The 142360-nt window shown below is 44.7% G+C and overlaps 7 protein-coding genes across 7 annotated transcripts; 2 read left to right on the forward strand and 5 right to left on the reverse strand.

The window, feature by feature from the left end:
* Positions 1-11975: 11975 nt before the first annotated feature.
* On the forward strand, positions 11976-23036 carry cops8 (COP9 signalosome subunit 8). Its single transcript, XM_030112534.1, has 7 exons — positions 11976-12130; positions 12744-12814; positions 13878-13926; positions 15572-15704; positions 20026-20133; positions 21448-21510; positions 22446-23036. Exons 1-7 carry the CDS (start codon positions 12059-12061, stop codon positions 22523-22525), a joined length of 576 nt encoding a protein of 191 aa, XP_029968394.1. The 5' UTR covers positions 11976-12058; the 3' UTR covers positions 22526-23036.
* LOC115403584 (E3 ubiquitin-protein ligase TRIM63) lies at positions 15720-20009 on the forward strand. The gene has a single exon (XM_075410460.1). It carries the CDS (start codon positions 17079-17081, stop codon positions 18135-18137), a length of 1059 nt encoding a protein of 352 aa, XP_075266575.1. The 5' UTR covers positions 15720-17078; the 3' UTR covers positions 18138-20009.
* Positions 23037-33219: 10183 nt separating the features above from the next.
* Positions 33220-38172, reverse strand: LOC115403252 (collagen alpha-3(VI) chain-like). Its single transcript, XM_030112110.1, has 4 exons — positions 37999-38172; positions 36066-36174; positions 35054-35647; positions 33220-34234 (listed from the first exon to the last, which is right to left on the reverse strand). The coding sequence occupies exons 2-4, from the start codon at positions 36148-36150 to the stop codon at positions 33648-33650; spliced, it is 1266 nt and encodes a 421-aa protein (XP_029967970.1). The 5' UTR covers positions 36151-36174; positions 37999-38172; the 3' UTR covers positions 33220-33647.
* A 17238-nt stretch (positions 38173-55410) lies between these two features.
* On the reverse strand, positions 55411-94378 carry col6a3 (collagen, type VI, alpha 3). The gene is given in 62 exon segments (XM_030112403.1): positions 55411-56287; positions 56689-56874; positions 57805-57864; positions 58574-58759; positions 60522-60596; positions 61817-62077; positions 62254-62309; positions 62402-62504; positions 62599-63300; positions 63995-64097; positions 64209-64702; positions 64796-64807; positions 65197-65233; positions 65320-65352; positions 65889-65951; positions 66194-66256; positions 66386-66421; positions 66580-66630; positions 67175-67237; positions 67544-67606; positions 67690-67752; positions 67937-67999; positions 68088-68123; positions 68203-68256; positions 68807-68872; positions 68991-69053; positions 69150-69203; positions 69347-69391; positions 69489-69515; positions 69600-69671; positions 69809-69862; positions 69965-70057; positions 70158-70303; positions 70417-70495; positions 70862-71196; positions 71355-71966; positions 72063-72650; positions 72828-73454; positions 73603-74244; positions 76267-76833; positions 77066-77659; positions 77924-78523; positions 78756-79349; positions 79614-80213; positions 80446-81039; positions 81304-81903; positions 82136-82729; positions 82994-83593; positions 83826-84419; positions 84684-85283; positions 85516-85593; positions 85596-86108; positions 86374-86973; positions 87206-87799; positions 88064-88663; positions 88896-89489; positions 89754-90353; positions 90586-91179; positions 91444-92043; positions 92276-92869; positions 93134-93733; positions 93966-94378. Coding segments are annotated over 62 exon segments (19170 nt in total). The 5' UTR covers positions 94225-94378; the 3' UTR covers positions 55411-56246.
* A 73-nt stretch (positions 94379-94451) lies between these two features.
* Positions 94452-96211, reverse strand: LOC115403383 (collagen alpha-3(VI) chain-like). The gene is made up of 3 exons (XM_030112248.1): positions 95656-96211; positions 94823-95422; positions 94452-94558 (listed from the first exon to the last, which is right to left on the reverse strand). Exons 1-3 carry the CDS (start codon positions 96176-96178, stop codon positions 94452-94454), a joined length of 1230 nt encoding a protein of 409 aa, XP_029968108.1. The 5' UTR covers positions 96179-96211.
* Positions 96212-96291: 80 nt separating this feature from the next.
* LOC115403499 (collagen alpha-3(VI) chain-like) lies at positions 96292-112571 on the reverse strand. The gene is made up of 20 exons (XM_030112402.1): positions 112555-112571; positions 111723-112322; positions 110865-111458; positions 110033-110632; positions 109175-109768; positions 108343-108942; positions 107485-108078; positions 106653-107252; positions 105795-106388; positions 104963-105562; positions 104105-104698; positions 103273-103872; positions 102415-103008; positions 101583-102182; positions 100725-101318; positions 99893-100492; positions 99035-99628; positions 98203-98802; positions 97345-97938; positions 96292-97112 (listed from the first exon to the last, which is right to left on the reverse strand). Exons 2-20 carry the CDS (start codon positions 112243-112245, stop codon positions 96427-96429), a joined length of 11355 nt encoding a protein of 3784 aa, XP_029968262.1. The 5' UTR covers positions 112246-112322; positions 112555-112571; the 3' UTR covers positions 96292-96426.
* Positions 112572-115044: 2473 nt separating this feature from the next.
* On the reverse strand, positions 115045-133114 carry LOC115403385 (collagen alpha-3(VI) chain-like). The gene is made up of 8 exons (XM_030112249.1): positions 132819-133114; positions 126374-126482; positions 121214-121807; positions 120455-121078; positions 119768-120352; positions 119019-119668; positions 116985-117481; positions 115045-115051 (listed from the first exon to the last, which is right to left on the reverse strand). Exons 2-8 carry the CDS (start codon positions 126456-126458, stop codon positions 115045-115047), a joined length of 3042 nt encoding a protein of 1013 aa, XP_029968109.1. The 5' UTR covers positions 126459-126482; positions 132819-133114.
* Positions 133115-142360: the final 9246 nt, after the last annotated feature.

Raw genomic sequence — 142360 nt, forward strand, 5'->3', positions numbered from 1 at the left:
TGAACACACTCCATAATGTCACCATAACAGATCTGAACATTCAAAGAATTTCTACTGCTGCTTAGATGTCTTTATTCAGTTAATAGGCTGTTGATGAATTGTTAGCTGGTAAAATCCCACAGCAATAATCCGGCAGGCATTATGTTGCATTTCCTGGAGAACACAGCAGTGTAATGGCAGTTATAGAGCTAAATCAATATCCCGACAGTGATTTAGCTTGTGTCATGTTTACGTCCCTAGTTCTGATGTTCAACATGCTGGTGAGAGTGATCCGGTCACCTTCAGTCCAGATGAAGGAACGGCGCCAGTCTGAACACTGAACACAGGCTCTCTTTCCCGTAGAACTTCGGTGATGATTTCGAAGTGTGCCATTCGAGAATTTCACCACACTTCAGTAATCATTCACACATAGTTTTGTAGGAAAGTCAAGCGTCATAGAGTTCAATCCTGGCATTTCATCACTAATATTGGCTTCTGTCCTGATCTGCTCTCACATTAGAAAGACTGAGGTTGTCGATTTTATCTTAATCCAATGTAATCCGTCAAGATGGCTGATAGGCTTGGGTCGAGGCTGCGTCTTTAGGGTATTTTGATATTTCAGGTTAGGAACTGCTCATTAACTCAACACCTCAACAATACAAAACAATACAATACATTTCATTCATTAATGTCATTTTGGACAGTTGTATGCCTGAAAACTTTCCTCAAAACCATCAACTGCATCTGTTGGAAAATCCATTAAAAATAGAAGATCTGACACCTGCGTTTCCTACTTTGATAGCACTGATATAAATTTGCTAAAAGGTTGCACAACTTAATATTCTCTACAGGTGTGTTAGCACACCCTGACACACTGCAAAAAAAAAAAAGTCCCAGATTGACCTGTAGGAGTCAAGAAAAAGCTCAAAGTTCCTGATCTCAGTTCAGCCAGCATCTGATGAGACGAACAAACAACTCTGATCCAACTCATCTTGTGAGACTTAAAGGATCTGCTCTTAGGAGCTCCTGCTCCTGGAGCCTGATGCCACTAGATAGCACTGAAAACCTCATGAAATCAATGTTTTCATGGGACAGGGAGGTTTTTCTGGTCATTTCTCGTAGGGAGAACGTATGTGTGCTATGTGTGCTATTCTGATGCAATGAATGAGTGAAGTCGCTGAAGAGAATCTTATATCGTCGTCCAAGCAGTGAGTGCAGACTTTACGTTACATGTCTTTTACAATTGGATCGAAATATGAAGTCACTCTTTGATCTGAGAGCAGATATTTCCCTTAATCTGATAAAACCTTTTATGTTATATGATCTTATGCGGATGATAAAAAAACAGCCAAGACCGGATGGCTGTCACGTCTTATATTTTCTCAAAGACCGTAATGCAGGTATTTCACCAGTCAGGCAGTTTGATGAGACATTGAAATAAAAATAAATAAATAACAACAAGCATGCTTACAGGTTACTGAGTTACAATCCTCCGGAGTACGTTGTTACTCTCTGTAGTGCATGCATATGTGTTAAGAAGTTGTTTGTGTGCAAAGATAAAGGAAAAAAGCGAGCAAAAACATCAAGAGACGAAATTCGCATCTGTTTAAAATAGTTGAATGTAAATGTAGAGTGGCAAACAGTCAAACAACAAGGATGGGAAAAGCATCTGTAGTATTATATTTTATATCTATCTCTCACATTTTCCATGAGAAACAAAAGCAAATTAAAAACGTTCAACGTCCGAAGGCTTTTGTGTCTCTTTCCCTCAGGTTTGCTGCTGTCTGCTACAGCGGGCGGTGCCGTCATCTCACTGCAGGACAGCACAAGTCTAATCCTGATTTTCAGCCCGATTATGTCGAGTGGATATGTTTTCTACATGTACAGGCTTTTCCAGATAATCTGCTTGCCACCCACATCATGTACATGTTATAGGGGAAATAGTAACTCTAATCTGGTTGTAGTTGTAATTGGCCTCATGTGCATGACTGATTGTTGTTAGGCCTTTAATGGACTGGCAGCCTCTCTGCATCATCAATCCATCCATTCTCTGCACCGCTTCAGACAAAAACATAGAGAGACAGACACACGCACACCTACAGGACATTGACACTCTGGGTATAAAGGGTATAAAAGAACATGCAGTTTCTCCATCTCCACTCAAGACATCTCAACTAAAGCTTTTCCAAAATTAAGCACAGAAACTTAACACCTGTGTCAAAACCACACAAACTGTGCAACTTTTCTGCTTTTCCCAAAGACACATTAGGCGAAAGTCGTCAAACTGAATGTTTGGATTTTCACCATTCAAGAATTTTGAGGTAAGTCTTCCCAGTGGGGTTGTGCTCCAATAGATCCATCATGAAGGTCTTCTTCTTCTTCTGATTTTTTTTTTTTACTGAGTAGCACCAAAGGTTTAATCTGATTTCTTGCTTCTCTGTTAGAAGCCCTTTTCTGCTCCTATGTAAGAGCAGCTCTGTTTTTGAGGAGTTTTATAGAGAAAACGGCACCATAAGAACTATTTGTAGTTATTGAATTGTTTTTAATCAGGTGAAACCAATAGCGTCTTATTGTTTAAGTGTTCATCTTCCCATAGCCGGGCATTATAGTAATACTGCACATATTTGCGCCATCAATTGACAGGTTCCATCTCTGTAATCTGAAAAATAACTACTGCTGATGGAGCTTCACCGTCATCAGACTGAAGGTGAAAGATGTTCTTCATCAGTTTTTCATGGTACGTTGAATATCTCAGTGGTGGAAATCAAAGCTTTATATATTTCATTCTAACCTTTTCCTTCTCGCAGGGTATTCAGTTAGTTCTATATTAAGCCATTTGTTGGAAAGAAATTTCCCTGAAACAGGTTTTGTGAAAAGCTTTCCACAGCTCAACCTTCACCTTGCTTCTTTCTGAATATTAGAATAAATTAGAGTTTCAGTTTATTTTTGTTTCTTTGAAACACAAGTAAACATGTACAAAAGAGAAGCAGAATGTGCCGTCAAGTGGAGTGTTATAAACTTGAATCCTTTTCACCATTCAGTTTGAGCTGTTTTCTACAATTGGAAACCTTTTCAGAGCAGCTTCGGCCTCTTGGATTTATTATATGCATTATTTATCTTCTTTCCCATCTGACAAAGCTACACCTGAGGAGAGGAGGAGGAGGAGGTTGAAGGGGGAGGAAGCAGAAGAAGAGTTTGAGGCTTAAGGGGAAGAGACAAAAGAAATAGGAGGAGGAGGAGTAAAGAGGAAGAGGAGATGGATAAGGAGGAAAAAGAAGAGGAGGGAGAGAAAGAGGAGGGGAGGCTGACAGTCCTGTTGGTGTAAAGTGTGATTCATTGGTGTAGTTAAAGGAGTGTCTCCAGTCTTTACACTGCTGCTTTGCATTCCTCTGATCCTCCACATTAGCCCAGATCATAACAGGGATCCTGCTTCAATTATTGAGGACTTGACAGGAGCGGCGAGCTGCCGTCTTGGATCGCAGCATTCAGGGTTTGTCACACTTCATCGTGTGCTGCTTCAGTTCGAAGACAGAGGTTTTGTCTGCAATGAAAATTGTGAACAAATGTAAGAAGATTTGTTTTTTTTAAACAAACTTCCTAAGATTAGTGGACACAACACACAACACTGAGACCCGAGCTGAGATGTCCGTGATGCTGCGGTGGAAGCTCGCTACTTCAGTGTTATTAAAGTCACCTTAAATTCATGAATTCACAGTTTTTTAAAACATGCATAATGCAACACGTTCAAGCAAAGTTTTTGGACATGTCATGGTATTTTGCATTTTTTGCGGTTTCATGAAAATTGACTTTTTACATTGAGATTTACATGGTAATTGGCTTTGTGAAAATTCAAACGTTTTCATCAGCATGCTTTACACTACAACAAAGAAAAACATAAAAAAAAACTTTTGTTTAAAGGTGCATTAAGGAGTTTGCACGTTTTATGCGAAACAGCGCCCCCTGCAGGCCTTGGGCGTAATGCAGCTTAGTGAAAAACTCGTGCCTGTGGCTCGCGTGCACGGAAGAGGGGAGCTCCTTCCTCGCTCTTTTAGTAGCGCTCGAGTAAAATTTAAGTTTCTTTTACCTGGTGGAGTCTGTGCTGGAGTTGTGGCAGTGCTAGAAGCCAGTCTTTTCTTACTTTCTGGAAGATCCTGCTCAGTTGTTTCTCACTAAGCATCTGGCGGAGTAATGGCGGACAAAACGAAACCTAACTAAATCAGGCCAGCCGGAGCGCGCATTACGTCATTCCTTTCAAATTCTCCCCAAAAAAATGCTGGTGCCGGACCGGCACTGCAACTTTCAAGTGACAATTTAGCGCTGTTAGAGGTACTTGTAATGAATATGTCAGGGCACATTGTAAACATCATTAAAAATTTGTAACATATTTATGGTGGAAAATAAGTATTTTTAAAGTTTAAAAACTCCTTAATGCTCCTTTAAATGTGAATGCACTATTTGACATTCAAGTGTGTCTCACTCAGGGAGAATTTGGGGCTGAACTGAAATGTGCGGCTGCAGTGATGCAGTCGTTGTATCGGTCCGTCGTGGTGAAGAAGGAGCTGAGCCGAAAGGCGAAGCTCTCAATTTACCGGTCAATCTACGTTCCCACCCTCACCTATGGTCATGAGCTTTGGGTCATGACCGAAAGGACAAGATCCCGGATACAAGCGGCCGAAATGAGCTTCCTCCGTAGGGTGGCTGGGCGCTCCCTTAGAGATAGGGTGAGGAGCTCAGTCACCAGGGAGGAGCTCGGAGTAGAGCCACTACTCCTCCACATCGAGAGGAACCAGCTGAGGTGGCTCGGACATCTGTTTAGGATGCCTCCTGGACGCCTCCCTAGGGAGGTGTTCCGGGCATGTCCCACCGGGAGGAGACCCCGGGGAAGACCCAGGACACGCTGGAGAGACTATGTCTCTCGGCTGGCCTGGGAACGCCTTGGGACCCTCCCAGAGGAGCTGGAGGAAGTGTCTGGGGACAGGGAAGTCTGGGCATCCCTGCTGAGACTGCTGCCCCCGCGACCCGGCCCCGGATAAGCGGTAGAAAATGGATGGATGGATGGATGAAATGTGTTTGACACCCTTGTTGCAGAAGGTGTGTGTGTGTGTGTGTGTGTGTGTGTGTGTGTGTGTGTGTGTGTGTGTGTGTGTGTGTGTGTGTGTGTGTGTTTGTGTGTTTGAGGGACTGAAGGACTTAATGGTGTAAAATGAAGTTTGACACCAAGATGAAAAGTCAAAATAATCACCATTACTAGCACATGTTTGTTGGATGGATTCATGACAAAATCAATCGCGATAGACCCTTCAGAGCTCAGGGAATCTTAAAAGGCTTGATTTTTTTTTTACTCTCAGTAGATTTTTATGTTGTCATTGTGTATTATTGTCTTAGTTTGACTCTCTGCTGCAGTCTGTGCTGTCTCCTCTCTGTCTGCAGGATCAGTAGCTGTGGAACTGGGAGTCCATGACCTCTGATCCCGACAGCTTGTTGATTAGTCAGCCATCCAATGTCCACTTGTCTGTTGCTTTGTCCGTTTCCGACTATCCCTGAAGCCCACCCAGTGCAAACAGAGAGTTGTCACCTCAAGGACCACAACACAACACAACACGACACAACATAACACGACATAACATGATAATGGTTCGTGTGAAAATGCATTGTTTTTCCATTTTCCTTTCAGAAAAGTCCAGGAGAATATGGACTGAGAGTCATGACACTGGATGAAAACAAGGCTATCATGCATCTACTGAGCATGTGCAGAACGACTCACTAATGTTGCAGCAGTTTATGACATTCGCCACGTTTATATGAGCCCCATATAAACGGATTGTAAGTTGAAGCGGATTGTAAATGTGTCATGTAAACACCTGAGTGGATCTGCTTCACTCGGAGCGGACTGTATTTCAGATCCGATTGTACAAGGTAGTCTACGCCGATCGATAATCGGCTCCGTATCTCTCATACACGGTGCGTGACAGCGAGCTTAATAAACGGGGGATTATTCATTCTGCGCATGCGCCGCCTCGTATGTAGTGACGTGATGACGTGCGCAGTAAACGGGAAGCAGAACAGGCAAAAACAAGCAGAAGAACTTGACGGTGGTTGAGAAACAATTTTTTAGTAAATACCCCGAGAGAACAAACACTGGAAAGGCGAGATAGCCACAAATGGCACAACAGTGAGTTGTTTAAAGAGCTCTGTAGGAGACTACAGGTGGACCGCCCGACCAGCATCATGGATTAACTGGTTCCCATGTTAATGAGTGACGGCAATTCTGTGTAAACACATGCTGGTAACAGCTGATGTTAAAATAAGACTCACAAAAGACTCTAAACTTATAAATTTACTGTAACTGTAGACAACTGACATTCACTGGAATGACTACAAGTTTCAGCAGGAATTTCAACATCTGTTGGTCACAAGTTAACACGGACACCAGTTAGTTCGAAACCTCGGCAGACGAAGTGAAGCCCCAGATGTGCCGCTCGGCGGGGTGGGACTCCAGCCGGGGGAAACGCTTGCTCCTTGAGCAACGTCTCATGGAGATGTTGATATCCAGCAGATAAAAAAACACTCTGCTCGGCGCTGAGGACTGCTGCTGCAAAGCGAAAGACCTGACAGTTCCGTGAGAGACTTTGTGCGCGTGTCACAGGACGTGCATAATCCGCTTCCCTTGTTAACGAGGATTCATCATGGATCGCTTTGTATGCCGTCCATGTATACACGTGTGTAACACGACTGTTTTCAATCGGATTGAAAAAACACCCATGTGAATTGGGCCACTGAAAAGTTCGTTTGACCTTTGCACTGTGGCCTATGCTTCCCATTATTTCATACTCCGACTGTTTGTTTCTCTCTGTGGAATTTTGTCTGATCCCTCCACACGAGCTGCTCAGAGTCCAGGCCGGTTCCATGCTGCTGCATGAGGAACATGCTCTGCTGGTCGTATATCTGCTAAGTATGTGAAAAGTGTAAGACTTTAATACCATGATGGTCCCAGTCACATTGTGTCATTAACCTGTTTTGCAGTCACTCCACAGTATCTGGATGTAAGATCTCTTCCTACATCCCAACACCTCCATCACATCAGACTTCCTTATACCCTCTATCTAACTTCTATATCCATGTGGAGCTGATCCCAGCTAATAACTGAAGAAGCAGCACTCATATTCCCCCAATTAGAGGTACCCATCGGTCCGAAATACATTTTTGGACTGAGATGGAACCAGAGTAGGAAAAGAAAACATTTCATGTCTGCCTTTTTATGGGGTAAATGAGTCACCAAGGAAACCATTTTTCCTCTCAGTTAATATGATCAAAGTAGAATATTGAAAAAGCACAAGGATTTGAGCTAATTTAACTTGACAAAAGCGTCAGGAGATCTCTAAAGGCCTGTGTCCAGTCTGGAGTGACCAGTATCTATCAAGAGTGGACCAGAGAAGGAAAAGATCAGGTTGTACTTGATACTGGAGGCAGATGTAACAGCACACCTCTGGAAATCATGAAGACTTCAAGCCTTGAAAACTCAGACTGTTTAGGCAGCAAAATAACAGGTGGATGTTCATCATGCTGTGGGTGACCGGCATATAAATCAAGACTAATTTCATTGTAAAAGTTCAGTTTCAAAAGTGAAAGCTCACTCCGTACAAGCCATTCAAACATTTGTAATCAGTCTTCTATAGTACACTGTAGCTTCCTGCAATGAAGTGGCAGAAGGACAAGTCAGGTTTCTGCTGTTGTTCGATGAGCCTGGGAGTTCAGGCTTTGTCAGACGGTGAGCAATGCTGCTGTCAAGTGGCGACTTCAATCATTGCAAAAAATTTGCTCTGCAGTTTCATTCCCAGTGAAATGGATTTTTCTCCAGATCTGAGTCTGTATGGAACCGGTGCATGTGAAAGATGCCACTTAACATAGCTGTGAGAACCAGTTTTAAGATTACACAAAATTCAATTATTTCAATTTTGTCTGAAACTGTATGGCGCGCACTCCAAATAAAGAGACAATACCACAAGCTAAAGTTCATCCCCATCCCGTCAGCTCGCATGAAACACAAAAACAAGTGAATTTAGAACCGTGTTAAGCAAAGTTTCTGCAGCAGAGAAGCTTCTCTGTGGGTGTACAGAAACAAAGGCTTGTTCGCCAACAAGCAGCTACCCAGAGGCCATCCACACAAAATGTTGTTATTCTGCTCGTGCCCTGAAAAGCCACCTGGTGAGACTGTACCTCGAAGGCAGTTTACAATAGACTGGAGCCTCGTGACTGCTCTGTCACAAGTAATGAACATGCTGCAGAGTGAATCAGGGCCTGATAGGAACACAAACACACCTTGGGGTATAACTCACTTCTTTTCTGATTTCAGGCAGCGTTTCATTTGAATCACAACTGTTGGCAAATATGCAACAATACACTATGCTGAAGATGTGTTCATATAATCTCAGTTAATATTACTTGTATAACAATGTAAACCACAGACAGAGTTCATTATACACTGCCTTTATTTAAGGTATTGATATATTGTCTAGTTCATTATGTCTTTTGTTGTTAGTTGTCTCTTTATGTTCAGTGAATGTCTCTGAAGAGCTCCTTCAAATTCATTGCACAGTTTGAAGACCAATAAAGGCCTCTGACCTTTCATCAGTTATCACATGACATGCTATTGGGTCAGACAGATCGAAAGAAATGCCGATGGAAAGTTCTGAGATGACTTGAGATCAGATCACAGTAAATTTGATCTGTCAGATGAAATTGGGATTGTGGTTTTACAAATCTAGAGGAGATTATATAAGAGGAAATGAGTGGATGAGAAAAGATGCTTAGAATGGATCAAATCAGATGATGAAATGACATGAAATGATCAGATCAGGTTAAATCAGATCCGATAAATGAAATATGATAAGATATCAGCAGAGATGTTATCAGATTTGATGAGAGGGGTTGGGAAAATTTGAGTTTACATGTACTGTAATTAGATGAGACAGGCTGTAGTGAAATGAGACTTGATCATGATGTGATGTGATGTGATGAGAAGATGTTACCTAGCATGTGAGTTGATGTGATGAGAGGTGATCAGACAGATGGAGATGTGACGAGATGGATGAGAATAGATTAGATGAACAGGATGAGCGAAGGTGAGAATAATTCATGAGATAAGAGGACTGAACAACCAAATTGTGTTGAGGTAAAATGAGCTGCAGACAGGAGAAGTGAGGAGATAATATAAGGAGATGTGATGGAATGAGAGCAAAAGGTGCGTTCAGATATGTAACAGTGTGATATGATAGCGGCTGTGGCTCGATCCCCTCTCAGAGTGTTGCAGGTTAAATTCCACATCTGCAACCTCACATTGCTCTCAAGAGATGGACTGAGTGCCTTCAGCCCCTCCATCGGTGTGCATGTGTGAAACGCTGAACGTGATTAACAGTGTAAATGAGACATAATGCACTGTAATAAGAGGTGATGAAAAATAAGGAAATGAAGCCAGAGATGGAGTGTAAATACAAAATGTGACCGAGTGATTTGATGACGAGTGATGAGACAGCTTGAGAATGAGAGTAGAGAAAAGAAAAACATAAGACGTGGTTTGAGCATGATGAAATGAGAAGTGAAGGGCTGCTCAAATGATGCAAATTAAATCCCCTTAAATCCCCTCAGATAGGTAGAACACAGTAATATGGACTAAAATGAGCAACTTAATCCTAAAACTAGTCAATATGTCATATCAGATACCAATACTGGTATTAGTGCATCCCTAATGTCAAGCAAATGATAAGAAGTCATTTTGGAGGTCGTTATCTTCACAACAATCTTGAATCAAAAAAAAAATTAAGCAGGAAAAAAAACATTTTAAGATTGAATAGTTATATAAAGTTATGCTGTCACCTAAAAAAAGCTGCCAAGTTTCCACCTGCATTAACACTGAAAAAATATTCCCTCGATGCAAACGAGAAACTAAAGCTCAGAGAATGCAGACATATTCACAACTCCAAGAGCTGAAAGAAGTGATAAAAATAAATGAAAGCACATTTGAGCAGAACCAGCGGTGAAAAAGCATTTTTCCAGACAGATGAGTATTAAAAAAAAAAAGAAGGCATGCAGTCAACAGCATCAAAGGAAATGTGGAGATCAAAAAGAATTAAAGTGGAGAAATCTCCTGCATTGGCAGGAAGAGCGGGATCATTAGGGAATTTAGGGAGAAAGGCAGGATCTTGTGAGCACTGCGCTGTTCATTAAAACACGACAGATTTCTTCAAAATGGGACTGTTTCCTGGTTAGAAATGACAATTAGGGGTAAGTTCAAACTCTCAAGGTTTTCTATAAGATCACAGTGTTTTTGAAAAGAAAGTTTTTCCTCCATGTCAGATTTTTCAGCTGCAGTTAACTCAAATCATTAAGATGTACCTTTTGGTCACCTGCATATCTTTTGTACATTTTTTTCACATTCCTCCTTTTTTCTCTTTCAGGAAATATCTGCCAGTTTACATTTCATGTGGTTTTTTTTTTTTTTTCATTTTTTCTTTGCTACTTATATATATTCTTATATTTTCTGTATCTCCTTTCAGTTATTTGGACACATTTTACATAAAGCCCACTCTGAGATTATTCCACCAATATTCCATTATACCTGCCCAGCTGTTGAGGGAGGTAGAGTTTAAGAGAGAGGGACTTTTAAAACTGTGGGTCTCCATCCCAGAGATTAGAGCATGCATTTTACATAGTGGCAGGTTAAGATAGGGTGTCAGTTGCACAGAAATTTACACTGTTGGAAACTGCTTTTAAAAAGCTTTGCAGTGAACTGCAGTGGAGCATTTCATTGCTCTCTATATTAGCTAACAAGATGGATCCGAGTAAAGTATGAGTAAAACTAAATTCAGAGAGTTTTATTCCTGCTAATTTCAGCCAACGTGTTGGAAAATGATTTGCAATATCCCAATAGCACTTTATTCTCTAGTCTTCCATATTTCAGCTGAGATCGAAAACCAAAAGCTTCCATCAGTCATATGAATTTACTGCCGTCTTTAAATTTCCTCACTATGATGAGATGAAGAAGTGGATGCATTTGGTAGAGATTGATGTGAGTGATCGCTTCACACTGAGTAATAGGACAGGAATGAATTTATCATCTCCCACTCATGAAGACAGACTGATCCCACTAGTTTCAACAGTGCATCTCTGAGCACCCTCTGAAGCTCCATTCGTCTCCATTGACACATCTAAAGTGAAAATGCATTGTTGCTGCTGTTTCGTTTCAGAAAAATTTCCCATTTACACGGCAACAGAGAGTAACGCTGAGAACGATGTAGTTACCAGGTTGAGCCACCAGTTTGTGCTATTGGTTGTTTTTGTAATGGAACCACACACATGCACAGAGATAAACATTAACAATGGGAGTACACTGACATTCCTGTGAATAGACGACAAGTTGCTTTGTTATTTCAGTGACTCTCAACTGTAAAGAATATGGACTGGGAGTCATGACGCTCTGGAGGCAAACATTGTTATTATTCTCCATCTTTCTTGCACATATGCAGAAGAAGTATACGGCTGCGGTTTGCGTCATTTCAAAGCTGTGTTTTCCCGTGTTTCCAAGGAGATGGAGTCAGAATGTTTTCAAAAAGTTGGCTCTGAGCTCATCATGTAAACTACTGTCATTTGGTACTGTTGTTGCCATAAGCAAAGAGTTAACATTTTCATTTATCAAGGTTTGAAGATCTTGATGGTGAGATTATCTAAGTTGATGGGAGAACTGAGACTGATAAAAGCTTATTTCACCTGCACACTGGACAAACCACAATCCCTTTTGAGTGAACTAAATAAATGTCTTTAAAAATGTCACATATTTCAAAATAGATTTTAAAAAGCCATAAGCCAGGAATATGACAATGCATAATAATGTGTGGCTTGAAATGTTCCCATTTTATTTTTGGATTGAATTTTTGAACTTATTATCAAATGAATAATCATGTTTATTCAAACATTATCGAGTAGTTCACTGGCTGGGTGTAGTTCCTCCCTCCTGCCGCTGGGGGCAGCAGCGCGCCGGAAAACATCCGTCCAACAGGAAGCTGAAGCACAGCCAGGCATCATCATGCCTACTGCTGTGATCATGGAGGAGAACTTTGATAAACTATTAGAGCAGTGTGAAGCTCAGGAGCTGGAGGTAAGAGCGGGATTGAGACACTTATAAACGCGTTTATTGCTGGAGGAGTGGTGGTGATGTAGGCGACGGCCATTCAGTCTGTGGTCAGTCTGTTAGCGGTGTGCTAATAGGCTAACGTCTGTTTGAGCTCCATTTATCTTTAAGTCAGTGTTAAAATAAAACCGAGCTGTCAAAATAACTGAAGTCACGTTCGTGTCAGGAAACCATAGAAATATCCACAGAAGTGTGGGAGTAGAGATTCACGTTTTTCTGCTGTGAGTTGTGCTTTTAGCATCGAGAAGCAGTTAGCGGCGCTTATGGTAAACATTGCTACAGATTCAGTCCTTAATGTGTTATTCACTTGTTTCTCAGCTAAATGGTTTGTTATTGTCTTCAGAAAATCTGACTTATCTTGTCTTTTTGTGCTTTGGCTTCATTCATCTCTACAGATACTCCTTTGAGTAGCCCAACAAGCAGAAAACAGCATAATGACTTTGCTAGCAGATGCGTTGTAACTCCTTTAGAATAGAACTTAAAATATTAAACTTTTTAAATTTGTTTTATAATAACCCTATGGTATAATAATCGTTTGAACTTCATCCTTCATTCTTACACTTGTTTCTATTCTTCACAGGCTCCAGGAGGGATTGCAACTCCTCAAGTCTACTCTCAGCTGCTGGCCCTGTATTTACTCAACAATGACATGTAAATTTGCGTATTCGTTGTGTGTGTGTGTGTGTGTGTGTGTGTGTGTGTGTGTGTGTGGATACTTGTTCCTCATCATATCTAACTCATGTTTTGTCATAAGATTCATAAACAAGGCAAAAAACTGCCTTGTGGAACTTTTTGTTCTTTATTTTTAATTTATGGATCGGATTGTAAATCTTTGAGATTATTATTGTTGTTGTTATTAAACACTTTAAGCAAGATGTTTCTCATATCTGTAGGTGTCCTCACAAAGGACTCTCAGGAAACTGCTGTGACATTAAAGGTATAATGGACGATGTTTTAGCCAATGAATGGCGTGATGCGAGTGTCAACTATTGGTCCTCCGACATGTCAGTCACGCTGGAGAAATGCTTGCGTCACGCGAGCTCGTAGGAGCAGCAGAGCAGGTAGGATGGTCTGGCGCATACGCGTTTTTCAAAAAGTGAGCAACAGATGTTTGGCTTTGACTTTTTCGAGAAAATCGTCCATTATACCTTTAATTCTGACCTTTTTATTGCTTCTGTTTTTTAATTTATTCATCATTGTTTTGTTGCAAAGAATGTTTCAGTGATTCAGTGTTAACAACTTTCAAAAAAAAAAGACTGATCATAGTTACGCATACAGAAGATAATCGGGTTTAGATTGAACTGTATGGTTGACAAGAAGGTGACATATTTGCAAGAAATCGCAAGTTTTTTGTGTCATCCAATGTGTGTGCAGCACACAGAGTCCATGCCTGAGAGTTTAGCTCATATGATCTTCTCTGCAGCCTTCATCACCACTGATCCATCTAGAGCAGGGGTGCTGTTCCTGTTCCTGGAGAGCCCCTATCCAGCATGTTTTAGTTCTCTCCCTGCTTCAGCACACCTGAATGCAATTGTTGTGTCATCGTCAAGCACTTAACAAAACACAAGGATGAGCCTGTCATTGCATTGAGGTGTGTTAAAGCAGGGAGACAATTAAAACATTGCTGGATAGCGGCTCTCCAGGAACAGGGTTGAGCACCCCTGGTCTAGAGTTTCTACATATCAAATAATTCCTGTTATTTCTGTCCCTGCAGGAATAATGCCAGATATCTATGGAAGAGGGTTCCCCAGGCAATCAAGTCGGTAAGCAGGTTAAATCGCACTCGCACTCCCAACTGTAGGACTGGAAGACGTTTTTGAAACAAGATCTTTGATAGGTTTGTTCCATAAAAAGTAGTCTAGTTGTTTGAAATTATACATACATCAGGATCTGCTTTGTTTAAGAGAGTGTCTGTTGTAAAGATGTGTCATCTGCGTGAACCATCCGCTTTCACAGATGAGTGGTAGAAATGATACTTGAATTCTGAGCAGCTCTTCTTAATATTGGAGTCCAAACGAAGGCATTATTACACTGGAATTTCACTTAATTCACATGACACACTGCATTTGAGGGAGGTGGAAAAAGTGTTTATGACATTAGTTTAAATTCACCTGCAGTGGATCGTATTTATCTAACATAACAAAAATAACTGTCTGCTTTGTGGTCCGCACCATTGTAGTCTCTCCACTGCTGAAGAAGTACTGCTTACATCCAGAAATACTCTTCATCGGGTCTCTGTTGGATTGATGTTATGTCTCATCATGAAAGGATGCTTCATATGGGCATGATTTCTCTTTTCCTAGTTTTCCAGGCTGAATTATGGCATTGATCCAAACTATCAACAGTGTAGTTTGACAGTGTCTGATTTAGAGACTTGATTTAGTCTGTGTTTATGGACACTTCTCAGAACAGAAGTGTGTATTGTGCAGGGCAGTTTTGCATCAAATTGACTCTGTGTTCTTTAATGTTCTGTTATTATTCACATCAAATTGTTTTTAGCTGTTTTCCTGCTTTTTCTGGTGGTGTCCCTCAGCTAGGTTTCATAATGACATGGTTTTATTGCTGCTTCAGCACTACAGGTGCTGTCTTGGTAAATACTGTCATGCTCCAAGACACCTGATTAAAGAAACACGATGCCGATGGCTCAGTGGTTGGCTTGTTGTCAGGTTAGAGCAGTGCCGCTGATATGAAGCCTGTTGGTGCATGGGATTTTCAGCAAAAACACACAATAAGTACGACTACATGAGGAAAAATCCAACACCATTGAGAAATGATGGTTTTACATACACATCAAGCTCTAATACCAATTATCTTTTAAACCTTGTTCCTTTTGTTGCGGTCTGCATAATCTGATATAGCTTTATTTCTGCAAAGGTTTTAGCCACAGATTAATAAATCAGCAGGAACATTTCTCAGTAAAATGTACCTGTAGGAACTTTGCAGAGAGGGAAGAGAGGGAGTGGGACAGAGTCATCGTCATGTCATCCCGAACAGGCTCCATGATGTTGAGATCAGGAGTGTGTGTCACTTTGGATTTTGAGTATTTCTCTGATTGTTTTCTTGTTGATTTTGTGTGATAGATTATTTCTTTGAAACATTCCTAAACCTCAAAACAAGGGACGCCAGCTAGTGTTGAACAAATAATACACAGCATAACAACTTCCACTAAAACATTTCTTACTGAAAGATAAAAACGTTGTTAAATGTCTGATGCTGCAACGTCAGTTTTTTTCTAAAATTACACAACTTATAATCCTGAATATTTTGTTTCGATACAAAACAGATTACACTTTAAAGATGTACATATAGCTTTTAAACTGTGCGAATCCTCTTCACATTGAGAGCGACTGCCTGGCTGAGTGAGGCATACTGATGCTTTCTGAAATGCTTCTCACTTGTTGCATTCAGGCGAACCCTGAATTAACGGCTATTTGGGCAGTGGGCCAGCACATTTGGCAGCGGGACTTTCCAGGGATCTACACAGCCATTGCAGCGCACCAGTGGTCAGAGAACATTCTGCCCGTCATGGAGGCACTTCGAGGTAACGCTACAAACTACTCCCATGCTTTTTACCATGTCACGTTGGATTTACTCATGTATCTCTGAGGAAACTCGAACAAACCTGACTGTTTACTGCCACATTGAATAATAATGCTGAATAATGGTCAGCAGGGGGCATCAGCAGAGCACTTTTACAGTGTAGGAGTCAAACAAGCACAAACATGAAGTGTTTATCAACCAATTTTTTTTTTTATGTTATATTTTAATTTTCGTTGGATGTTTTACAACAAAGACTCTGCATTACTTAGATTTAGATTATTACTTTCAGATACACGACCAAGCCTGTGAAAACCTCCATATCCAAACATTTCTGTTGTCTTGATGTCTTACTTTGCATTCAGCATTGTCGAAACAATAATTTGGTTTCAGCATATAAACTCCTGCCCCTGTGCTGACAATAGTTGGGACATTTGTGTCATGGGATGATCTCCCCTTGTGCAAGAGTGTAAGAATAGCTTGTACCTCGTGTTTATGGTGTTTGGCGTTGATCTGCCGCCGCGCCGATGCGGACATGCAGCGTGTCGTAACGCACTCCGTCACTGGTCATTGCTCGGTGGACGTGGTAAACACCAGACGCAGTTTCAAACCGCGTCTCTGTTTGGGAAGTGTTACATAAGGCCACAAAAACATGTGTTAGCTTAGCTTTCCTTGTATCTTACTCTTTATTTTTTCTACATGAAGGTTATCTGCAAAATGTTTCTCATTTAAGAGATTTTAACCTCTTTCAGCCAAAGATTTAATAATTATTGTTTCTAATCGAACCTAACATTCAGTTTATTTGGATTTTGATGTTAAAGTGTAAACTTGTTTTCCAACTTCACCTACATAAATTCTATAAATAGCAGTCTTGACAAGCAAGATCAAAGTGAAAAAGATGTGAAAACAACAAAGTCATGCGGTGTTTATGTCAACTTGTTGACTTGTTAGAAGGAGCCCCCTCTCTCAGGTGGACTCCTTCGAGACTGTCACATGGACCGTGTTTGTCTCTGCTCGCTCTTCCACTGCCGTCGGTGTCAGGGGGGACACAGTGCCCACTGGGACATGTGACACATGCTGCAGCCGATAGGAGGGGTCCATTTCTGTGAAAAGACCCCGGGCCAGCACGCGGGGCGGAATGCGCGCTCCGTTTGGCGGACGGATCGGGTGTCACCAGCTGTGAGGGGTCGGTATAAAGGACAGAGCTGCTAACGCTCAACCAGAATAGACACTAGCATTTCAGCAGGAGCTGCACACACACAGGATAACTTCTTAAAGTCAGCTTCCCACGACAGGACCTTTCTGAACTCTTAGTTTTCTCTGAGTGGGAAGTAGAAAATTTTGAAATTCCAAAAGTGTAGACAGACACTTTTCCGTAATGGACGTCCAGAGGACAGGATCCATCGTCCGGCCTCCCAGCCCCATGGACAGCCTGGAGAAGCAGCTGAGCTGTCCCATCTGCCTGGACATGTTCACCAAACCCGTGGTCATCCTGCCCTGCCAGCACAACCTGTGCCGGAGCTGCGCCAGCGACCTCTACGACTCGCGCAACCCGTACCGCTTCTCCGGCGGCGTCTTCCGCTGCCCCACCTGCCGGTTCGAGGTGGTGCTGGACCGCCACGGAGTGCACGGGCTCCAGCGCAACCTGCTGGTGGAGAATATTATCGACATCTACAAGCAGCAGCAGGAGGGTAACGGCAGCGGAAACAATGAAACCACCTTGAAGCCCAAAGAATCCAAAGAGCCCATGTGCCAAGAACACGAGGACGAGAAGATCAATATCTACTGTGTGACCTGCCAAGTTCCGACCTGCTCCATGTGCAAAGTGTTTGGCCAGCATAAGGACTGCGAGGTGGCGCCTCTAGCTAGTGTTTACCAGACCCAGAAAGGCGAATTGAGTAATGCCATCGATACCCTGGTGGCCAGCAACGGACGCCTGCAGGCCCTGCTCAATCAGATGGAGGACGCCTGCCGCGCCGTGCAAGAGAACGCCCAGCGCGCCAAGCAAGGGCTGGCCGAGCGTTTCGACCTGCTGTACGCCGTCCTCGAAGAGCGCAAAACCATCCTGCTGGAGCACATCGGCAAAGAGCAAGACGAGAAGGTGGCGGCCCTGCGGGCACTGGCCCAGCGTTACGGCGAGCGGCTGCAGGCCAGCTCCGAGCTGACCGACACCGCCGTAAGGGCGCTGGAGCAGAGCGGCGCGGCCGAGTTCCTGATGGCCTCCAAGGGCCTCATCAATCAGACCAAAGACGCAGCCAAGTCCTCGCTGGGAGAAGATAGGCCAGAGCCAGGCTTCGAGAAGATGGACCACTTCACTTTGGCTACGGAGCACGTTGAAACAGTCCTCGCCAAAATGGACTTTGGAATTGTTGATGATGACGAGTTTGAAGATGCAGAGGAGGAGGAGGAAGAAGAGGAAGAGGAGGAGGAGGAATAATGAAAACCGAAGTTGTTAAGAACTCAAGTATTGTGATATGTTCGTGTTGAAGGTGTTTGAAATGGGAATCATTTGTTACAAGAACTCTGAATCTGAAGATGAAGGAAATGTAGGGTTTGCAGGCGGCCGAGGGCTGAAATAACTTGCCCTCACTTTCAGTGCAATATTTAATTTCAGTGTCGTATTCGTACCTTTTCTTAACTTCTTTTTATACTTTTGTACTTCTACACCAGATCGATGGAAACATAGTTGTAGAGAAAAGTCTAACAAATGATTGCACATGACGTTCTTCCATTTGTAGCTGATGGAACTAGTTGTTTTTAGGGGGTTTCCTTTCTCACTGTGTTTGTGTTCATTCGGTGATCAGTTGACCTGCCTGTAATCACCATCTTTATTGATATGTGGAATAAAAGCTGCATGAAGTCAAGCATGATGTGGCTTTATTTTTAGGAGCGCAGGCCTTCTATGATGAACCGGTATTATTTTTGGTTGCGACGGTTTTCCCTCAGAGTGCTTTCATCCAAACTTTCCCAGTCTGTTGCTGCTCTTTCTTGGCAATAGACTGGATGTAAAAATAAAAGCCCTTGCCTTGTCCTGTCTGCTTTGCCTTTGCTGGTGAAAAGTGAGGGCTATTTTTAAGCGGTGAGAGGGTGAGAAGTGATAGCGAGGCCCTGGAATAGACCGTCGGCGAAGGACAGGCCAGGTCCTGTTTCTGCTCCATAAAAACCCCCTTCCTCCCACTCGGATGGTCTTGCTCAGCACCTCCAGCCTAGTTCTGACGTGTCAGAAGGGCACGCTTGGAGGGGGTTGGTGCAGTTGTCACCCCTCCCTCCCTTCCCCAGCGGTCAAGAGGCCATGGTAAAAATACATGTCTTCCTAAGGGGGCGAGTTACAAAAGCCCCTTGAGGTGACCTGTCCTTGCTCGGTTGGGAGCCAGTCAGGTGTGATACAGTGATTCACCGTCAAGACGCAGATTCATGGATCACTTTTAGACTGACTAGAAAGTGGAAAACACCTCAACCAGAAGCCGTGGACATCACTATTTTAAAGAGCTGAAGACACTCGACTATAATGAAGGCACCTTGGTGCACAGCTGAGTTCACCAACATTTCTAGCTCATTTTTGGTGAGGACTGGAAGTTTCTCAGACATCAGAACAGGTGACACTTCCCGACAGATCTGCGGCCTTCCCCTACACAGCTGTCCTTTCTCATCCGGCTTGTTATTGTTACCGCCGCTAACCGCTGCAGCAGACCGGAGGCCGCCTGTTGGTACACATAGCCGGTTGCTAGGCTATAAAACACGAAAGGCCATAACCCTGGGGCTTTTTCGTGATAGCAGCAGCATCGTATGCAGACCGGAGTGCGTTGTTGTGAGCCCCCGACACTCTTGCAGTAATCTCCAGGTCCCAGATAAACGGGAACCGGTCACGGGGTTTGGAGGCCGAAGCCCGGACCAGCTGATAAAACCCTTCAGCAGCGCAGCCCTGCATCAAAACTCTGCGTCATACATGAGTGGTCTTCAAGTGGGAATGGTTAAGTAAGATTTCGTTATAGCTCAGATCAAAACTTTTATATATATTAAAAAATCCAAATGCACCATTCGGTCCCGATTCTCATTGTTAAAACAGTTAAGTGGAATCTCCCACAGCCTTCTGTTCACAGTTCAGAATTCTGATGAATTCTCATTTACAGTGCACAATCTGGAGCACTGTTTACAAGATGCATAAACCTCATGCCGAAGTGATACTCTTCCTGTGTTTAAATATCTCTGTTGGTCGCTGCTCCTGCTGCTGCCCATGTACTCTATACTCTCAAAATAGAATGTCGGGGACAGAATTGGCTCCTGCTCGGTTCATATGCATCTAAATGATCCTGGTGTCTTCGCAGAGAGCACACGGCAAAGGGCGTACAGTCTGGTGGCTCAGGCCTACACCTCCATCACCGCAGAGGACTTCGCTGCCTTTGTGGGCTACACAGTAGAAGAGGCAGTTAAGGGTAAGATCAGCATCGACTGGCCCCATATCCCCAATAAAGTCCGTTTTATTGAAGTGCAGTGTGAAAGTACCTCAGTCTGGGTGAGCATAGCTACACTTTGAGATTGGATTACATATCTATACCTACTTTAAACAGAAAGTTTGTTCTTAAATATTTAAACAAAAAACTGAAACTTGATGATGTTACTTTGAATTCTGTCTGTTGTGAATCTGACGTTTCCATGTTAAGCAGTTTCTCGTGTGCAGTCAGGATCAGCAGATCGAAGCGTAAACACAGCAGATGCTGCTCTTGACTGACTCAACAGCTCTGAACTGCAGACGGCTGCCACCTCTTATTTAAATCCACTTACCTCAGTTTATAATACTGCAACTTAAAGAGCTGCAAATCCCTCAGTTTTCAGACTCTACTGACTCAGATGACTGAATGGATTCCAAATAAAGGCTTGACAGTGGCAAGAATGTACAGCATTTAAAAAAAATTGAATTTATCAGTTTTTTTTCCCCAAGCATCCTGGAGAATATTTATTCTTTGTTGTTTGGCATTAAACTACAGTGGAATGATTTTATTATTTTAAAGATATTTAAGCTATCCAAAGATGCATAGTAAGTCCTTTTAAAGCAGTTAGTCATCTGTTTCAGTGGCTTTTTATAACCACACCTGTACCGGTGGAAACTGGACGAGTCTAATCAAGTCGGTTATTTGTCACAGTCAACTGTACACAGTGCAGTGTGGCGTAAAATGTGTTTTGCACCTGTTCCACACTGAAATGGGGTCAATAGTGAGTAAGAGAACAAAAATTAAAACAAGAATAATTTTAATAAGAATAAAAATTGAATACGTATTTAAAAAACAATCAAGGTAATTAAATCATGTGAATCAAAGTGTCAAATAAATAATGCAAAGACCACATGTCAAAGGCAGTTTTTCTGTTGAGTTTATTGTTCTAGTATTCTTTTAAAGTTATGGACTGTAAATACTTCCACCGAAAAGCTTTTGGTGAGATATGAGTGATCAGACATTTAGCTAGAAGACAACGCTGAAAACTCTACTTGTAGACAGTAAGCAGGCGATCGTGAGAGCGCCTGATGACCGTGGAGCCACTGCAGTTTGAAATCAGACCAAAGAAACGGCTCACAGAAGATCCCAGGGTCGGATCGGAGCTGGACTGTAGAGGCCTTGACTCTATATTTGTCCCGTGTTCGTCCTTCACCCACTCTCAGCTGGGATCTGCTCTCTGCTGCCCTCAGCTGGATCAGCTCTTATCACTGCTTCTCTTTTTTGTTTTTTAAATTCTGTTTTCTTGTCTGTGTGAAGGTGTGGTGACTCAAGGCTGGCAGGCCGACCCGGCCACCCGCATGGTGATGCCCAAGAAGCCCGGTAGGTGTCAGCGTTGCTCCGTTAAACTGGACCCATCAACAGTCCCCTTCAGGTTTTCGTTTCAGGAGTTGGAAAATAATAGAAGACAACCAATTCATTTCTTTTTAAGATAAACATTTTGATTGGCGGATTTGAGGGTGTAACTGCATCACTTCTGTTGTAGTGCATTTAAGTGTCAGACTCTGGATTTTAAAAACATCAAAGAAGATGAACAATAAAACAAACATTTTCTTTGGCATCTGAGGCAGAAATGATCCCATTGTGCATGTATCGTGCACAAAGTTCGGAATTAGACGAAGCACAAAATTTGCCTCGGGGCATTTTAGTAATCTAATTATTCAAATCCTTTCAGCCTTGTTGTCAGTGAATTTTAACATTTAAAAAAATATATTTTTCTTGTTTACCCAAAAAGTTCAGTTTTCTAAACTTTTCCTTCCTTTTTCCGTTTGAAAACCCGGTGACGTCGCCTCGTGTCCTCAGATCAGGGGTCTCGGGTTGTTGTTGGTTCCGAGCAGCAGGCTGCGGTCTGTCTGTCCTCTGTCTAATCATCATCACCCGAGCATCTGCTCCCCACATGTCCACAGCTTCTTTCCCTTCCCACACTACCTCCCCTCCCCCCCTCCCCCATCAGCCCAACCTCGTTCGGTGATTTTGGCTTTGTGCTGACTGTCAGACAGGAAATGGATCTGGTGCAGATGAGCGTTTTCATGGTTTCCAGGCAGATTGTGTGACTCTGCAGGTAGCGCCGTTAAACAGGTCGGGCGGGGGAGGGGGAGCGGGGAGCTCATGAGCAGATGTTGACGGCGTGGTTAACTTGAAACCTGCAGCCCGGGCAGCTTCCCGCGGGCTGTGAGACGATGGATCGCACTTGGCACAATGAGGAATCCCCCCTCTGACTCAGCCTCTCCTCCTCCTCCTCCTCCGTCTCTCAACAGATCCTCCCCCCGTCTCATTGGTTCCAAATGAGCAGCAGTTGGCCAGACTCACTGACTACGTGGCTTTCCTTGAGAACTGATAACCCTGCCGCACAGCTACTGCCGCCCTCTCCCGCCCGTCTGGTACCGAAGGAGAACTCAAGCCCCTCAGACTCTGACCTCCGACCCTCCCTGAAGACGTTACCAAACTCATCATCCACATAAATTCAGCAGACTCTTCTCAGCACAACCGGTCCTGTACAGCCTCCTGTACTCCCCCCACACAGCTTTTCTCTCCGACTGCTACATTGTGTTATATTTGTTTTGCTCCGGAAGTGTACATTTTGGGACGGATTCCAAAAGACGTATATTTGTGATCAATGTCCCTCTGCTCCTTTTTTTTTTTTTTTTTTTTTTTCCCTCCCCCAACCTGACAAGCGTCTCCCTCAGTAGAAACCTGCAGACCAGTGTGTACAGCGTATCGACTCGGTTGTAGCACTCAGATGTTGCCTTGAGACCTCGGCATGCATGCGTCACTGTGTGGAGTTCAGTCGTGAGACTTCTTCTGTTGAAGTGTATGTTTTGACTGGTGAATAAATATTTTGCTCTTTCTAATGTGGCAGTCTTTTTTTTTTTTTTTTATGGTTATTTATTTATAGCACTTTGTGATTTGGGAAGAAAGACAGGCAAAGCATCCCAACACCGACCAGCTGAGAGGTTTGGGGTTTTAGAGTGCAGACCTTTATTGGCGCGTTTGGGTGTGTAGAGCCACAGACAACCCAACTTTTTGAAAATGCTCTGACTCCATTGCGGTGTAAACAGAGAAAAATGCAGCTTTACAAAAACGCTGCCAACATAGTAAATGGTTCTTCTGAACATGCTCAGTAGATGGGTAGTATGGGTTTTCCTTCAGAGTGTCGGGACTGTGTCCGTCTGTCGATATGAATGTCCCTGTCCTCCCATTGTTAATGTTTGTTCTCTTAGTGCATGTTTGTGTGGTTTCATTACAAAAAAAAAACAACAGCACCCACTTGTGGTCCAACATGAAAACTAAAGTGTTTTCAGCATTTTTGCAGTTTTCGTGTAAACTTACACCATTTTTAAAATGTTTCAGTATAAACACGAAACAGTGAAACAATGCACCATTTTCACTTAAAATATGTTTGTATTAGCGGTACCTAAAAGTGAGAACAGGTCCAAAGTAAAAAAATATTTATATATTGTTCTGCAACACGACTACAAAATTTCAAACATGAAGACTTTCCTCTTAACAGAAAGTTGTTCTTTCTCTGATTGTGCTCACGTGTAATTCCAGACACACTGGGTTTTGCACGGGTGCATTGGGCAACAATCCTCTCCTGGCCTCCTCATCTTACTGTGGAGGCCAAAAGTCAAAAACACATTGAAGGAGGATATTTGCTGTTGTGTTGAACTCGCTGTTTTCCCTCAGATTCCATTGACATATTCCGTAGAATTTTCCAATTCTAGGTCTTATTTAGATTTCACCATATACTTCTGCATATGCAGATTATGTATTTGCTACAGCTGTGGTGTGCAGGCACAGCAGCAGCATTTCCTCCGAGCACCGTTGTTGTTTAACAAAAGTTTTGCGTTTTCACTTGAAAACATTGTGTAAATGGTGCCTTGGTGTGTGTGTTTTTTTTTTTTGTTGTTGTTGTTCTTATCCAGAAAATTGAAATATAAGACTACAGCCAGACACCTGTGGAGCAGTTTTTAATTTGAAAAATGAACTTGCAGACTGAATGCGCAGCAGTCATTTGAGGGTGATCAGCCTCTAAATGAGCTCCAGTTCGCAGGGTTTCCACAGACCGACCAGATTTCCAGCTTTGTTCTAAACTAATACCACAAGCTTTCAGGACATAAAACATGAGCCTTTAAATGTGAAGACTTTTTTTCAAATGACATCTTCCCTCTGACCTGAAGGAACATTTTTATTCTCATATTTATAAAAGATGTGCCTGGCTGCCATCTGTGTGTCAGTAAATAAAAACCCTGCTGGGGAGACGATCTTTTCATTTCCCCACCGTGTCTCAATTGGAAACACACACTTTTTTCACTTTGTAGCCGCTTCATCATGCGTGTAGCCTGGCATTGACAGGAAGTGGCGCGCATTTGATGTGAAGAAAGTCAGTGATCTGATCGTTCTGTTTACGTGCACCGTGCTACCTCTCTTCCAGCCTTCGCAGGTCTTGGATTTCCACTACCTTAATAGAAGCGTTCCTTTATGTTCGTTAGCATATAGGAGTTCAAACGCTGATGTTTATGCTGTGTACAAACACGTGCAGACTCCAAACATGTACAGGCATGTGTCCAGGCGACATGCCAGCAGCCAGTCAGCACGAGCGTGAGACCGAAACCGACCCTGGCCATCACTCTCCGCCCGGCCTGCGCTGTCACCTAGCTTGTGAGCGCGGCTAAATCTGTACGCCGCGGCGCAAGTCATGCAGCCTCACCTATATGGAGGGACTGATGAAATGCTGAGGTGGGGTTGCAGGGCCGGAGGGAAGTCGGTATAAAGGTGACTGTTAACGACCACACAGGTTTTTGAGAACTGCACCGAAGTGGGAGTGGGTTAAAAATATCCTGAATTTAAGTTAAAACATGACTTACAAATGGACAAAAGTGAAACAGAATGTAAATTATTTTCTGCCAAAAATATCAAGAATAGGTGAAAACTGGTCAACAAGAACAGCAACTTAATCAGCAGACAACATTTGGACCAGCAGCGTTAGCCCGAGGTCACTCGTGAGTTTAGCTGCTTAAACCTTGTGTCCGCTGTATAGTGCCGGTGTGGTACAGGACGGTGAGGGTTTCAGTGTGTTTCCACTGTGGATTATGCTGAAAGTACTGTACCTCGCACATCCATATGGGTTCCTTCAGGAGGAACTGGTTGGTCGTCAGTCTTGACAGGCCCGCCATATTTAAACATCATCCGTATAACTCTCCCTGTTGCCCTCACGCACTGCTGTGCACACACTGGTTGCGTTGTCAACTTGGATTTTTGTAATCACGGCATGCTGCACATTTACCTGTACTTTTATTGATATTTTTCCCATGCTTACTTGTTATCATTAGTTATTACACACACTGTCAGACACTCATACACAGTCATAGAGCTATTACTATTTGAACTTCATTACTGTCTAGGATATGGTTGATGCCAGTATTATGTAAGCAGTAGTGAACTGAAAAGTGAACTGCTTTATTTACACTCAAACAACAGTATTTATGCGTCTTATTTTTTTCCCTGCTGGTGAAGTAGATTCACTCTATGAGAGGGGTCAGGTTTTATCCCCAGCTGTGGTAAAAATAGTTCATCAGTGGTGAAGCACAGAGGGTGAAAAATACCCGCATCTCCCTGACCAATAAACACCCTGATTGGTATTTGTGTGTGTGTGTGTTTAACTACTGCAGCAAATTATTGTGAAGCACAGGATAAAAGCCATGCTTTGGCATTTCCCGCTTGAAGATATTAAAGACCTGTGCAGCTCAAATCCTGAGTTTTTTTCTTGCAGCAGACACTAAATCAGGCTTTACGGAGCACTTTAGCTGCTCTTTAAAAGCCAATCAGATCTTTTAGCCTGAGTAACTTGATGCGGGCGGACGACTGGCGCGGTTTTACAGGTTTGTGCGATCATAAAATATGTCAGAGTGCAGTGAAGCAGCTGGTGGATGCTTTGAAGAGAGGACACAGGGTCACTCGCTGTGTTTCCATGATCTCTGGAACCAAAGTGATGAAGTGAGGGATTCTCCTCTTTTATCCTTCTGTTTTTATGGCTGTTATATGAATGAATATATTGATGGACGGCTCCAAATTCAGAGTAAAACTCCTGGTTTCTTACCACTCACGACAATTCTGTTATAAAACGCTGAAGCTTTAAAATGCCATCTTGCTAAAAAAATCTTGTTAAAAAATGAAAAGAAAAGATGAAGATCACTTTGGACTCACTTCACCGGACAGAGGAGATTTTATCCAGCACTTAATGTGGAAACTGGAAAATTCAAGCACGAGACTGAACAACACGTTTTATTTGTTTACAGTGGCTGAGTCAGTGTGTTTGTACAGTTCCTGTTTAAATCACTTTTTCCTCCCACTCAGTTCAATCAAACTGAAGCATTTTGGAAGAAACAGTGTGATTATTAGTAAAGCAATTAGGTTTAGGAAGAAATTAGCTTGTAATGTTTGGCATTTCCTGCAAGACGCACATGCTCATGCAGATAAAACAAAGTAAAGACAACACAAATGATAAAATCACAAATTTCAGGGCCATGCAATAGTTCTTATATGATACAATTCATGCATGTTTTTCGTCAGTTTGTGAATTTTTTTTTGTAAATAAATGTAAAAGTTCTACATTGAGATTGTTGTAAGCAAATGAGGGGTTACATGAGAACTGAAATGAAATGAAGTCTTTGCGTGCCTAGCTGATGTGAAAAGTCAGTGCAGAATTCAGGATTGCTTCAGGATTACTTCTGCTCAAACAAGTGATTGCTGAGTCAATGGGAACCTTGTTGAAAAAGTGAAGGGGAAAAAAAGAGGAAACTAAAAAAAATAAGGAAAAAATTGGGATAAAAATATCAAAAAAGAGAAAAATTAAAAAAAAACAGACAAAAGATGGAAAAAGAAAAAACAAACAGTGAAGCTTGTTTTAGTGTAAATTCATCCCGTCGGATTTTTGAAGGAATCCTGCCACGGTTCAGTTCTTCGATGGAAAGTAATTCTACTGCTTTCTTTTAAAGTTCTGCAACACACCTGCCCAGTTTTGGACCTGTTGTATTCACAGCCTGCTCTGCAGCCTCATTATGAAAGATACATCTATTTTCACAGCAGCAGCAGCTCCTTCTCAGGCGCTACATGTTGACGGGGATCGGGCAGCAGGGGGCACCCTTCAGCTTTCACCAACACTGTGTGTGAGCTCTGCAACACACTGGTACCAGATGCTAAAATTAACATGCACATTTTTAGATGTTTTTTTTTTTCTTTCTGCTTTACACAACTTCTTTTTGCTCCAAGTCGCAGGAGGTGAAGTTTAAATGTCCGTTAGCAGCAGCGAAAGCTGCTTCACATTCACACAAGAAATGTTTCCATGTGGGATGATGATTCATGAGCATGAGACCAGGAGGAGACTCCCAGAGGATGTGGGAGACCGAGGGTGATGAGAAAAGTCGAGGAGGAGGAGGAGGAGCTGCAGAAAGACGTTGTGATTGGCTGGCAGAAGCCAGAAGTGAGAGATGCTGGGAGTAGGAGAGAGGAAAACATAGCAGAGGCGTTTCTGCCTGAGAGGCGAGTGGACAAACAGACAGAGGATACAGGCGGGAAATGAAAAGGAAGCGAAAAGCAGAGTCGTTTGAGGTTAAGGAGCTACTCCTACAAACACTGCTTAATTAAAGATACCGCTGACCTCTTCACCATGCAGTTAAATTACATTACAGGTTAAGAATGTAACTCGGGAGTGACCTTAGTCTCATCGATTGGGCTTGTTTGAGTCAGTTCAGGACTCTAATTTCCTCACTGTTTGTTCTATCGCTGTGTCCGGTAGTCCATCCTCTGCTGGGCCTTAGCAGGGTCCACCATATAGCCACACAAGGCTGGACTCTCCCTAAAGCCAGCAGCTCCAGGTTTTCTTCTGGGTCACCAGACGGTCAATCTCCCACCTGCAGAACAACCTGTCCCCGTCAGAGATGACGTGGTGTCACTCTCAAGCAGGAACTTGACTGTCCAGATGTACAGACGAGATAGACCACAGGTTTGTGGATTTCCTGTGAGAAGATAGTCCAGGTGATTAGATCATTTGTCCCAGTTTTGACCTGTCACAGTCGGATGCTGGTGTTCAGAGCAGCAACAGAGATCTGCAACAATAGAACTCATTCAACTGGCTGGACGGCTGCTGGCAGTTTCAGGAGTGTGGTCTCCTTATGGTTTTGTCCAAACCCCAAACACTTGAGTAACCGTTCTTATAAAGTCATCTGATTGTATTAAAGAGTGAACTCACATCTAGAGCAATAACTGCAGCATCTCTTCTTTTATTCCCTGAAAGAACTCATGTGAACCAGCACAACGTGAAAAAGGACTTCTCACGACCACAGAATTTGAAGCAGATTGTCAGTGCAGCTGTTTCATCGTCCGTGTGACCTCAACCGTGGAGTTCTTCACTCGTCCTTCTTCTATCCAGAAAATTTCCTAATCTTCTATTAAAAAGCTGAGATATCTGACTTCCTCTGAGCCACAACTCAAAGAGTCTCTTTATGAGTCCTCCGAGTGCCCTTCATTCATGCCTCCAAACCGTCCACACAGAGGAAATGAAGGCAAGAGAAGGAACACAAACCTCTGGCTGAGAATTACACAAAGGCTCATTTTATTTTAGCCGGCTTCAAATATCAACTTGTTTTTTGACAAAGACGACACAGCTAAATGGAAGTTCCCTCACTGCCAGAAACATTTTATAAGTTAAGATGGCTGCAGCGTTACTCAATACTTTTGGAGAGGATGAATGTGAGACACATGGATGAGGCTGCACTGCAGTGGCTGAGTGTGCAGACCTCAGCGTTTACACCAAGTTTCACGTGAAAATGCATTTTGCAGTTTGTTTTGTTTTCATTGCAGAAAAGGTTCACGTTTACGCTGAAACATTTTGAAAATGATGTTTGTTTACACGGAAACGACAGGAATGCAAAAAAGCTGTAGTTGTGGTTGGCATGTTGGTCTGGCCATGTTGGTTTTGAAAAGAAAGCACATACACACACGCTGGATATATGTATATATATATATATATATATATATATATATATATATATATATATATATATATATATATATATATATATATATGTATACACACACATCCAGCAGAAATACGCAAAATCTTTTCAAAGTGTAAATTTCCTCCCGCTGAGACGAAACAGCAGCAGAGTTGTAAATATTGCCGGTGTCACCACTAACGGCCTGTATGTGTTTCAGTTAAATGGACTGAATTTGAATAATCGTTCTCTAGAGTGACGTTAAGAAGACATGAACATTTAATGACTTGTGAAGCAGGACCTTTAAATCACATGAAGTCACACATGAACGTCAAACAGCAGGACACGGAAAGCCTCTTCATGTTTCGTTTCCTGCTGCTCGTGCTTTCATCAGCTCAAGGCTTGACTATTGTAACACCCTTTACGCTGGACTTCATCACTCACTCCTCCATAAATATCAGTTGGTTCAGAACGCAACAGTTCGTCTCATCTCCAGCTCCTCAAAATACTCACACATTACTCCGGTCCTTTAAGCTCTTCACTGGCTTCCGGTGCGGTTTCGAGTCCAATATAAGATTGTGGTGTTTGTGTTTATGGCTATAAATGGGCATGCCCCCCCCCCCCCCCCCCATCTCAGAGCTGTTGGAAATTTATCAACCTGCCAGGACACTACGCTCGTCGAGCCACACCTCCTTGGTTGTCCCCAGCGCAAGATGTAGAAAGTTTGGTGACCGCTCTTTTGCTGTTCTTGCTCTCTTCCTCTGCATTTACAGTCTGTCACTGAACTTAATGTTTTTAAATGTCATCTGAAAACGCACTTTTTCCATTTAGCGTTTGATGTGTAGCCCCTTCTAGTACTGTGTTTCTTAAAGTGTTTTTACTTATTTATTTTATTTTACTCTGTTAAAGCTCGTGTCCGGAGTTTCCGTTCGTTTCCAATGTATGTATCATTTTTTAACAGAGCTTAAATTTGTTTGTTTAAACGTTTGTTTAAATGTGTCAGTCTGGTTTGATACAATAATATAATATTAGCATAAAGAAATATAAAAATGTATTGATGAGCCCCGCCTTCGTCTCATAGACCCCCATGTTATCCGAAAAAGCGCCGGCCTTGTCGTGCTGTCACGCAGCCAGAGAGCATGGCCGCTCGCCCAGGCAGAGGTGAGTTAGCTACGCAGCAGCCGCCGCGCTTACCTCGGATGTATCCACTGTCTGCTGAACATCCACTGTAAACAGCTAAACATGGAGGATGCTGTAGGACTCAGAGGCTCTCATTTTCACCCGACAGATAATAGCGTGCACAATTAAAGGGGCGTGGCTTGGTCGCTCATGAAAGCAGAGGGAGGGCAGAACCTCCAGACATTGGATTGAAAAAACCTCTCTCTTTCAAAACTCCGGACACGAGCTTTAAGCGCCTTGTGCTCCTTTTGGCGGTTGGAAAGCGCTTTAGAAATAAAATTTGATTGATTGATTGATTGATTGAATGATTGATTCCTAACAGAAAAACTGAAACAACACTGCAATGATTGTCTTTATTTATTCATCATGACTGGACACACGAAGATATTGGATTACATGACCAGAAGCATGCGAGCATATCAACATTGCACTCATATCTGTAGTAGAATGCACAATAATCTGGTCGGATTCATGCACAAACCATAAAGCATTGCTGTTGACCTGCACTGATGCAGCAAAACAATAATGTGAATTAAACTTTCACAGAATCTCCTGCCTGTGAACCTTCGAACACACTGAACTGAACTGAGTTGTCCCAGCATGCATCACAGAACAGCTTTTTTTCCTCCCTCACACCATATTGGATTTGTAACACTTCGTTTTTATGTCAAGTCGTTCTGCGCTTTTAGAAAAAAGTGAAAAAATAAATGTGAAATGAAAAGGTGATGAAACAAGGAGAGTTCATTAAAAGATGGATAACATTACTAACAGCTTCAGAGTAAAAACATCTGGAAGGTTTTTTTTCCCCCTTCAGACATCCTCCAAGCCTTCAAAACTCACCCTGAAATGTTCGCTCTCGTCCACTCAGAGTGTCTGTAAATGATTACAGAGGTAATTATTCATGTCTACAGCCTTGTTCACAGCATAAATTCCACAGTAGACATCGTAAGTGTCATATTCTACACCCCTAAATATAGGACATTTGTATGTTTCCAATGTTGATTGCAGCTGGGGGCTGGTTTCTGGTTGTCTGTGCTTACATGGACTCCATGATGAAATACGTAAGAATGGGTCTTGAAAGGTTAAACTCAATGTGATCTAAGGTGTCACATTTGTGCAACATTCAAGGATAACCTTCATTCAATACTTTTTATTATATTTCCAAACTGCCACAATGTCTCCCCTATTTACAAAGTCATTCTTGCTTCTGCACCAAACAAATTCATAATCCCACAAGGGTCATGGTCCTTCATAAATGACCTGAAAGTCGTGTATATCGTCGACAAGTCAACCCTGAGCCTGATGGTCCATCAACATAGAAACCCAGATCCACGAGCATCGAAAACACCCAGAGAGTTTAGATTGTTGAGCTCCTGACCACTTAGTTAGACCAACCAGCCTCTGATCATCTGAATGACTGTGTGTGTTTCCATATTTTCTTCTATGATAAACTGGTGACCTGTCCAGTATACCCTAATATTCCCCAAAGGATTTGAACTATGACCAGTATTGGTGTTTTCTCACAACAAAATAAAGCATGACAGCAAATAAACTCTGGGCTTCGAGTTTATTTGCATTGTATGGACGTCTGCTGGAAAATTATCTGCCGTCATATTTTTCAGTGATTGTTTCTAGAAGTTGTGGAATACTGTTTTAAGGTATGAATTGTTCCACATCGCCACTATCTATCATTGCAAAAAGATTGTGTTGTGTGATCTTCTGTGATGATTTCAGGGTTTTGCAACTTCAACAGCCTGAATAGATTTGCTTTGATACGATGCCATACATGCCAAATCACCAACATGTATGGAATGTGATGTTGAGAAATGTCTGATTAAACCAATTTGCACTGAATGTTATTGCTTAGAAAAGACTTATTCGTCTGTGTATGTATTGTGCTTAACAACTCAATCTCAGTCATAACGGTGGACATTACATCTAAACATATACAGGTGTGGTTTGTTGGATGAATGCTGGATTATAACAGCAATCTGCTGTAGAGTGAAATGAACTCTATAAATGTTTAAATAGGTGTGCAGGGGTGTTTCAGCTTTTTTGTTTTGAGCAGTCTTACTTCTTGCATCAAGCCCATCACAGGATCTTGAGCCACATCCCCGCTTTACTTGAACAGTTTGTCATCTGCATAATGTTAAATTATCCAAACCGTTCATATTCGTATTAATAGTTTATCAATTTTCCACTTTTGAACATCAAGAAATGTAACAAAACTCTTTTGTGTTTTCTAGTTTTATTCATTTGTCCAAAGTTTTCTTCAGACTGGGTTTGTGGGAAGGCTTTACATCGTGAGTTCTTTAATTGATTCTTTTGCGGATGTTTTATCTATATGGATTACATCTTCAAAACTAGATACATACAAGAATCAAGTGATTCCCATTCCCCTTGGTTTAGATGAGCTTCATGTCTGTGCAACAGTTGGTTAGTACATTATAAACAAATGATAAATGATTAAACAATGTGGTATTAGTTCTTTAAAAATGTATTATGTATCATTAAAGTAATTGGAGGAAAACAAACCCAAAAAACTACCGTATTTTCGGCACTATAAGGCTCACTGGATTAATAGGCGAACAGTCAATGAATGGCTTTTATTTAAAAAAAAATCATATATGGGGCGCACCACATTTTAAGGCGCATAGGATGTACAGAATATGAGCGAAATACATATCGGCAGTCTAGGTGGTTACATTCTCAGTTGAAGTGTGAGTGAAGCGACATATCAGAGCGAGTTTGACTGAGGATCGCTCCTCTTCACGGATATGCAGCTCAGAGCGCGGCCACGACTGGTCGAACTCACTTGGTCACCGGGGTTCAGCCAGCTGCCGTCTCCTGAGTGAAGTGCCCCACCGACAGCTCAGCCGCAGCCGGCCAGTCGCTCCCGGCGTCCCGGCAGGTGGGCTGCCGGGCGGGGGCCGGCCGTTCTCGGAATCGCAGCGTGCAGGCTGCCGCCCGGCGTCCAGCCGCTTCCCACGTCGTGCTCCGCGGTTAGGAGAGTGGAGGACAATTGTGTGATTATGGTGACTGACAGGTTGGAGGTGGAGAACGTGCCTGAAGCTTCATGTTTGGCGTTCTGCATGAACTAGCTAGCTTAGCAGCTTAGTAAGCAGGGGTTGTTTGCTCATGTGATCAGGGTGATTACCGTAATACCCACAAAAAAGGCGCATCGAATTATAAGGCGCTCTGTTGGGTTTTGAGAAAATTACAGGCTTTTATGTGCGCCTTATAGTGGCGAAAGTACGGTAACTGATTTGCTCTGGTTCTTGGGTGTTAAAAATTTCTTAAAAATGGTATTACGAGTTGTGCCACAGCTGGTAGTTCATTAAAATGGGTTTTATGGAAAGCCAGTCGTGGGACGAAGGCAACGGTTCTCAGCTGGTTCTCATCTGCTTGTCCAGAGCTGACAGTTAAAACCAAAACACCAGCTAGAGCCATTTTATCAGCCACTGACTTGACCCGATCATGGGATGGACCACCTGTGATCAGAATCAGCATCTGTTGGACCCCTTGGCTCCTTCGTGACCCAGATGATTGCTGGAACATATGAACCAGCGTATAATCCAAGGCAGCGCCTATGTTCAGAACCGAACCTCCACTCAGACTGAGCTCAGAGGTTCTGTTCACGATATCTTGCTTGTTGTCATAGCTGTTCAGGTAAAATTCTACCTTTGGATGTGAAGCAAATTGCACAAGACCAATCTGGACCCCTTCAGGCTGCACCTCCAGCTGACTGACCACGTTGATTATGAAATCTCTCACAGATGGGAAGTTACTGCTGCCAATGTGATCTGAGCCATCCAGAAGGAAGACTACGTCTCGGGGCGGCATTGTTTTGTTTTTCGGACTGATCGCCTCCACTGAGAAGAAACACAATGAAAAAATTATTAGTTTCAAAACAATACCATGAAGAATGACCTCAGCAAATTGCACTGAAATGTTTCTAATGGTTTCTCAGTTACGTAGCTTGGGGGGGTAGGGGCACCCTGTACTGATCTGAAAACAGATCGTCCTGGGTGGATCGGACGCAGGCATAGGTTACCAGACAGCACTCGGATGAACTCATGATATATGTTTTTTTTACTGCTTTGAAGGCATGCGTTTTGAAACGTGAGCTTCCGACAGCAGACGGCTGCAGAGAGTTGCAGATTTCAGTTGACCAGTGTTGACTTCATCTCTTGACATTATGTCAGCCAATCATGACCAGCCAATCTGTCACTCCCTCTAAAACTTCTACAGACGAGAACATGTTGTGTTTCAGTCCAACACATGTTAGGCCAAGTGTGGCTGACTGGTCAGATTGATTTTCTTTGTTTTTCTTGATTGGGGAACATGCGTTATTTGTACATCACTGAAGATATAGTACATTGCCAGCCAAATTTTGGCATACATGACAATCATTTGTTTTAATTTCATTTCCAAAAAATACGCATTAGGCAACACAGTAACTAGAGTATTTATTTTAGATAAATAATGGCCAATTATTAGTCTATTCTATTTGTTGTAGCACTCTGTTTACTTTAGCAACGTGATTGATTATTCTGTCTCAGTGGAACATCAGGCTGTTTGTCAGTTTTATCAATCTTATACAAGTTTAAAATAATGGTCCAAATAACCAGCGTGCTCCGCCTGAATACTGCATTCAATACTTCACTTGTATAGCTAAGTGTTGTTATTACCTGACTCGGTGGGCGCTTCAGTTGCTGTCACCCCAGTCAGAGTAGACAGAGCGTCAACAATTTCCCTCGGGTTTCGAAACAGTCCTCGGAAGTTAGGAGTCATGAACACAAGTTGGTCCGCCAAAGCAATCTGCTTCAGCTGCTGCTCATCAGCAGCCCTGGAGCCTGCAACCAGAGTCAAAACACCCATGTGCTTGAGGGCGCTGGCAGGTTGTTCCACCGCATCACTGGAGTTTTTGCTGGTCACAAGCAGTAGAAGCTGGGGTACTCCCTGCTGAAAACGACTCCCTTTCTCAGCTATCAACATGTTCAACCGCACAAAATCCAAGGCCGCTCCAATGTTCACCGTCTGTCCTGGTGTTGGTTTCATTTCACCCAAAGCAGCAATCAATTGCTCCTTGGTTTCATGGGTGTTGAGGTCCATGAGGAGGCTTGGGGACGAGTTGAACAGCGCGACGCCCACTTGAACTGCATTTGGACCGATGACCCATGGCTCAACAAATCGCTTGATGAAATCCCGCAAAGACACCATGGACACTGATCCAATTGTACTGTCAACTAGGAAAACAATGTCTCGCTTTCCACCTGCAATAACTGGAAAGAAAATGATTCATTTTTAAAATGTATAGAGTAAGTGTTGTCCTTTCCAAAACATCACTGACAGGTTGGTGGAATAATGATTGTCTTGCCACTACTGTATGTTTCCTATTGGTTGGGACGTTCATATCTGGCATATATAAGGCCGGATATTAAACCATTTAATTTTTTAGCAGACTGGTGCATCCCCAGTCGATTTGTCTTCCAAACTGACCGGTCAATGAATGATTTCCTGTCCTCTGTAAATGCCTGAACCATTACCCAGTTTGTCACATGGAAAACACAGATTCATTACAAATAAAATAGCACTTGGACTTCATTTAGATCGGCCAAAGAGGGAGAAGGTGGGAACTCCAAATAGAAAGAACAGGGAGTTGGTTCAAATTCAGACCTTCCTAAGTTTGGGCCAACTTACCTTCCTGGGCATAAAGTTCAGGAGAGAGTTCCACGAGCAGGACTCCTATGAGGGCACATAGCAGTAAGATTGGAGGCCTCTTCATCCTCAGATGTCTCACAGAGGAGAGCTGTAACAGCAGAAACAAATCCCATGAGCCACAGACAGAGAATTTCTGCTGTATTTCCACACTAGAATGTCAAACAGAAGACTAGGATTTTTTTTTTACAGCCTGGGAACAGAGAACACACAGGCCTTCTCTCCCCGTGCACACTTTCACTTCCACTGAATCGTGGCTGATCTCTATTATGGGGTTCCATTTGTGTCAAAAAAAAAAAGTACATGTGATATGTGTCAATGTTGTTGGTCTATGTTGTTGCTATGTGTACTTGGCTGATGTCTTGTGTTGTTGCTTTATGTATATGTATATGTTGCATATGTGTTTGATGCATATGTAGATGTTGCACATGTATTTTCTGCATATGTGTATATTGTAGATGTGTTTGTTGCATATGTTGCGCTCTGTGTGTTGTGGTCTTTACTCACTGATTTTGCCCTCTGCTGGTGGCTTGTGAAGTTGTCTGCACATGTGTTTGTCTTCTGTTGGTCCTTGTCGTTGGTCTATCTATGTCGTTGGTCTGACTGATCGCTGCTCTCATCATTAATCTCGTCATTAATCGCACAATAAATAGGCTCATCATCAGCATAGATATCATATAAAAACTAGATGCCTTAAGGCGGAGTCAGCAACGTCGTTCACTGGCGGCCATCTTAGGACAGTGGACCGCTCTGGGGCGCTCTGTGTAATCTAAGGGAAGGTGAGTGATTTACACTAATTAAAATACTCAACTCACTGAATTCTTCATGGATTTACAGACAGTTTGATTCATTACTAACGTTATGTTGCTATGATGCAGACTAAATTTTAATATCACAACTTTTCTTTTTGCATGCAGTTAAATGCCTACATGTCTGACGTTTATAACAAACCAAGTCGTTTGAAAATCGATTGAAAATTGAGCAATCTATAGCTATTTCAAAGTTGACGCTCAATTGACATTAATGTGATGAGTGAGTGAGCGGCCCTGTACCAAGATGGCCGCCATGTGACGACGTTAGTCCCCATTGGGTTGAACCATCTAGTGTTTCTATATACATGTATGATCATCAGCAATAATACCGTTTTTGTTAGGACCTCTTAGGTGCCCTGATTAATGCCTGAAGCAAAAACGATTTTAAAACAGAAAACTTTTAAACCTTCTTTTATTGAAAGACCAATATTTTTCGTAATGTCGAATTAAAAATTGGACCACGCATGGTTCATTTTAACAGCAATTGATGACGAGAGCAGCGATCAGGCAGACCAACGACATGGACCAACGACATAGACCAACAGCAGAGAGCAACGACATGAGCCAATCACAGAAGACAAACACTTGTGCAGACAACTTCAAAAGCCACCACCAGAGGGCAAGAGCATATGTGAGTAATGACCACAACACATATGAGCGCAACATATGCAACAAACACATTTACAATATTCACATGTGCAGAAAATACATGTGCAGCATCTACATATGCATCAAACACATATGCAGCAAATACATGCGCAACATATACATAAACATAAAGCAACAACACTTGGCAAAAACATTAATCCCATAGACATCAGCCAAATACACATAGCAACAGCATAGACCAACATCATCGACACATATCACGTTTTTTTTTTTTTTTACACAAATGGAACCCCATAATGGAACCCCATAGATCTCATTACTGTTGCAATAATCTCCCTATTGAAGTAAAATTTAAAGTCCAACGGCATACTGTCTGATTTTCAGACATAAAAACTCTGAAGAAGCGTATGATTTCCACACCTGTCACCATTATCCAGTATTATGACTTTAAACTGCTGAGCTATGACCGCTCCAATATACATGGTGAAACTTACCCTCAGCTGAAGAAGATGAATTCTCCTGTATTTGAGAAAGAATGAAATACAGCAGCTGTATGCAAGGATAAGACTTTCTGAAAAGCTGCTGAGCCAAGCAACGATAGGATCAGTCTTAAGAGAACTACTAAAAAGAGGAGAAAAAAGTCTCTTTTTAAGCAGAGAGGCTGTTGTGCTCCGTTCAAGCCTGAGATCTGAAGTGTTGCCAAGCCTCTCCTCCTCCTCCTTTCTCCACAGAAAGAAACAAATAACGAGTTTAGTGAAAGGAGTGAACAGGCATGTCGTCAGTTTGCAGAGTAGCAAGAGTAAAGCAGAGGAGAGAAAAAAACATAATGCTGTTTAACAAGCTGGAATGAAAACTGACACGTATTGTTCTTTCCAGTATGACTTATGTGTCCTGTTTTCTGAAGCTTCAGCATCTTTTGTCCTTGCTGCTTTGACCTCTGCGGTTGGGTGACCCCCCTGATGTTTCCCATCGCTGTGTTGTTATTGTTGTTTGCTCAGTGTGTGTTGTTATGGAGGCAGTACTACGACCCATATGCAGAGTAGTGAAACACAGCACGATGGGTAAATAGTCGACATCCAAAACGAGATCAGAATCTCTTCAATTCTTCTAATTGATTGAGGGTTGAATTTTCATCTACGGGCCTAATTTGACTGTGATAGGCCCAACTATGTCTACATATCTTAATTTGGTTTGGTCATATATATTGCTCCAATTACTACCAAGTAGCTAATGCTGACTCCTGCTGACTGTTTTTATTATAATACTGAAGTTATTCAGTATATCAGTAAGGCGAAACTACCACTACTAGCAGGATTGTACACAATATGCCCCTCTAGAGCACTCTTCCTAAACTAGATGTGATTGTTGTAATTCAGCTGCAGTCTTCAGTAACTGCGTGAAGAAGGGCCTCTCCCAGTAGGGGGCAGTCTTCGCCAAGACATAACATCACCTTGAACCCTCTGATATAACAGCATTAGTCTTGGACACCAGATGTTGAAAAAGAACAATATTTGGTAAAGGACAGGAAATTCACGTTTTTCTTACTTATTTCTGCTTCACACATCTTTTTTTGCTCCAACTTGCAGGTGAGGAAGTTGAAATATCGATTCAGAGCAGCGAAAGCTGCTTCACAGTCACAGAAGAAATGTTTCCATGTGGGATGATGAGTCATGAGCATGAGACCAGAAGGAGAGTCCAAGAGGATGTGGGAGACTGAAGAGAGGCAGGCGATGAGAAAAAGAGCACTGCCTGAGAGCCAAGCAGACACACAGACCGAGATAGAGAGTGGGAATCAAATCTTCCCTGATGAAGTTAGCAAAGTCTCTAACTCTTAATCAACTTCTCTTTACCCTTATCTGACGAGAGGGGTAATTTCATTTTAAGTATTTTGTACGGATAAATATTCCTGCATGCATGTGCAGAGTTGTGTGTATCTTGATGTGTGTATTTCTTATGATATCTGTGTCTTTCTGAAGATATTTATTAGTCCATATTTCCATCTGTGCACACACAGATTTATATGTGCAGCTTTAGCTTGTTCATGCATGATTTATAAGCCTGTGAAATCACCTGAGGCTCAATAAGTGCAGCACATCTGTACGTCCTGCACACGAAACCCCGGAACAACTCATGAGAACCAGCAGAACATGAAAGCCGTTTGTGAGTGCAGCTGCTTTATGAGTTGTGTGACCTTGGCCGGAGAGCTCCTCGTCCTCACATCTCCAATCCAAGAGGTTTCCTCATCTGCTATTAAAAACAGCATCCAGCAGGACCGGACTCCACTTCGACTCTCCGCTCAGCCAGAGCCCAAAGACTTTTTACGAGTACATCTCTTGCTGGTGACCCGCTTCTGCGGACGCCACCATCCACACCGTGTGACTTCAGAGGAAATGAAGAGGATGAAATTAACACAAGTCTCTGGCTGAGTGCAACAAGAACACATGAAAAAGCTGATTTTTCACTCCGCCAGCTTCAGATGCCATATATTTGAAAAAGTGGGAACAGTCAAATAGAAATTCAATCTTTGCCAAAGACATTTTTCATATTAGGAGAGCAGCAGCGTTGCACAATACATTTGGAAATTATTAGTTTGAGGGACATGTAGAAGGCAGCACAGCAGAGATGTAATGTTTTCAGCCTGAGACAGCTGGAGTATAAACATTCTTCTTCTTCATTGACTTTGTAACAGAGCACGGCTCTATCAGTCCAAGTGTTGTTCAATTTCAAAAACTCTGAGGATTTTGGGAATTTGTGATGACTCTCAACAAATACCATAGAAAAAGGCTGAAAAGCACCAATGAACGTTTCCAGTGAACACTATGTAACCAAAGCCAGTTATATCTCCTGCCGAAGTGCAACAAAGCTGCACTTATGTTCAAAAGCTACTAATTTGTTTCACTTTTAGACTTGTCCAGGCTCCTGCCTCTTGCTCACCCTTTGACTAATTTTTGCATAATAATTAAAAGAAAAAAGACCCCTGGAACTCCCACTGAGACTGACTTTAAGGCAACATCTTCATACAGAAGCTCTGCACTTATAGATAATCAGAAAATGCGCAGTTGTGTTTTGTCCGGTCGAGCCCAGTTGGTCTGCTCGCTGTCACTTCACCACTGCGGCAGACTTCCCGGAGGAAAACTCCCAACATGTCATTGTGGTTTGGTTTTTGCCGCAGGCTCAAAGTCCTGTCTCATTATTTCTCACTTTCTTTACATTTTCAGGATATTTGGATGCATGAGTCACATGGCAGCGCTCAGGAATGTCGTGTCATGGCAGAGGCCATTTTGATGGTCACACACTTTTTTGAAAATTCCTTGTCATAAACCTTACCTGAGGCATGAAAGTGAATCTTTTCTGAATCATTACTCTTTTACATCAGTTTCTTCTGTATCCTCTTTATCTAAAATAACAGTAATTACAGGACATAACATGATGTCATTTCTACACATGACCTGGAATGCAGTGGAGGGACCCGACCCGACCCGACCCGACCCGAACCGACCCGACCCGAAGAGACATGCCATAACCTGACATGACTTAATCTCTCTTCTGCATCTGCCTAATGCTGACACTTTGAGTTTTCCAGCTGGGCCTTTTTCAAACTCCTTTCACAACCTGCACCATGATGTGATCGTAAAAACTGAAGAAATATGGTCAGTCTGTCCTCAACTGTTCAAGCCGTGTGCCTGAGTTTCCATGTCGGCGTGCAGGAGGGGCAACTTCACCTTCGCACACACTTCACACACACATTTATAAAGTTACATGCACCAAACATCAGGGTCGATCAGGGAGATTGCTATCACAAAATGTTATATTGGGCACAGATGTGTAAAGATTTCAATGCCTTCTGATTTTTAGACCAAAGAATAGAATTCAACATATATATGATCTCCACCAGAACAGTTATAAAACAGGAGTTTTCTTTTTTGAAAAAAAAAAAAAAAAAAAAAACTTTTATGAATGTGAAATTTAGCTAAAATGAGTAGCAGGTTAATTGGTGTTACACTAGCAGAGGCCAAACAAAGCCTGTTTCCAATACAAATTGAAACTGATTGATAATTTACAACAGATGAAATGAAAGAAATGTTGCCAAAACAGATTATAGTGAGGACAGAGCCAAAATACAGGAGTTACAGTGTCAGGAGAATGTTCACATGAATACATCAATGTCTGATTGAAATCTTTTTAGAAAACTTTTACCAAGGAATCTTGAGGGATGCTTCTTTTACTTCTTAGAGATGAGAAAATGCTTTTTTTTGGACCCAGAACCTTTCTTCATGTCACATCATCCACAGATCGATGAACTGGCTCATTCCGGAAGTGGTTCTGTTTTCTTTATTATTATTTCTGTGTTCAGCGTTCCTTCTTCAGGGTTCTCAGCGTTCCGATGACGCTCACGCTGTGTAACGTCACTTCATAATGTTCCCAAGGCAATAAGGGCAAAATGGCTGCTCCTGTGTGAAGTGAACACAGCATTTTTCAACATCCTGCAGAGATCTATGTAAGTTTTTTTGTAATAAAAGTGAAAGGATTATGAAATTATGCTAGCTACAGATATTTCAAGAGTATAATTTATGGGGAGAAGGTATGGATTGCAGAGTTTTGTTGATTATGATTTATTGAATTATGCAATCGCATGATGACATTTTTCTGGAGGGACTGAATAGCAGCGGTTCAGAAAAGTTGCCTTTCCCCCGTTAACACGGAGATTTGGCTCCAAACTCCGACGTCATGTCAACAGACCGCCAAATGAAAGTTTTCCATTTTCACTTGAAAACATGTGAACGGCTCCTTCGAGTTATTTGCTACAATCTAAGAAGTTATTTTCTTGTATGTGTGGAATTTATATCATATGTTCTCCATCCTCTTCATTTCTCAGGCGTAGAAAGCATCGCTGTGACTTCATGTTTGGTTCATACTCTCTAGTGTTGTTTAAAAGTATAGTCTCACAAAGCATTCAAACAACTTAAATAACGGAACAGAAGGATACTCCCAAAAGAAATGGTGTGGTTCATTAACAACATCCTGTTTCCTTCAGTTGAAAAAAGAAGAAAACAAGCAGATAAGTCCTTTGATTGATTTATTTTTTTTCAGTCTGCTGACTCATTTTGGAAAGAATGCTTTCAGAGAGGAAATGAACTGAAGATGTTCTGTTGTCTGCTCAAAGTGAAGTTTTTTGCTTTGAACGACTGGACTGAACTAGTTAGACCTTGTTTATACACTTCAAGTTGAAATGCGTTGTTTTATCCATATTACTTTCAGAAACATTTCGCCTTTCCACCACCTGCACGGCAACAGCAGAAAAGATGCCATTTTCATGATGGGCCATTAGTTGGTGCTGCTGTTTCTGTTTTTTTGTAAGGAAACCACACAAACTTGCCAACACAGAACAAAATACTGGAGAACACGGACACTAGTATGGACAGATGACCAAAGTGGGCTGTTCGACTGAATCTCAGTTCTAAAACTACCAACCGAACTGGGAGTCATGATGATCTTCCATCTTCTCACACATGTGCAGAACAACTATTTACTGGCATTTTTTTTAAAAGCTCCATACAAGTTTTCAAAAAGTTGCATTTTCAGTGACTTCGGGTACTGTTGTCATGTAAACAGACACACAAAACACAACAGTTAGAGCATTTTCACTTGAAATCATTGCGTGTAAATAGACTCAAAATGTTTTTGTTTTTTTAAAATATCAATCAGCATTAAAACATTGATCTGAAGTCTGTCTTGAACCCTTATACTGATCCACGAGAGGGTGCATGAAACAGGAGGAGCCTCAGACTCTTAATCCACACTAACATGGCCATATGTGGAGGACTGGACGCCTATGTTTGGATAAAAGCATCCTGATCATTCACATTTGACCTAATTAGCTCCAATTTGTAACGTAACCATGCTGAGGCACTTCACATTCCAATAAGTATGGAGGAAAAACCCAGTAATCCCACACAAGAGAGTAATGGCAAAAGTGGAAATGGAGAATAAAGAAATGTCTTCAGAGCCCGATGTGGCAGCTCTCGCACTGATCAAGGTTTGAGGACAGTGAGAAAGAGAGAGAGCACTTCAAAGAAGTGCTATAGTTCAGTTTTTAGTGTGAATTCAACACTTTCATCCTGAAAAACTCCACATATTTGCTTCTAAAGCCTTCAGTGGAGATCAAACTTGAGCATTGCTCTGCTGGACCAGAGTTCATGCAGAAGTGAGATCCTCTCACATGTGATTGACACTGTCTGAGTAATGAGACCCAAATCTGCAGCAGGGATGTTTCCGTTTAATACTGCTCCCATTGCAGTCCCCAGAGCAAGGTGGCGGCTGACTCTGAGGTTAGAAACACACGTGTGTCCACGCAGAGATGAGCGTCAGTGAGTCTATACAGCCATCCAAATCTAAGACAAACAGGCTTTGTTTTTACTGTTTTACTCCCTCCTGCTGTGAGCGGCACGTCGTCTCCTGTCAAATCTGCCCCGTCTAGAGTTGCTCAGATCCACAATATATAGATTAGTTATGTCATGTTTCATGGACGATGCTGGTCAGTTCACCCTGTGGCCACAGTGGAGTTGTAAAAATGTATTATGGTTTAACTTAAATATAAGGCAAACATGTTTAACATATCATGCTCAGCAGAACATATTTAGTTTTATCCTTGTCGTAGTAATTTTATTTCAGCGGACACATACAGAACAGTTTGAGTTTTATGCCAGACCAGTAATACAGGATAATATCTATACACAACCACGTCTTCAAATGTTTTCCATTTGTGTTAATGCAACAAAGTCAAATACAAGGACATTTTATTCAATATGTCTGTACAAAACTGGAAAAAAGTATGATAATGGTAGAATTAAAAGGCAAACTATAAGTGCCAAAATTCTATCTCCTCTATTTCTGGCACACGTTCGCTTTTAAAATTCCATCGTTATATTTACTATGACAATGAAAGATATTGAAACTGAAATGTAACTCATGACTTGATCCTTGTGTTTTTTTGAGGGCTTCAACATTTTTTTCTCTGGCTGACCCTTCACATCCATTTTGTTATAAATTCACCTTCATAATGTGCTAATATGACTCCGCAAGCAATAACAGAGCAGGTTAAGAGTTCAGGAAATAAACCAATGTCGCTCCATAATCTGGTTCTGACTATGAAGGCGAGTCTTCGCTGTAAGAATTTCCTTAGCTGGAGGTCAGGGGCCTCCAGGAGTCGGTTACTGTGAATCTATTGTTGCTTTTTGTCCTCATCGGTCTGCAGACTGAAGTGCTTCAGTTGTCTTCACTGCTGGGTTTTATTGCCTGTTTTTATGGAATCACTTTACGGTGTCCTCACAGGCTCTGCTCAGTGTTTGTGTTTTCAAACCTGACAGATGTTTCCAACAAAGGTAATTTCGGAAAGAAAATAGAAAACTGCAGTCAAAGTCATTTGTTGGATGAGATTGACGGTTATAATCCTTTCTGACTGTGTCGCTCCATATGCTTTGAAGCATGAAACCAGTTCAGAGTTCCTCCTCCTTCAGTGATATTACTGAGTGTTGGCAGGTAACATTCTTAACTTAAAACACTTTATTGTTCTTATTTCACAGGATGGAGCACTGAAAGTGTTATTCTCTCTCATTCTTTTCCACTGTGGGCCTGTTCATGAATTTTGTTCTTTAATTAATTAATTAATTATATTCTAATCTAATAAAATTAGAACTCATTCCAGAATTAGTCAATGAATATGTGTCTCATTAGGAAATCCAACCATATATGAATATGAATGAACAGATGAAATATCGACTGATAAAGCATCCATGCTAATGTTTTACTTGCTAATGAACCGTTGGTACTGTGTGTCGCCGGCTGGGCTGTTTAACAAACATCCCTTCTTTTCCTGAAAACGCAGCGAACACCTGAGAGAAAAGACGGGAGCGAAGAAATAATGTGAAGTCCAGGGCACGATGGTTGGCTCGGCTTATTTCGTCTCACATAAAAAGAGTGAAACAGAAATTCATGGCACTTCAGCTGCTGTCAGTGGGATGGATGGTTTTCCCTCCAGAATCCATTCAGCTGGCACCAGAGTCTGTTTGAGCTTCTGACTTCAGCCTAATCAAAGCAGGAGCGCACTGAGCCAGCAATGAATGACGTGGCAGACATGGCTGACGTGACGAATTACTCTGCCTCAGTGAGAAAAGGTTGTAATTGTTCAAATAATTATAATCTTACAGCAGCTGTTTAATTTTCTAACAAAGAATTTCACTCAAGGATTAACTAAATATTTCTATTCCATTCTATTCTATTGCTGTATATGGACTGAGAGTCACGGCACTCAGGAGGCCGCCATTGTTATTGTGGTCTGTCTACTTGCACGTGTGCAGAAGACTTAATTGCAACAGCCGTGGTGCGACACTGCTTCTAACAGAAGTAGCGTTTCAGACAAGTTGTGTTTTGGAGTTAAAGCATTTTCAAAGAGTTGCAGTTTTAGTGACCATTGTCATGAAAACAGAGACCTGAAACGCAATGAAAGTTTTCATTTGAAAACGGTGTCACGTAAATGGGATCTATTTGTGGCAGATGAAGCCACATTACCTGATGCTCCATTGCAAATAGCAAAAAACCTAAATCTATAAGTACGAACACTGAGATGCTGATTTGACTCGGTTCCTACCCTGAGAGCTGTGATCATAACATTTGCTCTGACTGACAGCTGCTAATAACACAGGTTCTATGATTCTGTAGCTACACTTATCTTGATGGAATATTCAGCAGACAGCTTGTAGCCACCTTATATCTGCAACAAGCATCTAAATTGTTGAACTTCCACGTGACTTAGAGGTATATACGCTCTCTGGATTGACCTGCTTTATGAACCACTTGATCCTGAAAGAATCGTTCACAACCCAAACACATCCAGTTGCAGTCTTTCATATTGCTTCTCCTTTGAAACTGATCAAACTTTTTGACTTCACAGTCCATTCATCCACATCTAATCCAAGTTAAGGCCTGGAGAGTTGAAGGATATCTTAACAAACATCCACAGAAGGTGAGGATACAGGTCCTGGTGTTATAGTGAGACACTCCCCAGTCTCTAGTTAACCTTCATGATCAAGTGCTGATTAAGAGGTGACCGGTTGATGCACAGAGGTAACATGCAAACCAACAGAAGGAAAAACTGAGATCTTTACTCACCTGGAAAGTCTCAGATAAGTCAATGTAGTTCTCACACTTTCAGCCCAGTTGAATTTATTACTTGTGGGATGGCTCGCTCTCCTGCCTTCATCTGGCTTTGGTTCCTGGCCTCGGGCTTCTTGTACTTTCCCAAACCAAATAGCTGGAGAACCATTTAACGGCGTAACACCAGTGTTGTTTTGGTTTGGTTGACATTAGGATTGGTTTTCAAAGTAGATATCTGAGAATAATTGTTAATTTCTTATTTTCTCTGTTGGACACCGTCTTTCTGATTTGGCTTTAAATGAACAAGATAATAAAAGCAACACTTTTCAATTACATGAAATTAAGTACCCCGCTTATTAAGAAAGATCCTGCCCAATGTCACTTATTTAGTTCTGTTAGTGTTTAAGAAAACCATGAGCCCTCTGCTGGCTTTGACTTGACGGCAGAGTCATTTGAGGTTGAGGTAAAATTAAAAAAAATATATAACATAGAATTACTGAAGCTGCTTTTGTTCTTTATAGTCTCTCAGGTCCTTTTGACCTTTCTGGTTCCACATTTAACTTGGCAGAGCACATCGTTCTCCAGTCCAGGGAGATTTGAAGACTCGGCATTGCACTTAGTCCTTGAATGGCTGGTCGAACACCGCTTCAGGGATGCTGCAGAGTGGCACTTTTGAGCCAAACGAGACGGTGATTGAGGGAAAGGACCAGGGTCTTTCTGGTTTGTGCTGCAGCCGGGGGGCTACAGATAGCAGAAGCGCATTTACAGGTCTGCTGCTCAATGTGAAAGTCATTACAGGCCCCTGACTTTTATGGCTGTTGTGGAAAGACGGTGAGCCAGCGCTGTGAGTCATCGATGGATGCATGTGCGCTCCTGCAGCAGTAAAATAATCCCCCCCCCCCCCCCCCCCCCCCCCCCCCCCCCCCCCTTTATTTCTTTTGGCCACAAACGGCACTCAGCCACCGGGGAAGAAGAGCCTCTCCCACGCTCGTAGCTTCACCTCGCCAAGCTCATCAACTGGAAAGTCCTCGCAGAAAACCAGCAACATGGTGGTTCACCATCACTTCATCTTCAAGACTCCCATTAAATGTTCCTTTGGTTTTTGCAACATCAAAACACAGTTTGAATCCCCCCATTTATACTCCAGTAACATTCAAACCCTTTCGTTTCCTCAGTTTCTCCAAGACCGCACTTTTTTTTTTTTTTCAGCGGTTCCTCCGAGCAGTTGACATTTTTAGGCACGAAACTAAGCGACGGTCCTTTCCCCCAACAATGTTTATGCTGGCAAAGCTGCGGCCACGTGTGACTCACCAGGCGGGTGGGGGGCGGGCGACCACATGGCCCGGTGGCGGGGGTGGCGGGGGTGGGGAGTCTGCTTACTGAATCAAAAACTGATGAGAGTCTGCAAATCCCGAGCTGTCACAGGGGTCGAAGCTGGAGCTTTACTCAGGAGGGAAGGAGCTGGAAGGCAATTGGTTAACGCGGTAAATGAAAACGTGAGGCGCTGCAGACAGAGAGGTGGTGCTGAAGATGCACACGGGAGACGGAAGGATTCCTCACAACTCCCTTGAAGGCCAATTATGGCCCACGAGCCAGATGTTTGACAGATTTTTCTGTAATTGTTGCCATCATTTTGCCAATTATGTTAGATAATGAAGGAATCAGTACAGATTGCATTGTTTGAAAAGGATCCTTGGTTTTGAAAGAAAAAAAAGGTAGAAGTTATGTGGAAAGTTTGCATCTATGCAGAGCTGCAAATCAGGACTGCCCTCATTGGATAATCAAACCCTTCCAGATCAGCAGATTGTTCAGATAATTGTCACAATTAAAGCTCAACAGGAAGAAGAAAACCACCTTTTTGAATAGGAATAAACGCTTGAGTGAGACGGAAAAATAGAAATCCTGCTTCTCCCATATTCTTTATGACCCGTTCATTACTTTACTGACAGCCTCCACTAAATAATGACTGGCTGTGTTTAGTAGTGCTGAGTCTGTTTGTCTGAATTCATGTGATTGGTGGTTGGAAGCTGAGAGAGAGAGAGAGAGAGAGAGAGAGAGAGAGAGAGAGAGAGAGGGGTTTGGTCTTTGGCCTGAGTCGAGCTGCTTAGTCACTCTCAGTGGAAAATGTGACCCACACTCATACTATTCACTGTGAACTCTGCTTCCTGGTCAGCACAGAGGAGGAACGGCGAGGCCGGCTTCAGCTTCTGTGCACTGATGTTTTCGTCCTGTTACGTTTTCACTGGAATGAGTCTGAAAGTGACGGGCAGGTTTATACCAGAGGACGTGTCACAGTTTGGGACGCCCGGCTGAACTTGGGAGGGGTTATCCAGCGGCGGCGTCACACCTCGCTCAGGAGGAGCAGCCAGCAGAGGGCAGGAAAGGATTCAACCCTCATTCATTTCAGGGGCATTTATGATGAATATGTGCTAAAAGTGACACATCATGTTTTAATGTGGTGCTTCATTGTTAGTGTTGAAGCTCTGGTGGAATTTCTGAGCTTCTGTCCACAAAAACACATGTTTGGTATGAACAGCACAAAGGAAAGGTCATGTAGTGACTCACGATGCGAAGCGAGAACCATGAGATGAAGCAGACCAGAGAGATGGCATCACCGTCAACATGATGGTCTGAGTGGACCGGGGGGACTAATATGGATGTTTCAGTTATTCAGAGCACGCTGTTGGCTTCTCTTCAAGCCAGTAACCACACATTAGGTTCAATCAGATTTATTGGAAGAAGGAAATATAAAAATAATGGCTTCCTGAACACAGAGACCAAAACAGCCACGTCCCAAAGTTTTATGCTGCAGAAAATCAAACATGCTGGACTTTTCTAGTTTTAGTGAGTTTTTCATCTCTGTGCAGCGACCTCTCACTGTCCGGGAAAGAAATTATGACTTCAAGGATTTTTGTGAGTTGAAAAATTAGAAGTTGTCATTTGAACATTTTCACGTTGTCTAAAACAAACAAGTTTCTCTGCTGCTGGAATATTTTCTCTGTTGAAAATCTAAAGGTCATTTGATTGTTTCTTATCTACTCTTTTGTAATTCTCTGATGTGTGAGTTTCAACAACTGCTTCCCTGTTATGTAACTTGTGAAATCGTTGACCGGTGGTCTCTGCTGAAAGCCTCTGCAGGCCGAATTACAGGCTGCGATGGATTCACAATGAGAAGAAACAGCTGCTGTGAGACAGATCTGCTGAGAAAACCACAGTGTTGTTAAAGTCCTGGAGACACCAAACAAACAACACATGAAGTATTATGAAAAACAGCAGTATTTTTTTTACCCCTCCAAAAGGTTTGTTCTGTGAATTAACCCTGTAAATTGTTTATTTTTAGAATTCAAGACTGATGAAAGTTAAAGATCTAGTTGAGTTAAACTCATTATTAGTTATGCACGTAGGAAAAAGTAAAGTGTTAACGGAATGTTTGCAGGAATTCGGTTTCAGTTCAGAAGATCAGGACAAGAAGGGAAATTTGATTTTGAACATCAATTTGTAAGAAAAACTTCAAAACAGATGTATGTTTCAGTATGTGGTGTCAGATTGTGGAATTCATTACAGACAGAGCTGAAGCTGTGTGTAAATCTTGTTTTTTTTTTAATGATTAAAATAGAATATTTAGAGAATATGAACTTGATGAATGATAACTATTATGTAGATTGTAAATATGTGTGTGAAGATGATAATATACAGTTTCTAATACTGTGAAACCCTGTCAAATGGATACTGCAGTCAACACGTTCAGTCTTCAATGTTTCTCTTTCTTAAAACCCATCAAAAAAAAACTTTGTTTTTCTGTTTGAATCAAGTGTTTCATCACGTGGCGCCGAGTTACAATCTGGGAAAAAGAGGAAGATTCTAAAGTGATAATGGAGGACATGTGAGAAAACAGTGGAATTCATTAAAAACGATGCTTCAAAACACTCTGGGAGCCATAACATCTGGAGGTTTTACTGCAGCTGAACACAACACACACGCACACACACACACACACACATCCTGTGTCCACTAAATATTTAATCTGGTCTCCAGAAAATGATCAGGCCTGTTCTCACATCTCCACTTTGTTGGCTTAAAATCGGATCGTTCATCACAACAGCTGTGTCATTTTGATTTCAACACTTTCAGTCTTAGCGAATAGCTGCAAATGGCATTTCCTCAAGGTGACACAGAGTTTAGTGTTTTTAGGATAATTCTACAATAACCACTGTATATGCCCTCAAACCCACAATAAGACTGCTCACTGCCACACCTGTTTCAGATAATCGTCCATTATTGATAATCAGAGATTAGTTGTACAGTCCAAGCAGGATGAAATCATTTTAAGCAGGCTTTTAAGGATTGGAAGCATCTGCAGCTGGAAACAACTGAACTTTATTGTTTAAACAGATGGCAGTAAAACTAATGTCACCTCAGTAATTTAAATTCGCAGTAATCAAACCACTGCTGAAAAAACCTAATCTTGATCCTGATAAATAAAAGTTCTGGAAAAAGTCGTGGTTAAACAGCTTTGCCGCCACCTACAGGACAATAGTTTATTTGAGAAATTTCAGTCAGGATATAGAGCTTATCACAGCACTGAGACTGCGTTAGTTAAAGTCACTAATGACTTGCTATTGGCGGCTGACGCAGGTCTCGTCTCAATCCTGGTTCTCTTATGGTGCGTTCACACCAGACGCGTCGCAAGCGTCGTGAGCGGCGCTTTTCTATGCAAAGTCTATGGTGGACGAGCGTCATGGAGCGGCGGGCGGTGGGGCAGCGCGTCAGGAGCGTCAGTAGCGTCGCTTTTTGAGCATTTCGAGCGTCGACGCCCACGACGCGTGTCCCCAGCGTCAGGAGCGTCGTGAGCATCGCTTTTTGAGAGTTGGGAAAACTGAACTTTTGACGCGCTGCCGCTGGGCGTCAACCAATCAGAGACGATCCCTCCGGTGCTACGTCACTACGAGTGATCCAAGGATCGATGCGGGCCAGCCAGTGTTGCCAACTTGACGACTTTCTCGCTAAATCTGGCGACTTTCCAAAGCCTCTTGGTGACTTTTTTTCGGCAAAAGCGACTAGCGACAAACCTAGCGACCTTTTCTGGTGCTCTGGAGACGTGACAGGGCGTTTTGTTGCTGTCGTCAATGAGCAGCGGGTGCTGCTGTGAGCCCCCCCCCCCATCCCAAAGCACTCACAAGCGGTCAGTCTCACGCAGCGCTCCCCGCTGCAGTCAGAGCAGAGAGGAGCAGACCAGCCAATAGCGACTTTTCCGACGATGACGCGGTCTCGCTTTATTTAACAAATAAAGCCGAGCCACTCTCCTGATGCGATCCGCCATAGCTGGAAACAGAAATCAGCCTCCGGCGCGCCAATAAACTGACGCACGTCAAGAGCGTCGCAAGCGTCGTGAGCTTTGTAACCACCTGGTGTCAGTGTCGTGCTCGATGCGTCACAAGCGTCAGCTTCGAGGCGTCCCAAGCGCCGACGACGCCCGCGACGCGTCCGGTGTGAACGCACCATAAGACCTCAGAGCAGCTTTTGATACAATCGACCACAATATTCTCCTGCAGAGGTTAGAATGTGAGGTCGGCATCAGAGGAAAAACCCTCTGCTGGTTCAAATCCTATTTATCTAATAGGTACCAATTTGTTCACGTTAACCAACAGTCCTCACCGTGCTCCCAGGTCAGTTATGGGGTTCCTCAAGGGTCCGTGCTCAGGCCAATTTTATTTCTGTTATATATGCTTCCTTTAGGGAACATAATTAGAAGTCACGATATCAATTTTCATTGCTATGCAGATGACACACAATTGTATTTATCTATGAAACATGATCAAACTAATCAAATAGACAGACTCAGTGACTGTATCAGAGAAATTAAAACCTGGATGACTACGAACTATCTCCGTCTGAATCCTGGCAAAACAGAGGTCATTATACTAGGCCCCCATAAACTGAGAGAGTGTCTATCTGAACAGATTATCACCTTAGATAACGTCAGTGTATCCTCCTCCTCTACTGTCAGGAACCTCAGGGTCTTATTTGATCAGGATATCTCCTTTAAAGCACACATCAACCTGGCTTGTAAAACAGCATATTTCCACTTGCGCAACATAGCTAAAATAAGAAACATTCTACCTAGAAGCGATGCAGAAAAACTCATCCATGCATTTGTTTCCACTAGACTGGACTACTGCAACTCCCTTCTTGCAGCCTGCCCAAAAAGTGTATTAAAAAACTTTCAGTTGGTTCAAAATGCGGCCGCCAGATTATTAACCGGAACTAGAAGACGTGAACACATTACTCCCGTTCTAAAATCTTTTCACTGGCTTCCTGTCGAGTTTACAGTTAGATTTAAAATCCTTCTCCTCACTTACAAAATCCTAAATGGGATGGCTCCGACCTATCTCCAAGATGCTTTAACGCCCGAAATGCAGGGTTACTGGTGACGACTAGGGTCTCTAAATGGACATTAGATGGAAGAGCCTTTAGCTATCAGGCACCGTTTTTATGGAACCAGCTTCCAAGTGGTGTCAAAGAGGCAGACACAGTCTCCACATTTAAGGTTAGGCTCAAGACGTTTCTCTTCAATTCAGCCTATGATCAGCTCAGGTAGGGACTCTAAACTAAACTAAACTAAACTAAACTATAGTAACTAAATACTAGTTTAAATACTAAACTATCCACAACGCTGCCCTAGGAGCTAGAATGCTGTGGGAAGTACGGTGCACTGAGCCCTGTCCTCTAATGTCTGAATGTTATTCCCTTTAGTCCGTTCATTGCTTTTCACCTGTTGTCCCCCCCTTCGAGGGGGAGTCTTCTACAGTTTCAGTTGCTTACTCCATTATTACGAGGGCCTATGAACAAGCTCCGTCTGGACCGGGAGGACGCTCCTGTCGGTGCTGCCCGCGGACTGGCTTCGGTTCTACTTCTGGGATCCGTAGTTCTTGTGCTGGACCGTCCAACGGACTGTACTCAACATAGTCCTCGGCTTTACTTCTTATTGTCTCATGCTAGCTGTTGCCAAAGCTGTCCGTCCCTGGGAGAGGGATCCCTCCATACTGTGGTTCTCCCCAAGATTTCTTCTTTTCCCTCTGGGTTTTTGAAGTTTTTTTCTTGCCGGATGTGAGGGTCTAAGGCGGTGGCTGCTTCGTTTTGTCTTGTTACTGTGAATTTGACATATTAACATTATGCTTATTCACTGTTTTTACTTTTACCAACCAATGTAACATCTTGAAGCCCTCTGAGGCAACTGTTGTTGTGATACTGAGCTATACAAAATAAATTGATTGATTGATTGATAATGCTTGATTTGTCGGTTTTTGTCCTCTTCTGACTGCCATTCGCTAACATTTCAAGAGCGCAGGACACTAGAATGCATATTTGTGGATGTTGACGTGACAAAATGACGTGAGGCGCTCTGCAGAGTGCATGCTCTGCCTGCAGGGAGAGCCTGTCGACACCCTCTGGGTCTGAATAATGACCGAGCTCCACATTAGGTGCAGCTGAAGTTACATCAGTTCCTGGGAGGAAGTGCTTTGTGAAAGGAACTAATTCATGAGGGAATGCAAAAACAGCAGAAAAACATGGGATAAACTACCAGCATGCACATATCAGCTTTCATGTAGCTGCATGAGGCTATGTGGAAAAGGGAAAAGTTTTTTTTCATTTACTTACAGAGGGTATTCAATCAATTTTTTTTTTTTTTTGGAAATGCTACAGGTGTTCCTAAATGACAGTTACGCAAAGACTCTCTTTAAAGATAAAACATGATTTGTGGCTCTAGATGAATTTGACTTGGTAGAAATTGTGATAAACAGATGTTTTGATGGTAAACCTTGCTCCTGGAGAGAGAATGAGCTCATTTATGTTTTACAAGTTCTATTAAATCTACAGAAAGTGTCATTTCATTATTAAAAGCTGTAGCATCATTATGATTGTGACAAGCAAGTACTACATCAACAGCAAGTAATACATCTGTTCCGAAGTGCTAAATGGCTTCTTCACAGTCTTCTACAGTTCTAAACTTTTAAAAGTGTGATCCAGTTGTATTCCGTTGTAGCTTAGTAACTGTGCATGGAGCCTAAAGGGTGGAAAGGGCGAACTTACACAAGCCAGCTTGGAAACATCAGCCTTCTGTAATTAACCCTAATTTTGATAAATACATGGAAAATTTACTTGCGTTACAAAAAAAACAAAAAAAAACCCCAACAAAATGAAAAATGCCGACCACTTGAAAAAGGCTTCAGTACTAACATGTTTTTGAACTTGGAAATGAAATAAGCATTTTCCAGGGTGAAGTCCAAACCATGCCACTGCCGTTCAATAAACCCAACTGGTGCAGCTGCTGAGCAGAAACAGAGAAATCCACGAGATTGTGATTTAGGCAAAGTCTTCTGCTGTGTGAGCTCCGACTTTGACTGGTTGTCTCTCAGAGGAGAGCCACCTTTTCATCAGCTGTATCCATGTAGATCTCCGGGGATCCAGAGTTAAAGTTACAGGTGAAAAAACAGTGAAACGTGTTCAGGGACCTTCAAATAATGCTATCTAATGTCCAAATTTCTTTTTTATAATATAAATGTTCAAAGTCACTTCTGTTAACACTGTTTAGGAACATTAAAGACTTACTTCTTCATATCTAATTGGCTTGAAGCCCTATTACAGGTGAAAATTATGGATTCAATAGTTTTCCTTTTCTAAAATTGTTGTGACGGAACAATGTCGATGCCAGCGTGTGAACCACATTTAACTCAAAACAAGAAAGAAATGAATCAGTTGCTCATGTTTATTAGAAAGTCTAATTCGGTTTTATTTCCCCCATACCCAGATGAAACACATATTTCTGTAAACCCTAATGAAACAAACAAAAATACAAACAGCTTGACAAGTACATTCTGTCTTTCGATAGCTGGAGATGCTGTGACTGAGGCAGTGGGTTCAGAAGTGCACCTTTGAAACGGGCCGCTCTGCATCCGCGCAGCGGGTCGCCGACTGTTAAATACACACACTGCCTCCTTCATAAGACCTGTGTAAACATTGCTGTGGGTAGCGTGACGGTGAAATAGTGAAGTAAAGATTCCACAGGGATAACGTGAGTAGGAAAACAATATATAAGCCAATGTGAGTGTGGAATGTAAAACAGAAGAAGAGATTACTGCATTGAACAAGGCCAGTTCTGACTGTACTGTTTTATTAACTAATCTCTGTCCAACATATTCATATATGATTTCTGTTTAATTATAAAGACTTCCTTTTTTTTCTTTTTCTTTTTTTTAAAGAAAATGACCCAACCTTGTATCATGTCATTGTTCCTGAACTCTTGACTTTACAAAAGCGAATGCACTTTCAAACACACATACTATGTAGCACCAGTAAAAACAAGTCATGCAGCAAATTGTGTCGCCTTCTTTTCATGTTGTGGAAATATGAACAAAAAAAAAAAAAAACTACTTCAAGAAGTTTTGGGGATAAAGTCCATGATAGTGGAATCCAGTGCAGCCACCATTGCTTTGGTATTGCATTCTTACAATATGGCCATTGTGGATGGTTTGTTTCCTCAGAATCCCCTGAACAGAGGTAAAATCTGGCCATGTCCGTCACTTCTGTCCTATGTTCTTATCGAAGCGATGACTCCCGGCTTGACTGGTGCTGGGAAGGAATCAGAGAAGAAAAACATGATAAGTTCTTCTACACGGTTCTACAAGGCCGCTCTCCTACCAGAACTCAAAATTCTTTAGATTTGACCCCCGTTTCAATCTGCCAGCTTGTTTATATTTGCTACGCTGTTATTCATGTTGATCGTTGTTATATTAGTCTGTATTTCCACTGGTTCGTGACTCATGGTGCAGTGGAGTTTCTCACTGTCAGGAAGTTATGGAAGGTTGTTGTTTCTGCAAATTCATTTTGCAGAACGACACTAGACCACAGATTTCAAGCCACTACAACACTGGTTTCCATCTTTCATTTGAGATAATCCGTCTCCATCCTCAAACCTTCAATTTGCGCATCCGTCGCTTACAAGTAAAAACAAAACAAAAGGAAACCTTTACCTGCATGTCCACAAGCTTTTACACACTGCTCATGTGTGTCGAAGCGGTTCTGGTTTCCACCGCAGCCGCCGTACCAGAAGCGCATGCAGCTCTTGCTCACAGCGTCGAAGTGCCACTTGAGGACGAACTTGGCACAGGAGCCTTCCTCTTTGGGAAGCTGGCAGATGTCCACGGCTGTGGAGGACGCTGCCAAGGAAATGACAATCAGTAAGATTCTACAAACAGTGGTTTTATGACGCCTTTTGCATATCCTATTGTTTTAACTGCGGAATTTTCAGTTTCTCTTTGACCTACAAATATTCACATTTCAAAAAGCATTAAGTGGATATTAAAGAGTTGTCCAGTTTTTATTGCTTTTCACAGGATGTTTTTTTTTTTAAATTTTTGGGTGCTTTATGCTGATTCTGACTGGTGCACAATGCCTTTAAGACAGTGGCTGGTCGATAAGTTAGCCATTGTTTGACAATGTCTGGTATCCATTCACCTATACTGCTTATCCTGTCTGGTGGAAATGATAATAACAAGCCTAAATGTTCCAGATAAACATCTCCTTTTAATTTTTCTCCATTCATTTCATGCTATAAGCTCATTTTGAACATGACTTGCAAAGCTTTTGGTATCTTGTGACAGATTTTTCCTGTGCTGACGAGGTTCTGGCAGCCGCGGAGAGAACCGCTGCCAAAGAAACAATGAAGCAGTGAACAAGGCTTTCCATTCATTTTCTCGGCGGTTATGGGGAGCTGGATCGCTCCCCTCACTAAAGCATAACGCTCGTCTTTTTCCGTGCTTTGCTGTCTACTGGCTCCGTCAGTCGTTTGGATCATCTGAGAGGCAGCAGAGCAGGCGGCTTTGCTCGTGGTCCCATACAATGGTTTAGTTGTTTTGCAAAGCGAACTCAGCTTGTGGAAACTGAATTAGGTAACAGCGAAGTAGTGGTTTGATGAGTGTTCAGTGTTAGAGGTGGTCTACAAAGCGTTGGCCTCAGATCAGGTTTGGGGTGGATTCTCTAGGCCAAAAGGAAATGCCTCAGTTTTCCTAAAGGCTGCATTTGTAGCACGTTTCTTCAAGAAAAGCCTATTTGATGAGAAGGAAATGAAGATAGTCCATGAAACTCACCTGGAACTGGGAGGACCTCCACTTGTTCAACCTGTGGCGCCTTCAGCTGAGGTTCTGGTTCTGTGGAAACACCAGACAGGTTATTGCCCCTTATCTTGTCACATTACTAAGCTGCTGCTAAAACACTTCTCCAAATTGATGTTTTTTTTTTTTTTATTATTATTATCACTTTAAATTAGTTTGTTGTGCTGAGATTTTCCCAACATTCTTTAGTTTTTGTGCAGCAAAATGAGCTTCTGGTTCTTTTGTTTTTTTAATATATTCATAAAATGTCGAGATATTTAATTGTGCTTTTGAAATTGCGACACATTATTTTAATGTTTTCTGAATTGGAGTTGCTGAGGTATGATTAAAGACTGATACAATGTGGAATTTTATAATCAGGAATCGAAATGTACCTGTATATTTGAACCACCTGCAAGCGGTTAAAAATAATGCTGACAAACGCTCTAGTGTCACAAAAATATATATAAAAAACCGTTTTACAATCACTGCAGTTAATTTCAGGATCAAATTTAAAAGTGTGAAACTTGTTTTTAGACAGTTACGCATTAAAACTCCTGTTTGCATCAAAGAGCTGCTGAAACCTTAACACTCAAGATATTGCTTTTTCTAAATATCTATGCATCTTTATCTATGTTGACAGTTTCTCTTCTGATATGATCGCTATAAAGCACAGAAACTAAACCAAAACCCACATTAATTCATTGACATCAGGCTGTAAAAGCTTCCTCCAGGCCTCCCAGCAGCAGCAGTAGAAACCACTTACCTATCCCCACGCAGCGCTTCAGGCAGAGGGCCTCAGTGTCGAACCTATTCTCATTGCCTCCACAACCTCCATACCAGAACCTTGTACAGAACCCGCTCTTTCTGTCAAAGAACCACTTAGCCTGATATTCTTTGCACGGCATTCCCAGGTCAAAGTCAAGTGAGCATGGGTCTGCAAGGTCATTAACTAGAACATGCAAAGATCCACATACAACAAGGAGAGCAGTGAAAGACGACAAGACAGGGAGAGAGGATGAGTTCACGTTAAGGTTAAGTTTAACATCAGCAGATACAGTGTGTGTGGTTAAAAGTTGCAGGTAATAAAATAAATATATTAGGAGGTAAATAAAAGGGTGACCAAACAAGTCTTTATAATCACAGAGAAAATGAAACAGCATTCAACATGGCACTACTGTCTACATACATGTCTTTTATCAACAAGGTTCAAACTCATTAAAACTACAAGTAGTCAGCAAAGAGGGATTAATTCTAAGTTTCATGGGTGAATTGAAAAGTTAGTGATCACTACATTCACTATGACCATGTTAGTTCATTTTAGTTGTTTGGTTGTGCCTGACTGTGTGGTCCAGGTTAGAAATCGACCCACAGAGCAGAAAATTGAAGTTCACTCAGTCAAATGAAGAGGCGTGTGCAGAAGAACTATTTACTGCTGCCATGGAGAACATGAGCAGCAGCAGCATCCCGGAAAAGTTGTTTTCCTCCATTTTCATGGAGACGGAGTCAGAGTCAGCGCATTTTCAAAAAGTTGTGTTTATAGTGACTCTGAGCACAGTTGTCGGATAAACAGACCCCCAAAATGTAACGTAAGTTTAAAAAGTGATTTCCTCTCACAGGCCAAGAGTAAAACAAATAAACTCTGGCACTCTGCACACTGTCTCTCACACTGAGTAATAAGTCCTGTTTCTTTCTTTATCTTTAATTCCTTTAAAGAGCTGATGACACCAAAAACAGACCGGGGTGATATTTTCCAGATAATTAAATAAATCAGTATTTTCCTAATAATTCTGACACGTTTGTGAGATAATCTATCAAAACAGCAATTTTTGTGAAGCAAATCAGTAAACTGATCTGTTAAAACAAGAATACTTCTGTAGCACTGACCAATGTCAGTAGTTCTACTCTGAACTCTACGTGCAGCTCCTGGACTGTCTGGCTCTGAGTTGCCGTCTTTCATTGACGTTTTCCATGTTAGACTCCAAATGTAGCTCAAAACGGTGAGGAGTAATACCAAAGGCATTTTCTCTTCTTGGATCAACCGTATCTGCCTAAAAAAATGTCCTCAACGTCCGAAGACGAAGAAGAATCCGTGAATCTCTCTGTCTCCTCCAGGCTTTCCCAGCAGGATCATTCTGCTGATGACGTTACAGACGGTTAGCAGGTACGCTGCTCAGCAGGCAGCCAGGAAAGAAGGCTCAATTATTGCTACAACATCTGGAAATAAATGGGTTGTTTCGCTGAATTTATTTGAACAAACCTATTAGAGGGGCTAACGAATGTTTGCTGTTTGATAGCTTGTTTGAGTTCTTTCTTTGGTGTCATCAGCACTATAAGTTCTACCAGACCCTAATAAACAATAACACACTGCTTTCATCACACAAAATTTTGAACGTTCAACCCAGACAGAGGAGGATTAAGCTTTAGCTCTCTTTAAGTTCTCTGCAGCTCTGGCACACACTCTTCAGACAATTAAAAACACATTTATGTGGCGTACTCCAGTTGAACTGTTATAGAACCTTAAAGCTGAAACATGAGGTTTTGTTTACATGCCTGGGGAAACGCAGCCAAACACAACCATATAGAGGCTATTTCAAAGACGTATCATCATTTCCCTGCTTTCAGATCCGCTGTGCTGCTCGTTCTGACACATGGATGAGCTCAACAAGAATAACTGTAGAAACAAGGTTAGGTGTGTGTATGCAGCCGCTCACCGGTTTGGGGTTTGGCCAGTGGTGTGGTGTTTACACTGCTGGCGTCTGGGCTGACTGGCTTATGCTCCGCTGCTTCTGTCAAGTCAAACAAGCAGACGTCAGGAAGGAGTGTCATTCATGGGCTACAGTACTTTAGACTGTCAAATCATCCTGACAGAAGTCAGTTAACTTATGTTTGCAGACTTTGTGTACATGCATATTTGGATTTGTCCAAGTTGGACGATGTTCCCCCCTTATCTAAGTTTCTTTATTAGTTTATCCCTTGAGTGAGATGAATAGTCTAACTCAGGCAATGTTTTCAAGGGAAATCGCCACAGTTTCATTGCACTTTGGGGTCCGTCATTGCGATATGGCCCAGGATGGTGCTCATTGATACATTTTAACAGCCTTCAGTGTGGTTTCTGGTATCACAGGAGGTCCCATGGGGTTCTAAAGAGTATACATGTCCATCTATATTTGGAGACAAATCAAACTGTAAAGTTGCAGCATTTATTGGTAACCTGATACTGTGGTAGTAAAAGAAAGCAGACAACTCGTTTCTGTGCAGCTGCTTCAGATTACGATGGATAAAGCTTGCATTTTATTCCAAAGTTCATTGTCATTGTTTCATTTTTGCCTCATTATTGTGAAATAAATGTACAGCATAAAGCACTATATGTGGCTTTTTCTTGGACTGTGGTCGACTAAAGAGCCGAATGATTTACTCTGGTCTTTTAATGTTTCATTGTTTTGCCTGGATGTTCATATTTGGTTTAAATCAGAACTCCATCAGACTCCAGTGAGGAATCTGCGTCCCTGAAGTGTTCCTGCATGTACAGAAGAAGTGTTGTCAAGCATCTGATTGAGGACCTCTTTTGAAAGTTTCCTGTGTCAAATTTAACAAAATATGATTTTGTACTGTTCAGATAGTGATAAACAAAAATGTTATGAGTCTCATTCAAGCAATAAAATGCAGTTTGAGCAATTTATGCAATGTGAACATAGCCTTAATCTCAATTAAATTAAAATACTTCCATAAACTCAGCTAATTGAAAATCTTGACTTAATGCAAAATAAATGACATTTTTTATCAATATATGTGTCAAATTCACTTTGATTATCAGATACTGAAATTAATAAAGTTGCTCACAGTGTCATTCAACTTTGCTGGCAAAAAAAAAAAAAAAAACATTTACTCAAACACTGCACTTTACACAGATTCAATCCGAAGAACGCCGGCATTGTGTTTTTTCCATCTCTAAATCCAGAACCAAAATGTGTCGAGCTGCGTTGCGTGTGTGTGTTCGTTGACTCACTGGTAGTGACGATGCCTTTGCGGGTGGAGACGGTATGACCTTCTGCTGTGTAAGCCGTCACAACAGCGTGGTATGTCTGAGCGCTCTCCAGGTTATCCACCAAGAGCTCGGTGCCCGAAACGTTGGTCTTCAGCACCAGAGCGTGGTCGCTCAGTCGGGTCACCGCTACCTCAAAGTAGACGAAGAGTTTGGGGTCCGGGTTGCTCCAACGCAATCTCAAGCTGCTACAGGTCACGTTGAAGACATGCAGCTCATCTGCATCTGAATCACAGGAAGCCGGATTACAACAGTGCAACAGTTCATTTCAGTGTCAGTTTACAAATCTAGATTTTACGAAGAAGTGTGATGAGTTGTGAAACTGCGTCTTCAAGTAAAGGAAATGTTTGAAACTTAAACTGAACTATCAAAGCAGGTTTTTAGTACATTCATAAACCAACCTTTGTGCTTTCTTTGATGAACCGCTTGGTGAGTTTCATGAAGTTTCACATGTTTCCTACAAGTGTATTAACACATTGTGCATGAAACAGATGGTGGTTCATAAAAACGATCGTCAGATTGTGATCACGTGTGAAACAAAAGACTTACTCCTGTTCCGGTGATGCTTTGAAGGGGTGTTTCTGTGCCTGATCATTCTGGAACCACTTGCAGTGTTTGGCAACTTCAGGAGACATGTAGAAAGCATTTTCAACTGAAAAGATAAACAAGATATGGCGCAGGAGATGATTAAACTGGTGCAAACAATCCATTTGACAAGTGGCACTGAGAGCTGGAATTAAACTCACAGGTGATGTACTTGGGCAGCAATTGACCAAAAGTTTGGATGTGTTTGTCATAGAAGCGTGAGACGGCATCCAGCCTCTTAAAGAAGACATCTGAAGGTTCGCTGGCCATGCGCGACAACACACGAGCATCTCTTGCACTCAATGTGTCGCCAACGCCGAAGATGACCAAGAAGTATCCCCTGCATTTGACCTCAGTGGCAATACGGATCAGCTGTTCCTCTTCTTGTTCCACACTGCCCGTCACGAAGAGAATGAGCACTTTCCTGTCCCGCTGGACAGGCGCCTTCTCGAATACCTGCTCCACCGTCGAGTCGATGGCAGCTGCAAGTGCTCGGCCGCCCTCTAGCTGCGGGGTCTTCTCCAGCAGGAACTTCACGATGGCCTGACCTGAGCCGTGCGCAGTCAGGCCAATGTCCACTTGGATGGGAGAGCCGGTTTTGTTGTGGATGAACTCATAAGGTGCCTGCTGCACCACGGACACTCGGGCCTGGTGAAGGGAAGATGTTGGGTTTGCAGAAATTTGAAGGTTCTCCACCATGTGAGCTATGTAGCGTTTGATCTCAGTGAAGACGGTTGGGTAAGTGGACTCTGAGCTGTCCATGACGAATCCCATGTCGAGGTCCACATCCGAGACGAAAGATCGGCGGCTTCGGCCGGCCTGCGGGGGCTCATAGTCACATATCTGGTCCGGAGAGCAGATATCTTTTAAAAGAAAAAAGATACAGAATTAGAATTTCTTTGAGTCATGAACATAAAGTCAAATGGAAGAAGTTGTCAGTCTGAAAGATTCAATGACAACTGTCTCCTGTTCATAAAAGCAAACATGATATCACAGTATACACTTTCACACACAGTAGTTTACTCCATTTTAACTCATTTCAACTCTTAACTCCTTAATTGATTTGACTTTATATCACGTCTTGATACAGTTTTGTGGTTTTGGACTAAAAGACACACAGTATGAATATTTTAAAGCCAATGAACAAATTCATTAAGTATTCCATGAACTTATTGGAAAACCATCCATGTAATTCCAGCTCATTTATCCATCGGGGTAAATAAGAAAAATAACATTTCCCATTGTTGATACTGGGATAGCTGAGGCTCAGGAGAAAGAGCATCTTGTCTATCAAGGATTAGCAGTTCGTCTATCTCTTGACTGTTCTCTGCCCTATTAATGTAACTTTCACTGATTCAAGAAAGTGTGTGAAGACGTGAGTGTGACATATTTGGCCAAGAGCCCCTAATTAACCCAACTTTTTTGTACAATAAGATTTTTTTTTACTTTCATCAGCAAACAAAATTCCTATGAAAATTAAAGCTTGAAGACTTTACTGATTATTGTTGTCAGATAGTACTGTTGCATACATGTTGATGTGCAGAAGTACAGTCTTACCGAAGCAAACATGACAGTTCATAACCTTTTGGAGCACTGATTGGTACTGCGCAGTTCCTGGGTTGGGGAGAACAATGACCTGGGCCAGGGCTGTGTTGTTGACCTTGAGTTCAAAGTGGAAAAAAAAGAAGAGTAAAAGCAATGTATGTTTTATTAAAAACATAGTAAAATTACTTAAAGACATTTAAAGTCACCCTTCTGGATTTGGATTTACCTGCACTGCTCTGCTAAGAGCTCTGTCCTCACGGTTGACCAAAAACAAAGTGGCTATTCCGGCGTCGTGAAGGCGGAGAGCTGCCTGCGATATGGCCTGCGGCTTCCCGGCTGGTCCGCCAACAAAGAAGACGGCCACCTTCCTCATGAGGAAACCGCTCCGGACTCTCTTGAAGGTATTCTGGGCCACAAAATTCATGGCCGTGTCCAAGCTGCGCTGCTTGTCAGAGGTTGGAATCTGCAGTCCCTCGATACGCTCCACCAGGCTGCGTTTCTTCATGGAATCGGCAAAGCGGGTGTCTGTGGTCACTTCGCTGTTGTACAGGGTCAAGGCGACGCGAGCTCCTCTCGGACAGTTGCTCTCGGAGATGGTGATGTCCTTGACTATCTGAAGGAGCGTGTCACGCATGTTGTTGAAGGCCGGGCGGCCCACGCCCTGAGAGATGTCCAAAGCGAAGGCTAGCTCCGTCGGGTACAGTGGGCATTCTTGCTGACCTAATGGAGGATATTGTTCAGACAGCAGTTGATGAGGCTCATGAACAGCAACAATAGAGTCATAATACTATGAAAAAAAATCCTCATACTTACCATAACAGCAAGCTGATGAAGAAAAATGACACAATACATGTAAGATATTTTTGTAGCAACATTTCAACAACATTATCCTTTTCAGGCCCCATCTACACAACAATGTTTTAAGTGAAAATGTATTAATTTGTGTTTTTGCTTCAGCACAGTTTTGCGCTTACTACCTAGAAAATTGCATTTTACACACTGAGTCAGAGTCTTTTCAAAAAGTTCCACCTTGGGAGCCATTAAAAAGTTGTTTTCAGTGGCTGTGAGCACAGCTGTCATGTGAATGGACAAAAAAAATAAATAAATAAAAAAATAAAAAAATTGGCATTTTCACTTCTCGTTTTCGTCGTTGTGTAAACGGAGCCTCAAATGTTTTGCCATCAGAGCGCTGGATGTTCTTAATATGCACTTACGACAGTTGTCTCTGATCTTCTTGACCAAGTCGCATTGCTGAAAGGACAAAGTGTAAATTGAGCATTACCATAGTCCTTTTTTTTTTTTTTTACTACAGTATATATTGCTGTGGATCTACTTACCACAACACCAGGTCCTCGTGGTCCTTTGAGACCCTATAAGAGAAAAGAAATGATTGCATTCTCTGAGATCTCAACGAGACGGAAATATTGAACCACAGTGTTTAAAAAAAAAAAGTAAAGCTGGGCTCCAGTAATGACATAAAATGATCCTGTGTGATACTTGGAGATCTCAGCCTAAACGCTGTGACTGTCACATCATCTAATATGAACACAGCACAGCTTCAATCTGTTACACAGCTAATGTGAATTTTAAATTTTATTGAAAACTACAAGTTTCCAGAGATGATGCTGTGTTTTGTTGAATTGGCACGGGTTGCATTAAATTTCTGTATGTTGGAGCAAAAGAAGTCACTGTGATTCTTCTGAATTTTCCATAATAGAACAGATCATTTTAAGAGCTTGATGTTTTTTTTTTTTTGTTTTTTTTTTGGTTTAGTTTTGTTTGTTTGTTTGTTTTTTTAGAATATATGCTACATCAAGTTCAAAATTACAGGTAGTACGTATTTATGTTTTTAAATGGCACAAATTAAAAATAAATACATCCTGCGATATGCCAGTTACACACTTACATATGTGCCAGGATATCCAACTTCTCCTTTCTGTCCAGGGGTGCCAATACCACCAGAAACACCCTGTGAAGAATCGAGAAACAGGCAGGAATTTACATTGGAAGTCATTCAGCTGCCATTGGTTAAACTCAGATATTAACGTGCATGCAGCTTATTCACTGCCACGAATGCATGCTGTATATATTTGGCCATAAACTTCAAGCACACTGCAGAAACCATATGGTCTCAGCAAATCTCTGGAATGAGCTGTGAGGATTTGGCATGAAAACAGAGGTCCATAATCCAAGAGAAGGCCCAGAGCTCACCCTCTGTCCACGATTTCCACGAGGTCCAGGTCCTCCACGAGTGCCAGGGTCCCCAGCTGCTCCCTGAGAAGATGGGAGTCAAGTAGTCAAATGCAGTGAGTCCAGATGTGAGCCCCTACAACAACATTTCCCTGCAGTCTCTTTGTGTTTTTTGCTAAAAAAAAAAAAACACTAAAATCCCTCAGTATTTACCTTTGGTCCTGGGAATCCTGGGAAGCCTTCGTCACCCTTAAAAAAAAAAAAAAAAAAAAAAATTAAAATCACATATAATATCATCACAAAATCACATATATATACATTTAGCATATAAAAGACTTCCTTGTCCACAAATAAAAAAAATAAATAAAACCCACTTCAGTTCATGCAAGGTGTCACAAAGCACTTACCTTTCTTCCTTTGGGTCCTTGAACACCAAATCCATCCCTGCCATCCTCACCCTGTGAGAAATAACCAAGGGCATGACCAATCGATTTTCTTCAGGCGCTTATTCATTCAGCTGCACTCATTCAAGGCACTGTTATCTGATACTATCATAACTATGGTAACATTCAAGAGCACAAGTAAGAGAAACCTCGGGGAAACTATTGGCTTCCTGATTAAAATCACTTCACATACTTTCTCAGATAAATTAAGCCAAAGTGACGTAAGTCTCAAAGGAATGTATTTATCCCCGTTTATAAAGTACTCAGTCAACTACTTTGTAATTATGAGATTCAATCCGACTGTAAAATATGTCAACTTCTACATAGAACAAATTAAAATTCACACATTTCATCTATCAATTTGAAAGATTATTTTTTTAAAACCTCGAGGTATGTAAAAGGTTATACGTTCATATGTCCAGATTGGATGCACTATTCAATATTCCATGGGCATCACTGTGTGTAATTCTCACAAGAGATGACTTGTCTGATGAAGGGTTAAAAACTGTTTGTTTAGTTCATTCATCACACAAAGAGAGGCTGACGGTTTGGTTCGTACAGGCTCTCCGCGGGGGCCGAGGGGGCCGAGGATACCCTTTGGTCCTGGGTCTCCTGGTTCTCCCTGTGAAGACGCAGCAATACACCCAGACACACAGAAAGGAGACAAAGACAGAGGATGTCAAAGCTATAAATTATCAGTAAAGGCTGTATTTTTCGGGTCAGTTTCTATAAATATAAGATAATCTCAGATTCCTTCTTTGCAACCTGATCCTTGTGTTTTTTCTGAGTCTTTTCCTGGTTGCTTAAATAGAACACATGTGTGTGTCCAGTAATGTAAGAGAGCTTGGCTCAGGCTGGTGTGTTTATAAATGAAAAAAGACTGTTATGGAAGAATGTGAGCCACGACGCATTTCATCCCGCTCTGTACCTTGCGTCCAAGAGCTCCCCTTCTTCCCTTTTCTCCAGCCGGGCCTGGAAGACCTCCAGGACCCTAAATAATAACATTATGACAGCATCAGTATCAGGTTTGGAGCGTGATCAGCTCAGAACTATGGGCTCATCAGGTGGACTCACCCTTGGTCCAGGGTTACCATCCTCTCCCCTGGGTCCTTTTGTACCACCAGGTCCAGCTGGACCCTTTAAACAGAGAACAGGTGTCATTTTTCCCAACAGATTGATACATAATAGATTTGAGTTACTATTCTGTTAATTAGGAATCACGATACATCATTTTTTTCTCAGCAGGAAGGCAGATCTATTAGCATCCAAGATATATAAACAATAATGCCTTATGTTAAGTTGTAAATGAAAAAAAACTTACTCGAGATCCTCCGATACCAGGCTCTCCCTGCACGCCCTCAGCTCCGGACCCTCCAGGATTTCCCTTTAATGGTATAAAAGCGGCAAAATGTTACGATAAGTGATTCCAGTAAGCATCAAATAGTGCACATTATTACCAAGAAGATACTTACAGCTTGGCCGGGGGGGCCTCTCCTGCCATCAGATCCCTGATTAAGGAAGAGAAAATGGTAAATAAAGAGCATTGATGAGTCTGGAGATGTTTTACCAGGTGACGCAGTTGTTTACCCTTCTTCCGGGTTCACCGGGGCCTCCAGGATTTCCATCCTCTCCAGGCTCTCCCTGTCATTTCAGAACACATTTTTCAGTTAAAAAAAGTCCACATCTATCTGCCAAGTGACGATTCTTAACCTTTATATGAAAACCTAGTGAATGTGAAAGGCCCTGAGTGAACATTTTGTCCTCCAGGTTGATGAGTTGGCGGCACATGCACAAGAATAAGCAAGTATGATGAGAGCCAAATTGTGATGGACGGACCAGAACTTCTCTACGCTGCCAGGAGACATTAAAAAAAACATGCAGGAAAGTACGAAACTGGAATGTGAAGCACGGGGATCAACAATTCTGTCAGACCATACATACTGTCATACCATACTGTGGAGTTCTATCAGTATCTATCAAAAATGGACTCAGTCAGGGAATATAGTCAACTGAAACGCTACTGTACTACCGCGGCCCAAACTGTATTTGGACACTTCTAAATCAGAAACAGCACTAAATCCTACAAAAGAGTGCCTTACAGTTTCTTGTACTCAGGGCTTCATATGCAGGTCAAGGGGTCATAATGTTATGGGTGGTATCAGTTAACACAGAAGGTACAGAGTGACTTTACCGGTGGTCCAGCATCACCAGGGTCTCCTTTAGGTCCTGGCTGGTTGTTATCGCTTCCACTTGTACCCTGTTAAACATGAATCACACTGTTAATCGATGCAACATTCAAACACTGCTGTAAAATATTCAAAACAGCAACAGCAATCGGCCAAATGAACTATAAGTAGTAAAAATATGATACTAACAGGATCGCCTCTGATTCCCACTTCTCCAATATCTCCAGCTTGTCCTTTGATGCCTTTGGCACCCTAAAAAGAAACAATAAATCAATTACTATTAATCACAATAGATCCTTGATAAACATGTAAAAAAAAAAGAGGCTGTGGTTGTGTTCAATCACTCACTCTTCTCCCAGGGTTTCCTCGGTCTCCTGGGGGCCCAGCCACTCCACTTTTGCCCTGGAAGCATTTGATGCATAATCAATAAAGCCCAAAATCATGCATAAATCTGATGAAGCTTACAATTCTCCCACACTTGTGCAGTGTGTGGTCTGAAAAAAAACTTCTTCTTCATCATTAATGTTATTATTAGATCCACTTACTTCTTCCCCATTGATGCCATCGAGCCCAAGTTCTCCAAGTTCACCCTGCAAGAATTCAGCAGTTGATTAGTAATCAATGAATGACCTTTGCTTTCATACCTACCGGTATGTCTAACGCTGACGTCAACATAAAAGTGCTCACCTTGTCCCCAGAGTAACCGCGAGAGCCCTGAACAGGAAGAAAAAACAAACAATGTTACATATTTCAGTTTGCAGAAGTAGAGAGGAAAAAGTTCGATGATGAAGTTTTTACCTTAACGCCTCTTGGTCCAGGACATCCCTGGAAACCTTGAGTTCCATTTACACCAGGAGGACCTCGGTCTCCCTGTAATGAAACTCAAAATGTACTGACGAAATACTGAAAGGGATTTGATGTAAAGATAGGTCAGGATTTAGTTAGAAATTAGGGATAAACAGTTGAACGATTTACAGCAGGGTTCACATGAAAACATCCAAACTTACAGCTCCACCCTCGTCTCCTGGATGTCCTTGGCTTCCTGGTAATCCTGGTCCACCCTGAAAAACACAGCAACTCGATATGAACGCATGATAACTAGGGCATCAATTGGAGAGTGAATAATAGGATTGTAGTGAAAAAAGAGAAAGAAAAAAAAAAACCTTTGATCCTGGCTGTCCAACCGCTCCTCTGTCTCCTCTGGTGCCAGTACATTTGCATGGTACTCCACAGCACTCCCTTTCTGCAATACTGTCCTGTTTACGAATGCAAAAACATATGTCAGGTGCTCAATGGACAGAACCACTGGTGGACTACGGCTGTAGAGTTCAGGGACCACAAATCGTTAGTACTCACAAGTTCTTCCATAAGCTCATAATCTAAGTCCATGATATTGAGACGCAAAGGTCTGGTGTATCTGAAGCCTCGACCGAACTCAAGCAGTGTAGCATCTTCAAACTTTGGCACCCTCTCCAGGCCAACCAGAATAAAGCTGTTCACTCCTGTTTTGTAAAAGTTGAGGAAATGTATCATTTTTAGTAGCATGTTTCTGTGGCAGAGTCAGAGTCAGACATTTCAGGAGAGTTGAATGCAATATCATGTGTCATGTTTATACCTGACTGTCGAAGCTCTTCAACGCTGCGTTTCACTTCAGCATATGAGGCGTCAAGACCATCAGTCAAATGAATAACAACCTTTAAGAGAGAATGGAAGAATTTAAACAAATACAATTCACTTTAATATATTTTTGCAATTTTCTTGCAGTATTCCTTTTTATTGAAAAGTGTAACTTTTGACAAATTCTTGAAGTGTCTTTTTGTCTTGAGTCAGACCTGAACCTCACATATTGGGGGTCTGCGTGATCCAATCCTTACGTTTCTACTTATATTGTTTATATTTGATAATTTAGCGGGCAATTGTTGAATGCTGACAAACTTCTAGTGGAACTGAAACACCTGATCATGAACAGATTAGCTGTTCTCCATCAAATGTAGGTTCATCAAACTGAATCCATTTGTCACTTTTTGACATTTCTTGAATGAAGTGTTGAGGGAACAAACCTTGACAACGTTGTCCTGTCTGACTCTGAACCTGTTGGTATATGCTGAGATGGTCTTTCCATTGAGAACAAATGGGCCACGACTCCTGAGGCCTCTAAAGGACTCAAATAGCTCATCTGCGTTGTTGGTGAAATCAATCTGGACAGGTTCCGAGGCTGAATCCAGCGCCACAATGCCCACTTGGACAGAGGGAGTCTGCCCACCTAGGCAACTCGTAGGTGCTAGTTTAGAAATCCTCTGCAGAATGGCGCCCATCTTGCTTTGAAGATTGGTCTGGGCACTGAAAATGTTCTGGGCACCCACATCAAAGCCTACCAACACTTCTATGCTGCATGCTGCAAAATAATAAGAAAAAACAAAATTTTCTCCATGAAGAATATTGAAATGAGCTGAAGTTGAAATGAACTTTAATTACAAATGACCATGGGGGTGGGGGTGGGGGTGGGGGGGTGGGTGGGGGGGGGGGGGGGGGGGGGGGGGGGGTCACACTCACTTCTTGATGGTTCTAGCCCACCAACGCACAGTTTCCCCTTCAATTCTTCATCCAGAGTCACCAGAATTCGTTCGTTGAGCTCTGAAAGTCCTTGAAAGGTGCTTGTACGCTCCACAGTGGATGACTCACTTGCAAGGTTCTCCAGCTCATTCTGAATGTTGCCCACTCCCACAGCAAAGATTCTTACACCCTTACTCTTCAGTCCTAGAGCAGCGGTTTTGCTGTCATCAGCTGATTGTCCAGCGGTAATAAGCATCAGGATCTGAGGAATGCCCTCATCGATCCTGCTGCCCTTTTGTCTTGTGAAGTGAACATCTTGAACGTGGCGAATGGCAGCACCAGTGTTGATTCTGCGTCCACCTTGATATTCTGCTTGGCCAATGGCATCTATAATGTCTTGCCTGTTTTTGTGTGTGTTGAGGAAAAAGACATCAGTAACATCTGTTGCATAATGTGCCAGTCCAATGCGTAGTTGATCCCTGTCAGTGAAGAATGAGTCAATGAGTTCGGAGATGAAGTTCATCACTTGTTTGAAGTTGTCCCGACCCAAGTTAATGGAACCATCCACCAAAAACACAATATCAGCCTTTTTAATTGGGATCTGGGGATCAGCTATAAGAAGGGAAAAAAAGAAGTACATTAAAATTTTAATTTTGGTGCAACATGTGAAAATAGTTTCTATCATGAGGAACTATTTATCCAACTTACTGGGAGGCTCATATTCCTCAATGACAGATCCACTCAACCTGGCTATTAATCTCTCTCGTACTGATGGCAAGCCAGGGAATGTAGGAACTTGAAGGACATCATCTGAAGTGGTGGCAATTTGGGAAAGCTGCCTCGTGTCCGCTCCACCAGTTCCAACACCAATGCAGTTGACACGGGAACCCTTAAGCAGGGGTCCATAGAGGGAAACATCTTGGGGAGAACGTTCACCTGTTAGAACCACAAGGTGTTGGGAAGCCTCAGTTGGACGGAGGCCGGCATTGGGTTTCAGCTCATTTTGTATGACGTAATTAATGGCATCAGCCAAATCTGATGACCGTCCACCCATCTGACGAAGTCTTTTAACAGCGGAGACTACAGCCGGCTTGTTGTTGTGTGAGTTCAATGAAAACTCTGTTTGAACTTTATCTGCATACTGGACAACACCCACGCGCACTTGATTAGGCTGCACATCCAGTTGTTGAACGATGTTGAGGATGAAATCACGAATATGAGCAAGGCCAGCGGAACCTGTACTGTCAGAGCCATCGATGAGGAAGATGATGTCTTTTTTACCAAGATTGAGAGTGCCTGAAATATACAAACAAGAGGAAAGATTTCACCAAAATTACATCCAGACAAAAAAAACAAACAAACAAAAAAAAAAAACAACAGGTTGATTATTATTGATGACACATTCAGTGATTGTTATCAGGCTTTTAAATTTGAAGTTAGTGTAACTTTTAATTATATAAAGTTGTTTCTTACCTCGGTCCACTGTTGTTGTAGGAACATAACTACTGATAATATCAGCAGTGGATATAGTTTTGACTGAATCAATCAGCTGCGACTCCACACTTGGTAGTTCTTGGAAACTGGTCACTGTGTACGCAAGCTCTGGCCTCAGGGAAATCTTCTTCAACTCCTCTGGATCGGCATTTCTTGAGCCAATGGCAAGAGGTGCAATCTGGTTTCTCTTCAGTTGGTCAGCCGAGGCAGATACATCATCATCAGAAGTGCCACCGGTGACGAGAATGAGGAACTGAGGCACCCCATCCTCGATGCGGCTTCCAGCTGACCTCTGATAGATATTCCGGGCAACATACTCAAGTGCACGACCTGTGTTCAGGCTATTTCCTCCTTTGCTTTGAAGCCTCGTCACAGCCTGTCGCACCTCATTTTTGGTGGAGAAATCATTCAGTCGGAATTCTAACTTTGGATCATCACTGTACTGCACCACAGAAATCCGGACCTTATCGACTCCTACATCCAGCTTCTCTACGACTCTTCTTATCATGTCGCGGATGTTGTTGAACTCCCTACGCCTTGCTGTTGTACCATCAATAAGGAATACGACATCCCTTTTCTCTCCTCCTGATGGTAGTGGTACGGACACTGCTCCAAATAGAACAAAAGCAAAAGAAGAGCACAGTAAAAAAAAAAAAAGGAAAAAGAAAAAGAAAGAAAAAAAGCAATTATGAATACTTTCTACTAAGTTGCTGATTGTTACTAAGAGAATGCAGTTCAACCAAAAAATGTTTACCTTCATATGTTGAGAACTGTGGACGCTTATTGGCAATTTCTTCGTCTGATAGCTCTGTTATCGTGTTGATGATGTTTTCTTGGACAGTGTAGAGTCCAGGAAGATCATCTACAGTGAAGGCGTATTCGGGCACATATGACACCACCTGCAGTTCTCTGGGATTGACCTCCCTGGTCCCAATGCTGAAGGGAAGAACTCCAGATTGTTTAAGGGAGTTTGCTGCACGATTGATATCATCTGTGGAAGGTCCGCTAGACACAAGTACTACAAACTGCGGGACACCTTCATTCTTCCTGCTTCCTCGTGCTGCTGTCAGAACATCCTGGCTGATAAATTGCAAGGCTTGACCCAGATTACGTTGTCTTCCTCCTCGCCGCCTCAGTCCTGTGATGCCGTTCAGAACACCCGCTTTGGTTGTATGTGTGTTCAGGAACATGTCAGCTTGAGCAACGTCACCATACTGAACAAAGCCGATCCGAATCTTGTCCTCCCCAACACTGAGACTCTCCACGATCCTGCGGATGAACTCCCGGATGATGGCAAATTCCAGGCCAACGCCCTCTGAACCGTCGACAAGGAAAACAATATCCTTCCGTGGGCCCTGGTTCTCCGCTATAATACAAAATATGATGTTATGACGAGCTTCAGAAATAACAAAATATTGCAACAAAACAGTCAATTAAAACAATGCAGATAAATTAGTACAAGTCATTTTGGTCTTCTGAAAGTGCAGCATGAAGTTTTTGTCCAACATGCGTTCAAACAAATGAAAAATATTAGTTTTCTAGTTGAATGTGCCCTCAGTTTTTATGAAAATACATAAATTAAATCCACAATCAAAAGACCAAATTTCACCTCTGTGACGCCAATAAAATTTGTCTTTCGTAATTTATGACCACACAACTATTGAATCACTCAAATGGCTCACATGTTCTTAACAATTTACATGAAATTACAGATTTCAATGACATCACTGAAATGTTGACATCTGAAATTACATTCGAACGTTTCCCATATCTACACAGTGAAGAACTAAGTATGGTCTTCAAAAAATATGTGACTGCCATCGTCATTTTCTTCACAGTCTTGGATTTTCAGCCATTAAAGCTGCTCAGTTTCAAAGTGACGAAGTCTCGTGCTTAAGCCTGACAACATTACATTATACTTTTTATCTCCACAGAATTATTTTAAAAATAGAGATGCCTCTGTCGTAAACAACTAAAGACTTCTTTGTATGTCATTGCTGTGTCTTATTCCAGATGTTAATTGTATTCTTCTGGGTACTGTTCAGCTTCTCCGATTCCCTTCTGTCCAACCACAACTGTGTTTTTCATCAGTGATTTTGTGCTAATTTTGTAAAATTTTAGTCTTTACTTTTGTTGTATAATGTTTTGTTTTCTGATTATTCAGATTCTTTGGCAACCGAAGTCAGTACAAGGAGCTGTATGCCTTTACTGTTACATCAACATTGTAGCAGGATGAAGATTTACGATAAAAAAGGAATTTAGAAATTGATAAAACCACATTTTTAAAACACATGATCATTCACTTTCACTTTGTAAATGTGCAAGTATGTAACAGTCTTGAGATGACTAGGTATGAATTCAACAAATTAATAAAAAATATGTTGAAATGCATGTTGAATATTTTTCAGAGTGACCACAAAATTTGCAATTATCCAGCACTTTTAAATTGGAATTCATGCAAACAGAATTCCTGTATTGGATGGAAAAGATGACACTGGAACATGAAGTGTCATACTTTGTCATTATGACCTTTCAACTCCAGTGGTGAAGAAAGGAGTTTTTGAATTGAATGTTTGCATCATCTAAAATAAAAGTGTCACTTGGAACAGCTGTATGGAGTTATTTCATTTTCTGTAAATGTGAATTGAAAATACATGAACAATAATTATCCATTCCATCTGCCATGTTGGCTTAACAGGAACAGCATTTAAGTGAACAGTGAGTGAAACACCTATGGACGGACTTAAAAGCAGCAATACAACCATTGAAATCTGTATGAATAGCAATGCTAATACATAAGTTGATGAGAGATCTGACTTTTGTGTGTAACATATTTGTTCAGTTCAGAGAGGATGTGTTTGGAATTAATTGCACTTCATGTCATCCATGTCATTCACAGCACTCTTAAACATGGGCACATGCAAAAAGAAGAAGGAATGAAAAACAAAACATAGAAAGCTCGAGGGAAATTTTGCTTGACAGTGGAATACCAGCTAAGAAATGAAAATGAAGGAAATGGAGGACTTGCATCATCCACAAGACAGGTTAGTAAAAAGACAACAAACAATGGGGAAATTGAAAAACCAAAAAAAATGGGGACAAAAATTATTTTCATAAAGAGATGTTTAGACTCCAAAACAGTTGGTTCTTTATACAATTGTAGACTTTTAGATTGTTTTACTCAACACACAATCCCTAACATCAAATTTGACAAAAAAAAAAATGTTGAAAGAAATTGTATCATGAAGCAACATGTCATGACAAAAAGCAGATTCATCAATGAAAAAAGAAAAAAAAAGTTCAGTACGGAATAAAGGACAAGAAAGCTGTGAAAAATTTAAAAGAAAAAAAAAAAGAATGGCAAAAACTGAACATTATTGAATTGATGTCAACATACCAGGAACAGCTGGTGCTACACGGAAGATGTCAGATATAAATGGCTGGAATTGCTGTTGGACATCGGGGAGGTCAGTAAAGTCAGACACAGCCAGAGCACGACTTGGGTCCTGAGATATCCTCTGCAGTTCTCTGCTATCAGAGCCCCTGGTTCCGATTGCAAAGGTGGACACGCCCAACTGTTTGAGGGCAGAGGCTGGCGCATCCACACTGTCAAACGACCTGCCGCCATTCAGCAGAATCAGGAGCTGTGGAACGCCGTCCAGGCGCCTGCTTCCAGCAGAGGCCGTGAAGACGTTATCCCTCAAGTACTGCAGAGCGGCTCCAGTGTTGAGCGGTCGTCCGCCTTTGTGCCTCAAACCTCTGACGGTGTCAAGGATCTGGCTCTTTGTTGGATACGTGTTCAGGTAGAACTGGACAGCTGGGTCTCTGCTGTACTGAACCACTGAAACACGGTCTTTGTTGTCATCCACACTGAGTGTCTGCACTACTCTTTCAACAAAGTCTCGCATAGCTGGGAATCCAGTTCTAGTACCGTCAGAGCCATCCAGCAAGAACACAACATCCCTTCCTGGTGCTCCTCTCACCACTGGGGAGAAATAAGATGAGGGACATGATCAAAGTGTAGAGTCCACCTTTGGCGGCCTCAAGGTCGCTTGACTAAAGGCTAGCCTTGAACGCTAGCGATCACTCTGATGCTGTGACAGCTGTGTTTACATAGCCAAGCTGGGCGAAACTCAAAGCACTGCAGCACACTTTGATGCAAATGAAACTGCAGTAAAACTCTGATCTGGGAATGTGAGAATGTGTCTACTTCTTACCGGTCACCGTTGGTGTCAAGGGCGTGGCCCTCACTACAACTTTGCTCAAGACAGTGGACAGCTGTTCCTGGACACTGGGGAGGTCGTTGAAGTCCGACACTGACAGAGCATACTCCGGTTCATACGATATCTTCTGCAGCTCTCCACTGTCAGAGCGCCTGGTGCCAATGCCCGTGACAAAGATGCCCTGCTGCTTGAGGGCAGAGGCTGGGCTGTCGACATTGTCAGAGGACCGCCCCCCGGTCAGCAGGATCAACATTTGTGGAACACCTTGCGTGCGCCTGCTCCCTGAGGAGTTAGTAAAGACGTTGTCCCTGACATACTGGAGGGCGGCCCCGGTGTTCAGGGGTCTTCCTCCTCTGTGTCTGAGCCCTCTGATGGAATCAACAACATCCTCTTTTGTGTTGTATGTGTTCAGATAGAAATGGACCTCCGCGTCTCGGCTGTACTGCACCACAGAGACACGGTCCTTGTTGTCTCCCACATTCAGTTTCTCCACCTCTCGCTCAACAAACTCGCGCATGGCAGGGAAGCCATTCCTTGAGCCATCAGAACCATCCAGAAGGAATACAATGTCCCTTTTGGCAGTGTCAGCTGAGTGAAACAAAGAAGATTGAAAACAATAAAAATATTTGCTAACAGCACGCTCGCGGCCTAACTGCATAGGCAGAAATGGTGAAGTCTAAACTCAACCTGCTTATGCTATTCTAAAGTGTCAGTCTGGCAGCTACTGCGACCTCTCATATCGCTCCTACGAAGCTACGCAGGTGTGCTACTCTGACTCGTCTTCGCAACTCCGCTCAAGACTACATCGTGCAAGCCCCTCGGGCCGGCCATCAGCCGTGCTTGACAACATACCAGGTGCAGTTGGTGCTCCTGGGAGGACGTCCGTTGCCACAGACTCCACCAAAGTCTGCAGTTGCTGTTGGACATCGGGGAGGTCAGTAAAGTCAGACACAGCCAGAGCACGACTTGGGTCCTGAGATATCCTCTGCAGTTCTCTGCTATCAGAGCCCCTGGTTCCGATTGCAAAGGTGGACACGCCCAACTGTTTGAGGGCAGAGGCTGGCGCATCCACACTGTCAAACGACCTGCCGCCATTCAGCAGAATCAGGAGCTGTGGAACGCCGTCCAGGCGCCTGCTTCCAGCAGAGGCCGTGAAGACGTTATCCCTCAAGTACTGCAGAGCGGCTCCAGTGTTGAGCGGTCGTCCGCCTTTGTGCCTCAAACCTCTGACGGTGTCAAGGATCTGGCTCTTTGTTGGATACGTGTTCAGGTAGAACTGGACAGCTGGGTCTCTGCTGTACTGAACCACTGACACGCGGTCTTTGTTGTCATCCACACTGAGTGTCTGCACTACTCTTTCAACAAAGTCTCGCATAGCTGGGAATCCAGTTCTAGTACCGTCAGAGCCATCCAGCAAGAACACAACATCCCTTCCTGGTGCTCCTCTCACCACTGGGGAGAAATAAGATGAGGGACATGATCAAAGTGTAGAGTCCACCTTTGGCGGCCTCAAGGTCGCTTGGCTAAAGGCTAGCCTTGAACGCTAGCGATCACTCTGATGCTGTGACAGCTGTGTTTACATAGCCAAGCTTGGCGAAACTCAAAGCACTGCGGCACACTTTGATGCAAATGGAACTGCAGTAAAACTCTGATCTGGGAATGTGAGAACGTGTCTACTTCTTACCGGTCACCGTTGGTGTCAAGGGCGTGGCCCTCACTACAACTTTGCTCAAGACAGTGGACAGCTGTTCCTGGACACTGGGGAGGTCGTTGAAGTCCGACACTGACAGAGCATACTCCGGTTCATACGATATCTTCTGCAGCTCTCCACTGTCAGAGCCCCTGGTGCCAATGCCTGTGACAAAGATGCCCTGCTGCTTGAGGGCAGAGGCTGGGCTGTCGACATTGTCAGAGGACCGTCCCCCGGTCAGCAGGATCAACATTTGTGGAACACCTTGCGTACGCCTGCTCCCTGAGGAGTTAGTAAAGACGTTGTCCCTGACATACTGGAGGGCGGCCCCGGTGTTCAGGGGTCTTCCTCCTCTGTGTCTGAGCCCTCTGATGGAATCAACAACATCCTCTTTTGTGTTGTATGTGTTCAGATAGAAATGGACCTCCGCGTCTCGGCTGTACTGCACCACAGAGACACGGTCCTTGTTGTCTCCCACATTCAGTTTCTCCACCTCTCGCTCAACAAACTCGCGCATGGCAGGGAAGCCATTCCTTGAGCCATCAGAACCATCCAGAAGGAATACAATGTCCCTTTTGGCAGTGTCAGCTGAGTGAAACAAAGAAGATTGAAAACAATGAAAATATTTGCTAACAGCACGCTCGCGGCCTAACTGCATAGGCAGAAACGGTGAAGTCTAAACTCAACCTGCTTATGCTATTCTAAAGTGTCAGTCTGGCAGCTACTGCGACCTCTCATGTCGCACCTACGAAGCTACGCAGGTGTGCTACTCTGACTCGTCTTCGCAACTCCGCTCAAGACTACATCGTGCAAGCCCCTCGGGCCGGCCATCAGCCGTGCTTGACAACATACCAGGTGCAGTTGGTGCTCCTGGGAGGACGTCCGTTGCCACAGACTCCACCAAAGTCTGCAGTTGCTGTTGGACATCGGGGAGGTCAGTAAAGTCAGACACAGCCAGAGCACGACTTGGGTCCTGAGATATCCGCTGCAGTTCTCTGCTATCAGAGCCCCTGGTTCCGATTGCAAAGGTGGACACGCCCAACTGTTTGAGGGCAGAGGCTGGCGCATCCACACTGTCAAACGACCTGCCGCCATTCAGCAGAATCAGGAGCTGTGGAACGCCGTCCAGGCGCCTGCTTCCAGCAGAGGCCGTGAAGACGTTATCCCTCAAGTACTGCAGAGCGGCTCCAGTGTTGAGCGGTCGTCCGCCTTTGTGCCTCAAACCTCTGACGGTGTCAAGGATCTGGCTCTTTGTTGGATACGTGTTCAGGTAGAACTGGACAGCTGGGTCTCTGCTGTACTGAACCACTGACACGCGGTCTTTGTTGTCATCCACACTGAGTGTCTGCACTACTCTTTCAACAAAGTCTCGCATAGCTGGGAATCCAGTTCTAGTACCGTCAGAGCCATCCAGCAAGAACACAACATCCCTTCCTGGTGCTCCTCTCACCACTGGGGAGAAATAAGATGAGGGACATGATCAAAGTGTAGAGTCCACCTTTGGCGGCCTCAAGGTCGCTTGGCTAAAGGCTAGCCTTGAACGCTAGCGATCACTCTGATGCTGTGACAGCTGTGTTTACATAGCCAAGCTTGGCGAAACTCAAAGCACTGCGGCACACTTTGATGCAAATGGAACTGCAGTAAAACTCTGATCTGGGAATGTGAGAATGTGTCTACTTCTTACCGGTCACCGTTGGTGTCAAGGGCGTGGCCCTCACTACAACTTTGCTCAAGACAGTGGACAGCTGTTCCTGGACACTGGGGAGGTCGTTGAAGTCTGACACTGACAGAGCATACTCCGGTTCATACGATATCTTCTGCAGCTCTCCACTGTCAGAGCCCCTGGTGCCAATGCCCGTGACAAAGATGCCCTGCTGCTTGAGGGCAGAGGCTGGGCTGTCGACATTGTCAGAGGACCGTCCCCCGGTCAGCAGGATCAACATTTGTGGAACACCTTGCGTACGCCTGCTCCCTGAGGAGTTAGTAAAGACGTTGTCCCTGACATACTGGAGGGCGGCCCCGGTGTTCAGGGGTCTTCCTCCTCTGTGTCTGAGCCCTCTGATGGAATCAACAACATCCTCTTTTGTGTTGTATGTGTTCAGATAGAAATGGACCTCCGCGTCTCGGCTGTACTGCACCACAGAGACACGGTCCTTGTTGTCTCCCACATTCAGTTTCTCCACCTCTCGCTCAACAAACTCGCGCATGGCAGGGAAGCCATTCCTTGAGCCATCAGAACCATCCAGAAGGAATACAATGTCCCTTTTGGCAGTGTCAGCTGAGTGAAACAAAGAAGATAGAAAACAATGAAAATATTTGCTAACAGCACGCTCGCGGCCTAACTGCATAGGCAGAAATGGTGAAGTCTAAACTCAACCTGCTTATGCTATTCTAAAGTGTCAGTCTGGCAGCTACTGCGACCTCTCATGTCGCACCTACGAAGCTACGCAGGTGTGCTACTCTGACTCGTCTTCGCAACTCCGCTCAAGACTACATCGTGCAAGCCCCTCGGGCCGGCCATCAGCCGTGCTTGACAACATACCAGGTGCAGTTGGTGCTCCTGGGAGGACGTCCGTTGCCACAGACTCCACCAAAGTCTGCAGTTGCTGTTGGACATCGGGGAGGTCAGTAAAGTCAGACACAGCCAGAGCACGACTTGGGTCCTGAGATATCCTCTGCAGTTCTCTGCTATCAGAGCCCCTGGTTCCGATTGCAAAGGTGGACACGCCCAACTGTTTGAGGGCAGAGGCTGGCGCATCCACACTGTCAAACGACCTGCCGCCATTCAGCAGAATCAGGAGCTGTGGAACGCCGTCCAGGCGCCTGCTTCCAGCAGAGGCCGTGAAGACGTTATCCCTCAAGTACTGCAGAGCGGCTCCAGTGTTGAGCGGTCGTCCGCCTTTGTGCCTCAAACCTCTGACGGTGTCAAGGATCTGGCTCTTTGTTGGATACGTGTTCAGGTAGAACTGGACAGCTGGGTCTCTGCTGTACTGAACCACTGACACGCGGTCTTTGTTGTCATCCACACTGAGTGTCTGCACTACTCTTTCAACAAAGTCTCGCATAGCTGGGAATCCAGTTCTAGTACCGTCAGAGCCATCCAGCAAGAACACAACATCCCTTCCTGGTGCTCCTCTCACCACTGGGGAGAAATAAGATGAGGGACATGATCACAGTGTAGAGTCCACCTTTGGCGGCCTCAAGGTCGCTTGGCTAAAGGCTAGCCTTGAACGCTAGCGATCACTCTGATGCTGTGACAGCTGTGTTTACATAGCCAAGCTTGGCGAAACTCAAAGCACTGCGGCACACTTTGATGCAAATGGAACTGCAGTAAAACTCTGATCTGGGAATGTGAGAATGTGTCTACTTCTTACCGGTCACCGTTGGTGTCAAGGGCGTGGCCCTCACTACAACTTTGCTCAAGACAGAGGACAGCTGTTCCTGGACACTGGGGAGGTCGTTGAAGTCCGACACTGACAGAGCATACTCCGGTTCATACGATATCTTCTGCAGCTCTCCACTGTCAGAGCCCCTGGTGCCAATGCCCGTGACAAAGATGCCCTGCTGCTTGAGGGCAGAGGCTGGGCTGTCGACATTGTCAGAGGACCGTCCCCCGGTCAGCAGGATCAACATTTGTGGAACACCTTGCGTACGCCTGCTCCCTGAGGAGTTAGTAAAGACGTTGTCCCTGACATACTGGAGGGCGGCCCCGGTGTTCAGGGGTCTTCCTCCTCTGTGTCTGAGCCCTCTGATGGAATCAACAACATCCTCTTTTGTGTTGTATGTGTTCAGATAGAAATGGACCTCCGCGTCTCGGCTGTACTGCACCACAGAGACACGGTCCTTGTTGTCTCCCACATTCAGTTTCTCCACCTCTCGCTCAACAAACTCGCGCATGGCAGGGAAGCCATTCCTTGAGCCATCAGAACCATCCAGGAGGAATACAATGTCCCTTTTGGCAGTGTCAGCTGAGTGAAACAAAGAAGATTGAAAACAATGAAAATATTTGCTAACAGCACGCTCGCGGCCTAACTGCATAGGCAGAAATGGTGAAGTCTAAACTCAACCTGCTTATGCTATTCTAAAGTGTCAGTCTGGCAGCTACTGCGACCTCTCATGTCGCACCTACGAAGCTACGCAGGTGTGCTACTCTGACTCGTCTTCGCAACTCCGCTCAAGACTACATCGTGCAAGCCCCTCGGGCCGGCCATCAGCCGTGCTTGACAACATACCAGGTGCAGTTGGTGCTCCTGGGAGGACGTCCGTTGCCACAGACTCCACCAAAGTCTGCAGTTGCTGTTGGACATCGGGGAGGTCAGTAAAGTCAGACACAGCCAGAGCACGACTTGGGTCCTGAGATATCCGCTGCAGTTCTCTGCTATCAGAGCCCCTGGTTCCGATTGCAAAGGTGGACACGCCCAACTGTTTGAGGGCAGAGGCTGGCGCATCCACACTGTCAAACGACCTGCCGCCATTCAGCAGAATCAGGAGCTGTGGAACGCCGTCCAGGCGCCTGCTTCCAGCAGAGGCCGTGAAGACATTATCCCTCAAGTACTGCAGAGCGGCTCCAGTGTTGAGCGGTCGTCCGCCTTTGTGCCTCAAACCTCTGACGGTGTCAAGGATCTGGCTCTTTGTTGGATACGTGTTCAGGTAGAACTGGACAGCTGGGTCTCTGCTGTACTGAACCACTGACACGCGGTCTTTGTTGTCATCCACACTGAGTGTCTGCACTACTCTTTCAACAAAGTCTCGCATAGCTGGGAATCCAGTTCTAGTACCGTCAGAGCCATCCAGCAAGAACACAACATCCCTTCCTGGTGCTCCTCTCACCACTGGGGAGAAATAAGATGAGGGACATGATCAAAGTGTAGAGTCCACCTTTGGCGGCCTCAAGGTCGCTTGGCTAAAGGCTAGCCTTGAACGCTAGCGATCACTCTGATGCTGTGACAGCTGTGTTTACATAGCCAAGCTTGGCGAAACTCAAAGCACTGCGGCACACTTTGATGCAAATGGAACTGCAGTAAAACTCTGATCTGGGAATGTGAGAATGTGTCTACTTCTTACCGGTCACCGTTGGTGTCAAGGGCGTGGCCCTCACTACAACTTTGCTCAAGACAGTGGACAGCTGTTCCTGGACACTGGGGAGGTCGTTGAAGTCCGACACTGACAGAGCATACTCCGGTTCATACGATATCTTCTGCAGCTCTCCACTGTCAGAGCCCCTGGTGCCAATGCCCGTGACAAAGATGCCCTGCTGCTTGAGGGCAGAGGCTGGGCTGTCGACATTGTCAGAGGACCGTCCCCCGGTCAGCAGGATCAACATTTGTGGAACACCTTGCGTACGCCTGCTCCCTGAGGAGTTAGTAAAGACGTTGTCCCTGACATACTGGAGGGCGGCCCCGGTGTTCAGGGGTCTTCCTCCTCTGTGTCTGAGCCCTCTGATGGAATCAACAACATCCTCTTTTGTGTTGTATGTGTTCAGATAGAAATGGACCTCCGCGTCTCGGCTGTACTGCACCACAGAGACACGGTCCTTGTTGTCTCCCACATTCAGTTTCTCCACCTCTCGCTCAACAAACTCGCGCATGGCAGGGAAGCCATTCCTTGAGCCATCAGAACCATCCAGAAGGAATACAATGTCCCTTTTGGCAGTGTCAGCTGAGTGAAACAAAGAAGATAGAAAACAATGAAAATATTTGCTAACAGCACGCTCGCGGCCTAACTGCATAGGCAGAAATGGTGAAGTCTAAACTCAACCTGCTTATGCTATTCTAAAGTGTCAGTCTGGCAGCTACTGCGACCTCTCATGTCGCACCTACGAAGCTACGCAGGTGTGCTACTCTGACTCGTCTTCGCAACTCCGCTCAAGACTACATCGTGCAAGCCCCTCGGGCCGGCCATCAGCCGTGCTTGACAACATACCAGGTGCAGTTGGTGCTCCTGGGAGGACGTCCGTTGCCACAGACTCCACCAAAGTCTGCAGTTGCTGTTGGACATCGGGGAGGTCAGTAAAGTCAGACACAGCCAGAGCACGACTTGGGTCCTGAGATATCCTCTGCAGTTCTCTGCTATCAGAGCCCCTGGTTCCGATTGCAAAGGTGGACACGCCCAACTGTTTGAGGGCAGAGGCTGGCGCATCCACACTGTCAAACGACCTGCCGCCATTCAGCAGAATCAGGAGCTGTGGAACGCCGTCCAGGCGCCTGCTTCCAGCAGAGGCCGTGAAGACGTTATCCCTCAAGTACTGCAGAGCGGCTCCAGTGTTGAGCGGTCGTCCGCCTTTGTGCCTCAAACCTCTGACGGTGTCAAGGATCTGGCTCTTTGTTGGATACGTGTTCAGGTAGAACTGGACAGCTGGGTCTCTGCTGTACTGAACCACTGACACGCGGTCTTTGTTGTCATCCACACTGAGTGTCTGCACTACTCTTTCAACAAAGTCTCGCATAGCTGGGAATCCAGTTCTAGTACCGTCAGAGCCATCCAGCAAGAACACAACATCCCTTCCTGGTGCTCCTCTCACCACTGGGGAGAAATAAGATGAGGGACATGATCAAAGTGTAGAGTCCACCTTTGGCGGCCTCAAGGTCGCTTGGCTAAAGGCTAGCCTTGAACGCTAGCGATCACTCTGATGCTGTGACAGCTGTGTTTACATAGCCAAGCTTGGCGAAACTCAAAGCACTGCGGCACACTTTGATGCAAATGGAACTGCAGTAAAACTCTGATCTGGGAATGTGAGAATGTGTCTACTTCTTACCGGTCACCGTTGGTGTCAAGGGCGTGGCCCTCACTACAACTTTGCTCAAGACAGTGGACAGCTGTTCCTGGACACTGGGAGGTCGTTGAAGTCCGACACTGACAGAGCATACTCCGGTTCATACGATATCTTCTGCAGCTCTCCACTGTCAGAGCCCCTGGTGCCAATGCCCGTGACAAAGATGCCCTGCTGCTTGAGGGCAGAGGCTGGGCTGTCGACATTGTCAGAGGACCGTCCCCCGGTCAGCAGGATCAACATTTGTGGAACACCTTGCGTACGCCTGCTCCCTGAGGAGTTAGTAAAGACGTTGTCCCTGACATACTGGAGGGCGGCCCCGGTGTTCAGGGGTCTTCCTCCTCTGTGTCTGAGCCCTCTGATGGAATCAACAACATCCTCTTTTGTGTTGTATGTGTTCAGATAGAAATGGACCTCCGCGTCTCGGCTGTACTGCACCACAGAGACACGGTCCTTGTTGTCTCCCACATTCAGTTTCTCCACCTCTCGCTCAACAAACTCGCGCATGGCAGGGAAGCCATTCCTTGAGCCATCAGAACCATCCAGAAGGAATACAATGTCCCTTTTGGCAGTGTCAGCTGAGTGAAACAAAGAAGATTAGAAAACAATGAAAATATTTGCTAACAGCACGCTCGCGGCCTAACTGCATAGGCAGAAATGGTGAAGTCTAAACTCAACCTGCTTATGCTATTCTAAAGTGTCAGTCTGGCAGCTACTGCGACCTCTCATGTCGCACCTACGAAGCTACGCAGGTGTGCTACTCTGACTCGTCTTCGCAACTCCGCTCAAGACTACATCGTGCAAGCCCCTCGGGCCGGCCATCAGCCGTGCTTGACAACATACCAGGTGCAGTTGGTGCTCCTGGGAGGACGTCCGTTGCCACAGACTCCACCAAAGTCTGCAGTTGCTGTTGGACATCGGGGAGGTCAGTAAAGTCAGACACAGCCAGAGCACGACTTGGGTCCTGAGATATCCTCTGCAGTTCTCTGCTATCAGAGCCCCTGGTTCCGATTGCAAAGGTGGACACGCCCAACTGTTTGAGGGCAGAGGCTGGCGCATCCACACTGTCAAACGACCTGCCGCCATTCAGCAGAATCAGGAGCTGTGGAACGCCGTCCAGGCGCCTGCTTCCAGCAGAGGCCGTGAAGACGTTATCCCTCAAGTACTGCAGAGCGGCTCCAGTGTTGAGCGGTCGTCCGCCTTTGTGCCTCAAACCTCTGACGGTGTCAAGGATCTGGCTCTTTGTTGGATACGTGTTCAGGTAGAACTGGACAGCTGGGTCTCTGCTGTACTGAACCACTGACACGCGGTCTTTGTTGTCATCCACACTGAGTGTCTGCACTACTCTTTCAACAAAGTCTCGCATAGCTGGGAATCCAGTTCTAGTACCGTCAGAGCCATCCAGCAAGAACACAACATCCCTTCCTGGTGCTCCTCTCACCACTGGGGAGAAATAAGATGAGGGACATGATCAAAGTGTAGAGTCCACCTTTGGCGGCCTCAAGGTCGCTTGACTAAAGGCTAGCCTTGAACGCTAGCGATCACTCTGATGCTGTGACAGCTGTGTTTACATAGCCAAGCTTGGCGAAACTCAAAGCACTGCGGCACACTTTGATGCAAATGGAACTGCAGTAAAACTCTGATCTGGGAATGTGAGAATGTGTCTACTTCTTACCGGTCACCGTTGGTGTCAAGGGCGTGGCCCTCACTACAACTTTGCTCAAGACAGTGGACAGCTGTTCCTGGACACTGGGGAGGTCGTTGAAGTCCGACACTGACAGAGCATACTCCGGTTCATACGATATCTTCTGCAGCTCTCCACTGTCAGAGCCCCTGGTGCCAATGCCCGTGACAAAGATGCCCTGCTGCTTGAGGGCAGAGGCTGGGCTGTCGACATTGTCAGAGGACCGTCCCCCGGTCAGCAGGATCAACATTTGTGGAACACCTTGCGTACGCCTGCTCCCTGAGGAGTTAGTAAAGACGTTGTCCCTGACATACTGGAGGGCGGCCCCGGTGTTCAGGGGTCTTCCTCCTCTGTGTCTGAGCCCTCTGATGGAATCAACAACATCCTCTTTTGTGTTGTATGTGTTCAGATAGAAATGGACCTCCGCGTCTCGGCTGTACTGCACCACAGAGACACGGTCCTTGTTGTCTCCCACATTCAGTTTCTCCACCTCTCGCTCAACAAACTCGCGCATGGCAGGGAAGCCATTCCTTGAGCCATCAGAACCATCCAGAAGGAATACAATGTCCCTTTTGGCAGTGTCAGCTGAGTGAAACAAAGAAGATTGAAAACAATGAAAATATTTGCTAACAGCACGCTCGCGGCCTAACTGCATAGGCAGAAATGGTGAAGTCTAAACTCAACCTGCTTATGCTATTCTAAAGTGTCAGTCTGGCAGCTACTGCGACCTCTCATGTCGCACCTACGAAGCTACGCAGGTGTGCTACTCTGACTCGTCTTCGCAACTCCGCTCAAGACTACATCGTGCAAGCCCCTCGGGCCGGCCATCAGCCGTGCTTGACAACATACCAGGTGCAGTTGGTGCTCCTGGGAGGACGTCCGTTGCCACAGACTCCACCAAAGTCTGCAGTTGCTGTTGGACATCGGGGAGGTCAGTAAAGTCAGACACAGCCAGAGCACGACTTGGGTCCTGAGATATCCTCTGCAGTTCTCTGCTATCAGAGCCCCTGGTTCCGATTGCAAAGGTGGACACGCCCAACTGTTTGAGGGCAGAGGCTGGCGCATCCACACTGTCAAACGACCTGCCGCCATTCAGCAGAATCAGGAGCTGTGGAACGCCGTCCAGGCGCCTGCTTCCAGCAGAGGCCGTGAAGACGTTATCCCTCAAGTACTGCAGAGCGGCTCCAGTGTTGAGCGGTCGTCCGCCTTTGTGCCTCAAACCTCTGACGGTGTCAAGGATCTGGCTCTTTGTTGGATACGTGTTCAGGTAGAACTGGACAGCTGGGTCTCTGCTGTACTGAACCACTGACACGCGGTCTTTGTTGTCATCCACACTGAGTGTCTGCACTACTCTTTCAACAAAGTCTCGCATAGCTGGGAATCCAGTTCTAGTACCGTCAGAGCCATCCAGCAAGAACACAACATCCCTTCCTGGTGCTCCTCTCACCACTGGGGAGAAATAAGATGAGGGACATGATCAAAGTGTAGAGTCCACCTTTGGCGGCCTCAAGGTCGCTTGACTAAAGGCTAGCCTTGAACGCTAGCGATCACTCTGATGCTGTGACAGCTGTGTTTACATAGCCAAGCTTGGCGAAACTCAAAGCACTGCGGCACACTTTGATGCAAATGGAACTGCAGTAAAACTCTGATCTGGGAATGTGAGAATGTGTCTACTTCTTACCGGTCACCGTTGGTGTCAAGGGCGTGGCCCTCACTACAACTTTGCTCAAGACAGTGGACAGCTGTTCCTGGACACTGGGGAGGTCGTTGAAGTCCGACACTGACAGAGCATACTCCGGTTCATACGATATCTTCTGCAGCTCTCCACTGTCAGAGCCCCTGGTGCCAATGCCCGTGACAAAGATGCCCTGCTGCTTGAGGGCAGAGGCTGGGCTGTCGACATTGTCAGAGGACCGTCCCCCGGTCAGCAGGATCAACATTTGTGGAACACCTTGCGTACGCCTGCTCCCTGAGGAGTTAGTAAAGACGTTGTCCCTGACATACTGGAGGGCGGCCCCGGTGTTCAGGGGTCTTCCTCCTCTGTGTCTGAGCCCTCTGATGGAATCAACAACATCCTCTTTTGTGTTGTATGTGTTCAGATAGAAATGGACCTCCGCGTCTCGGCTGTACTGCACCACAGAGACACGGTCCTTGTTGTCTCCCACATTCAGTTTCTCCACCTCTCGCTCAACAAACTCGCGCATGGCAGGGAAGCCATTCCTTGAGCCATCAGAACCATCCAGGAGGAATACAATGTCCCTTTTGGCAGTGTCAGCTGAGTGAAACAAAGAAGATTGAAAACAATGAAAATATTTGCTAACAGCACGCTCGCGGCCTAACTGCATAGGCAGAAATGGTGAAGTCTAAACTCAACCTGCTTATGCTATTGTAAAGTGTCAGTCTGGCAGCTACTGCGACCTCTCATGTCGCACCTACGAAGCTACGCAGGTGTGCTACTCTGACTCGTCTTCGCAACTCCGCTCAAGACTACATCGTGCAAGCCCCTCGGGCCGGCCATCAGCCGTGCTTGACAACATACCAGGTGCAGTTGGTGCTCCTGGGAGGACGTCCGTTGCCACAGACTCCACCAAAGTCTGCAGTTGCTGTTGGACATCGGGGAGGTCAGTAAAGTCAGACACAGCCAGAGCACGACTTGGGTCCTGAGATATCCTCTGCAGTTCTCTGCTATCAGAGCCCCTGGTTCCGATTGCAAAGGTGGACACGCCCAACTGTTTGAGGGCAGAGGCTGGCGCATCCACACTGTCAAACGACCTGCCGCCATTCAGCAGAATCAGGAGCTGTGGAACGCCGTCCAGGCGCCTGCTTCCAGCAGAGGCCGTGAAGACGTTATCCCTCAAGTACTGCAGAGCGGCTCCAGTGTTGAGCGGTCGTCCGCCTTTGTGCCTCAAACCTCTGACGGTGTCAAGGATCTGGCTCTTTGTTGGATACGTGTTCAGGTAGAACTGGACAGCTGGGTCTCTGCTGTACTGAACCACTGACACGCGGTCTTTGTTGTCATCCACACTGAGTGTCTGCACTACTCTTTCAACAAAGTCTCGCATAGCTGGGAATCCAGTTCTAGTACCGTCAGAGCCATCCAGCAAGAACACAACATCCCTTCCTGGTGCTCCTCTCACCACTGGGGAGAAATAAGATGAGGGACATGATCAAAGTGTAGAGTCCACCTTTGGCGGCCTCAAGGTCGCTTGGCTAAAGGCTAGCCTTGAACGCTAGCGATCACTCTGATGCTGTGACAGCTGTGTTTACATAGCCAAGCTTGGCGAAACTCAAAGCACTGCGGCACACTTTGATGCAAATGGAACTGCAGTAAAACTCTGATCTGGGAATGTGAGAATGTGTCTACTTCTTACCGGTCACCGTTGGTGTCAAGGGCGTGGCCCTCACTACAACTTTGCTCAAGACAGTGGACAGCTGTTCCTGGACACTGGGGAGGTCGTTGAAGTCCGACACTGACAGAGCATACTCCGGTTCATACGATATCTTCTGCAGCTCTCCACTGTCAGAGCCCCTGGTGCCAATGCCCGTGACAAAGATGCCCTGCTGCTTGAGGGCAGAGGCTGGGCTGTCGACATTGTCAGAGGACCGTCCCCCGGTCAGCAGGATCAACATTTGTGGAACACCTTGCGTACGCCTGCTCCCTGAGGAGTTAGTAAAGACGTTGTCCCTGACATACTGGAGGGCGGCCCCGGTGTTCAGGGGTCTTCCTCCTCTGTGTCTGAGCCCTCTGATGGAATCAACAACATCCTCTTTTGTGTTGTATGTGTTCAGATAGAAATGGACCTCCGCGTCTCGGCTGTACTGCACCACAGAGACACGGTCCTTGTTGTCTCCCACATTCAGTTTCTCCACCTCTCGCTCAACAAACTCGCGCATGGCAGGGAAGCCATTCCTTGAGCCATCAGAACCATCCAGGAGGAATACAATGTCCCTTTTGGCAGTGTCAGCTGAGTGAAACAAAGAAGATTGAAAACAATGAAAATATTTGCTAACAGCACGCTCGCGGCCTAACTGCATAGGCAGAAACGGTGAAGTCTAAACTCAACCTGCTTATGCTATTCTAAAGTGTCAGTCTGGCAGCTACTGCGACCTCTCATGTCGCACCTACGAAGCTACGCAGGTGTGCTACTCTGACTCGTCTTCGCAACTCCGCTCAAGACTACATCGTGCAAGCCCCTCGGGCCGGCCATCAGCCGTGCTTGACAACATACCAGGTGCAGTTGGTGCTCCTGGGAGGACGTCCGTTGCCACAGACTCCACCAAAGTCTGCAGTTGCTGTTGGACATCGGGGAGGTCAGTAAAGTCAGACACAGCCAGAGCACGACTTGGGTCCTGAGATATCCTCTGCAGTTCTCTGCTATCAGAGCCCCTGGTTCCGATTGCAAAGGTGGACACGCCCAACTGTTTGAGGGCAGAGGCTGGCGCATCCACACTGTCAAACGACCTGCCGCCATTCAGCAGAATCAGGAGCTGTGGAACGCCGTCCAGGCGCCTGCTTCCAGCAGAGGCCGTGAAGACGTTATCCCTCAAGTACTGCAGAGCGGCTCCAGTGTTGAGCGGTCGTCCGCCTTTGTGCCTCAAACCTCTGACGGTGTCAAGGATCTGGCTCTTTGTTGGATACGTGTTCAGGTAGAACTGGACAGCTGGGTCTCTGCTGTACTGAACCACTGACACGCGGTCTTTGTTGTCATCCACACTGAGTGTCTGCACTACTCTTTCAACAAAGTCTCGCATAGCTGGGAATCCAGTTCTAGTACCGTCAGAGCCATCCAGCAAGAACACAACATCCCTTCCTGGTGCTCCTCTCACCACTGGGGAGAAATAAGATGAGGGACATGATCAAAGTGTAGAGTCCACCTTTGGCGGCCTCAAGGTCGCTTGGCTAAAGGCTAGCCTTGAACGCTAGCGATCACTCTGATGCTGTGACAGCTGTGTTTACATAGCCAAGCTTGGCGAAACTCAAAGCACTGCGGCACACTTTGATGCAAATGGAACTGCAGTAAAACTCTGATCTGGGAATGTGAGAATGTGTCTACTTCTTACCGGTCACCGTTGGTGTCAAGGGCGTGGCCCTCACTACAACTTTGCTCAAGACAGTGGACAGCTGTTCCTGGACACTGGGGAGGTCGTTGAAGTCCGACACTGACAGAGCATACTCCGGTTCATACGATATCTTCTGCAGCTCTCCACTGTCAGAGCCCCTGGTGCCAATGCCCGTGACAAAGATGCCCTGCTGCTTGAGGGCAGAGGCTGGGCTGTCGACATTGTCAGAGGACCGTCCCCCGGTCAGCAGGATCAACATTTGTGGAACACCTTGCGTACGCCTGCTCCCTGAGGAGTTAGTAAAGACGTTGTCCCTGACATACTGGAGGGCGGCCCCGGTGTTCAGGGGTCTTCCTCCTCTGTGTCTGAGCCCTCTGATGGAATCAACAACATCCTCTTTTGTGTTGTATGTGTTCAGATAGAAATGGACCTCCGCGTCTCGGCTGTACTGCACCACAGAGACACGGTCCTTGTTGTCTCCCACATTCAGTTTCTCCACCTCTCGCTCAACAAACTCGCGCATGGCAGGGAAGCCATTCCTTGAGCCATCAGAACCATCCAGGAGGAATACAATGTCCCTTTTGGCAGTGTCAGCTGAGTGAAACAAAGAAGATTGAAAACAATGAAAATATTTGCTAACAGCACGCTCGCGGCCTAACTGCATAGGCAGAAATGGTGAAGTCTAAACTCAACCTGCTTATGCTATTCTAAAGTGTCAGTCTGGCAGCTACTGCGACCTCTCATGTCGCACCTACGAAGCTACGCAGGTGTGCTACTCTGACTCGTCTTCGCAACTCCGCTCAAGACTACATCGTGCAAGCCCCTCGGGCCGGCCATCAGCCGTGCTTGACAACATACCAGGTGCAGTTGGTGCTCCTGGGAGGACGTCCGTTGCCACAGACTCCACCAAAGTCTGCAGTTGCTGTTGGACATCGGGGAGGTCAGTAAAGTCAGACACAGCCAGAGCACGACTTGGGTCCTGAGATATCCTCTGCAGTTCTCTGCTATCAGAGCCCCTGGTTCCGATTGCAAAGGTGGACACGCCCAACTGTTTGAGGGCAGAGGCTGGCGCATCCACACTGTCAAACGACCTGCCGCCATTCAGCAGAATCAGGAGCTGTGGAACGCCGTCCAGGCGCCTGCTTCCAGCAGAGGCCGTGAAGACGTTATCCCTCAAGTACTGCAGAGCGGCTCCAGTGTTGAGCGGTCGTCCGCCTTTGTGCCTCAAACCTCTGACGGTGTCAAGGATCTGGCTCTTTGTTGGATACGTGTTCAGGTAGAACTGGACAGCTGGGTCTCTGCTGTACTGAACCACTGACACGCGGTCTTTGTTGTCATCCACACTGAGTGTCTGCACTACTCTTTCAACAAAGTCTCGCATAGCTGGGAATCCAGTTCTAGTACCGTCAGAGCCATCCAGCAAGAACACAACATCCCTTCCTGGTGCTCCTCTCACCACTGGGGAGAAATAAGATGAGGGACATGATCAAAGTGTAGAGTCCACCTTTGGCGGCCTCAAGGTCGCTTGGCTAAAGGCTAGCCTTGAACGCTAGCGATCACTCTGATGCTGTGACAGCTGTGTTTACATAGCCAAGCTTGGCGAAACTCAAAGCACTGCGGCACACTTTGATGCAAATGGAACTGCAGTAAAACTCTGATCTGGGAATGTGAGAATGTGTCTACTTCTTACCGGTCACCGTTGGTGTCAAGGGCGTGGCCCTCACTACAACTTTGCTCAAGACAGTGGACAGCTGTTCCTGGACACTGGGGAGGTCGTTGAAGTCCGACACTGACAGAGCATACTCCGGTTCATACGATATCTTCTGCAGCTCTCCACTGTCAGAGCCCCTGGTGCCAATGCCCGTGACAAAGATGCCCTGCTGCTTGAGGGCAGAGGCTGGGCTGTCGACATTGTCAGAGGACCGTCCCCCGGTCAGCAGGATCAACATTTGTGGAACACCTTGCGTACGCCTGCTCCCTGAGGAGTTAGTAAAGACGTTGTCCCTGACATACTGGAGGGCGGCCCCGGTGTTCAGGGGTCTTCCTCCTCTGTGTCTGAGCCCTCTGATGGAATCAACAACATCCTCTTTTGTGTTGTATGTGTTCAGATAGAAATGGACCTCCGCGTCTCGGCTGTACTGCACCACAGAGACACGGTCCTTGTTGTCTCCCACATTCAGTTTCTCCACCTCTCGCTCAACAAACTCGCGCATGGCAGGGAAGCCATTCCTTGAGCCATCAGAACCATCCAGAGGAATACAATGTCCCTTTTGGCAGTGTCAGCTGAGTGAAACAAAGAAGATTGAAAACAATGAAAATATTTGCTAACAGCACGCTCGCGGCCTAACTGCATAGGCAGAAATGGTGAAGTCTAAACTCAACCTGCTTATGCTATTCTAAAGTGTCAGTCTGGCAGCTACTGCGACCTCTCATGTCGCACCTACGAAGCTACGCAGGTGTGCTACTCTGACTCGTCTTCGCAACTCCGCTCAAGACTACATCGTGCAAGCCCCTCGGGCCGGCCATCAGCCGTGCTTGACAACATACCAGGTGCAGTTGGTGCTCCTGGGAGGACGTCCGTTGCCACAGACTCCACCAAAGTCTGCAGTTGCTGTTGGACATCGGGGAGGTCAGTAAAGTCAGACACAGCCAGAGCACGACTTGGGTCCTGAGATATCCTCTGCAGTTCTCTGCTATCAGAGCCCCTGGTTCCGATTGCAAAGGTGGACACGCCCAACTGTTTGAGGGCAGAGGCTGGCGCATCCACACTGTCAAACGACCTGCCGCCATTCAGCAGAATCAGGAGCTGTGGAACGCCGTCCAGGCGCCTGCTTCCAGCAGAGGCCGTGAAGACGTTATCCCTCAAGTACTGCAGAGCGGCTCCAGTGTTGAGCGGTCGTCCGCCTTTGTGCCTCAAACCTCTGACGGTGTCAAGGATCTGGCTCTTTGTTGGATACGTGTTCAGGTAGAACTGGACAGCTGGGTCTCTGCTGTACTGAACCACTGACACGCGGTCTTTGTTGTCATCCACACTGAGTGTCTGCACTACTCTTTCAACAAAGTCTCGCATAGCTGGGAATCCAGTTCTAGTACCGTCAGAGCCATCCAGCAAGAACACAACATCCCTTCCTGGTGCTCCTCTCACCACTGGGGAGAAATAAGATGAGGGACATGATCAAAGTGTAGAGTCCACCTTTGGCGGCCTCAAGGTCGCTTGGACTAAAGGCTAGCCTTGAACGCTAGCGATCACTCTGATGCTGTGACAGCTGTGTTTACATAGCCAAGCTTGGCGAAACTCAAAGCACTGCGGCACACTTTGATGCAAATGGAACTGCAGTAAAACTCTGATCTGGGAATGTGAGAATGTGTCTACTTCTTACCGGTCACCGTTGGTGTCAAGGGCGTGGCCCTCACTACAACTTTGCTCAAGACAGTGGACAGCTGTTCCTGGACACTGGGGAGGTCGTTGAAGTCCGACACTGACAGAGCATACTCCGGTTCATACGATATCTTCTGCAGCTCTCCACTGTCAGAGCCCCTGGTGCCAATGCCCGTGACAAAGATGCCCTGCTGCTTGAGGGCAGAGGCTGGGCTGTCGACATTGTCAGAGGACCGTCCCCCGGTCAGCAGGATCAACATTTGTGGAACACCTTGCGTACGCCTGCTCCCTGAGGAGTTAGTAAAGACGTTGTCCCTGACATACTGGAGGGCGGCCCCGGTGTTCAGGGGTCTTCCTCCTCTGTGTCTGAGCCCTCTGATGGAATCAACAACATCCTCTTTTGTGTTGTATGTGTTCAGATAGAAATGGACCTCCGCGTCTCGGCTGTACTGCACCACAGAGACACGGTCCTTGTTGTCTCCCACATTCAGTTTCTCCACCTCTCGCTCAACAAACTCGCGCATGGCAGGGAAGCCATTCCTTGAGCCATCAGAACCATCCAGAGGAATACAATGTCCCTTTTGGCAGTGTCAGCTGAGTGAAACAAAGAAGATTGAAAACAATGAAAATATTTGCTAACAGCACGCTCGCGGCCTAACTGCATAGGCAGAAATGGTGAAGTCTAAACTCAACCTGCTTATGCTATTCTAAAGTGTCAGTCTGGCAGCTACTGCGACCTCTCATGTCGCACCTACGAAGCTACGCAGGTGTGCTACTCTGACTCGTCTTCGCAACTCCGCTCAAGACTACATCGTGCAAGCCCCTCGGGCCGGCCATCAGCCGTGCTTGACAACATACCAGGTGCAGTTGGTGCTCCTGGGAGGACGTCCGTTGCCACAGACTCCACCAAAGTCTGCAGTTGCTGTTGGACATCGGGGAGGTCAGTAAAGTCAGACACAGCCAGAGCACGACTTGGGTCCTGAGATATCCTCTGCAGTTCTCTGCTATCAGAGCCCCTGGTTCCGATTGCAAAGGTGGACACGCCCAACTGTTTGAGGGCAGAGGCTGGCGCATCCACACTGTCAAACGACCTGCCGCCATTCAGCAGAATCAGGAGCTGTGGAACGCCGTCCAGGCGCCTGCTTCCAGCAGAGGCCGTGAAGACGTTATCCCTCAAGTACTGCAGAGCGGCTCCAGTGTTGAGCGGTCGTCCGCCTTTGTGCCTCAAACCTCTGACGGTGTCAAGGATCTGGCTCTTTGTTGGATACGTGTTCAGGTAGAACTGGACAGCTGGGTCTCTGCTGTACTGAACCACTGACACGCGGTCTTTGTTGTCATCCACACTGAGTGTCTGCACTACTCTTTCAACAAAGTCTCGCATAGCTGGGAATCCAGTTCTAGTACCGTCAGAGCCATCCAGCAAGAACACAACATCCCTTCCTGGTGCTCCTCTCACCACTGGGGAGAAATAAGATGAGGGACATGATCAAAGTGTAGAGTCCACCTTTGGCGGCCTCAAGGTCGCTTGGCTAAAGGCTAGCCTTGAACGCTAGCGATCACTCTGATGCTGTGACAGCTGTGTTTACATAGCCAAGCTTGGCGAAACTCAAAGCACTGCGGCACACTTTGATGCAAATGGAACTGCAGTAAAACTCTGATCTGGGAATGTGAGAATGTGTCTACTTCTTACCGGTCACCGTTGGTGTCAAGGGCGTGGCCCTCACTACAACTTTGCTCAAGACAGTGGACAGCTGTTCCTGGACACTGGGGAGGTCGTTGAAGTCCGACACTGACAGAGCATACTCCGGTTCATACGATATCTTCTGCAGCTCTCCACTGTCAGAGCCCCTGGTGCCAATGCCCGTGACAAAGATGCCCTGCTGCTTGAGGGCAGAGGCTGGGCTGTCGACATTGTCAGAGGACCGTCCCCCGGTCAGCAGGATCAACATTTGTGGAACACCTTGCGTACGCCTGCTCCCTGAGGAGTTAGTAAAGACGTTGTCCCTGACATACTGGAGGGCGGCCCCGGTGTTCAGGGGTCTTCCTCCTCTGTGTCTGAGCCCTCTGATGGAATCAACAACATCCTCTTTTGTGTTGTATGTGTTCAGATAGAAATGGACCTCCGCGTCTCGGCTGTACTGCACCACAGAGACACGGTCCTTGTTGTCTCCCACATTCAGTTTCTCCACCTCTCGCTCAACAAACTCGCGCATGGCAGGGAAGCCATTCCTTGAGCCATCAGAACCATCCAGGAGGAATACAATGTCCCTTTTGGCAGTGTCAGCTGAGTGAAACAAAGAAGATTGAAAACAATGAAAATATTTGCTAACAGCACGCTCGCGGCCTAACTGCATAGGCAGAAATGGTGAAGTCTAAACTCAACCTGCTTATGCTATTGTAAAGTGTCAGTCTGGCAGCTACTGCGACCTCTCATGTCGCACCTACGAAGCTACGCAGGTGTGCTACTCTGACTCGTCTTCGCAACTCCGCTCAAGACTACATCGTGCAAGCCCCTCGGGCCGGCCATCAGCCGTGCTTGACAACATACCAGGTGCAGTTGGTGCTCCTGGGAGGACGTCCGTTGCCACAGACTCCACCAAAGTCTGCAGTTGCTGTTGGACATCGGGGAGGTCAGTAAAGTCAGACACAGCCAGAGCACGACTTGGGTCCTGAGATATCCTCTGCAGTTCTCTGCTATCAGAGCCCCTGGTTCCGATTGCAAAGGTGGACACGCCCAACTGTTTGAGGGCAGAGGCTGGCGCATCCACACTGTCAAACGACCTGCCGCCATTCAGCAGAATCAGGAGCTGTGGAACGCCGTCCAGGCGCCTGCTTCCAGCAGAGGCCGTGAAGACGTTATCCCTCAAGTACTGCAGAGCGGCTCCAGTGTTGAGCGGTCGTCCGCCTTTGTGCCTCAAACCTCTGACGGTGTCAAGGATCTGGCTCTTTGTTGGATACGTGTTCAGGTAGAACTGGACAGCTGGGTCTCTGCTGTACTGAACCACTGACACGCGGTCTTTGTTGTCATCCACACTGAGTGTCTGCACTACTCTTTCAACAAAGTCTCGCATAGCTGGGAATCCAGTTCTAGTACCGTCAGAGCCATCCAGCAAGAACACAACATCCCTTCCTGGTGCTCCTCTCACCACTGGGGAGAAATAAGATGAGGGACATGATCAAAGTGTAGAGTCCACCTTTGGCGGCCTCAAGGTCGCTTGACTAAAGGCTAGCCTTGAACGCTAGCGATCACTCTGATGCTGTGACAGCTGTGTTTACATAGCCAAGCTTGGCGAAACTCAAAGCACTGCGGCACACTTTGATGCAAATGGAACTGCAGTAAAACTCTGATCTGGGAATGTGAGAATGTGTCTACTTCTTACCGGTCACCGTTGGTGTCAAGGGCGTGGCCCTCACTACAACTTTGCTCAAGACAGTGGACAGCTGTTCCTGGACACTGGGGAGGTCGTTGAAGTCCGACACTGACAGAGCATACTCCGGTTCATACGATATCTTCTGCAGCTCTCCACTGTCAGAGCCCCTGGTGCCAATGCCCGTGACAAAGATGCCCTGCTGCTTGAGGGCAGAGGCTGGGCTGTCGACATTGTCAGAGGACCGTCCCCCGGTCAGCAGGATCAACATTTGTGGAACACCTTGCGTACGCCTGCTCCCTGAGGAGTTAGTAAAGACGTTGTCCCTGACATACTGGAGGGCGGCCCCGGTGTTCAGGGGTCTTCCTCCTCTGTGTCTGAGCCCTCTGATGGAATCAACAACATCCTCTTTTGTGTTGTATGTGTTCAGATAGAAATGGACCTCCGCGTCTCGGCTGTACTGCACCACAGAGACACGGTCCTTGTTGTCTCCCACATTCAGTTTCTCCACCTCTCGCTCAACAAACTCGCGCATGGCAGGGAAGCCATTCCTTGAGCCATCAGAACCATCCAGGAGGAATACAATGTCCCTTTTGGCAGTGTCAGCTGAGTGAAACAAAGAAGATTGAAAACAATGAAAATATTTGCTAACAGCACGCTCGCGGCCTAACTGCATAGGCAGAAATGGTGAAGTCTAAACTCAACCTGCTTATGCTATTCTAAAGTGTCAGTCTGGCAGCTACTGCGACCTCTCATGTCGCACCTACGAAGCTACGCAGGTGTGCTACTCTGACTCGTCTTCGCAACTCCGCTCAAGACTACATCGTGCAAGCCCCTCGGGCCGGCCATCAGCCGTGCTTGACAACATACCAGGTGCAGTTGGTGCTCCTGGGAGGACGTCCGTTGCCACAGACTCCACCAAAGTCTGCAGTTGCTGTTGGACATCGGGGAGGTCAGTAAAGTCAGACACAGCCAGAGCACGACTTGGGTCCTGAGATATCCTCTGCAGTTCTCTGCTATCAGAGCCCCTGGTTCCGATTGCAAAGGTGGACACGCCCAACTGTTTGAGGGCAGAGGCTGGCGCATCCACACTGTCAAACGACCTGCCGCCATTCAGCAGAATCAGGAGCTGTGGAACGCCGTCCAGGCGCCTGCTTCCAGCAGAGGCCGTGAAGACGTTATCCCTCAAGTACTGCAGAGCGGCTCCAGTGTTGAGCGGTCGTCCGCCTTTGTGCCTCAAACCTCTGACGGTGTCAAGGATCTGGCTCTTTGTTGGATACGTGTTCAGGTAGAACTGGACAGCTGGGTCTCTGCTGTACTGAACCACTGACACGCGGTCTTTGTTGTCATCCACACTGAGTGTCTGCACTACTCTTTCAACAAAGTCTCGCATAGCTGGGAATCCAGTTCTAGTACCGTCAGAGCCATCCAGCAAGAACACAACATCCCTTCCTGGTGCTCCTCTCACCACTGGGGAGAAATAAGATGAGGGACATGATCAAAGTGTAGAGTCCACCTTTGGCGGCCTCAAGGTCGCTTGACTAAAGGCTAGCCTTGAACGCTAGCGATCACTCTGATGCTGTGACAGCTGTGTTTACATAGCCAAGCTTGGCGAAACTCAAAGCACTGCGGCACACTTTGATGCAAATGGAACTGCAGTAAAACTCTGATCTGGGAATGTGAGAATGTGTCTACTTCTTACCGGTCACCGTTGGTGTCAAGGGCGTGGCCCTCACTACAACTTTGCTCAAGACAGTGGACAGCTGTTCCTGGACACTGGGGAGGTCGTTGAAGTCCGACACTGACAGAGCATACTCCGGTTCATACGATATCTTCTGCAGCTCTCCACTGTCAGAGCCCCTGGTGCCAATGCCCGTGACAAAGATGCCCTGCTGCTTGAGGGCAGAGGCTGGGCTGTCGACATTGTCAGAGGACCGTCCCCCGGTCAGCAGGATCAACATTTGTGGAACACCTTGCGTACGCCTGCTCCCTGAGGAGTTAGTAAAGACGTTGTCCCTGACATACTGGAGGGCGGCCCCGGTGTTCAGGGGTCTTCCTCCTCTGTGTCTGAGCCCTCTGATGGAATCAACAACATCCTCTTTTGTGTTGTATGTGTTCAGATAGAAATGGACCTCCGCGTCTCGGCTGTACTGCACCACAGAGACACGGTCCTTGTTGTCTCCCACATTCAGTTTCTCCACCTCTCGCTCAACAAACTCGCGCATGGCAGGGAAGCCATTCCTTGAGCCATCAGAACCATCCAGGAGGAATACAATGTCCCTTTTGGCAGTGTCAGCTGAGTGAAACAAAGAAGATTGAAAACAATGAAAATATTTGCTAACAGCACGCTCGCGGCCTAACTGCATAGGCAGAAATGGTGAAGTCTAAACTCAACCTGCTTATGCTATTCTAAAGTGTCAGTCTGGCAGCTACTGCGACCTCTCATGTCGCACCTACGAAGCTACGCAGGTGTGCTACTCTGACTCGTCTTCGCAACTCCGCTCAAGACTACATCGTGCAAGCCCCTCGGGCCGGCCATCAGCCGTGCTTGACAACATACCAGGTGCAGTTGGTGCTCCTGGGAGGACGTCCGTTGCCACAGACTCCACCAAAGTCTGCAGTTGCTGTTGGACATCGGGGAGGTCAGTAAAGTCAGACACAGCCAGAGCACGACTTGGGTCCTGAGATATCCTCTGCAGTTCTCTGCTATCAGAGCCCCTGGTTCCGATTGCAAAGGTGGACACGCCCAACTGTTTGAGGGCAGAGGCTGGCGCATCCACACTGTCAAACGACCTGCCGCCATTCAGCAGAATCAGGAGCTGTGGAACGCCGTCCAGGCGCCTGCTTCCAGCAGAGGCCGTGAAGACGTTATCCCTCAAGTACTGCAGAGCGGCTCCAGTGTTGAGCGGTCGTCCGCCTTTGTGCCTCAAACCTCTGACGGTGTCAAGGATCTGGCTCTTTGTTGGATACGTGTTCAGGTAGAACTGGACAGCTGGGTCTCTGCTGTACTGAACCACTGACACGCGGTCTTTGTTGTCATCCACACTGAGTGTCTGCACTACTCTTTCAACAAAGTCTCGCATAGCTGGGAATCCAGTTCTAGTACCGTCAGAGCCATCCAGCAAGAACACAACATCCCTTCCTGGTGCTCCTCTCACCACTGGGGAGAAATAAGATGAGGGACATGATCAAAGTGTAGAGTCCACCTTTGGCGGCCTCAAGGTCGCTTGACTAAAGGCTAGCCTTGAACGCTAGCGATCACTCTGATGCTGTGACAGCTGTGTTTACATAGCCAAGCTTGGCGAAACTCAAAGCACTGCGGCACACTTTGATGCAAATGGAACTGCAGTAAAACTCTGATCTGGGAATGTGAGAATGTGTCTACTTCTTACCGGTCACCGTTGGTGTCAAGGGCGTGGCCCTCACTACAACTTTGCTCAAGACAGTGGACAGCTGTTCCTGGACACTGGGGAGGTCGTTGAAGTCCGACACTGACAGAGCATACTCCGGTTCATACGATATCTTCTGCAGCTCTCCACTGTCAGAGCCCCTGGTGCCAATGCCCGTGACAAAGATGCCCTGCTGCTTGAGGGCAGAGGCTGGGCTGTCGACATTGTCAGAGGACCGTCCCCCGGTCAGCAGGATCAACATTTGTGGAACACCTTGCGTACGCCTGCTCCCTGAGGAGTTAGTAAAGACGTTGTCCCTGACATACTGGAGGGCGGCCCCGGTGTTCAGGGGTCTTCCTCCTCTGTGTCTGAGCCCTCTGATGGAATCAACAACATCCTCTTTTGTGTTGTATGTGTTCAGATAGAAATGGACCTCCGCGTCTCGGCTGTACTGCACCACAGAGACACGGTCCTTGTTGTCTCCCACATTCAGTTTCTCCACCTCTCGCTCAACAAACTCGCGCATGGCAGGGAAGCCATTCCTTGAGCCATCAGAACCATCCAGGAGGAATACAATGTCCCTTTTGGCAGTGTCAGCTGAGTGAAACAAAGAAGATTGAAAACAATGAAAATATTTGCTAACAGCACGCTCGCGGCCTAACTGCATAGGCAGAAATGGTGAAGTCTAAACTCAACCTGCTTATGCTATTCTAAAGTGTCAGTCTGGCAGCTACTGCGACCTCTCATGTCGCACCTACGAAGCTACGCAGGTGTGCTACTCTGACTCGTCTTCGCAACTCCGCTCAAGACTACATCGTGCAAGCCCCTCGGGCCGGCCATCAGCCGTGCTTGACAACATACCAGGTGCAGTTGGTGCTCCTGGGAGGACGTCCGTTGCCACAGACTCCACCAAAGTCTGCAGTTGCTGTTGGACATCGGGGAGGTCAGTAAAGTCAGACACAGCCAGAGCACGACTTGGGTCCTGAGATATCCTCTGCAGTTCTCTGCTATCAGAGCCCCTGGTTCCGATTGCAAAGGTGGACACGCCCAACTGTTTGAGGGCAGAGGCTGGCGCATCCACACTGTCAAACGACCTGCCGCCATTCAGCAGAATCAGGAGCTGTGGAACGCCGTCCAGGCGCCTGCTTCCAGCAGAGGCCGTGAAGACGTTATCCCTCAAGTACTGCAGAGCGGCTCCAGTGTTGAGCGGTCGTCCGCCTTTGTGCCTCAAACCTCTGACGGTGTCAAGGATCTGGCTCTTTGTTGGATACGTGTTCAGGTAGAACTGGACAGCTGGGTCTCTGCTGTACTGAACCACTGACACGCGGTCTTTGTTGTCATCCACACTGAGTGTCTGCACTACTCTTTCAACAAAGTCTCGCATAGCTGGGAATCCAGTTCTAGTACCGTCAGAGCCATCCAGCAAGAACACAACATCCCTTCCTGGTGCTCCTCTCACCACTGGGGAGAAATAAGATGAGGGACATGATCAAAGTGTAGAGTCCACCTTTGGCGGCCTCAAGGTCGCTTGGCTAAAGGCTAGCCTTGAACGCTAGCGATCACTCTGATGCTGTGACAGCTGTGTTTACATAGCCAAGCTTGGCGAAACTCAAAGCACTGCGGCACACTTTGATGCAAATGGAACTGCAGTAAAACTCTGATCTGGGAATGTGAGAATGTGTCTACTTCTTACCGGTCACCGTTGGTGTCAAGGGCGTGGCCCTCACTACAACTTTGCTCAAGACAGTGGACAGCTGTTCCTGGACACTGGGGAGGTCGTTGAAGTCCGACACTGACAGAGCATACTCCGGTTCATACGATATCTTCTGCAGCTCTCCACTGTCAGAGCCCCTGGTGCCAATGCCCGTGACAAAGATGCCCTGCTGCTTGAGGGCAGAGGCTGGGCTGTCGACATTGTCAGAGGACCGTCCCCCGGTCAGCAGGATCAACATTTGTGGAACACCTTGCGTACGCCTGCTCCCTGAGGAGTTAGTAAAGACGTTGTCCCTGACATACTGGAGGGCGGCCCCGGTGTTCAGGGGTCTTCCTCCTCTGTGTCTGAGCCCTCTGATGGAATCAACAACATCCTCTTTTGTGTTGTATGTGTTCAGATAGAAATGGACCTCCGCGTCTCGGCTGTACTGCACCACAGAGACACGGTCCTTGTTGTCTCCCACATTCAGTTTCTCCACCTCTCGCTCAACAAACTCGCGCATGGCAGGGAAGCCATTCCTTGAGCCATCAGAACCATCCAGAAGGAATACAATGTCCCTTTTGGCAGTGTCAGCTGAGTGAAACAAAGAAGATTGAAAACAATGAAAATATTTGCTAACAGCACGCTCGCGGCCTAACTGCATAGGCAGAAATGGTGAAGTCTAAACTCAACCTGCTTATGCTATTCTAAAGTGTCAGTCTGGCAGCTACTGCGACCTCTCATGTCGCACCTACGAAGCTACGCAGGTGTGCTACTCTGACTCGTCTTCGCAACTCCGCTCAAGACTACATCGTGCAAGCCCCTCGGGCCGGCCATCAGCCGTGCTTGACAACATACCAGGTGCAGTTGGTGCTCCTGGGAGGACGTCCGTTGCCACAGACTCCACCAAAGTCTGCAGTTGCTGTTGGACATCGGGGAGGTCAGTAAAGTCAGACACAGCCAGAGCACGACTTGGGTCCTGAGATATCCTCTGCAGTTCTCTGCTATCAGAGCCCCTGGTTCCGATTGCAAAGGTGGACACGCCCAACTGTTTGAGGGCAGAGGCTGGCGCATCCACACTGTCAAACGACCTGCCGCCATTCAGCAGAATCAGGAGCTGTGGAACGCCGTCCAGGCGCCTGCTTCCAGCAGAGGCCGTGAAGACGTTATCCCTCAAGTACTGCAGAGCGGCTCCAGTGTTGAGCGGTCGTCCGCCTTTGTGCCTCAAACCTCTGACGGTGTCAAGGATCTGGCTCTTTGTTGGATACGTGTTCAGGTAGAACTGGACAGCTGGGTCTCTGCTGTACTGAACCACTGACACGCGGTCTTTGTTGTCATCCACACTGAGTGTCTGCACTACTCTTTCAACAAAGTCTCGCATAGCTGGGAATCCAGTTCTAGTACCGTCAGAGCCATCCAGCAAGAACACAACATCCCTTCCTGGTGCTCCTCTCACCACTGGGGAGAAATAAGATGAGGGACATGATCAAAGTGTAGAGTCCACCTTTGGCGGCCTCAAGGTCGCTTGGCTAAAGGCTAGCCTTGAACGCTAGCGATCACTCTGATGCTGTGACAGCTGTGTTTACATAGCCAAGCTTGGCGAAACTCAAAGCACTGCGGCACACTTTGATGCAAATGGAACTGCAGTAAAACTCTGATCTGGGAATGTGAGAATGTGTCTACTTCTTACCGGTCACCGTTGGTGTCAAGGGCGTGGCCCTCACTACAACTTTGCTCAAGACAGTGGACAGCTGTTCCTGGACACTGGGGAGGTCGTTGAAGTCCGACACTGACAGAGCATACTCCGGTTCATACGATATCTTCTGCAGCTCTCCACTGTCAGAGCCCCTGGTGCCAATGCCCGTGACAAAGATGCCCTGCTGCTTGAGGGCAGAGGCTGGGCTGTCGACATTGTCAGAGGACCGTCCCCCGGTCAGCAGGATCAACATTTGTGGAACACCTTGCGTACGCCTGCTCCCTGAGGAGTTAGTAAAGACGTTGTCCCTGACATACTGGAGGGCGGCCCCGGTGTTCAGGGGTCTTCCTCCTCTGTGTCTGAGCCCTCTGATGGAATCAACAACATCCTCTTTTGTGTTGTATGTGTTCAGATAGAAATGGACCTCCGCGTCTCGGCTGTACTGCACCACAGAGACACGGTCCTTGTTGTCTCCCACATTCAGTTTCTCCACCTCTCGCTCAACAAACTCGCGCATGGCAGGGAAGCCATTCCTTGAGCCATCAGAACCATCCAGGAGGAATACAATGTCCCTTTTGGCAGTGTCAGCTGAGTGAAACAAAGAAGATTGAAAACAATGAAAATATTTGCTAACAGCACGCTCGCGGCCTAACTGCATAGGCAGAAATGGTGAAGTCTAAACTCAACCTGCTTATGCTATTCTAAAGTGTCAGTCTGGCAGCTACTGCGACCTCTCATGTCGCACCTACGAAGCTACGCAGGTGTGCTACTCTGACTCGTCTTCGCAACTCCGCTCAAGACTACATCGTGCAAGCCCCTCGGGCCGGCCATCAGCCGTGCTTGACAACATACCAGGTGCAGTTGGTGCTCCTGGGAGGACGTCCGTTGCCACAGACTCCACCAAAGTCTGCAGTTGCTGTTGGACATCGGGGAGGTCAGTAAAGTCAGACACAGCCAGAGCACGACTTGGGTCCTGAGATATCCTCTGCAGTTCTCTGCTATCAGAGCCCCTGGTTCCGATTGCAAAGGTGGACACGCCCAACTGTTTGAGGGCAGAGGCTGGCGCATCCACACTGTCAAACGACCTGCCGCCATTCAGCAGAATCAGGAGCTGTGGAACGCCGTCCAGGCGCCTGCTTCCAGCAGAGGCCGTGAAGACGTTATCCCTCAAGTACTGCAGAGCGGCTCCAGTGTTGAGCGGTCGTCCGCCTTTGTGCCTCAAACCTCTGACGGTGTCAAGGATCTGGCTCTTTGTTGGATACGTGTTCAGGTAGAACTGGACAGCTGGGTCTCTGCTGTACTGAACCACTGACACGCGGTCTTTGTTGTCATCCACACTGAGTGTCTGCACTACTCTTTCAACAAAGTCTCGCATAGCTGGGAATCCAGTTCTAGTACCGTCAGAGCCATCCAGCAAGAACACAACATCCCTTCCTGGTGCTCCTCTCACCACTGGGGAGAAATAAGATGAGGGACATGATCAAAGTGTAGAGTCCACCTTTGGCGGCCTCAAGGTCGCTTGGCTAAAGGCTAGCCTTGAACGCTAGCGATCACTCTGATGCTGTGACAGCTGTGTTTACATAGCCAAGCTTGGCGAAACTCAAAGCACTGCGGCACACTTTGATGCAAATGGAACTGCAGTAAAACTCTGATCTGGGAATGTGAGAATGTGTCTACTTCTTACCGGTCACCGTTGGTGTCAAGGGCGTGGCCCTCACTACAACTTTGCTCAAGACAGTGGACAGCTGTTCCTGGACACTGGGGAGGTCGTTGAAGTCCGACACTGACAGAGCATACTCCGGTTCATACGATATCTTCTGCAGCTCTCCACTGTCAGAGCCCCTGGTGCCAATGCCCGTGACAAAGATGCCCTGCTGCTTGAGGGCAGAGGCTGGGCTGTCGACATTGTCAGAGGACCGTCCCCCGGTCAGCAGGATCAACATTTGTGGAACACCTTGCGTACGCCTGCTCCCTGAGGAGTTAGTAAAGACGTTGTCCCTGACATACTGGAGGGCGGCCCCGGTGTTCAGGGGTCTTCCTCCTCTGTGTCTGAGCCCTCTGATGGAATCAACAACATCCTCTTTTGTGTTGTATGTGTTCAGATAGAAATGGACCTCCGCGTCTCGGCTGTACTGCACCACAGAGACACGGTCCTTGTTGTCTCCCACATTCAGTTTCTCCACCTCTCGCTCAACAAACTCGCGCATGGCAGGGAAGCCATTCCTTGAGCCATCAGAACCATCCAGGAGGAATACAATGTCCCTTTTGGCAGTGTCAGCTGAGTGAAACAAAGAAGATTGAAAACAATGAAAATATTTGCTAACAGCACGCTCGCGGCCTAACTGCATAGGCAGAAATGGTGAAGTCTAAACTCAACCTGCTTATGCTATTCTAAAGTGTCAGTCTGGCAGCTACTGCGACCTCTCATGTCGCACCTACGAAGCTACGCAGGTGTGCTACTCTGACTCGTCTTCGCAACTCCGCTCAAGACTACATCGTGCAAGCCCCTCGGGCCGGCCATCAGCCGTGCTTGACAACATACCAGGTGCAGTTGGTGCTCCTGGGAGGACGTCCGTTGCCACAGACTCCACCAAAGTCTGCAGTTGCTGTTGGACATCGGGGAGGTCAGTAAAGTCAGACACAGCCAGAGCACGACTTGGGTCCTGAGATATCCTCTGCAGTTCTCTGCTATCAGAGCCCCTGGTTCCGATTGCAAAGGTGGACACGCCCAACTGTTTGAGGGCAGAGGCTGGCGCATCCACACTGTCAAACGACCTGCCGCCATTCAGCAGAATCAGGAGCTGTGGAACGCCGTCCAGGCGCCTGCTTCCAGCAGAGGCCGTGAAGACGTTATCCCTCAAGTACTGCAGAGCGGCTCCAGTGTTGAGCGGTCGTCCGCCTTTGTGCCTCAAACCTCTGACGGTGTCAAGGATCTGGCTCTTTGTTGGATACGTGTTCAGGTAGAACTGGACAGCTGGGTCTCTGCTGTACTGAACCACTGACACGCGGTCTTTGTTGTCATCCACACTGAGTGTCTGCACTACTCTTTCAACAAAGTCTCGCATAGCTGGGAATCCAGTTCTAGTACCGTCAGAGCCATCCAGCAAGAACACAACATCCCTTCCTGGTGCTCCTCTCACCACTGGGGAGAAATAAGATGAGGGACATGATCAAAGTGTAGAGTCCACCTTTGGCGGCCTCAAGGTCGCTTGGCTAAAGGCTAGCCTTGAACGCTAGCGATCACTCTGATGCTGTGACAGCTGTGTTTACATAGCCAAGCTTGGCGAAACTCAAAGCACTGCGGCACACTTTGATGCAAATGGAACTGCAGTAAAACTCTGATCTGGGAATGTGAGAATGTGTCTACTTCTTACCGGTCACCGTTGGTGTCAAGGGCGTGGCCCTCACTACAACTTTGCTCAAGACAGTGGACAGCTGTTCCTGGACACTGGGGAGGTCGTTGAAGTCCGACACTGACAGAGCATACTCCGGTTCATACGATATCTTCTGCAGCTCTCCACTGTCAGAGCCCCTGGTGCCAATGCCCGTGACAAAGATGCCCTGCTGCTTGAGGGCAGAGGCTGGGCTGTCGACATTGTCAGAGGACCGTCCCCCGGTCAGCAGGATCAACATTTGTGGAACACCTTGCGTACGCCTGCTCCCTGAGGAGTTAGTAAAGACGTTGTCCCTGACATACTGGAGGGCGGCCCCGGTGTTCAGGGGTCTTCCTCCTCTGTGTCTGAGCCCTCTGATGGAATCAACAACATCCTCTTTTGTGTTGTATGTGTTCAGATAGAAATGGACCTCCGCGTCTCGGCTGTACTGCACCACAGAGACACGGTCCTTGTTGTCTCCCACATTCAGTTTCTCCACCTCTCGCTCAACAAACTCGCGCATGGCAGGGAAGCCATTCCTTGAGCCATCAGAACCATCCAGGAGGAATACAATGTCCCTTTTGGCAGTGTCAGCTGAGTGAAACAAAGAAGATTGAAAACAATGAAAATATTTGCTAACAGCACGCTCGCGGCCTAACTGCATAGGCAGAAATGGTGAAGTCTAAACTCAACCTGCTTATGCTATTGTAAAGTGTCAGTCTGGCAGCTACTGCGACCTCTCATGTCGCACCTACGAAGCTACGCAGGTGTGCTACTCTGACTCGTCTTCGCAACTCCGCTCAAGACTACATCGTGCAAGCCCCTCGGGCCGGCCATCAGCCGTGCTTGACAACATACCAGGTGCAGTTGGTGCTCCTGGGAGGACGTCCGTTGCCACAGACTCCACCAAAGTCTGCAGTTGCTGTTGGACATCGGGGAGGTCAGTAAAGTCAGACACAGCCAGAGCACGACTTGGGTCCTGAGATATCCTCTGCAGTTCTCTGCTATCAGAGCCCCTGGTTCCGATTGCAAAGGTGGACACGCCCAACTGTTTGAGGGCAGAGGCTGGCGCATCCACACTGTCAAACGACCTGCCGCCATTCAGCAGAATCAGGAGCTGTGGAACGCCGTCCAGGCGCCTGCTTCCAGCAGAGGCCGTGAAGACGTTATCCCTCAAGTACTGCAGAGCGGCTCCAGTGTTGAGCGGTCGTCCGCCTTTGTGCCTCAAACCTCTGACGGTGTCAAGGATCTGGCTCTTTGTTGGATACGTGTTCAGGTAGAACTGGACAGCTGGGTCTCTGCTGTACTGAACCACTGACACGCGGTCTTTGTTGTCATCCACACTGAGTGTCTGCACTACTCTTTCAACAAAGTCTCGCATAGCTGGGAATCCAGTTCTAGTACCGTCAGAGCCATCCAGCAAGAACACAACATCCCTTCCTGGTGCTCCTCTCACCACTGGGGAGAAATAAGATGAGGGACATGATCAAAGTGTAGAGTCCACCTTTGGCGGCCTCAAGGTCGCTTGGCTAAAGGCTAGCCTTGAACGCTAGCGATCACTCTGATGCTGTGACAGCTGTGTTTACATAGCCAAGCTTGGCGAAACTCAAAGCACTGCGGCACACTTTGATGCAAATGGAACTGCAGTAAAACTCTGATCTGGGAATGTGAGAATGTGTCTACTTCTTACCGGTCACCGTTGGTGTCAAGGGCGTGGCCCTCACTACAACTTTGCTCAAGACAGTGGACAGCTGTTCCTGGACACTGGGGAGGTCGTTGAAGTCCGACACTGACAGAGCATACTCCGGTTCATACGATATCTTCTGCAGCTCTCCACTGTCAGAGCCCCTGGTGCCAATGCCCGTGACAAAGATGCCCTGCTGCTTGAGGGCAGAGGCTGGGCTGTCGACATTGTCAGAGGACCGTCCCCCGGTCAGCAGGATCAACATTTGTGGAACACCTTGCGTACGCCTGCTCCCTGAGGAGTTAGTAAAGACGTTGTCCCTGACATACTGGAGGGCGGCCCCGGTGTTCAGGGGTCTTCCTCCTCTGTGTCTGAGCCCTCTGATGGAATCAACAACATCCTCTTTTGTGTTGTATGTGTTCAGATAGAAATGGACCTCCGCGTCTCGGCTGTACTGCACCACAGAGACACGGTCCTTGTTGTCTCCCACATTCAGTTTCTCCACCTCTCGCTCAACAAACTCGCGCATGGCAGGGAAGCCATTCCTTGAGCCATCAGAACCATCCAGGAGGAATACAATGTCCCTTTTGGCAGTGTCAGCTGAGTGAAACAAAGAAGATTGAAAACAATGAAAATATTTGCTAACAGCACGCTCGCGGCCTAACTGCATAGGCAGAAATGGTGAAGTCTAAACTCAACCTGCTTATGCTATTCTAAAGTGTCAGTCTGGCAGCTACTGCGACCTCTCATGTCGCACCTACGAAGCTACGCAGGTGTGCTACTCTGACTCGTCTTCGCAACTCCGCTCAAGACTACATCGTGCAAGCCCCTCGGGCCGGCCATCAGCCGTGCTTGACAACATACCAGGTGCAGTTGGTGCTCCTGGGAGGACGTCCGTTGCCACAGACTCCACCAAAGTCTGCAGTTGCTGTTGGACATCGGGGAGGTCAGTAAAGTCAGACACAGCCAGAGCACGACTTGGGTCCTGAGATATCCTCTGCAGTTCTCTGCTATCAGAGCCCCTGGTTCCGATTGCAAAGGTGGACACGCCCAACTGTTTGAGGGCAGAGGCTGGCGCATCCACACTGTCAAACGACCTGCCGCCATTCAGCAGAATCAGGAGCTGTGGAACGCCGTCCAGGCGCCTGCTTCCAGCAGAGGCCGTGAAGACGTTATCCCTCAAGTACTGCAGAGCGGCTCCAGTGTTGAGCGGTCGTCCGCCTTTGTGCCTCAAACCTCTGACGGTGTCAAGGATCTGGCTCTTTGTTGGATACGTGTTCAGGTAGAACTGGACAGCTGGGTCTCTGCTGTACTGAACCACTGACACGCGGTCTTTGTTGTCATCCACACTGAGTGTCTGCACTACTCTTTCAACAAAGTCTCGCATAGCTGGGAATCCAGTTCTAGTACCGTCAGAGCCATCCAGCAAGAACACAACATCCCTTCCTGGTGCTCCTCTCACCACTGGGGAGAAATAAGATGAGGGACATGATCAAAGTGTAGAGTCCACCTTTGGCGGCCTCAAGGTCGCTTGGCTAAAGGCTAGCCTTGAACGCTAGCGATCACTCTGATGCTGTGACAGCTGTGTTTACATAGCCAAGCTTGGCGAAACTCAAAGCACTGCGGCACACTTTGATGCAAATGGAACTGCAGTAAAACTCTGATCTGGGAATGTGAGAATGTGTCTACTTCTTACCGGTCACCGTTGGTGTCATGGGCTTTGCCATATGTAACTGGATGTAGAGTCAGTCTTGTATCTATTGGTTAAAGTGGAAAATTTGCCTGACATTTCATTTCAATCCAATTTTGACGACGATGATGACACCAACACTATCATGTGTTAATATTTACATCAGTATCACTTATCATTACTTCTGGCCACTGTTCTAGCCACTGTTTTAAATATGTTCATGCTAATGTTTTTGAAATACATGTATTGATTTACTTGTTCCACAGACTGCATTTCACATTGAAGATACTTTTGCTTTCAATATCATAAAATTAATTCTTTTTTAAAAGGCAAAATAGTTTGCTTTGACCATCTTTATTGAAATCCCTGGCACTTATAAATTTGAAAATAAGTTTTGTTAATTTATTGCTTTGATTTTCAGTTGGGGTTTTGTTGAGAAATGTTCATGTGGTTGATGTTGCTGTCATGCTTTGGTACAATTCTTTTGTTTCGATCATTCAGTTTATTTGCAATGATTCTTACCTTCCCTTGTTTCCTCATCAACTCCAATGTCACTGAGCTGACTCCTCAAACTCTGTTCAATAAGAGGAAGGCTTGCAAAGTCAGGAACTATGTGAATATAATTTGGGTCTGAAGAAATTGCTTGCATTTCAGCTGAATTTGATGATCTTGACCCAACTGCAAATGCAACAACTCCTGCAGCTTTGAGCATACTTGCAGGTCCCCGTGGAGAATCCCTTGATCGTCCCCCGGCCAACACAACAAGTATTTGCTTGGTACTGTCTCGAGGTCGACCTCCAGCATTTGAAACAAAGACATTATCCTTTACAAACTGGAGAGCTTTTCCAATGTAATGAGGCCTTCCCCCTTTTGGTTTGAGGCTGGCAATGTGCTTTAGAACATCGGCCTTTGTGGTATAAGCATCCAGACTGAAACTGAGTTCAGGATTGTTGCTGTACTGTACAACAGCAACTTGATCTTTTCTTTCATCCAGGTCAAAGCTCTCAGTTGTTTTCACCAGAAATTCACGTATAGCATTAAATCTAGTCCTTACATCATCAGAACCATCAATGAGAAATACAATGTCTCTGTTGACACTGGATTTTGGACCTGAAAAGTTCAACAATTACATACATTTTGTTAGGGATCAAATCATTCTGAAATTGGTCTATTCGATGAAATACATATCATTGATAAACTAATTGAGTCTTCCTGTGCACTCACCTACAGCAGGCCTGCTTGTGCTTTTAAGAGAGGCAATAACTGAAAGCAACTGTTGTCTCACCACAGGAAAGTCAGAAGTCTCCTTCATGAAATATTCTGCTCTAGGTGCCACTTGCTCCATTTCTAGCCTGTCTGCTTTATTTATTCCAATACCAAAAATAACAGTTCCATCACTTCTCAGCCTTTCCACTGGACCCGTAACATCATCTTCTGACTTTCTGCCACTTAAGACGATCAGGATCTGTGGAACTCCCTGCTGGGCTCTGCTTCCAGATGATGGAGTGAAGACGGTGTCTTTCACATATTCAATGGCAACACCAGTATTGGTAATCAATCCTCCTTTTAGCTGTACATTGCTCAGATGTGTTAAGATGTCATCTTTCTGTGAGTATTTGTTGAGGAAAAACTCAGTGGTGGGTTCTGTGCCATACTGGATCAAAGCAACTTGCATTCTTTGGGGTCCAATTTCAATCTGTTTCACAAACTCCCTAACAAACTCCAGAATTTGCAGTTCACTTGATCGCATATCATTGGATCCATCAAGGAGAAACACAATATCTGCACTCTGGACATTTGCAAATGATGATGTGTCTGAAATGGATACAAAAACATGTTGAATCAAATCAACACCTTAACACTGACATTCACAGCAGACTTAATCATTTTCAAATCGTGCCATTTTCAAGTGTCTTACCAACACCAGTTGAAAAGTCGGTCGATTCTTGAGTGCCCCTCAGCATGGCCTCTACAGATGGATGGATGCCTTTCAGACCATTATAGTCGGGCACGTAGAAGTATTGTGCTGGTGTATAAGATATTGTTTGCATTTCCAAAGTGTCAGCATTCTTTGTTCCAATACTGAAAGTTTTAATTCCATTTTCTTTCAGTGACTGGGCTGGTCCTCTGACATCATCTCCTGACCTCCCACCACTAAAAACATACAGGTACTGAGGCACAGAGTCAGCATGTCTGCCTCCAACTGAAGCAGCGAAAACACTGTCTCGGACAAACTCCAGTGCTCTCCCAATGTTCAGAGGTCGTCCTAACTTATGTCTCATCGTCCGAATGGAACTGAGCACATCACTCTTGGATGAATAGGAATTTAAGTAGAAATTAGGAGTGACATCACGGCTGTACTGAACAACAGCTACTTGATCGTTATTATTGCCAACATTTAAATTTTCAATGACATTTTCCAGAAAACTTCGTATTTCTTCAAAGCCATTTCGTGAGTCATATGATCCATCAATAAGAAATACTATGTCACTTTTCTCAGATGCTGAAACAAAGAGAAAGGAGAAAAACAAACAGTCTAAAAGTTATATGCAAGATACAAGAAAGACAGTTTTCATAAATATGTTGTTTTACCCTGGTCACGTAAAAAAAAAAAAAACAAAAAAAAAACAAAAACACATCTTACCAGGGCCAGCTGTGGGACCAGTTTCCTCCACATGGTGCGAAGCCCCTCTCACTATAGACAACACAGCTTCCTTAGTAGAAGGAAGTTCTTGATAATCATCAACTGAGAATGCATAGTTTGGTTCATGGGATATTGTCTGTAGCTCAAGGGTGTCAGCGTCTCTTGTACCAATCACAACCGGAATGACACCAGTTTCCTTCAGTCTTCTAACTGGGTCTCTTATGTCATCTGCAGATCGCCCACCACTCAGTAGAATGAGTATCTGTGGAACTCCCTCCAGGACTCTGCTTCCAGATTCAGGTGTAATCACCTGTTCCCTCACATACTGGAGAGCAGCTCCGATGTTGTGAGGAGAGCCTCCTTTGTGAGTGAGACCTCTCACAGCTTCAAGAACGTCACTCGCTGTTTTATACTGTTTCAAGTTGAAATCCGTTTCTGCTGTGTTGCTGTATTGGACCACAGCCACATGGTCTTTGTTTTCATCAATGTTTAGGTCTGTCACAATTCTCTGTACAAAGTCTATAATATCTGGGAAACTTCGCTGAGAATTATCAGTGCCATCAAGCAAAATAATAACGTCTCTTCCACTGGAATCTGTAATTACACAATATTTTGGAAAAAAATTGATCAGTCATTAAACTTTGAGATTATTTCAGCATATAAATTATTGATGCAATCAGCCAAAACAGCATAAAGGACAGGTAGTGACCAACAAAAACATATCACCATAATCATAATCATGATGTCTTTATGGGACTAAAAGAGAATAAAATGCCCAAACATTCATGTTTACAACAGACTTTTCAATGTTACTAGCCACTAGCAGGCACTGACCTTTTAGTCCAAAATCTAATATGTCTGTGGATTTGTGGATATCTATTTCACGAGTAAGAGTGCCACTGTTTGGGTTCCATCTAACATTTATCTCTTCTTTAAATGAGTAATTTGTTGTTCCCAGTAATGTAATAAACATGCATCAAGTTATCCACCAAGCACAACCTTTCTTTTGCAATCTTACCAGATGATGTTGATTTGACAGAAGGGATTTCATTCTTGATAGTAGAGATTATTTGTTGCTCAATGCCTTGCAGATCACTAGAATCTGCTAGATAGACAGCATGGTTGGCATCTGGTGAGATAGACTGAATCTCAAGGGGGTCTGCATTCTTTATTCCCACCACAAAAGGCTTCACCCCTATTCTTTTCAAGTTTTCTGCAGCACTGTCGATATCATCACTGGACCGTCCACCAGTTAACAGTACCAAAGTCTGAGGGACACCTTCGTGGCGTCTACTTCCAGATGAAGCTGTGAACACATTATCCACAACGTATTGGAGAGCCGCGCCAGTGTTAGGGGGTCCACCTCCTTTAGGTCTCATACGTTGCACATTTTCAACAACATCCCGATTTGTTTGGTAGGTGTTTAGAAAGAATTCAGGAGAAGGTTCCCGGTTGTACTGCACCACTGAAACATGATCATTGTTCTCATCCACATTGAGTTTCCCAACTATTCTCTCAACAAAGTCACGCACTACTGGAAGGTCATTCTGCATGTCATCAGACAAGTCCAGTAAAAACACAATGTCATGTCGAATGGAATCACTTTGACCTGTGGAACCTTGACAAACAAGAGGAAGTTCTTGTTAGATGTATAGATGAAAACATAGTTTGATCGATCATTAGATGGAAAGCCTTACCTAAAACATTCTCTGTCTTTATTGTTAATTCCTGCCGAGGCACCCTCTTCACAAATGATACAAGTTGTTGATTGATACTTCCGGTATTAGCAAACTGAGATACGGAGAAGGCATATGAAGGGTTATGAGCAATCATCTGAAGCTCAAGTATGTCAGAATTTCTTGTACCAACACAGAATGGCACAACTTTTTCTCGTTTTAGTGCAGCAGCGGCATTTGTGACATCATCCTGAGATCTTCCCCCACTCAACAGAATCAATATCTGGGGGACCCCTTCTTGATGCCGACTTCCTGAGGACTGAGTGAAAGCATTGTTCCTCACATAGTCGAGAGCTGCACCAGTGTTGCGGGGTCTGCCTCCTTTGTGATCCAACTGTTGGACTGCATTTAGAATATCGTTTTTCTCCATGTAGGTGATCAGACTGAAATGTGTCTGCGGATCTCTGCTGTACTGAACCACAGAAATGCGATCTTTGGTTTCACCAACATTTAGCATTTCAACAACTTCTTGAACAGATTTTTTCATTGCTGGAAAGTCTTTCTGTGTGTCATCTGACCCATCCAATAGAAACACAATGTCTCGTTGAGAGGACTCTAATTCAACTAGAAAGGAATGTGAAAAGAATTTCATGAGTCAGACATAATAAATAAGCTAAAATTAAGTTTGATGCAAAGATCATATATTGCACAGTTGGCAAAGCCATTAGAGCAGGCAGTGACATTCAAAATTTAGAGACAACAAGCTGTTAAATGCCATATCGTTGGCATTTGTGGGGGTGGGAGGGTGAGGGGGTGGAATAGATGAAGAAACCTTCTAAAAACTACAAGATGCATATCGGTCTTTCATAAAAAAGATAGAGGAAGCCACTGCTTAACAACTTAGACAATGATGAGATTATCATTGGCTCAAGTAAGAGCTTGAGAAATTGTAGAGAAGCTCTCTGAAGGAAAAGGATAAAAAGAATGAGAGCCACAAGAAATGACGTAACCAGGAAGTTGCGTCTCGCCAGTGAAGGCTGTATGGACCATGAAACTGATCGGCTACCATTCTTAGAAGTCGATGCAATTTCATTAGAATTCACAATATTGAAAACGAGATGTTCAAGAAACTAAGAAGGAAGTCTGATTCTGAACCACGAACCAGAAATATTTCTTACCTACGACTGTAGGGGGCTCTGTTTGTATATCCCCCTGGACAAATGCAGCTATCTGTGGCTGAATGGACAAAAGTTCACCAAAGACAGGCAAGTTGAAAAGAAATTTGGAGGAAAAGGCAATTTTTCGAAGTTCATTCGATTTAGCGTTTTTCATTCCAATGGCGAAAGATAGAACACCGAAATGTTTCAGCTGTAATGCCGCAGCAGAGACATCATCACTGGACCGGCCTCCAGTCAAAACAAAAAGAATCTGTGGGACTCCTTCCAGGCGTCTACTTCCAGATGAGGCAGTAAAAACGCGATCAAGCACAAACTTCAGCGCAGCACCAGTGTTCCGAGGTCTTCCTCCTTTGTGTCGAAGAGCCCTGACAGCATAAATTACAGCCTTCTTGGATCTGTGAGATCTTAGGTTGAAGTAAACTTTGGCATTGTCACTGTATAGAACAACAGCCACTCGACTCTTGTCTTCGCTGATGTTCAGCTCTTCTGCCATTCTTCTGACAAACTCTCGAATAGCTGGAAAGCCATTCCTGGAGTCGTCCGACCCATCAAGGAGAAACACTATATCCCTCTTATCAGTCCGTGTGTCAACTAGGTTATATATGGACAAATAGAAAGAGGAATCATGGACTGAGACTTTCCGTGTATGGATTCATGAACACGAGCACAAGTTAATAGCTTTGAAATCAAAACTGAGTTAAACCTAAACTGTTACTTAAAGTAAATTTGCTCAGGATTATTTTTCTCCAGAAAATGGCATAAAAGAAAGCTTGTTGACTGACCATTAAAGCACAGACAGGACAATTGGTAAGGAAAGAGAAAGCCAAAGAAAGACAGAACAGATTAAAAAAAAAAGATTTTTACAGGGTAACTGTGAATGACATGCAACAGCAAAAAGCCAGACATTTTGTGTTCATCAACATACTTGTAATTCATTAGGCTAAGATTTTGCAGAGAAAGATTATATAGAGCAAAATACTGTATTTTAGAAATAACAGAAAATGTGCATTTCTTACCTACTAAGTCAGAGATTCCATTGATGTTTTCCCCAGTGTCTTTGTGTATGTTCAATGCATCAAGAAGTTGTGGTTGGATTGAAGGTAACTCGGAGATGTCAGTGACCATGTATGTGAAACTTGGTTCGAAAGCAATCATTTCCAACTCTGCCTGTTCAGCTTGTCCCACTCCAACCCCGATTGATACAATTTCATGCTCTTTCAGAGCAAATGCTGGACCTCTGATGCTATCAGAGGATGGTTTGCTACTGAGCAGAATTAGAATCTGGGGCACTCCTTCTAGTCTTCTACTCCCAGTGGAAGAAGTGAAGACTCTGTGCCTCACAAACTGGAGAGCTGCACCAACATTAAGGCGCCGCCCACCTTTGTGCTTCAAGTTTTCTATGGCAGTCACACTTTCATTTTTAGTCTTGTGTGAATTTAGATAAAAGTTGACCTCAGGGTTATCAGAAAACTGAGCCACAGAGACTCGGTCATGGCTCTCATCAATGTTGAGGTTCTTCACTATGTTTTTTATAAAGACTTTTATGTCTGCAAATCCATCTCTGGTGTTATCCGAGCCATCCAACAGGAACACAATATCCCTTTTTACACCATCAAATTGTGCTATGACACAACAAATCAGGTTCAGTTATGCTGATAAAGCACCAATCAACATTAATTGAAGCTGCAAAAGTAGTACAGCAAAAAACATTTTTCTCCTACCTTCTTGCAGGACGATGTTTAGCTGGTTCGCTGGAAGGTTCACATAGTTATTGATCTTCTGAGGAATGGTACTGAGTTCACTGAATTCCCTCACATTAAAGGCAAATGAAGGGTTGTGTGAGATGGTTGCAATCTGCTTCGGGTCTGCATCCTTGACACCAACACCAAACGGTACGACTCCCCCCGTCTTCAGTGCAACAGCAGGCTCGTTCACATTATCCGTGGACCTTCCACCCGTCAAAAGAATCAGGAACTGAGGGACGTTTTGTGCTGCCCGGCTGCCGGAGCCTTCAGACAAGATGGTGTCTCTCATGTAGTTCAGAGCAGCTCCAGTATTTAAGCTCCGCCCACCAGCCAGCGTCATTCCGTTGACTGCTCTCAGAACCTCTTCTTTGGTTTGATATGTGTTAAGATAGAAGCTTGGAGTTGGTCTCTCACTATGCTGAACCACTGACACTCGCACCTTGTCACTGCTAATGTCAAGTGGCTCAAGTACTTTGATGATAAAATCCAGGATGTAGGTGAAATCAGTACGAACGCTGTCTCTGCCATCAATAAGGAAAGCAACATCTCTTTCCTCTCCAGCTGAGGGAAGAGAAGAGACAAATTAAATATAGACCCTTAAAACATGTAATATTTTCATTAACTTAAAGTGTGCGCAAAAAAAAAAAAAAAAAAGAAACTAACTTGTTTCTTCTGGCAATGTTGCAATGTCCGTATCACCAACCACTGTGAGCAACTTTGGCGTAATCGATTCGGCCAGTGCCGGCAAGTCAGAGAATCGTCCTTCATGGTAAGCCAGTTCTGGAACAAAGGCAACCGACTTCATCAGGTTCTCATCTGCTTGTCCAGAGCTGACAGTGTAAGTCAGCAAACCGCCCAGAGCTAGCTTATCAGCGACAGATTTAACCTGATCTTGTGCAGGGCCGCCAGTGATCAGAACCAACACCTGCTGAACCTTTTGCCTCCTTCGTGAACCAAGTGATTGTTGAAACATAGAGTTTAGGGCATAATCCATTGCAGCTCCTGTGTTCAAAACTGAACCTCCAATCAGCCTCAGTTGTGAGATTTTGTTCACAACATCCTGCCTGTTGTCATAGGTGTTCAAGTAAAATTCAATTTTTGGACGATTGGAAAACTGCAGGAGACCAATCCGGATCCTCTCAGGACGCACATCCAGCTGGTTGACCACGTTGATCATGAAATCTCTCACATAGGGAAAGTTACTGCTGCCGATGTAGCTTGAGCCATCCACAAGGAAGACGATGTCTCTTTCCACGTTTTGAATCTGCACTGTGGTTATCTCCACCACTACAAGAGAAAAAGCATAGAAACGGGTGATTACAACTTGCATTGACATATTCATTTTGACCTGAAGTACTGATGTATCTATTCAGTCACTGAATGTAATGGATAATAAAACCAACACCAAGAACAAACTATTACCTGGCTCAGTGGGTACTTCGGTCACAATCACCCCAGCTAGAGTAGAGAGTGCATCGGCTATTTCTCTCGGGTTTCGAAACAGTGTACGGAAGTCTCGGGTCATGTACACAAGGGTGTCGGTGAAGGCGATCTGCTTTAGCTCCTGCTCATCAGCAGCCCTTGAGCCTGCGGCCAGAGTCAATACACCCATTTGCTGCAGGTCACGAACAGGTCCAGCTACACTGTCGCTTGACTTCTTGCTGGTCACCAACAGAATGAGCTGGGGCACTCCCTGCTGAATACGGCTACCCCTGTCAGGCCGTAACATATTTGTCCGCACATATTCCAAAGCTGCTCCAATGTTTACTGTCTGTCCCGGTCTTGGTTTGATTGCACCCAAAGCAGCAATCAATGACTCCTTGGTTCCATGGGTGTTGAGGTCCATCTCAAGTCGTGGGGAAGTGCTGAACTGCGCAATACCAACTTGAACGGCATCTGTACCGATGATTCTTCTCTCGACAAACCGCTTGATGAATTCACGTAAAGCATTGATGCCTGCCGATCCCATTGTACTGTCAATGAGGAAAATGATGTCCCTTTTTCCAGTTGCCACAACTGAAAACAAGAGAAAGGAAACATTAAATTAGTAAATAGAAAAATAACCAAATAACTGTTATAACCTCTAAGTTATATGTAATTAAAATATATTAAATATTTAAAATGTATTTGACTGTTCTTTACAAAACAGAGATTTTAATACAAAAGAGAAACTTTACAATAGTTCAGTTGAAGCAGGAATTTTACCCTTAACAATTTATTTAGTTTTAGGTAAGAATATTTGTGAGTAACATGGCGAGCCAAACCAGTTATGCAATTCTAGACTTTTTTCATTAAAAAAGATGAATATTCAAAATGTATTTATCATCTGAGACCAACAAATGGTCATTTGAGAATTTAGCATTGTTGGGCAATTACTGCAAAATTTTTCTGAGCAAATAAAGCTTCTTTTACAGTAGAAAATTCATGCTTTAGAGTTAAAAAAAAATACAGTTTAATCTTTGAAGATTTGGTAGACAGATAGATAGATAGATAGATAGATAGATAGAAAGCATACAGCCTCCTGATACTGATTATATTTTGATAGTACTATATTCATAAATTGATATGGGTTTAACTATTGCTAGTAATGTGCTGGCAGAACTCACTTTTAAGTGTTAACTGTCTTGGTAGCATGTCTAATAAGTCTCAGACCGTCTCCGTTGATTAGTGGAAGTTAAAATCCAAGTGCAATACACTAATAAGATATTTGACATTGACTGTCATTGCAACTTTACCACTGACAAATGGCACGTTTGAGCAGGATTGAGCCTACATACGTATCAACACCCATCATTTCTTCTTTTATTGTTGGCAGAAATATAATTGTTCTCAAAGTCATTTCAGTTTTTATGTGAAAATGTGGTTAAAAAAAATGTTAAAAAAAAATCAAAAATTTATATTTTAAGGATAGATTTGGACTTCACTTAACTCAAAGTTATGTGGAAAAATATTCTTGGCTTTACACTAAACTGAAGCTCGGACTTGTTGGAAGCTAATAGCATAGCACTGAACTATCCATTGAGCATGGTGGTGGCAGTATCATGCCATGAGCCTCAAGAAGGTAAATTCAATACTCTAATTTTAGATAATCATGAAAAACGACAAATGTCTAATGGGTGTGAATATATTTCATAGATACTGTTATAAGTGGCATTCATTGTTTTCAGTGAGATCCTGACAACTGTCTATTTTTACGTCCCCATCCATAACCTACATGTCCCACCAACATTTACAGAGATGATACATACCTTCTGTGAACTCAGTCTGAACTATAATGGTGCGCTGGGCCACCCCGTAAATGTATGGGAGCAACTGGTCCCCCATGTCTGTCACTGATCTGAAATCAGCGGCTGGAAGCACAAAACTTCTATCTGTTGCAACCGCTTCAAGATCTGCAGTGGCAGTGTCACCAATCGCCACAGCGAATGTGATAACGCCAGCTCTCTTGAGAGCCCGGTCACCAGCACCGGTATCGTCAGTCGATGGCCCAGCACTGACAATCACCACCATCTGGGGTACACCCTCCTCTGCTCTGCCCCCAGCTGATTCGCTCAAAAGCCTCTCAGCCACTTCCTCCAAGGCAGCACCCAGATTAGATTCATCGCCCCCTGAGTAGGTCAGGCCCTTTACAGCATCCAGGACTGATGATTTGCTGTAATAGCTATTTAGATAAAACTTTGTCTCAGGTATGGCATTGTACGTGGCCAAGGCCACCCGAACAGTGTCCCTGCCCACATCAAGGCGCTCTATGATTCTCAGAACCAAATCACGCACAAGGGGGAAGTTTGCCGGTCCAACGTTCTGTGATCCATCAATTAAGAGTACTAGGTCTGCTGAGTCTTGCGCTTTAAGGAGAGAGAGAGAGAAAACAAAACAAAATGGAACTTGTGAAAGCGTTAACAAAGTGAGACAAAGACAAAGACTGTAATCACAGAGCCTGTGCTGGCATATCATTGCACGTGTCAAGTAACATTCAGTGAACAAATCAACAACATTGAAAAACACATCATACTGCATGTAGGCTGAACCAAGGAGATTTTCTTACTGTTTCTCCAAGTATGCTTCTTTTCATAATTTGCCTTTGACAGTGGTAACTGGAGTCACAGTTTGATTGTAGAAACGTGAGGATTAATTTTCAGTATCTTCTACAATCTGAGAGCTATTATTACACCATCAGTGGACATCAAATAAATATTTTTTTTTTTTTTTCAAGCAGAAATATTTCCTGATAAATGGGGTATTGTTGTCAATTGTTACCTGAAACACTGTGTCAGGTCCTGGTCCTGGAAGACCCTATCCTACATGTTTAGGTGAGCCCCTCTTCTCGCACACTTGAATATAATGAACTTGTGGAGCTCTATAGAAAGCCTTATTACAAGTTGCTCATTATTTCCAATGGACTGAAGCAACGGCACCTCTAAAAACATGAGGAATGACGACCCTCCAGGACAAAGACAACACAACTTTTTCCAGGCATGCTGCTGATGACCTAACATAATGCTGCAGTTGCCTTACAAAACCAAATCACGGGAAGCCTATTTATCATTTAATCCTATGTCAAATTTGTATGTAAAATTGGTACGTCTCTCGAGTGACCTCCTTTGGGTTCAGCCATCCCATGCAGACTCTTGTTACAGACCTCAGATGAAGTGACCAGTCATGACCCTGAGGACCATCCTTGATGCCTGCACTTTTACAGTACTTTACAACATTCCACACCATATAAAGTGATGAGGACTATATACGTATTCATCAAACTCTGTCAGTGGTGAATACATTTCCAATTCAATTGTTAGTTGAAGTTAACATCTAATTTGTTCTTATAGAAATGGTCATTGATTTAAGCTCTATAATTTAAATGTATGAGTCCGATCTCAAGTACTTGTTTGTGCAGGTCGTGGATGAGTCCAAGCAGGTTTATCACTGTTTTAAATACAAAATATTGCACATATTGACCACATGTAGACATTGTGACTGATAAAGACGAACAGACATGTGCAGGACACATAAGCAGTGGTGCATTGTTAGCTATTGTTAAAAGCTTCAAATACCAATTTTCAAGTGTGATGTCCCAAACAAGAAAGCAACCCACATATAATAAAATTGTCAGAAGAAATATTAATCTAATGTGTCACGAGATTAGCATTGTTCATCGAAAATTCAGAGTCTTTGACTATTGTGTCCATAATGTACCTACAGAACAAGTTACACACTCTATATCGAGATGCAACAGAGTGTCAAACACATGCAGCCCTATTTTGTGATGCTTGAGGTTTTAAATCCATAATAAAAGTGGGAAGAAAACAAAAGTGATGTTAATTTTGCATGTTGGCAGGGAAAGGTTACTGGGGTTAAGATCATATCCTTGATTGTGTTAATACTGAAGTCTGGTCACATCCACATACACAGCAGATCCTTGCTGCACATGTAGACTTATTAGTATGGTAGTGACACTGGTCCCATTTCATTACCTGTCCCTCCTCCAGCCACTGGGGCCTCATTTGCCACAGGACCATCTTGCGATTGGGTCACTGCGCCGCAAAGCCCCACTACTAAATCTTGGATTATATCCCGCAAGGCCAGGAAAGTGTCTACACTGAAAACATGAGTGTCATGCGGTTGACTAGCCATCTCCCTGAGCTCGGAGTCCACTGCGTCCTGAACGCCAACGGAAAACATCTCCACGCCTGCCATCCGCAGCACCTGTGCTGGCTCTGCCACGTCATCCTGAGAGCGCCCGTCTGTCAGCACCACCAGAATCTGGGCAGCTCCGTCTGCGGCGCGGCTACCCGAAGCAGCGGTCAGGTGTGTACGCAGCAGGAATTCCAGGCCCAAGCCAGTCCGGGTGCCACCGCTACGGTAAGACATAGCCTTGATGTGTGCCAGGACTCCCTGTGCCGTTGGGTAGCTGTTGAGCTGGAACTCAGTCTGTGGCCTGTCACTGTATTGCACGAGGGCGAATTTAAACCTTTCTCCTCCCACTTGCTGCAGTGATTGTATCAAGGTGTACAGAAATTGTCTGACATGTTCAAAGTTCTCTTTTCCCATACTCCTGGATGAATCCACTAGAAAGTACATATCGGCTTCCAGCCCTTGTGCACAGTCTTTGAGTTTGTGGAGAGTGTTTGGAGGACAGAAGTGAAGACTGGTGAAAAGATGCTTGGTGCATAATACCAACAACATATTTCACTGTTACACGAAAAAAAACTGTACTGTTCAGGTCATTTCATGTCTGACAGTGAGGTACTGGACACACAATGTCCAGTTCTTAAACCATATAACTATTATTTAACTTCTATCATTTATTTTATTTTTTTAATCCACAATGAGATTGATATTTGAAATGTAATCATTAAAAGGCTAATAACAGTACTTGTAAATTTATTGAGAAATCCAATTAGCAACAATCAGACTCTAATACACATAATGTTTTAATTCCAATTGAAACTATACAACATTCTTAAATTTTTTCTTGAATTGCCTTTTGACATTAGAATCAGGGCAAATTGCTATAGGCTGGAAAACCAGAACATCTGCAAAGGGAGCGCTGACTGAAACTGACATTAAATCAGTTCAACTTACCATCTTGTGCATCAAGATTAGGAAGGAGTCCTGCGCACAGGACAGCCAGGAGGGCACACAGCGGTAACAACCGATGCCTCTTCATCTTCAAAAAGAACAAAGAGGACACCTGTTGAAACCAGACACAATAAAACACATTAGAATCTGAATTCATTTGCACTGTTTAACAAATAAGAAAATGTCTTGCAGGGCAAAAAGCGGGGTTGGCTTCTGTAGGGGAGGAAAGCTGCTTTTAATGTATTATAAGAGATTTAAATGAAAGACAAAACAATTTCCTTCAGGAGGGGCATTTGGTTTCAGCTCTTGCATCACAGCAAGAAAGCCCAGGTCCAAATATCAGTTTTCACTTTCTGTGTGGAATTTGCATGTTCTACCTGGGTACTCTGGTTTCCTACCACAATATAAAAAGATGTATGTGAGGTTAATTATTGGCCTGAAATTGCCCCTTGGTGTGAAGGTGAATCTGTGTTTTTGTCCTGTGATGGACTGGTGACGTGTCCAGGGTGTATCCTGCCCTTGCCCACAGTATACTGGGATTGGCTCCAGCAACCCTGCACAGGGTTGAGCAGTACAGAAGATGAATGGATGGATGCATCTCCATCCAAAGGCCTGATCTTAGAACAAGTGATGCATGTCAGTGGTCTGTGTTTCATCGTCAACCTGTGTAAATGTTTCTGAGGTTGCTCCAGTTAACACTTCTCCTCAAGCAACTGGAAAATCATCTTTTCTTGACATTTATGGACTGGATTTAGCAAAGAATGTTCTATTCTAAACATTCATTATGACTGAAATGCCGCATTCGAGCGCATATTCATTGTCTTTGTCTAAATTACTGTTAAAGATCGACTGTCGGCATGACCAGCAGAGAAGCAAAGCGAGCTAGAGCAGCAGTAGCGAAAAAAGTAGAGATCAGTACCACCTGTTTAAACAAGCAGCCAACATATATCCGTAATTAACTTAGCTTGGCAGGAACTGGGTTTTCCACCTCACAGAATAATGTGTTCTTCGGAGGTGTGTTAGATAGGAAAGCTCAGCTTCGATACAGGGTTCTATGGTTTGTCTGGTCAGATTATCCTCCAAATGTGTTATGATGTAATGAAAGATGGGTCACACCTGATTCATCTAGGTACTAACTTCAGCAACGTGACAAACCCAGCATGAGCATGGAGAAAACACTCTTTAAATGAAGTTCTAGCTCAGCAGATGCCGAAATGTTCATCATTTAAATGTGGGCTTCAAAAAGCAGACACACACACACACACACACACACACACACACACACACAGGCATGACTCATTCCCAAGCCTGCATTCCTAAAGTTAACTATCGCAGCTGTATCATAAATCTCAACCCACAAAGCTCAAAAAACCTCTTTGAGAAGGAAGAACTGCCTTCTCTTCTCATTTTCTGGGAGTTAAAAGTCCTCACAAATCCTCACAAAGATGCAGGCAGAAGGCCTACACTGTGATCGACTTAAAGAAACAGTTTGGATGTGGCAGACTTGGCTTTTTTGGAAATGTAATGTTAAAAATACAAACTGAAAGCTGAACACTGAAGAGTAAACAGTCACACTTGACCTACGACTGGGGACGCCCTCACCAATAAGCTCATGGACGGTAAAAGTAAATCCAGTACAGTTTACCTTTCACTGGCAGATATACTGTTAAAGCTCAGCTGAAAGAAGAGATGTTTTTGTTTTGAGGAAAGGCTTCTCTGAAATTTACAAAAAGTTTTCATCTGGCAATACTAAACCTCCAATTATATCTTTGAAAAAAAAAAAAAAAAAAAAAAAAAGCACCAGTGCCCTCTCGTGGAAAAATCAGGCAGCAAGTAGGATTAATTATAGGTCGCTCACATTTGTGTGTGAACTCAAAAATTCTGATCTGCAGTCAGAAGTCCAGTATAATGGATTTCCTCTTGTGACAACAATGGCTTTTAATTGTTTCCATGAGGTCCCTCTAAACGGCACTGTCTTCGAGCCAGGATGCTCTTTTAGGAAACATTGTGGCCAAACTATAACTCATTTTAATATGAATTGTCCACATCAATTTTATTGTAGTAAAACTGTTCGTGATTGGAGCCAAGTCTGGCATCTTTCTTGAAATTTTTCCACATTCTTCCACTTTTAAGGCCCCACAATCCAAAGGAGGAGTTTGGCCTTGTTTTCTTCCAAAACAACTTTTTCATCTCACCTGAAAGCAACAGACTGAGAAAAACTTCAGAATGCCTAAAGCTTTTTTTTTTTTTTTTTTTCTCAACAAAGGCCATACACATGAATCTCTCAAAAATAAATGAAACCAATTGATGGCAGAAGAAAAGTTGTCTGATGTGCAAATAAAATTAATACATTTGCAGATAAAGTTTTCTTCCATTAAGAGGTTTTTGCAGCAGTGGATTGGGTAAACATATGTGGCTGCTCAAGGCTGGGTATCTTTAGAAACTGCATTATTAAATCTCTAAATTACATTTCGGCACAGGATGTACAGGTCTTAGCAGCAAAACAGATAATGCAAAGTTACTGCTTTCAAACACTGCCAATAACGCATACCGATCTTATTAAAACTGCACTGTGGAAAATGCTGTTTTGCAGAGTGGACTGAGGCAGTAATGAATTATAAACACATGGCTGATGTATTGAAATGTGCAGGCGCTCAGTCGCTGTGTTTAGGCTCTGCCGCGTACAACGTTTACACAACCTACACTTCGTGGAAGAGGTTGAAACTCCAGCAACATATTCAGGCACATTTAACATACTTAACTAAAACAAGACCTTCTACTTGTTTGCATGCAGCTGAAGGTTGGGGCATGTTAATGAAGCAGCTGCAGGGAAACGTAAAATATGAGTGAGAAAAGCAGAATCTTTCAGATATAGGGCCTTAAAGGAAATATAAACTCCCTCGGACACAGCGCCAGATGTGTGTGCTCTCCCCGGTGCTAATGTGATTTCAGGTCAGTGTGAAGCCGCTGCTGCACAGAGCTTGCCAGGCTTTAACCAACGTGTCAACACCACGGCTTCCCGCCATCACCACAGAGGAAAATACAGGAGCGCTCCTGTTTTCTCTGATGCAAGCGGCCCAAACAATGGCAACATAAGACATTAAGTATAGGAGGGACAAGAAAGGACTGAGTAGAGAGTAACTGAAAGCATGTAATCAGTGTAAGAAGAGTTATGCTCCTTATGTGCCTATAGATCCCTACAGTCATCAACAATGACAACAAAATTTGTTAAATAAAGTCGAGCATTAACACAAGAATTGAGAAATGGGTTAGAGTTCACTTTAGGAAAGTAAAAAAAAAAACATGATCAAATCCATTGAAATGAATCCTGCAGCTTTAATATCAATCTGAGTCATTTTGCAGCTTTAAAGTCACATTTAGCAAGTCAAGCATGCAGAAGCAGCGTGTGCTCCAGTGTTTATTACACATCAGGGTCCCAGAGCCTTTTTTTTTTTCTGAATAGGAAATTGCATTTTTTTTTCTATATGGACCGCTAGGTGTCACCAAAGTCCCTTAAATTTCCAACAGCAGTCTCTTCAACAGGGCAACACTTTCCATGAGTCAAACAGGCTCATTGATCATACTACATACCACTGAGTGAGATATAACAATAATGGAAGAAAACTTCATCTCCATCTTCCAACTCCATGAATATCTGCTTTAACAGTAGACAGAAAGCAGAAGTAAAATCAGAATTATTCTCTTTTTTCCCTTTTCTTTTCCCCCAGTTTCTCATTAATAGTTTATAGTTTGTCCTTGAATGTGTAAAATCTTCTTTCTCATTTCATTCATCAGAAGTTGCTCTCATTTACTGAAGACAGACAGGATGTGTTTGCAGCTGGACCTCACACATGCATTTAACAGCTGAGACCACACACACACACACACACACACACACACACACACACACACACACACACACACACACACAGGTGGATAACAGTGCTGAGACTTGAGTTTTCTGCATCCTGCTGCTCTCATGATATCATTTTCATGCATCTGAGCTCATCGAAGGAAAAGAAAGCTCGGCTGTATACGTGTTGTCCTGCAAGTCCATATATTCTCCGAAATGAGGGTGGAGAGCAGGACCAGGCCTGACGGAGTAAATGTTGAGCCTGCACAGCTCTAAATGTGCACGAGGACCAATGTTTAGTGTGTTTATGCTGCACCCAGGTGGCCACAGATCAGTCATTGCAGTAGAATTTTCAAAAATCCATTATCGAGCACTTCACTGAACAAATATGAGCTGAAAGGCAGCTTGAGTAGCTCTTTTTGGCCAGAAACAGACAGTAAAGTTGTCAGCTGCAGTTTTATCGTTAATGATATGACAGCCCACTAAACCCATGAGAAGAATGGTTCACTGGAGCCGGCAGATGTTGTTCATTATTTATAAGATTAATGCATGAAGAGCAGAAACCTCATTATTGCCAGTTTGCATAAAAAAACTGAAATTCCTCCAAGGCAACGTGCATCTCAATCACTCTCACACACACATACACACACACACACACACAGACCCCAGCATCAGTGGGAGACATGTTTAGTGCATTAGTGGAACCCTTTACTCAACACTTATTAATACCAGAATGCATAAAACGTCTGCACATTTCTGCCAGGTTTAGAGCAAAGGTTTGAATTACATGCAATTTCACTCAACTTCATTACATATAAATGTGCAGAAATCAAGCATATGACTGGCTCCATCAGTTATTAGGCTTCAAGGGGACCTGAGCTGTTGGGATGTGGCATGTGTGGGGCAGATGAGAGGTGGATCAGTGATAAAAGTGGATTGGAGCAGGGAGATGGCCGGGCAGCCACTCTCACACAGCTGCTGCGTGTTAGGCCGTCTGACACCTGGCAGACATGTTCGAGTCCCACGTCTAGTCCAGGCCACAAACTTGACTTTTCTATTGCACTGGTTAAGAAGAAAAAAAGTGCACATGAAGGCAAAAATGTTATCTCCTGATTTACTATGTAATCTGTGTTTTATCTTGCCAGATCGTTCAAATCAATTTTCCCGATAAACAATTTAGATGTTTTGGTAATTCTTCATTAAGAACAAGCACACCATGAAGACCTCTGAGAAATCTCTTCCAACTTTCCAGACATCTGTGCTGCATCACAGAAAAAAAAAAGACAAAAAGCTCAAGGGAGTGAAATTGCCATAAAACACACAAGTGCTGATTTACAACGGATATCTAAGAATCCTTTGGTAAGTTTCATCCAAAGCCAGCAATGGTTCAGACTGTTGCTGCAACGCTGTCACAACCACGCCAGTAAATCACGTCAAAATCCTCCAAATGTGCAGTGGAATCTCCTCCTGTCTGCTCTTTGAACACGGACCAAACTCGTCCCTCTGCGTCTCGAGGCAACGGCTTACACGCAAACACACGATGCCGTACGTGGAAACAGTAGCTCATGAGGACAATTCATGACATACTTCAAGTCCAATTTCATTACGCAGTGACTCAGACGATATAAGATAACTTCATTTGCTGAATCCCTGCACGTGCGCGCCATAGCGCAAGACACAGATGAATTTCTCCACTTGGACAGAGAAGTGGAAGATTAATAGCTCACACCTGGTCAGCTGAACCTCTGCCACCATCACCACCCACTCCTTTGTCCAACAGGCCAATCACCTCCTGCTTCTCCCTGCTGTTTCTGGCCAGGAAGGTGGAAAACACTTTCTTGACACTTTTCCACCCCTGTACTGGGTTCGGGGAGGGTGTGGTTTTTTTTTTGAGGGGAGGCTGCTGTAGCAGCAGTGGAAACATCTACCAATCTACTCTTCATCAGAGCTCACATGAGGGTGCGGAGATGATAAAAAAATATATGTATATCTTCATTTCAACAAGATATCTCCCATTTGATCTACCTCAATGAGTACAAAGTATTCCTGGAATTTTTCTCGTGCTTGCATGTTAATGGTTTGTTTTGAGAATGTTTTAGCAGGTTAACTGATGCAAACCTTTCAAAAATGAGTTTTCTAACTTCGGAAGTAGACCTTGTCTGCAAATGTGCCGTGCAGGTCCACAGCTTAAACGGGTCTGATACCTCTCAGATGTTTTACTCAACAGGCATGAATCAAAGGCCAAAGAAGAATGCAGAAGATTTGGGGCGGAAAAGCACGCCTTCCACATGCACTGTGTACACAGCATTGCTGAGGTCTCCTCTTCCACCCCAGCTGCGGCTCACCTCTTGCCCTCGCAGCACTCTCAGCCACTAAAATATAGGCTTCAGTCATGTCTCCTAAATGCATGCTGTCTGATATTTATGAGGCATGAGCCTGAAGCTCTGCAGAAAAACCTCCTGTGTTGTGACACGAAGCTGCAATGTTGTGGCCAGTGCACCATAGATATATATTTAGAATTAACTTAAAGTGCAGCTGAGGTCAATTTTGCAGGAGTGGAAGTTTGAAATGAAAGCAAGCATGTGTGGAACTTACCCTGAGCTGAACCGGCTGTACTCCTCTCTGTCGTGTGTTGAAGAAAAACTTTGATCAGTTATGTGAAATGACAACAAGCTGCTGGACTTTTGGTCATTATCCTTTGGGTAAATTTCCCCCCTGCTGGCTTTTCCAGCACCTCCCCAAGGAAGGCGGCCGGGCAAAAGCGGTGATAAGGCCACTGATAGGAGATGGATGAAGACAGGGATCCTGAAGGGGAAATGACTGAGACAGAGGGAGAGAAAGGAAGAGAAAGAGAGAGAGACAGGCACCCTCCCGGTCTTAAACCAGAGGAGCTGTGGTGCTGAGTTCAAGCCTGGGATGGGACAAACTTCCAAACTCCTGGAGTTCTGCCACCTCTCTCTTCCTCCTCCCACTCTCTCTGAAGAAAGAGAGAGAAAAAAAAGAAAGAAAGAGAGGAGAGGAGAGAAGAGAAGAGGGGGAGTGCACGGAGGAGGAGGGGGGGGGGGCAGAAAAGGAGTAAATGAAAACCAGACACATGGCCCTGTTTGGTCTGGATGGGAGCAGTGGGGAGGATGATGTCAGAAATATGAAGTGGGCTTTTCCCTTTACCTTTTCCTACATTTTGCCCCTGTTCCTCTGCAGGGCCTTTTTCACAGCTCTGCCATGTTTCATTATTTAAAATGAAGCTTCTTTATTATTTTGTTGTTAAAACTACTGATTCATTCCATTAATCTGTGAGTGACAATTGAACTTTCCCCACTGCACTCACAAATCTTTAAAGAACTTCAACATGCAGGGAAAGCCAACATTTCTAAATGAAAAGATGCACTTAAGTTGATGGATGGTCCAGTATAGATCAGAAATTGACTAATGTGATCACATTTCAAGCCCACTATCATTGTGACTAAACGTTTCTCCCAAGAGGATGTATGAAAATGATGGCAGTGAATGCAGTAAAAAAGTATTTATGTGAAAACATTAATATATTGATGAGTGTCAGAGTGCCATGACTCACAGTCCATCATCTCCATGTGTTGCCATTTAATGCAAAAGTTTTCTTAAAGGTGCATTAATGAGTTTGTATGTTTTATGCGAAACAGCGCCCCCTGCAGGCCTTGGGCGTAATGCAGCTTAGTGAAAAACTCGTGCCTGTGGCTCGCGTGTACTGAAGAGGGGAACTCCTTCCTCGCTCTTTTAGTAGCACTCAAGTAAGATTTAAGTTTCTTTTACCTGGTGGAGTCTGTGCTGGAGCTGTGGCAGTGCTAGAAGCCAGTCTTTTCTTACTTTCTGGAAGATCCTGCTCAGTTGTTGCTCACTAAGCATCTGGCGGAGTAATGGCGGACAAAATGAAACCTAACCAGCCGGAGCGCGCATTACGTCATTCCTTTCAAATTCTCCCCAAAAAAATTCTGGTGCCGGACCGGCACTGCAACTTTCAAGTGACAATTTAGCGCTGTTAGCGGTACTCGAGATGAATATGTCAGGACACATTGTACACATCATTAAAAATGTGTAATATATTTATGGTGGAAAATAAGTATTTTTAAAGTTGAAAAACTCCCTAATGCACCATTAAACAAAAAAGCTAAAACAATACATTTTCATTTGAAATGTGTTGTTGGCCCAAGAGTGATTTTGATCATCGAGTGTGCAGACTGTGGGATTCTCTTTAATTTATTTATCATATCTAGTTTGGAATAAACGGGAAGAAACAAGGGTGTTACCAAATCGCCACTTGCCCTCGAAAGCCAGGGTACCCAACCCTAGAAAGCCTCTGCCTTGCATGTTTTAGCTCTCTCTCTGCTTCAACACAACTGATTGCATTGGCAGGCTCGCTGCTGAGCTTTGCTCAGTGCTTAGTGATGATAGAATCATTAGATTCAGGTGTGTTAAAGCCCTGTCCACTAAAACAGTAGGACAGGGCCTCTCCAGAAATAGATTTGGGCACCCCTGTTCTAAATGGTTACCTTTTCGATGTTTTATACATTTGGTGTGCTTACTTTTTAAATATCAATGTAAACACTAATGCTCATTTAAACTGTCCTTTGCGACATCAGTATGTTAATTAAAAAAAAAAAATGTCTTCACACACGATCTGGATGATGGTGACAGAAATCAACACTTTGTAGGAAAAGCACTGCTAAATTAATAATAATAATAAGAATGCATTGGTTTTATAAAGCGCTTTTCTGGACACTCAAAGACGCTTTACATTGCATTATTCATTCTCTCCATACTGGGTCGTGGTAAGCTACTATTGTAGCCACAGCTGCCCTGGGGCAGACTGACGGAAGCGAGGCTGCCAATCTGCGCCATCGGCCCCTCCGACCACCACCAACCATTCACTCTCACGCTACATTCATACTTAGGCAAGGTGGGTTACAGTTAAAAGAGCAAAGAACTTCACGATGGACTAGAGCATTGTTCGTGACAGCCAATCATACAGTTTGAAAAACATATCTTCTGAATCGCACAATACAGACACTTAGAGTTTGTTTTGCTTGAAAGTTAACAGTGGCACCATTCCATGAGCCCTTCGGTATGACCGTACCTCTTTCACGGGCTGAGATACATCAGTCTTTTGTGCACCTGTGTCCAATTGCTCCATAATTATATATCTCAAAGTCAGGTCTTCTGTTTTGATTTATATCCATTTTCCATCTCAAAACATGTTAGCACAACGATCACGGCCCGCTAACACCTGGATGTACTTCATCTACCGTTTCCTGTGTCTTTTTACCAAAATAAAACATAAAACTGTTTTATTAATGTTTGGGTTGTGCACGAGTGACGTTTTTGTAAATTTTTTTGTAAATACTGACCTGAAGGACTTGTAACTAAGAGTTCACAGAATATCTTTCTGTTGTAAAACTTATTATTCTCTACTCTGCTGGATCTTTACAAGGTGAATCCTGTCTGAATCAATTTTCAATTTTTTTTTCCCATCAAGGTGAAATTTACTATTTAAATGTTTTAGTGACACTCCTACAGCTGATATATTGGGATAGAACAATTTGTCCTGAAAAAAACAAAGTCTTATCCATGATTCTGCATCGCAGGGTTCAAGTTTTATAGGCGTTTTTGCACAAAAAGTTCAGGCACTCCAACATGGCTTAGACCTCAGAGGGTGAATGAAATCATCTTGCGCATGTGCAGATGAAGTGTTTATGACAGCCGAGGAGTGCATGCACAATAGCAGTATTTCAGGAAAGTTGGGTTTCTTTCTTTTTACTTGGAGAGAGGTACCGAGTCATTTCAAAAAGTTGTATTTTCAGTGACTCCAAGCTCCGTTATGTCATGTAACGGACCCTCAATATGCAACGTATTTTCTGTTTTCACTTGAAAACATTGTTAACGGGGCTACAGTCACATGGTGTGGCAAACAGATGAATTAGATAGAAATGGTGAAAATAATGACCCACTATTATTTGGATAGTGTTGAGGACGTCTTCAAGAAACATTTAATTGAAAAGACAATTTTTCACCCTAACTGCCTTCCAAAATGTTCAAGTTTATTTGGGATGATTTTTTTGTGTGTGTCGTGACATCTGGTGAATGCATCAGAGCCATACAGACGTTGTATTCTTCAGTGGTGCTCAGCTCTGCTGCAGCTTTCAGCACTTGTGATAGCAGCCAAGCTGTGGACTGTGGAGTGGAAATGTTTCACATTTGACTTTTTTTTTTAACGTCCCACTAAAGTGACATTCATGTTGTCCCCACTCAGGAGATTATCAACAATAAATTAGTTTTTTTAACAGTTTAAATAGATTCAAAACAAAAACAGACAAATATTTTTTTGTTTTGGCACCACTAATCAATCATGAAGCGTATACAGTCATGCTTTGTGGTTTACAAGCACCAATAAATCACTTGGAATGTATTTACTGAAGAAGAGAACTGAACCACATGCAGCTATGTTTTCATGTGCTGTCTGCTTCTTATCAAACCGAGTCATTACAAGGCTCTTTTTGAGGAGGAAAATCTTTTAAAAGCACTTTTTCTGTCCCTCAACTTGCCTTTTTCTGTCTATATCCGGAGTTTTCCTGCAGAAATCGGCTGTATAGCCCAATTGTTTTGATTGTTATAACGAAAAAAGGGACCGAAATGAAGAGCTCTCCAACCACTGTGGGAATGATTCAAATGATTCTCTTGATGTTTTAAATCTTCTGGATATTATATATCAACATAAGGACATCGGTATGTATACTTTAAAGCATCAGTAGTGTGTAGAAGGTTTTATAGTGTGGTAGTCTCAGTGTGTGCTGGATGTTTGTCATTTCTTGGCCTCCATTAGTCATGATGGTATATGTCTGAAACATTTTATAATCTCTAGGTTATGTTTTCAGTAGGGTTTGTTTGTCTGTTGGCAACATAACTTAAAAAGTTATGGACAGCATATGTTTTCAAGTAATTTTTTAAGTAAATTTTCAAGTAATGTCCAAAATGGGAACAGTGGTTAGATTTTGGGAGTGATCTGGATTAAATCATGGATTCTGGATCGAAATTTGTGTTAACATTATGGTAAATGGGAAGTAAAATAACATTCTGCAACATCTCAGTCTAAAATAGCAGGAATGAAAGGAAAATTGGCTGACCCTTGCTCAATGGCATCCTCAACCACTTTTTAAAGTTTGGTCCAGACCCTGGAAAAATTGTGGATAACATGATCCAGAATAGGAAAAAGATAGATAGTCTGACTGTAAAGTAACAAATGAACATCCAGATATACAACTAACACCAATTGTAGCTGAGAGTCTACTGAAATCGAAACACTGAACTTATTTTTGTTGGACATTAAAATTTAGGGGAGTGGGGGGCTGTTTGGTGGAGGTCTGCATTCTCTGAGTGGTTTTCAAGTGTTAACATTGATTGTCACTAACAGTAACTTTAATGTTCTGTAGTTTCCCACCCACTAGAGTTACCTGAATGCACCTTCAAAGTGAGTTTGCAGTTACTGGCCGAGAGAGAGCAGGAGGCGGGACGATGATGTGACAGGAGTCAAGTTTTTTTTTTTCTTTTTTTTAAATAAATCGGCATTTGAAAAACAAATTAAGGAGCAGTACCATTTATTTGTGCCGGACATACACTGGTGTAAATTCCTTTTGACAAACGTTACATTTTGACTTGTCTACTGAACCATCTGGACTTCTTTTTTTTTTTTTTAATTGAGCTGTTCAGAAGTCCAGTAGCACTCTTTCTTTCCCACCTCTGCAATAAGTTTACTGCTTCAAAATAAAGCGCGACAGTCAGAGAAGCCGACTATGGATGAGTACAAGGGACAAAAAGGCTTGCGATTAAAATGCGATTAAAGAAATGTAGCGTTAACGCTGACAGCCCTATTATGTATACAGCTCTCTTCATCACTTTAGTTGATGTCAACAGGAAAGAACCCTCAGCAGCACTTTCCTGTTCAACTCTGAGAAATACCTCAAACGGAGAGAGACTGGCTGCAGCGTTTCTCTGGCAGTGAGCTGAAACAGAGTTTGTTCCCAGAGGTCAGTGTGCTGTAAAGTCAACTTCCTCACAATGAGGGGAAAGGTTGAAAAGCTGAATTCTATCAATGGTTGATTATCAGACAAGATAACCTTGTATCTCACTGTACTATCCCCGTAGTCTAATTTCATTTAATTATCCGACCCATGCAATAAAGAAAAGAGTGCACCATATGGAAGTGCTTAACGCTGTGGCCCGGGGCATCCATGTTCAGCTGTCTGAAGGTCATTACTCACACCAGCAAAATTTCCTGCACAGCTCTGCAGTGTTTTGATGATGCTAAGCAACCGCTGTTGTCAGAGAGTTCAGAGCTGTAATATGTTCGGAGAGGAAATGTAGAGTGATAAGTTGCGTGATTGTGCCAAATAGCTAAACAATGAATGAAAACGAGACGTTTTCTCACTCGTGTACAACGACCGAGGTGTTCGCTGTGAGCGCCATGTAAGGAGGACAAACCCAAATATTCTTTCATCTTTTAGGAAATGTCATCTGTTCCCTGGTTAGCAAGCAATAATCTAACACAGACCAATCGAATACAAACCTTTCACGGCCTCGCTCTGACCTGGACTAATCATCATGCGATTGGCTGACAGCTATGTCATACTCTCGGCTTGTTACTTTTGTCGAGGGGAGGTGAGGGGACTCTTTGATGCATGCGACCAAGGCGACTTCAGACGGGTGGATCAAAGTGTGTCATGTTTCCTGTCAAGTCTTTGGAAACATCACCTCTTGATGCTCTCCTTAATACTCAACAGCTTTTACAACAGGTACAGATCACGTTCACGGCACTTTGCACAAGGTGGAAATCCAAACAAGTGACTGTTCTCTGCAGCGTCGGGTGTGGCACGATGTTAATACAGTAATTGGAAATTCTGAAAAGCGAAACAGTGCACACACACTCACTGTTTGAATAAAAGCATGAGTCTCCCTTCCACATAACCAGAGTATTCAACCCGGTTGCTTTCTGGGACCTCAAAGGCCGTTAGGAACAAACTGTTCACCGGCCAGTGAGAAGGAAATTCATGTGTTGATTCCTCCAGCACTCCTGTTTCCATTTGAGCATAAGCAAATAAAATGGGTGGAGACGGATTGGTCTGAGCTCACTCTTACGGTGTCCTGAGGAAAGTATTATTACTCACAGTGATGGTAGGAGCTCAACAGTAGGAGGTGAAGAATCACAGTGAACAGTCATGTGTACTTTTACATTAAAAGTGTCTCAAAGCTCCAAAATTGAAGTGCAATTTCCTCGTTATTGTTGTCATTGACTGTTCCTCCCTTTAAGTCTCAGTTCATGAACAGTCATGATGCATATATGCTGCTCTCAACTGTCCTTCCTTAAAAACCTATTCCCAAAATATACCTCACCATCTACTGTTAGCAATTAACAGTCAACATCTAACTAATCAGCACTCACAACAAGCAAATGGATGTGAGGAGATGGTGCCAAAAAGAGTGGAAAAGACCAAAAACAGATTACACCACTCATAGGTGGAGATAATGTTCAAAATAACAGCACTGTTCACTTCATCTGTATTAAAAGAAACAATGCAAACTCTGCCCACTACAGACTGATCTTGCTGCTGAAGTTAGTTCATTTCCAAAGAGCAGATGTTTCCTTAAATGTCTCAAAGCCAAAAATGACTTTGCTCTGGTGGGACCGTGTGCAGTGGAGCAATTGACAGTACTCAATTTTATAAATGGAGAGATCGGGATTCGAACCTGCAACTGGATGACTGATTTCACATTATCAAGACAGGCCACAGTGAGGGAGAATCCACAGATTTCCCTTCTACGGCACTATTCCACAACTTCAGCAGCCCCCACAAGCACTTTGGTGTCAGATTGGTTTGCACACATCCTTTCACACACACACTCACCAATGATCACGCTGCTATTCAAGGAGCATAATCTGTCAATTCCGAGCAATTAAGTGTTCATTGCTCAGAGACACTTCAACATATGTAGAGGTGGAGATTGGGGATCGATCCTGAAGGCAGCTCAACAAATTGAACCACAAATATCAGATAACTAACTAGGTCTTTTTTTTTTTTTTTTTTCTAAATCAGGTATGTACAAAGAAGTTCAGTAACTCCACTGTTATTCAAAGTAGTAAGCTGTTACGTAGTTGAAGGGTGTTGGCCGTTGGCCAAGGGCCCCTCATGATTTCCTCCCGCTCAGGGCCTCAATATGGCCAGCGGATGTGTCCAGCATGATGTCAGCTGGGATCGGCACCAGTGGCCCACTATAATCTGGGTAAAGGAAGTCAGGAAAACTCAGTCTTTGGCTTGAAAGGATGATGTGATAAGGTGGGACTATGTGTTGATTCACAGTGAAAAGACCAGGATTGCAGGATATTGCATGTTCACTTTGTACCTGCATCGGTCTCCAAGTACTCTGCCTCTCTGCCACAAAGTTAATAGATTGTTGTCACAATAATCAATGACTCTTAATTGTATTTATGGGATATTGTGGGTTACTTTACCACAGTGGACTATTCCACTGAGGTCATATTAAAAGTGATTCAAATTCAAAAGTTTTCTTTGTATAAGTTACATTTTTCATGTTTAGTAACAAGTAGCAGCATTGTTCCACATAGAGTCAAGCAGACAAAGCATGCTTCATAGGCTCATAATGATCACAGCAGAAGAAAACACTGTAGAAAAAAAAATAGATGTGGGAAATGTAGACAGTGTAAAAATGAAGGCCCCATTTACAAAACAAAGTCTTCATGTGACAACAGAAACCTTCCGATGTGTTTTGGGTGTCCGTTGACACAATGGCACTCAGAGCATTTTTTAAAAATTGTGATTTCAGTGGCTCTGTATCCATCTCCTTTCAAACAAAGAAAAACAACAGCTTCTCTGACACACTGCTACTGCGCATGCACACTACGCTGTAGTAAATAGTTTTTCTGCATATTTGCAAGTAGATGCTTGAGTCATTGTGCAAATACAGCATATGATGTAAAGATTCTTTTTTTTCCCCCATATCTCTTGTCAGATATTGATCATGCTCTAAACATCCAAACCTGTGGGGCCATCCATCAACTGCAGGAGTTACTTCCTTTGTATGACTTCGTAGCCTTGACCCTGGAAGGTTTCCTGCCCAGCATGTTTGACATGTCTCCCTGGTCCGGCACAGCTGATTCCAATAAACTGTTGTAGCCAGCAACAAAGACTGAGGTGAAAGAATCCGATTTGGTGGAAAACAGAAATCTGCACCATGCATGGCAGGAGTTCATCAAAACCACATTGGGAAACACTCAATGGTAGAAAACGCAAGGTAAGAAAACTACTCTGTCATGCATGACTGAGCACCTTGTGTCTCTGAATTACAGCAGGTAATGCAGTCAACAGCTGCATTTAGATTTGAATAATTTTTCACTTTATGAGGGCATGTCAGCATTGAATTGCTTTGTATAGTGATGTACATGTATAAAAGAAAACTTCCTGATCAGTTCACAGCAAACAGATGACGGTATCCCTCGATTAGTTCCCACTAATGTCATTCAACAACACTGTGTCAAGCATTTAATACATATCAAAATTCATCTCAACGGAAAAGGTCAGGCTCTTTAAAGCGTTCTGTAATCAAAGATCTGCCTGACAGCATGGCCTCATGAAAGCCAGCATGTAAAAAAAAAGTGAGAAATGTGTGCACAGTGACCCCCAGCAGGGACGAGTTAACTTGGTGCAGGAAAGAGGTCAGATGCCAAATACTCGGTTCTCGATAGGATCAGGTTCCAAAGAGTGCCCGACGTCTGCAGAGACTTAAAATCAAAGCCAGCAGTTTGACTGCTGTGGTGATCTGCTTCTTTTCTCCTGAGTTGGATCACTTTATAGCAACTGTTGAGTCTCTATGAGGGAATGGTGCAGGCATGTGGAGCAGCCTCGACTGCAGCGTCCCCACTATGTCTTTGTTATGTGGTGCTACCATGGCTGTGTAGTCATAAAGACTGAAGGTCTAAAACACTGAAAGAAGTCATGATCATCATTATGGTCAAATCTTCACTGTGGTTTTCATATTCCTGTAAATCCGACTGGCGTATATACAGAGCTTTCCACTTTATTCACTGACTTTGAATC

This window comes from Salarias fasciatus, chromosome 16, assembly GCF_902148845.1.
Source record: "Salarias fasciatus chromosome 16, fSalaFa1.1, whole genome shotgun sequence".
NCBI lineage: Eukaryota > Metazoa > Chordata > Actinopteri > Blenniiformes > Blenniidae > Salarias > Salarias fasciatus.

Excerpts from the sequence above, each read along its gene's own strand:
- cops8 (XM_030112534.1), top strand. The coding sequence starts at position 12,059 with ATGCCTACTGCTGTGATCATGGAGGAGAACTTTGATAAACTATTAGAG. Across the intron at positions 15,705-20,025 it reads CGTCATGGAGGCACTTCGAG|AGAGCACACGGCAAAGGGCG; the intron begins GTAACGCTACAA and ends GTGTCTTCGCAG. Across the intron at positions 21,511-22,445 it reads GGTGATGCCCAAGAAGCCCG|ATCCTCCCCCCGTCTCATTG; the intron begins GTAGGTGTCAGC and ends GTCTCTCAACAG.
- LOC115403385 (XM_030112249.1), bottom strand. The coding sequence starts at position 126,458 with ATGAAGAGGCATCGGTTGTTACCGCTGTGTGCCCTCCTGGCTGTCCTG. Across the intron at positions 121,808-126,373 it reads TAATCTTGATGCACAAGATG|TTGTGGCAACTGGAAAAAGG; the intron begins GTAAGTTGAACT and ends TCTTGTTTTCAG. Across the intron at positions 120,353-120,454 it reads AACATTGCCAGAAGAAACAA|CTGGAGAGGAAAGAGATGTT; the intron begins GTTAGTTTCTTT and ends CTCTTCCCTCAG.
- LOC115403584 (XM_075410460.1), top strand. The coding sequence starts at position 17,079 with ATGGACGTCCAGAGGACAGGATCCATCGTCCGGCCTCCCAGCCCCATG.
- LOC115403499 (XM_030112402.1), bottom strand. The coding sequence starts at position 112,245 with ATGCGAGACTTTGTTGAAAGAGTAGTGCAGACACTCAGTGTGGATGAC. Across the intron at positions 111,459-111,722 it reads AGGAGCACCAACTGCACCTG|CTGACACTGCCAAAAGGGAC; the intron begins GTATGTTGTCAA and ends TGTTTCACTCAG. Across the intron at positions 99,629-99,892 it reads AGGAGCACCAACTGCACCTG|CTGACACTGCCAAAAGGGAC; the intron begins GTATGTTGTCAA and ends TGTTTCACTCAG.
- LOC115403252 (XM_030112110.1), bottom strand. The coding sequence starts at position 36,150 with ATGAAGAGGCCTCCAATCTTACTGCTATGTGCCCTCATAGGAGTCCTG. Across the intron at positions 35,648-36,065 it reads TGAACTTTATGCCCAGGAAG|TTATTGCAGGTGGAAAGCGA; the intron begins GTAAGTTGGCCC and ends TTTTCTTTCCAG. Across the intron at positions 34,235-35,053 it reads TGAAGCGCCCACCGAGTCAG|TGGAGGCGATCAGTCCGAAA; the intron begins GTAATAACAACA and ends GTTTCTTCTCAG.
- LOC115403383 (XM_030112248.1), bottom strand. The coding sequence starts at position 96,178 with ATGCGCGAGTTTGTTGAGCGAGAGGTGGAGAAACTGAATGTGGGAGAC. Across the intron at positions 95,423-95,655 it reads CTTGACACCAACGGTGACCG|TGGTGAGAGGAGCACCAGGA; the intron begins GTAAGAAGTAGA and ends ATTTCTCCCCAG. Across the intron at positions 94,559-94,822 it reads AGGAGCACCAACTGCACCTG|CTGACACTGCCAAAAGGGAC; the intron begins GTATGTTGTCAA and ends TGTTTCACTCAG.